The 144179-nt window shown below is 42.6% G+C and overlaps 2 protein-coding genes and 1 pseudogene across 10 annotated transcripts; all 3 read right to left on the bottom strand.

The window, feature by feature from the left end:
- Positions 1–34987: 34987 nt before the first annotated feature.
- LOC115174952 (collagen alpha-1(XII) chain) lies at positions 34988–124914 on the bottom strand. 9 transcript variants are annotated; one of them, XM_029734016.1, is made up of 80 exons: positions 124639–124912; positions 123632–123745; positions 119063–119179; positions 118712–118855; positions 117977–118036; positions 115983–116246; positions 115630–115794; positions 114594–114767; positions 114141–114431; positions 113446–114048; positions 111425–111703; positions 111050–111325; positions 109813–110085; positions 101643–101912; positions 99880–100146; positions 99253–99445; positions 98995–99119; positions 93626–93775; positions 93335–93454; positions 92896–93060; positions 91392–91538; positions 90372–90514; positions 89081–89213; positions 86580–86716; positions 81603–81732; positions 80669–80808; positions 79603–79735; positions 79440–79460; positions 78694–78833; positions 73982–74111; positions 73649–73788; positions 73297–73426; positions 72728–72867; positions 72408–72531; positions 71971–72113; positions 71715–71844; positions 71202–71344; positions 70955–71084; positions 70650–70789; positions 69724–69853; positions 69176–69315; positions 68409–68538; positions 67925–68064; positions 67676–67805; positions 67298–67437; positions 66292–66421; positions 66031–66170; positions 65697–65826; positions 64376–64518; positions 62777–62906; positions 61663–61805; positions 60826–60955; positions 60071–60190; positions 59578–59730; positions 59284–59400; positions 57694–57846; positions 57525–57599; positions 56220–56359; positions 55915–56038; positions 55439–55582; positions 54857–55021; positions 54684–54722; positions 54390–54528; positions 52862–53004; positions 52150–52259; positions 46338–46496; positions 45970–46047; positions 44289–44375; positions 43794–43847; positions 43295–43390; positions 42706–42759; positions 41282–41335; positions 41110–41163; positions 40642–40713; positions 40485–40520; positions 40315–40381; positions 40010–40195; positions 39256–39324; positions 37637–37807; positions 34988–35888 (listed from the first exon to the last, which is right to left on the bottom strand). In XM_029734016.1, the coding sequence occupies exons 2-80, from the start codon at positions 123699–123701 to the stop codon at positions 35812–35814; spliced, it is 11172 nt and encodes a 3723-aa protein (XP_029589876.1). In that variant the 5' UTR covers positions 123702–123745; positions 124639–124912; the 3' UTR covers positions 34988–35811. The 9 variants fall into 9 exon arrangements, with proteins under 9 accessions (XP_029589876.1, XP_029589878.1, XP_029589880.1 ...); XM_029734018.1 differs by having other exon boundaries at positions 73297–73423; XM_029734020.1 differs by having other exon boundaries at positions 34988–37315; positions 124639–124911.
- Positions 124915–131541: 6627 nt separating this feature from the next.
- Positions 131542–138136, bottom strand: LOC115174951 (cytochrome c oxidase subunit 7A2, mitochondrial-like; annotated as a pseudogene).
- A 63-nt stretch (positions 138137–138199) lies between these two features.
- Positions 138200–142831, bottom strand: LOC115174950 (cell cycle control protein 50A). Its single transcript, XM_029734015.1, has 7 exons — positions 142343–142831; positions 141145–141264; positions 140675–140782; positions 140408–140495; positions 140180–140323; positions 139854–140060; positions 138200–139360 (listed from the first exon to the last, which is right to left on the bottom strand). The coding sequence occupies exons 1-7, from the start codon at positions 142574–142576 to the stop codon at positions 139167–139169; spliced, it is 1095 nt and encodes a 364-aa protein (XP_029589875.1). The 5' UTR covers positions 142577–142831; the 3' UTR covers positions 138200–139166.
- Between the last annotated feature and the right edge of the window lie 1348 nt (positions 142832–144179).

Genomic DNA, 144179 nt, shown 5'->3' with positions numbered 1-144179 from the left:
TCCTGACATTTAATCCTAGTAAAAATTCCCTGTTTTAGGTCAGTTAGGATCACCACTTTATTTTAAGAATGTGATATTTCAGAATAATAGTAGAGAGAATAATTTATTTCTGATTTTATTTCTTTCATCACATTCCAAGTGGGTCAGAAGTTTACATACACGCAATTAGTATTTGGTAGCATTGCCTTTAAATTGTTTAACTTGGGTCAAACGTTTCGGGTAGCCTTCCACAAGCTTCCCACTGTCACGATCGTCAAAAGGAGTGGACCAAAGCGCAGCGTGGTAAGTGCTCATCATGTATTTATTTTACCTCAGAACACTACAAACAAAAAGAATAAACAATGATAACGACCGTCACGTCTTGTAGGCTTAACAAGCAGTACAAAATTAAGATCCCACAACTACAGGTGAGGAAAGACTGCCAAAATATGATTCCTAATCGGAGACAATGATAGACAGCTGCCCCTGATTAGGAACCATACTCGGCTCAAAACAAAGAAATAGACACCATAGAATGCCCACCCCACACCCTGACCTAACCACATAGAGAAACAAACCGTCTCTCTCAGGTCAGGGCGTGACAGTACCCCCCCCAAAGGTGCGGACTCCCGGCCGCAAACCTGAACCAATACGGGAGGGTCCGGGTGGGCATCTATACTTGGTGGCGGCTCTGGTTCGGGGCGTAGCCCCCACACCGCCCGCTGAACCCCCCGCTTCTGTGTCGCCGGAGGAACCAGACCGTGGGTCATCGCCAGAGGCTTTGAACTGCCGACCGCCGCTGAACACTCGGGGCTGCGGACCGTCGCTGAAGACTCCGGGCTGCGGACCGTCGCTGAAGACTCCGGGCTGCGGACCGTCGCTGAAGGCTCCGGGTTGCGGACCGTCGCTGAAGGCTCCGGGTTGCGGACCGTCGCTGAAGGCTCCGGGCTGCGGACCGTCGCTGGAGGCTCCGGACTGGGGAGCGTCGCTGGAGGCTCCGGACTGGGGAGCTTCCCTGGAGGCTCTGGACTGGGGAGCGTCGCTGGAGGCTCCGGACTGGGGAGCGTCGCTGGAGGCTCCGGACTGGGGAGCATCGCTGGAGGCTCCGGACTGGGGAGCGTCGCTGGAGAGCGCTGGAGGCTCCGGACTGGAGCGCGTCTCTGTAGGTTCCGGACAGGGGACCGTTGCTGCAGGCTCCATGCCATGGATCGTCACTACAGGTTCCGCGCCATGGATCATCACTGGAGTCTTTGTGCCATGGATCATCACTGGAGGCTCCACGGCCCAGTATATCCTGTGCCAGCTCCGCGCACCCGGTCCCCAATGCGTCTCCCCAGCCCGGTACGACTTGTGCCTGCTCCACGCACCAGACCTCCAGTGCACCTCCACGGCCCAGTATATCCTGTGCCAGTTCCACGCACCCAGTCCCCAGTGCGTCTCCCCAGCCCGGTGCGACCTGTGCCTGCTCCACCCACCCAGTCCCCAGTGCGTCTCCCCAGCCCGGCACGACCTGTGCCTGCTCCACCCACCCAGTCCCCAGTGCGTCTCCCCAGCCCGGTACGCCCTGTGCCAGCTCCACGCACCAGGCCTCCAGTGTGCCTCCGCAGTCCGGAGCCTCCTGTGAGGGTTTCCAGTCTGAAGCCTCCAGTGATGATCCATGGCACGAAGCCTCCAGTGATGATCCATGGCCCGAAGCCTCCAGTGATGATCCATGGCCCGAAGCCTCCAGTGATGACCCATGGCACGAAGCCTCCAGTGATGGTCCATGGCACGAAGCCTCCCGTGATGATCCATGGTACGAAGCCTCCAGTGATGATCCATGGCACGAAGCCTCCAGCAACGGTCTGCAGTCCAGAGCCTCCAGCAACGGTCGCCAGTCCAGAGCCTCCAGTGACAGTCGGCGGTTCAGAGCCTCCAGCGACGGTTCCCTGTCCGGAGCCTCCAGCGACGGCTCCCAGTCCGGAGCCTCCAGCGGGGGTTCCCAGTCCGGAGCCTTCTGCGACGATCTACGGTCCGGAGTCTCCGGCGACGACCCACGGTCTGGCACCTCCGGCGACGATCCACGGTCCGGAGCTTCCGGCGACAATCCACGGTCCGGTTCCTCCGGCGATGATCCATGGACCAGAGCTTCCGGCGACGATCCCCGCAACAGAGTCACCACCGAAGATGGCGGCTCCGCGAGCAGAGCGGGGTCTACGTCCCGCACCGGAGTCGCCACCGAGGCTAGATGCCCACCCAGACCCTCCCCTATAGAGTCAGGTTTTGCGGCCGGAGTCCACACCTTTGGGGGGGGTACTGTCACGCCCTGACCTTAGAGCCTTTTTATTTCTCTATTTGGTTAGGTCAGGGTGTGATTTGGGTGGGCATTCTAGTTTTTCTATTTCTTTGTTGAGCAGATATGGTTCCCAATCAGAGGCATCTGTCTATCGTTGTCTCTGATTGGGGATCATACTTAGGCAGCCTTTTTCCCACCTTAGTTTGTGGGATCTTGTTTTTGCATAGTTGTTGTGTAGCCTGCAGAACTTTACGTTCGTTTTTGTATTTTGTTGTTTTGTCGGTGTCCATTTTAAATAAAAGTAAAATGTTCGCTTAACACCCTGCACCTTGGTCCAATGTTTACGACGAGCGTAACAGATGTAAACAAGTTTGTGCACAACATTTGAGAGAAATAAGCTTTTTGTGCAAATTGAACATTTCTGGGATCTTTTATTTCAGCTCATGGAAAATGGGACCAACACTTTACATGTTACGTTTACATTTTATCCAGTATTTATGTATTTGAGACAAGTTGTCAGCCAAGGAGTGGGGGTGATGGTAGGTGATTTTTTTCTTCAGGATATCTGTTTTGGGGAATATTTTACTTTAGTTACTTTGTTTCTGTTCAGCAAAGATTTACCAGAAGGCTACATGGTACAGTGCATCTCACATGGATCAATTTCTGGTTTACATTAGCACAATGTGCATAAATGTTTCCAATGGGCCTCGTATAGACATTTACAATTTAGCAGACACTCTTATCCAGAGCGACTTTCAGTAGTGATTGCATACATGTCAATACTTTTCTTCCCCCATACTGGTCCCCTGTGAGAATCGAACCCATAACCTTGGCATTGCGAGATGTCCACAATTCTATTTGGGGTTCCAGTACATTTCATAGATATTTTTTATATTTTTATACTCGCTTTTTTGTGTGTCATGACATGAATGACCTAAAATGGGTTCATCGGTACAGTGTTCTGAACTTTGGCACACCTCATTATTCCCCCTGGCACAAATGTTAGTTGTGTGTCATTCAAGTGGGTGCTACACATTGGTGGTGGATGAGGTGATTTTCCCTCTTGTAAAGCACTTCAAGCACCTAGGTGGAAAGAGCTATCTAAATCCCAAAAGATAATGTTCCTTGTTGTTTATCTATTCTAGTGCATCAATGAGCATTATGGGTTTTGGAAGGAACATTCATTTTAAAGTGGTTTTTCACTCTTTTCTAAAACAATATTACCAGTGAATCCCTTGAATCTGAAGGTATACTACCAAATAAAGACAATACAGAAGTTTCTTTTCACATAAAAAAATGCATGATTGAAATAAGGTATGACATTACCTAGGGAGGACTAGGGCATTGTAAAAGTCCATCAGGAATGGAAACCAAGTCATGCAAATATAATCTGATAAAATAGGCTAACTTATCCTTTAAAGGGGGCAATTGACTACTTAGTAATCAGTGGAAATGTACTTTATATCCATGGGAGTCTTGTCCTCAGATTTCATTGCCCTCCTCCTAGATTAGTCTGATACAAATACTAGTAGGCAGTGGTGGAAAAAGTACCCAAATGTCATACTTGAGTAAGAGTAAAGATACCTTAATATAAAATGACTCAGGTAAAAGTGAAAGTCACCCAGTCTTCCCTGTGGCTCAGTGGTAGAGCATGGTGTGTGCAACACCAGGGTTGTGGGTTTGATTCCCATGGGGGGCCAGTACAAAAAAAACAAAAAAATAATAATAAAAAATAAAAAATGTCTGAAATGTATGCATTCACTACTGTAAGTCGCTCTGGATAAGAGCGTCTGCTAAATGACTAAAATGTAAATGTAAAATACTACTTGAATATATCAAAAGTAAATGTAATCGCAAAAAAATACTTAAGCATCAAAAGTTAAAGTATAAATCATTTCAAATTCCTTTTAGTGAGTCCGCCCAATCAGAGGCAGTAGGGATGACCAGGGATGTTCTCTTGATAAGTGTGTAAATTATACAATTTTCCTGTCCTGCTAAGCATTCAAAATGTAGCGAGTACTTTTGGGTGTCAGGGAAAATGGAAGGAGTAAAAAGTACATTATTTTCTTTAGGAATGTACTGGAGTAAAAGTAAAAGTTGTCAAAAATATAAATAGTAAAGTAAAGTACAGATACCCCAAAAAATGACTTAAGTCGTACTTTAAAGTATTTTTCTGAAGTACTTTACACCACTGCTAGTAGGCCAGGCAGGCATACGTACTCCATAGACTCCTGGGCTACCGACGTTAAGGCTAATCTGAAGATGGTGCTGGCTAAGGCTTAAACTGACGAGTGTAGAGAGTATAGGGATATTGTTATCCAAGTCGGCACCAACGATGTTAAGATGAAACAGTCAGTGGTCACCAAGCGCAACATAGTTTCAGCATGTAAATCATCTAGAAAGATGTGTCAGCAGCGAGTAATTGTCTCTGGCCCCCTCCCAGTTAGGGGGAGTGATGAGCTCTACAGCAGTCTCACAACTCAATCGCTGGTTGAAAACTGTTTACTGTCCCTCCCAAAAGATAGAATTTGTAGATAATTGGCCCTCTTTCCCACAAACAGGACCAAGCCTGGCCTGCTGAGGAGTGACAGACGCCATCCTAGCTGGAGGGGTGTTCTCATCTTACAGTATCTACGAACATAGACAGGGCTCTAACTCCCCTAGCTCCACAATGAGATAGGGTGCAGGCCAGGCAGCAGGCTGTTAGCCAGCCTGCCAGCTTAGTGGAGTCTGCCACTAGCACAGTCAGTGTAGTCAGCTCAGCTATCCCCATTGAGACCGTGTCTGTGCCTCGATCTAGGTTGGCAAACTAAACATGGCGTTGTTCGTCTTAGCAATCTCACTGGAATAAAGACCTCCTCCATTCTTGTCATTTTTGAAAGAGATTGTGATATCTCACATCTCAAAATAGGGCTACTTAATATTAGATCCATCACTTCCAAGGCAGTTATAGTCAATGAACTTATCACTGATCATAGTCTTGATGTGATTGGCCTGACTGAAACATGGCTTAAGCCTGATGAGTTTAATGAGGCCTCACCTGCTGATTACACTAGTGACCATATCCCCTGCGCATCCCGCAAAGGCGGAGGTGTTGCTAACATTCATGATAGCAAATTTCAATTTACAAAAAAAAACAAATGTGTTTTCGTCTTTTGAGCTTCTAGTCATGAAATCTATGCAGCCTACTCAATCACTTTTTATAGCTACTGTTTACAGGCCTCCTGGGCCATATTTAGCATTCCTCACTTAGTTCCCTGAATTCCTATCGGACCTTGTTGTCATGGCAGATAATATTCACATTTCTGGTGACTTTAATATTCACATGGAAATGACCACAGACCCACTCCAAAAGGCTTTCTGAGCCATCATCGACGCAGTGGGTTTTGTCCAACATAACTTCGGAACCTACTCACTGCCACAGTCATACTCTGGACCTAGTTTTGTCCCATGGAATAAATGTTGTGGATCTTAATGTTTTTTTTCTCATAATCATGGACTATCGGACCTCCATTTTAATACGTTTGCAATCGCAACAAATAATCTGCTCAGACCCCAACCAAGGCTCATCAAAAGCCGTGCTATAAATTCTCAGACAACACAAAGATTCCTAGATGCCCTTCCAGACTCCCTCCACCTACCCAAGGACGTCAGAGTACAAAAATCAGTTAACCACCCAATTGAGGAACTCAATTTAACCTTGCGTAATACCCTAGATGCAGTCGCACCCCTAAAATCAAAAAACATTTGTCATAAGAAACTAGCTCCCTGGTATACAGAAAATACCCGAGTTCTGAAGCACGCTTCCAGAAAATTGGAACGAAAATGGCGCTACACCAAACTGGAAGTCTTCCGACTAGCTTGGAAAGACAGTACCGTGCAGTATCGAAGAGCCCTCACTGCTGCTCGATCATCCTATTTTTCCAACTTAATTGAGGAAAATAAGAACAATCCAACATTTATTTTTGATACTGTGGCAAAGTTAACTAAAAAGCAGCATTCCCCAAGAGAGGATGGCTTTCACTTCAGCAGTGATACATTCATGGACTTCTTTGACGAAAAGATCATGATCATTAGAAAGCAAATTACGGACTCCTCTTTAAATCTGCGTATTCCTCCAAAGCTCAGTTGTCCTGAGTCTGCACAACACTGCCAGGACCTAGGATCAAGGGAGACACTGAAGTTTTTTAATACTGTATCTCTTGACACATTGATGAAAATAGTCATGGCCTCCAAACCTGCAAGCTGCATACTGGACCCAATTCCAACTAAACTAATGAAAGAGTTGCTTCCTGTGCTTGGCCCTCCTATGTTGAACATAATAAACGGTTCTCTATCCACCAGATGTGTACCAAACTCACTAAAAGTGGCAGTAATAAAGCCTCTCTTGAAAAAGCCAAACCTTGACCCAGGAAATACGAAAAACTATCGGCCTATATCGAATCTCCCATTCCTCTCAAAACTTGTAGAAAAAGCTGTTGCGCATCAACTCACTGCCTTCCTAAAGACAAACAATGTATACGAAATGCTTCAGTCTGGTTTTAGACCCCATCATGGCACTGAGACTGCACTTGTGAAGGTGGTAAATTACCTTTTAATGGCGTCAGACCGAGGCTCTGCATCTGTCCTCGTGCTCCTAGACCTTAGTGCTGCTTTTGATACCATCGATCACCACATTCTTTTGGAGAGATTGGAAACCCAAATTGGTCTACACGGACGAGCTCTGGCCTGGTTTAGATCTTATCTGTCAGAAAGATATCAGTTTGTCTCTGTAGATGGTTTGTCCTCTGACAAATCAACTGTAAATTTTGGTGTTCCTCAAGGTTCTGTTTTAGGACCACTGTTGTTTTCACTATATATTTTACCTCTTGGTGATGTCATTTGAAAACATAATGTTAACTTTCACTGCTATGCGGACAACACACAGCTGTACATTTCGATGAAACATGGTGAAGCCCCAAAATTGCCTACCCTGGAAGCCTGTGTTACAGACATAAGGAAGTGGATGGCGGCAAATGTTCTACTTTTAAACTCGGACAAAACAGAGATGCTAGTTCTAGGTCCCAAGAAACAAAGATATCTTCTGTTGAATCTTACAATTAATCTTGATGGTTGTACAGTCGTCTCAAATAAAACTGTGAAGGACCTCAACGTTACTTTGAACACTGATATCTCTTTTGACGAACATGTCAAGACTGTTTCAAGGACAGCAAAAATCACCAAAAATGATGCAGAAAAATGTATCCATGCTTTTGTCACTTCTAGGTTAGACTACTGCAATGCTCTACTTTCCGGCTACCCGGATAAAGCACTAAATACATTTCAGTTAGTGCTAAACACGGCTGCTAGAATCATGACTAGAACCCAAAAATATGATCATATTACTCCAGTGCTAGCCTCTCTACACTGGCTTCCTGTTAAGGCTAGGGCTGATTTCAAAGTTTTACTGCTAACCTACGAAGCCTTACATGTGCTTGCTCCTACCTATGTTTCCGATTTGGTCCTGCCTTACATACCTACACGTAAACTATGGCCACAAGATGCAGACCTCCTTACTGTCCCTAGAATTTCTAAGCAAACAGCTGAAGGCAGGGCTTTCTCCTATAGAGCTCCATTTTTATGGAATGGTCTGCCAATCCATGTGAGAGACGCAGACTCGGTCTCGACCTTTAAGTCTTTATTGAAGACTCATCTCTTCAGTAGGTGCTATGATTGAGTGTAGTCTGGCCCAGGAGTGTGAAGGTGAACGGAAAGGCACTGGAGCAACAAACCGCCCTTGCTGTCTCTGCCTGGCTAGTTCTCCTCTCTCCACTGGGATTCTCTGCCTCTAACCCTATTACGGGGGCTAAGTCACAAGCTTCCTGGTGCTCTTCCATGCTGTCCCTAGGAGGGGTGCACAACTTGAGTGGGTTGAGTCACTGACGTCCCCCCTTGGGTTCGTGTCGTGGGGGAGATCTTCATTGGCTATACTCGGCCTTGTCTCAGGATAGTAAGTTGGTGGTTGAAGATATCCCTCTAGTGGTGTGGGGGCTGTGCTTTGGCAAAGTGGGTGGGCTTATATCCTGCCTGTTTGGCCAGTGTCTCCTGAACCTTCCTGTCTCAACCTCCAGTATTTATGCTGCAATAGTTTATGTGCCGGGGGGCTAGGGTCAGTCTTTTATATCTGTATTATTTCTCCTGTCTTATCCGGTGTCCTGTGTGAATTTAAGTATGCTCTCTCTAATTCTCGCTCTCTTTTTTCTCTCTCTCTCTCTCTCTTGGAGGAGGACCTGAGCCCTAGGACCATGCTTCAGGACTACCTGGCCTGATGACTCCTTGCTGTCCCCAGTCCACCTGGTTGTGCTGCTGCTCTAGTTTCAACTGTTCTGCCTGTGGCTATGGAAGCCTGACCTATTCACCGGACGTACTACCTTGTCCCAGACCTGCTGTTTTCAACTCTCTAGAGACAGCAGGAGCGGGAGAGATGCTCTGAATGATCGGCTTTGAAAAGCCAACTGACATTTACTCCTGAGGTGCTGACCTGTTGCACCCTCTACAACCACTGTGATTATTATTATTTGACCTTGCTGGTCATCTATGAACATTTAAACATCTTGGCCATGTTCTGTTATAATCTCCACCCGGCAGATCCAGAAGAGGACTGGCCACCCCTCATAGTCTCTCTAGGTTTCTTCCTAGGTTCCGGCCTTTCTATGGAGTTTGTCCTAGCCACCGTGCTTCTACACCTGCATTGCTTGTTGTTTGGGGTTTTAGGCTGGGATTCTGTACAGTACTTTGTGACATCAGCTGATGTAAAAAGGGCTTTATAAATAAATGTGATTGATTGATTGATTCTGTTCTCTCACTGTGCTCTAACTGACTGAATTTTATTGTCATATTTTGTTCTATTGCTATTGTACCACTCATAATATAAATTCAACCAAATATGAAAAATAAAACCAGAACTCAACACTGGCTAGCCACATGCATGGCTGTTCTAAATCTTGCCTTAGCAATTCCAATTCCAAGCGATTCCAAATCCCAAAAGGATTAGTCTATACTCCAGTCTCTGTTGGTTACCCTTAATAAAGGAACATTTACTACTTCATATTCATCATCTCCAACACCACTCCAACATCAACATATGTGAAAATAGCGCATTTTTATGTTAAGTAGTTAAAAATATAAAGGAAGATAAGTGTTTCCAACTTCATTAAATGTCTCTTTAAGGGTAAGCATATGTCTATCAAACATATGGCTTTTCCTGAACCCTCTTTCAGAGTGACACTGATTATTCTATATTCTATAATTCTTCCATCCACACCACAGTCTTTCATAATATGGGGATTGTTTCCACTTTCCAGCGTTACCAGACGTTCCATTCAGCATAACTATATATTTCAGTCCAATATGTGTCACCTGGCCTCCAGCTGCCCTTTGCTAATAGGCCTGTATTGATAAATATGATTAATTAAAGCTATAACGCTAATACAGTGCTAATGAGAAATGTGTCTTATGGCAACAGCACTGCGGTTCTCACACAAAGTCTGACGTCATGACTCTATGACCCAGATCAATCAGGAAGAAACAGCCTGGGTCTCATTTGGGAGGAAAAGTTATTATTTCTTAGTCACATCAGGAAGTAGCTGGAAGTGGAACTTCTTCACTCAGTGGTTAAAGATGTCAAATTTTGCCTCAAATTAGCCAATGTCATCCTGTCACCATGGTAACTAATGATGTTATTAACACAGAACTTGGGCTTGCAGCATGTCTTGTCTCTGTCTTGGCTTGAATGGATCTCTGAAATCTCCAGATGAATAGGAGTGTTTCTGCTCTTGTTCTGCTCATACTGGAAAAGGGAGAAATACACACGGGCTGTTTCAGACACATAAAAATAAAATATGTTGAAAACAGAGTTGCCCAGAGATCATTGAACTGCAGGGAGCAGAGGGGTTGGAGAGCTCCAACACTTGGATGTTGGCTGAAGGGGTCCACTAGGAAATTGATTCCCATAATAAAAAAATCCCTGTTCACTCACAGCTGGGCCATGCATGATGTTACTGTATTTGCATCAGGAAGCTGCCACAGAGTCAATGTGAACTTGTTAAGGTGTTCGGAGTGTAATGATCCACAGGAGACCATTGCATAATGGACATTACATGAGCCCTGCAGTGGATGAGGAATTGCTCAGAACCCCCTCAAGTCTCTCATCATGTTGTGGAGAGCCTTGGAATCAATGACATTTCACTAGTAAAACACATAGCAGGTCTTTCATAGCCATTAGAGGTTGCGCAAGAAGATGATAATTGAATGTGGCACTGTATCCCTGCTAGGGGCTGCATTATGTCATGCCTTTGACCAAACACATTATGTATGAATGGCCATTTTATGTCAAAACATCAACATTGTGAGGGCAGGAGCACTACACACCTGATTCAAATCATTAAAGCCTTGTGATGTGTTGATAATTTGAATCAGCTGTCTAGAGCTAGAGCAAAAACTAAAATGTGCACCCCTTTGGGTTCCCAGCACCAGGTGTGAGAACCAGTCCTTTATGGGGCGATGCTTAGCCTACAACTTGGGAGTGGGGACATGTGTGTGGGAGCGAATGTGTTATTGTTTTTTTTATTATTTTTTTATTTCACCTTTATTTAACCAGGTAGGCTAGTTGAGAACAAGTTCTCATTTACAACTGCGACCTAACCTTGATGGCCTCTTCCACAATTTTATGCGGTGAAAATTATTATTTGGGTGAAAAATGATTCTTTACAAATGATTAATCTACATTCAGTGTCATTAATTGTAATGCGGTTATGCCTGTCTAAAAGCAGATTAAAATGTATGAAATACCTTGGGTCATACTGAAGAACACTCATGCCAAACATGATTTCCTTGTTTCTATTAGCATTTTAGGGGCATGAATCTGCTTCCATAGGCCCATAGGTTCAATGTACATGAAATGAGTCAACAAAAGTGTCTCAAACTGTTTTCCTAATAAAGAGAGGACTACATGTGTTTGCCTAGATGTGGCGATTAGTGAAATGGAGAGCAGACCCTCCTAGTTGGGGCAATCTGCCAATGCCCCATCCCACTGAGGGCACTAAGGGCTCAGTCTCAGGACACCATGGAGGGGGAATGGCTCACACGCAGGGGCAGGAATGAGTTAACAGAGACATAATACTATTACTGGACAACAAAACATGCCTGTCCCTAAAGAAACACCTTTGGTTTCTCACAGGGGTGTTGTTTTGAATATTTTACAGACACTCTTATTGAGAGCAAATTACAGTAGCAAGAATACTGTATACATTTCTGTACTTTTTTTGTATTGGTCCACCATAGGAATTCAACCCACAACTTTGACATTGCAAGCAACATGCTTTACCAAATGAGCCACACAGAAATGAGTCACCGATGTCGGCTTCTTGTACCAAACCAGCCCAGTCTGTGACATATACAGTGCATTCGGAAAGTATTCAGACCCCTTGACTTTTTCCACATTTTGTTACGTGACAGATGGTTAAATCGTTTTTTTCCCCTCATCAATCTACCCCATACCCCATAATGACAAAGCAAAAACAGGTTTTTAGACATTTTAGCAGATTTATTACAAGTAAAAACTGAAATATGACATTTACATAAGTATTCAGACCCTTTACTCAGTACTTTGTTGAAACACCTTAGGCTGCAATTACAGCGTAGAATCTTCTTAGGTATGACGCTACAAGCTTGGCACCCCGGTATTTGGGGAGTTTCTCCCATTCTTCTCTGCAGATCCTCTCAAGCTCTGTCAGGTTGGACGGGAAGTGTCACTGCACATTTTCATGTCTCTCCAGAGCTGTTCAATCAGGTTTAAGTCCTGGCTCTGGCTGGGCCACTCAAGGACATTCAGAGACTTGTCCCGAAGCCACCCCTGCGTTGTCTTGGCTGTGTGCTTAGGGTCGTTGTCAAATCAAATCAAATCAAATGTATTTATATAGCCCTTCTTACATCAGCTGATATCTCAAAGTGCTGTACAGAAACCCAGCCTAAAACCCCAAACAGCAAGCAATGCAGGTGTAGAAGCACAGTGGCTAGAAAAAACTCCCTAGAAAGGCCAAAACCTAGGAAGAAACCTAGAGAGGAACCGGGCTATGAGGGGTGGCCAGTCCTCTTCTGGCTGTGCCGGGTGGAGATTATAACAGCACATGGCCTAGATGTTCAAATGTGCATAAATGACCAGCATTGTCAAATAATAATAATCATAGTAGTTGTCGAGGGTGCAACAAGTCAGTAACACAAGAGTAAGTGTCAGTTGGCTTTTTCATAGCCGATCTTTGAGAGTATCTCTACCGCTCCTGCTGTCTCTAGAGAGTTGAAAACAGCAGGTCTGGGACAGGTAGCACGTCCAGTGAATAGGTCAGGGTTCCAGCAGGTCTGGGACAACAGGTCTGGGACAGGTAGCACGTCCGGTGAACAGGTCAGGGTTCCATAGCTGCAGGCAGAACAGTTGGAACTGGAGCAGCAGCACGGCCAGGTGAACTGGGGACAGCAAGGAATCATCAAGCCAGGTAGTCCTGAGGCATGGTCCTAGGGCTCAGGTCCTCCGAGAGAGAGAAAGAAAGAAAGAGAAAGAGAGAATTAGAGAGAGCATATTTAAATTCACACAGGACACCGGAAAAGACAAGAGAAATACTCCAGATGTGACAGACTGACCCTAGCCCCCCGACACATAAACTACTGCAGCATAAATACTGGAGGCTGAGACAGGAGGGGTCAGGAGACACTGTGGCCCCATCCGATGAAACCCCCGGACAGGGCCAAACAGGTAGGATATAACCCCATCCACTTTGCCAAAGCACAGCCTCCACACCACTGGAGGGATATCTCCAACCACCAACATACCATCCCGGGACAAGGCCGAGTATAGCCCACAAAGATCTCCGCCACGGCACAGCCCAAGGGGGGCGCCAACCCAGACAGGAAGCCCACGTCAGTGACTCAACCCACGCACCCCTCCCAGGGACGGCATGGAAGAACACCAGTAAGCCAGTGACTCAGCCCCCGTAATAGGGGTAGAGGCAGAGAATCCCAGTGGAAAGAGACAATCTTGTTTCTCATGGTCTGAGTCTTTATGTGCCTTTTGGCAAACTCCAAGCGGGCTGTCCTGTGTCTTTTACTAAGGAGTGGCTTCTGTCTGGCCACTCTACCATAAAGGCCTGATTGGTGGAGTGCTGCAGAGATGGTTGTCCATCTGGAAGGTTCTCCCATCTCCACAGAGGTACTCTGGAGCTCTGTCAGACTGACCATTGAGTTCTTGGTGACCTCCCTGACCAAGGCCCTTCTCCCCCGATTGCTTAGTTTGGCAGGGTGGCCAGCTCTAGGAAGAGTCTTGGTGGTTCCAAACCTCTTCCATTTAAGAATGATGAAGGCTACTGTGTTCTTGGGGACCTTCAATGCTGCAGAATTTTTTTGGTACCTTTCCTCAGATCTGTGCCTCGACGCAATCCTGTCTCGGAGCTCTACGGACAATTCATTTGGCCTCATGGCTTGGTTTTTGCTCTGACATGCACTGTCAACTGTGGGACCTTGTATAGACAGGTGTGTGCCTTTCCAAATCATGTCCAATCAATTGAATTTACCACAGGTGAAGTCCAATACAGCTGTAGAAACATCTCAAGGATGATCAATGGAAACAGGATGCACCTGAGCTCAATTTTGAGTCTCATAGCAAAGGGTCTGAATACTTATGTAAATAAGGTATTTCTGTTTTTTAATATGAATAAATTTGCACCAAAAAAAACTGTTTTTGCATTGTCATTATGGGGTATTGTTTGGCAAACTGATGAGGAAAAACTAAAATGTAATCGAATTTAGAATAAGGCTGTAACGTAACAAAATGTGAAAAAAAGTCAAGGGGCTTGAATACTTTCCGAATGCACTGTATATGGCCATCGTTGCATAGATAATTTGTTGATTTACCACAGGAGGTTGGTGGCGCATTAATTGGGCAGGATGGGCTCGTGGGAATAACTGGAGCGGAATAAGTGGAATGGTATCAAATACAGCAAACACATGGTTTCCATGTGTTTGATGCCATTCCATTTGTTCCGTTCCATTTGAGCTGTACTCCCCTCAGCAGCCTCCACTGTCATTTACTCTGATGTGGTAACCCTGATGAGTCCTTATTTAGAATTATTTCTGTCATACAGGAACAAATCAAGAGATTCGTCCCAAATGGCACCTTTATGTAGTGGACTACTTTTGACCAGGGCCCATATAGCTCTGGTGTACTGTGGGGAATAGGGTTCTATTCGGAAAACCGACCTTATGTCTGTTTGTCCTCTTTTAAGAAACATGCTAATATACAGTTCACTCAGTATACCAAACATTAGGAACACCTTTCTAACATTGAGTTGCTCTCAGAACAGCCTCAATTCTGGCCCTGTTGACTCCAATGCTTCCCACATTTGTGTCAATTTGGCTTGATGTCCTTTGGGTGGTGGACCATTCTTGATAAACACAGGAAACTGTTGAGCGTGAAAAACCTTCTACCATAACCTGTTCAAAGGCACTTAAATATTTTGTCTTGCCCATTCACCCTCTGAATGGCACACTTACACAATACATGTCTCAATTGTCTCAAGGCTTAGACATCCTTCTTAAACCTGTCTCCTCCCCTTCATCTACACTGATTGAAGTGGATTTAACAAGTGACATCAGTAAGGGATCATAGCTTTCACTTGGATTCACCTGGTCAGTCTTTGTCATGGAAAGAGCAGGAGTTCTAAATGTTTTGTATACTCTGCGTATATAATATGAATCTATTTAAGTGGCAATCTGCAGTTAGCACAATAACAATACGCTCACCCCGCCACTGATTTGGTAAACAGCTGAAGGATGGGGCTAGAGAAATGTCACCGCTGTTAAATGCATGGACAGAGCTATGGATACAAGGACTGACCATCTATGATATCAAAATTATAGTTTTAACCATGTTTTGAAACTACAGTGGGGGAAAAAAGTATTTAGTCAGCCACCAATTGTGCAAGTTCTCCCACTTAAAAAGATGAGAGAGGCCTGTAATTTTCATCATAGGTACACTTCAACGATGACAGACGAAATGAGAAAAAAAATCCAGAAAATCACATTGTAGGATTTCTAATGAATTTATTTGCAAATTATGGTGGAAAATAAGTATTTGGTCAATAACAAAAGTCTATCTCAATACTTTGTTAAATACCCTTTGTTGGCAATGACACAGGTCAAACGTTTTCTGTAAGTCTTCACAAGGTTTTCACACACTGTTGCTGGTATTTTGGCCCATTCCGCCATGCAGATCTCTTCTAGAGCAGTGATGTTTTGGGGCTGTCGCTGGGCAACACTGACTTTCAACTCCCTCCAAAGATTTTCTATGGGGTTGAGATCTGGAGACTGGCTAGGCCACTCCAGGACCTTGAAATGCTTCTTACAAAGCCACTCCTTTGTTGCCCGGGCGGTGTGTTTGGGATCATTGTCATGCTGAAAGACCCAGCCATGTTTCATCTTCAATGCCCTTGCTGATGGAAGGAGGTTTTCACTCAAAATCTCACGATACATGGCCCCATTCATTCTTTCCTTTACACGGATCAGTTGTCCTGGTCCCTTTGCAGAAAAACAGCCACAAAGCATGATGTTTCCACCCCCATGCTTCACAGTAGGTATGGTGTTCTTTGGATGCAACTCAGCATTCTTTGTCCTCCAAACACGACGAGTTGAGTTTTTACCAAAAAGTTATATTTTGGTTTCATCTGACCATATGACATTCTCAATCCTCTTCTGGATCATCCAAATGCTCTCTAGCAAACTTCAGACGGGCCTGGACATGTACTGGCTTAAGCAGGGGGACACGTCTGGCACTGCAGGATTTGAGTCCCTGGCGGCGTAGTGTGTTACTGATGGTAGGCTTTGTTACTTTGGTCCCAGCTCTCTGCAGGTCATTCACTAGGTCCCCCCGTGTGGTTCTGGGATTTTTGCTCACCGTTCTTGTGATAATTTTGACCCCACGGGGTGAGATCTTGCGTGGAGCCCCAGATCGAGGGAGATTATCAGTGGTCTTGTATGTCTTCCATTTCCTAATAATTGCTCCCACAGTTGATTTCTTCAAACCAAGCTGCTTACCTATTGCAGATTCAGTCTTCCCAGCCTGGTGCAGGTCTACAATTTTGTTTCTGGTGTCCTTTGACAGCTCTTTGGTCTTGGCCATAGTGGAGTTTGGAGTGTGACTGTTTGAGGTTGGGGACAGGTGTCTTTTATACTGATAACAAGTTCAAACAGGTGCCATTAATACAGGTAACGAGTGGAGAGCAGAGGAGCCTCTTAAAGAAGAAGTTACAGGTCTGTGAGAGCCAGAAATCTTGCTTGTTTGTAGGTGACAAAATACTTATTTTCCACCATAATTTGCAAATAAATTCATTAAAAACCCTACAATGTGATTTTCTGGATTTTTTTTATTTTCTCATTTTGTCTGTCATAGTTGAAGTGTACCTATGATGAAAATTACAGGCCTCTCTCATCTTTTTAAGTGGGAGAACTTGCACAATTGGTGGCTGACTAAATACTTTTTTCCCCCACTGTATACCGTGTTTGTTTACTTTTACATTGTTTACACAAGTTATGAGTTAAAATAAGTTTATATTTCAGGTTCTGATAAGGTATAACAGTTGAACTAAACTCATGAGACGTCTATAAGTTAAATGATTTAAGAATCAGTGGGTATACTGTATATAATTAATTTACAAGTCTGAAAATGGATGTAGCAACTGAAGTTTGCCACTTTTAAAGTCCTCCTCCAGTCTCCTTTTTACCTCATTTAACAGCTTATTTACTTTAAAAAAGGCACATCTCAACATGGGGTCCAGGTCAGACATGACATGTAGGGGGGCTTTCCTCTTTTGTTCTCAAGCAAGGGGGTAGGCTGATGACATCACATTTGACCATCAGACCAACTCCTTGACAGTGGCGGTTCTAGACCATTTCAACTGGGGGGGCCAAGCTGGGGCCAGTTGTACTGTTAGAGGGACCAATTACATTAGACGTTATTGTTGTCAAATCGTTTTGCATGTGGTCCGATACTGTTGTGTTCCGCCTAAAGCCGTCCCTCTATAAAATGTGTGGGTTAAATTAGTGTTCTGCGTTGTCACTGTCTAATAAAATTGTTGTCACAGGGGCACTGGCCCCCCTTGCCCTCCCCCCCAGAACCGCTAGTGCTCCTTGAATGCCCTTCTCCTTAACTTTTTCAGTTGTGTCTAAAAAGCACAATTTTGCTAAAAAAAAATATTTTTTTACCCTTTAGTGTGTGTACTGTACTGTATTTATATTTGGGATATCGCTTTTCAAAAGGAAAAGTTTGAAAATCCCTGGACGATGTCTTTAAGGTTTTCAGTAGTGAGGAGTTGTTGACAAGAATATGATGCCATGTCTGGTTATGAGGTCTGTCAATGTCTCTGTACTTGTACTGTACTTTGAAAGTACTTGTCACATACTTGCTCAATTGGCTTTTCTTCGGAATAGCTGCAAACTCACAATGGCTCATTTCAATCTCGCTTGTTCAAGTTTATTATTAGTCAGTCATTAACATCAGTACAAGCAAACATTTTCCTTCAGTTGGGTCTTAATTAATAACAATGATATTGTAATTAAAGTTGCCTGTTGGACTGATAGAGGTTGCTCTCACTGATAACCAAACAGATACTCAATGCGTGCGTCTGAAATGGCACCCTATTCCCTATGTAGAGCGCTACTTTTGACCCGGACCAAAAGGTACAGTAGGGCTCGGTTCGAAAGTAGTGCTCTACATAGGGAATAGGGTGCCATTTCGGACGTAGACGCTGTTGTGACCTGGAGATAATTATAAAGTAAGTTTAGATTGGACCGACGTTGCTGTTAAAACAAATTGCTCCGATCAATCGACATGTTCCATTTCTCTGAGGATAAATCTCAAGACTTTTAAGAGGGGCAGGCACAGTGAACTGTGTTGCACTGATCCCTATAACGAGAAGAGATTCAAGTATCCCCTGGTGTCACGTCCTGACCAGTAATAGGGGTTATTGGTTATTGTAGTTTGGTCAGGACGTGGCAGGGGGTATTTGTTTTATGTGGTTCGGGGTGTTTGATTTATGTATTCCGGGGTTTTGGTCTATGTTATATGTTAGTGTATTTCTATGTTCCGTCTAGTCATTCTATTTCTATGTTTAGGTAATTGGGATTGGGGCCTTCAATTGGAGGCAGCTGTTTATCGTTGCCTCTGATTGAAGGTCCTATAACTAGGAGTGTGTTTGTTATGGGAATTGTGGGAGGTTGTGATTGCATAGCTGTGTTTAGCCTGTAATCCTGTTCGTTCGGTTTCTTGTTTTGTTTTCTTAAGTGTTCTAAATAAATATATAATGAGCACTCAACCCGCTGCGCTTTGGTCCACTTACCACGACGACCGTTACACCTGGTTGTGATAGAGTACTGCAGTAAAGTAAGAAACATCTGTATTATTGGAAATGAGGACATTCAAACCTATATCAATCGTTATATTTCCTTTGAAGACCAGTATCGATAGCCACGGGAATAATTTTTTTGCCGTGCTACAGACGACTATATCGGTCCGCTAATACAGGACTAATACAGGCCCAGTACAATATTTTCATATTTTTTTCATTCAGATTTTCAGGGGGTGTTGCAGCTGCCTCAGCACCCCTACTTCTCGCGGCTATGCCAGTATCGATGACCAGTAATCATGATTGACTTCACCATCGTTCGGTCATTGGTTACATCATTCACGGTGTGTAATCAAATAAAAAAAATATATTGGTCATATACACATGGTTAGCAGATATTAATGTGAGTGTAGCAAAATGCTTGTGCTTCTAGTTCCGACAATGCAGTAATATCTAAAAAGTAATCTAACAAATTCACAACAACCACCTTTTACACACAAATGTAAATGGATGAATAAGAATATGTACATATAAATATATGGATGAGCAGTGGCCATGTGGCATAGGCAAGATGCAGTAGATGGTATAGAATACAGTATATACATATGAGGTGTATCAGTGTTTGTACAGTGCATTCAGAAAGTATTCACACCCCTTGATTTTTTCCACATTTTGTTGTGTTAAAGCCTGAATTTAAAAATGATTAAATGTAGATTTTTTTGGTCACTGGCCTACACACAATACCCCATAATTCAAAGGGGAATTATGTTTTGACACATTTTTAGAAATTAATTAAAAATGAAAAGCTGAAATGTCTTGAGTGAATAAGCCAAAATAAGTTCAGGAGTAAAAAATGTGCTTAACAAGTCACATAATAAGTTGTATGGACTCACTCTGTGTGCAATAATATTGTTTAACATGATTTTTGAATGACTACCTCATCTGTACCCCACACAAACAATTATCTGTAAGGTTCCTCAGTCAAGCAATGAATTTCAAACACAGATTCAACCACGAAGACCAGGGAAGTTTTCCAATGCCTTGCAAAGAAGGGCACCTAATGGTAGATGGGTAAAAATAAGAAAAGCAGACATTGAATATCCCTTTGAGCATGGTGAAGTTAATAATTCCAATTTGGATGGTGTATCAATACACCTAGTCTCTACAAAGATACAGGCGTAATTCCTAACTCAGTTGCCGGAGAGGAAGGAAAACGCTCAGGGATTTCACCATGAGGCCAATGGTAGCTTTAAAGAATTTACAGTTTAATGCCAAACATATTTAAATACATGTAAAAAAATATATATATAAAATAAAAATCTTGATCTGTCTTATAGCTCTTAGATATATGAGACACTTCAGAACAAACTTCCTTTTGATATTTTTTAGTGTACATTTTTTGGGGGACTAGTTTTTTATATACAGTTGAAGTCGGAAGTTTACTTACACTTAGGTTGGAGTCATTAAAACTCGTTTTTTCAAACCACACTACTAATTTCTTGTTCACAAACTATAGTTTTGGCAAGCCAGGTAGAACATCTACTTTGTGCATGACACAAGTCATTTTTCCAACAATTGTTTACAGACAGATTATTTCACTTATAATTCACTATATCACAATTCCAGTGGGTTAGAAGTTTACATACACTAAGTTGACTGTGCTTTAAAACAGCTTGGAAAATTCCAGAAAATGATGTCATGGCTTTAGAAGCTTCTGATAGGCTAATTGACATAATTTGAGTCAACTGGAGGTGTACCTGTGGATGTATTTCAAGGCCTACCTTCACTCAGTGCCTCTTTGCTTGACATCATGGGAAAATCAGCCAGTCCTCAGAAAAACAATTGTAGACCTCCACAAGTCTGGTTCATCCTTGGGAGTAATTTCCAAATGCCTGAAGGTACCACGTTCATCTGTACAAACAATGGTATGCAAGTATAAACACCATGGAACCACGCAACCGCCATATCGCTCAGGAAGGAGACGCGTTCTGTCTCCTAGAGATGAACATACTTTGGTGTGAAAAGTGCAAATCAATCCCAGAACAATAACAAAGGACCTTGTGAAGATGCTGGAGGAAACAGGTACAAAAGTATCTTTATCCCCAGTAAAACGAGTCCTACATCGACATAACCTGAAAGGCCGCTCAGCAAGGAAGAAGCCACTGCTCCAAAACCGCCATAAAAAAGCCAGACAACGGTTTGCAACTGCCCATGAGGACAAAGATTGTACTTTTTGGAGAAATGTCCACTGGTCTGATGAAGCAAAAATAGAACTGTTTGGCCATAATGACCATCGTTATGTTTGGAGGAAAAAGGGGGAGGCTTGCAAGCCGGAGAACACCATCCCAACAGTGAAGCATGGGGGTGGCAGCATCATGTTGTGGGGGTGCTTTGCTGCAGGAGGGACTGGTGCACTTCACAAAATAGATGGCATAAGGAGGAAAATTATGTTGATATATTGAAGCAACATCTCAAGACATCAGTCAGGAAATTAAAGCTTGGTCACAAATGGGTCTTCGAAATGGACAATGACCCAAAGCATGCTTCCAAAAAATGGCTTAAGGACAACGAAGTCAAGGTATTGGAGTGGCCATCACAAAGCCCTGACCTCAATCCTATAGAAAATTTGTGGGCAGAACTGAAAAAGCGTGTGCGAGCAAGGAGGCCTATAAACCTGACTCAGTTACACCAGCTCTGTCAGGAGGAATGGGCCAAAATTCACCCAACTTATTGTGGGATCTTGTGGAAGGCTACCGATACGTTTGACCCAAGGTAAACAATTTAAAGGCAATGCTACCAAATACTAAGTGAGTGTATGTAAACTTCTGACCCACTGGGAATGTGATGAAAGAAATACAATCTGAAATAAATCATTCTCTCTACTTTATTCTGAAATTTCACGTTCTTAAAATAAAGTGGTGATCCTAACTGACCTAAGACAGGGAATTTTACTTGGATTAAATGTCAGCAATTGTGAAAAACTGAGTTTAAATGTATTTGGCTAAGGTGTATGTAAACTTCTGACTTCAACTGTATATATACAGGGAGTACCAGTACCAGATCAATGTGCAGGTATACAAGGTATTTGAGGTAGATATGTACATGAAGGCATGGTAAAGTGACTAGGCAGCAGGATAGCTAACAATAAGAGTAAAATGATGAACAGAGTAGCAGCAGCAAATTATGAGTGTAAAGTGTGTGTTTGTGTTGTGTCAGTATGAGTGTGTGTGCGAATGTAGTGAATGTGTGTGGGTTTTGTGTGGGAGTGTCAATGTAGTGTGTGTTATTAAGTCTGTATATGGTGTGTATATATAGTCTAATGAGTGTGTGTAGGGTCAGTGCAGATTGAATGGTACGTTTACTATTTAGCAGTCTGGCTATTTAACAGTCTTATGACTTGGGGGTAGAAGCTGTCTCAGAGCCTGTTGGTCGAGAGCCGACGCTTCGGCACCGTTTGCCAGATGGTAGCAGAGAGAACAGCCTATGGCTTTGGTGGTTGGGGCCTTCCTCTGACACTGCCTGATATAACGGTCCTGGATGGCAGGGAGCTCGGCTCCAGTGATGTACTGGGCTGTCCGCATCACCCTCTGTAGTGCTTTGCTGTCAAAGGCAGTTCATTTGCCATACCAAGCGGTGATGCAGCCAGACAAGATGCTCTCGATGGTGCAGCTGTAGAACTTTTTGAGGATCGACGGGCGGCATGTAGCCTAGTGGTTAAGAGTGTTGGGTCAATAACCGAAAGGTTGCTGGTTTGAATGCCTGAGCCGACTAGCTGATAAATATGTTGTTGTGCCCTTGAGAAAGGCACTTAACCCTAATTGCTCATGTAAGTCGATCTGGATGAGAGCGTCTGTTAAATGACAAAAAATGTAAATGTCAAGTCTTTTCCACCTCCTGAGGGGGAAAAGCCGCTGCCGAGCCCTCTTCGTGACTATGCGGGTGTGTGGACCAAGTCCTTAGTAATGTAGACACCAAGGAACTTGAAGCTGCATATTTGTGACATGTCTGTAGACTTCACACATTGCATTCCATTTGAACATGCAAAGACTGGGCAGTCTAGTTATCTACGGTATCCATTTTAGGACAACATCAACTGCGGCTGTCCTAAATGTAATGCCTTCATTTCATAGGATGTGCACTTGAATAACTAAACACATGAGCATGGTCCAAACCTTTGATGACATGGGCTGGATGATGCTCAATTACCTTTTATTGCAATTGGTTGAAGCTTTTTAGAGAGAAAATGTTAGCATGGCACTTATTCCAGCTTAAACACAGCTGAGGTGCATTCTTGACACGCAATGAACATTACAATTTTGTTACACACTAGAGAGAATGATGTCCCATTTGTTTATTTCACAGAAATGAACAGAGCTGAAGGAAAGCTTGCATTAAAAAATATATGTTGTTTTTACATTGTAGATAAGTGAAAGGTAGGCCTATACTTAGATCACTTGCTCTCACCTATGTTTGAACATGTGACACGAGAATATGATGCAGCAGAACATGTATATTTGCTCCCGTAGGACCTAGTCAAAGACAGGGTTTCATTTCCATGTGTGATGAATTCTTTACTGTGACAGTGACATAATTAACAGGCTGTAAATGGTTCTTGTTAAACTCACACTGGGCTTATGAAGCGACTGGGACTTGAAATACGTCCCAAATGGCACCCTATTCCCTAAATAGTGCACTACTTCTGACCAGAGCGCTATAGGCCCTGGTCAAAAGTAGTGAACTTTAAAGGGAATAGGGTGACATTTGGGAAGTAGCCTTGATCTTCACACAGAGCCACAGAGGAGCGGAGATGGAGACATGCTTTGCTTGCACTGAGACATTTTGATATGTCCTCTGCACATCTTGAGGTTAAGAGGCAGACAGTGAAACAGCAGCAAACTTAACTTAGCCCCATAATTAACATAGACGGGACTCCACTTTTTTATACTTTTAACCAGGGTCCATAGGGCTCTGGTCAAAAGTAGTTCAGTATAAGGAATAGGGTGCCATTTGGGACACAACCATACTAATAGGCATTCCTAACCAGCAACAGGGATTACTACTGCTGTGTATATGTTGAAGCTGTTCTCAATAACCAAACAGACAATAAATAATAATCACATTTCTTACTGCTTGCTAGCTGTTTGTTATTTTTCTCCTGCCCCTCTCTGACAGGTCCAGATTGCAGACTCCTTCTTAACATAAATGCTGTTCTATGTACATTCAATTATCAGATGAGGACCATTACATTGTTAGTTTTCATAAGAAATATATGAACAATGTACAGTGTAGTTAAATAAAGAAGCACGTCTCTATATGTGATAGAAAGGAGGTAAGTCTCTCTTTAATCCAATGTCTGTGGATGTCATAGCAAGTTTTTTTATCTTTTCAAAAAAGCAATGAATATCAGGATTTGAATATAGATGATTTGAAATCTGTTCTGACTTCTGAGTCTTTCCAGTTGAATTCATCCTATCAGAGACATCCTCACTGCATCCATCACACAGCTTAACTTTGTGTTAATCACTGTTCTCATGGCTAAAATGAACAACTTTTCTCAGTAGCAAGAGTCCTTGTCTAAAAACCCATGATATAAGTATACTGCCAATGGAATCTTTGCTAATGATCTCAGTGACCATTGTCTCATTGCCTGCATACGAGATGCTAAGCTACTTAAATCCTGCCCACGCATTATTATAAAGAGACATTTTGTAAATTTTAATAAGCAACAGTTCATGCCTGATCTGGGGATGTGTGATTGGGAGATTGTGTCATCTATCTCTGACTCTGATCATTCCCTAAATTGTTTTACGTCTCTGTTTAACACTGTTGCAGATAAACATGCGCCGTATAAAAAAACAAAGAGTAAAGGATAGATCAAACCCTTGGTTCACACATGAATTGTCTGAAAAATGACAGGAAAGAAATTCAGCTTGGGCTAGATTGACTGATATTATGTCGGACTGGCAGTCCTTCAGACATTTCAGAAATAGAAAAGCAAAGTCAACATACTTCTTGAACCGTGTATCTGAGAATGATGGGAATCGAGCGATTTTCTAGAAAGTGATCAAATATCTGAAACAAAACTCTGATGGCGTCAAGTCTAGTTTACTGGATATTACAGAATGTGTACCACAAGGGTCCGTCTTGGGACCTGTTCTCTTTACTATTTATATAATTCATATTGGTCTATCTGTTAAAATGTTCATCTGTATGCAGACAACACTTTTATCTACTTAAATTGTTCGATTTTTTATTTAACTAGGCAAGTCAGTTAAGAACAAATTCTTATTTACAATGAAGGCCTAGCCTGGCCAAACCCAGACGACGCTGGGCCAATTGTGCGCCGCCCTATGAGACTCCCAATCCCGGCCAGATGTGATGTAGCCTGAATTCAAACCAGGTACTGCAGTGACACCTCTTGCACTGAGATGCAATGTCTTGGACCACTGCGCCACTCGGGAGCCCCTCTATGCCATTTCCCCAACTGTTGACCAGGCTATGTTAGAGCTGCAATCTAACCTTGTTGCCTTACGGAAAGCCCTTGATGGTTTAAAATGTGTACTTAATGTGGGCAAGACTAAATATATGTTGTTCTCTAATTCTCACAAATGTTTTTTAGATGGACTACATATTTATTCATTGAAAGGTTCTCCCATCGATTGGGTTCCCGCCTATAAATATCTGGGCATTTGGGTTGACAAAGATTTAATGTTTAAAAAAAACATACGGATAAGCTAGTTAAAAACTATGGTTGTGGGCTTCTTATTTAGAAATAGATCTTGCCTCTCAACTTTCCTGCCAGTTCATGACTATGGTGACTATGGTGACACCATCCAGTATCAAAAGGTTGTCTGGTTGTCATTAAAGTCCTGCAGATCACTGCATTATTCCCTTTTTGTTCACAAAGCTCTACTACACAAGCTGCCGCCTTACCTAACTTTGCCGTTAAAATGTAAAAACATGACATGCCAAACCCGTTCACAAGGTTAGTTAACGCTTGAGGTTCCTCGGGTCTCCACCGAACTAGGTAAATCCGCTTTTAGTTTTAAAATACCTTATTGCCGGAACCAACTACAAAATACATTACATATTAGATTTTTTATTTTGTCTTATGAAATTGCATATGTAGGGCTCCCTTGTGAAAGAGACCCTGGTCTCAATGGTGGCCTATCCTGCGCATGCCTTTCCTACGTACTTCTCAAACTTACCTTATGGAGGTGCGTCATAGGCTTTGCAGAGGTGGTTCCCTTGGGCACGCTGAATACATTGAATTAAATCACTGAAAACCCTCACACTTGCTGGCCAACAGATCTTCTTGTGGAATTTTCATTCATTAGGGTTTTCAGAACAGTTATCTAAAGCCATCCCTTTACATTTAGTGTACCATTATGTCACGTCCTGACCAGTAAAGGGGTTATTTGGTATTATAGTTTGGTCAGGACGTGGCAGGGGGTATTTGTTTTATATGGTTTTGAGTGTGTGTTTATGTAGAGGGGCGTTTATTTATGTATTCCGGGGTTTTTGGTTAAGTTCTATATTGTATATTTCTATGTCGGTAGTAGGGTGTTTATTTCTATGTTTTGGTATTGGGATTGGGGCCTTCAATTGGAGGCAGCTGGTTATTGTTGCCTCTGATTGAAGGTCCTATAATTAGGAGTGTATTTGCTATGGGTATTGTGGGAGGTTGTTCTTTGCACTGCTTTATTTAGCCTGCAAGACTGTTAGTTTGGTTCTTGTTTTGTTATTTAAGTGTTCACTAAGAAAGTTAAGATGAGCACTCGACCCGCTACGCCTTGGTCCACTTACTACGACGACCGTGACACATTAGTTAGAATTTTCTCAACACTCACAAGAATATATGGAGAGAATGGTTCAGAATATTAGGGATCAATGAAAGCCATGTAAATACACATATATTCGTCTTGTTTTTAGCACCAATTGGTATATTTAAAAATACTCTAGTCTTGCATATTATTTAGGGCTAGGAAAGTATATATGAATAATACAAATATATACATATATATTGGTGAATCAAAAATACAGTGGTTTGATTCATCCTGAAAGATGCCATATTCAATTGTTCAAGCCATGAAATATTGGAAGGTGAGAAAAGTGTACAAACAGTAGTGCTATAAATCTACCCTAATAATCCTCACTAATCATGGATCTGTGATGACAATAGTCCAGTCATTGTGAACCATGTGCCTGGCTCCAGGTTTAAACTGCTACATATGCTCTGTGTTCCATATTGATTCAAATAGGCTACATGTCCCTTGTAATATGTTAGCATAATATGATCCACTATTGATAGCGGACTACTACATAAACGTGACAGAGGAAAGAACAGTAAACTAACGATGCAAAGGAAGGATACAAAATGTACGGAATCTAACGCTAAAGTCAGTGACAGTTATAAATGTATTTGGTTATAACTGATGGTGGCTAACGATAGTGGCTAATATTTAACACAATACACATTTTTGGGCATATAATTAAAATATTCTAGAAATCATAAATCAACTCGGTAGGTTTGGCGCTATAGTGTCATTTGCACATTGCTACAGAAGCCTATAACTTGGGTCTCCAAATTTCTTCCCAAATTATAAGGCTAGAATTTCATCAACTTCACTGTGAAAAAGGTGATACAGTATATTGATATGCTTCAGTTTGCTGGCATATGACTGGTTTCACATTTATCTCCAGCAATCATAGAGTAAATCGATCTAAATTAATTATAATTTATATTTACAATCTATAACGTTTCAGGTAAGACCCAAGTGCAGACTGTGTTGAAGTAACAATGTTTATTACAAAAGTAGGGGCAGGCAAACAACAGGTTACGGCAGGCAGGGGTCGAAAATCCAGAGTGGTGGGGCAAAGGTACAGGATGGCAGGCAGGCTCAGGGTCAGGTCAGGCAGAGGTCGGTAATCCAGAGTAGGAGCAACTGTACAGGACGGCAGGCAGGCTCAGGGGCAGGCAGAGTGGTCAGGCAGGCGGGCTCAGAGTCCAGACAGGCAAGGGTAAAAACCAGGAGGGCGAGAAAAGAGAGACTGGGGAAAAGCAGGAGCTAAGAAAACCGCAGGTTGACTTGACAAACAAGACAAACTGGTAACAGACAAACAGGGAACACAGGTATAAATACACAGGGGATAATGGGGAAGATGGGCGACTCCTGGAGGGGGGTGGAAACAATCACAAGGACAGGTGAAACAAATCAGGGCGTGACACAATCCCCTTGTCCAAACGGCTTACTCATTTACTTAGCTCTTATCAATAGCTTTTATCAATTTACAAATGACAACCCATATTCATTGTGTCATCGCGTGTAAGGGTGGTGGAATTATGAGGGAATAAAGTGAAGGTCAGAATACGGTAGATCTGTAGACACACCTCCGCCACACCTTCATTTATTTGATCTCCACCCCAAACGAATAGCTGGTGAATAGCACGCTATTCTTATGCTTAAGTTCAATGTCAGAATACATATAGAGAGAAAAGAGCATAAAAAAGGAATTACGTTCTATTTACGCTTAACTCAAGTAGGAATTCACCCCAACCTGTATACTAAAATATTTTTAGCCTGGTTGCTCATGGTAACAGAGTAGCTCAGCATGTCTCCTACATAATACATCTGACTGTTTATTGCTTCGCTCCTAAAGAACATTGACATGCACTGAGTGTACAAAACATTAGGAACACCTTCCTAATATTGAGTTGGGTCAAGTTTTCTGGATGTCCTTGGGTGGTGGTTCATTCTTGATAAACACGGGAAACTGTTGAGCGTGAAAAATCTAGCAGCGCTGCAGTTCTTGATACACTCAAACCGGTGCGCCTGGCACCTACTACCATACCCCGTTCAAAGGCACTTAAATATTTTGTCTTGCCCATTTTAACTCTGAACTGCACACGTATATAATTCATGTCTCAATTGTCTAAAGGCTTAAAAATCCTTCTTAAACCTCTCCTCCCTTCATCTACACTGACACACAAGCACAATATTTAAGTGCCTTTGAACGGGGTATGGTAGTAGGTGCCAGGTGCACCGGTTTGAGAAGCATCCCTGTGGAATGCTTTCTACACCTTGTAGAGTGTGGGTCCCGACTAAATGAGGCTGTTCTGAGGGAATATGTTCCTAATGTTTTGTACACTCGGTATACATTGCCCTATAAAGTTCTGGCTATAATACTTCCATATGAAAAATGGGATTGTTATTTACTTTTTCTCTCTTTCAAAGCAAAACTCACACACAATCCCTTCTTTGAGGAACATGATAAATGTAACCATGTAGTAATGGAACAATGATCTCATCGACCTAGTGAGACACTAGAGATTATCTTTGGGTGTAACTCAAGACAAGGGGCTGTATAAATATCATGCCTAACTAGAACATCTTAATTGAAGCCCTCTCTCTTCTTGAATGATTTGCGGTCTGTTGTTGTAATGTTGACTGAATGCTAAATGACTGAGCCTTACAAAGCATCTACTGTAAAACTGAGAGAAAATTTGACTGTTTAGCCATGTAATTCTGTACTTTATTTGTCAACAAGAAGCAGTCTGGTTTTAGACCCCATCATAGCACTGAGACTGCACTTGTGAAGGTGGTAAATGACCTTTTAATGACGTCAGACCGAGGCTCTGCATCTGTCCTCGTGCTCCTAGATCTTAGTGCCGCTTTTGATACCATCGATCACCACATTCTTTTGGAGAGATTGGAAACCCAAATTGGTCTACATGGACAAGTTCTGGCCTGGTTTAGATCTTATCTGTCGGAAAGATATCAGTTTGTCTCTGTGAATGGTTCGTCCTCTGACAAATCAATTGTAAATTTCGGTGTTCCTCAAGGTTCCGTTCTAGGACCACTATTGTTTTCGCTATATATTTTACCTCTTGGGGATGTCATTCGAAAACATAATGTTAAATTTCACTGCTATGCGGACGACACACAGCTGTACATTTCAATGAAACATGGTGAAGCCCCAAAATTGCCCTCGCTAGAAGCCTGTGTTTCAGACATAAGGAAGTGGATGGCTGCAAATTTTCTACTTTTAAACTCGGACAAAACAGAGATGCTTGTCCTAGGTCCCAAGAAACAAAGAGATCTTCTGTTGAATCTGACAATTAATCTGGATGGTTGTACAGTCGTCTCAAATAAAACTGTGAAGGACCTCGGCGTTACTCTGGACCCTGATCTCTCTTTTGAAGAACATATCAAGACTGCTTCAAGGACAGCTTTTTTCCATCTACGTAACATTGCAAAAATCAGAAACTTTCTGTCCAAAAATGACGCAGAAAAATTAATCCATGCTTTTGTTACTTCTAGGCTCGACTACTGCAATGCTCTACTTTCCGGCTACCCGGATAAAGCACTAAACAAACTTCAGTTAGTGCTAAATACGGCTGCTAGAATCCTGACTAGAACCAAAAAATTTGATCATATTACTCCAGTGCTAGCTTCCCTACACTGGCTTCCTGTTAAGGCAAGGGCTGATTTCAAGGTTTTACTGCTAACCTACAAAGCATTACATGGGCTTGCTCCTTCCTATCTTTCCGATTTGGTCCTGCCGTACATACCTACACGTACGCTACGGTCACAAGACGCAGGCCTCCTAATTGTCCCTAGAATTTCTAAGCAAACGGCTGGAGGTAGGGCTTTCTCCTATAGAGCTCCATTTTTATGGAATGGTCTGCCTACCCATGTGAGAGACGCAGACTCAGTCTCAACCTTTAAGTCTTTACTGAAGACTTATCTCTTCAGTAGGTCCTATGATTAAGTATAGTCTGGCCCAGGAGTGTGAAGGTGAACGGAAAGGCTGGAGCAACGAACCGCCCTTGCTGTCTCTGCCTTGTCGGTTCCCCTCTTCCCACTGGGATTCTCTGCCTCTAACCCTTTTACAGGGGCTGAGTCACTGACTTACTGGTGTTCTTCCATGCCGTCCATGGGAGGGGTGCGTCACTTGAGTAGGTTGAGCCACTGACGTGGTCTTCCTGTCTGGGTTGGCGCCCCCCCCCTTGGGTTGTGCCGTGGCAGACATCTTTGTGGGCTATACTCGGCCTTGTCTTCGGACGGTAAGTTGGTGGTTGTAGATATCCCTCTAGTGGTGTGGGGGCTGTGCTTTGGCAAAGTGGGTGGGGTTATATCCTGCCTGTTTGGCCCTGTCCGGGGGTATCATCGGATGGGGCCACAGTGTCTTCTGATCCCTCCTGTCTCAGCCTCCAGTATTTATGCTGCAGTAGTTTATGTGTCGGGGGGCTAGGGTCAGTCTGTTACATCTGGAGTATTCTCTTGTCTTATCCAGTGTCCTGTGTGAATGTAAATATGCTCTCTCTAATTCTCTCTTTCTTTCTCTCTTTCTCTCGGAGGACCTGAGCCCTAGGACTACCTGGCATGATGACTCCTTGCTGTCCCCAGTCCACCTGGCCATGCTGCTGCTCCAGTTTCAACTGTTCTGCCTGCGGCTACGGAACCCTGACCTGTTCACCGGACGTGCTTGTTGCACCCTCGACAATTACTATGATTATTATTATTTGACCATGCTGGTCATTTACGAACATTTTAACATCTTGACCATGTTCTGTTATAATATCCACCCGGCACAGCCAGAAGAGGACTGGCCACCCCTCATAGCCTGGTTCCTCTCTAGGTTTCTTCCTAGGTTTTTGGCCTTTCTCAGGAGTTTTTCCTAGGGAGTTTTTCCCAGCCACCGTGCTTCTTTCACATGCATTGCTTGCTGTTTGGGGTTTTAGGCTGGGTTTCTGTACAGCACTTTGAGATTTCAGCTGATGTACGAAGGGCTATATAAATAAATTTGATTTGATTTGATTTAGAGGCTTTTTATTGTAGAGGAGAAATGTACAGTCAGGGGAGATTGTTAAGAGTCCTTTTCATTCATCCCACTGAGAACATGTGCCACAAAATGTAATATTTAAAATCAATTTTGGAGTCTTACTGTACATTTTTGGCACGCCAACAGTGCATGTGGAGACCGTGAATACATGGAGCATTTAAACTACGATGACAGCATGCAAGCTTATATATAATCACAATGAGCCTGAGAGGGATTATTAAAGTAAACACAAAAAGGTTAAGCATAGTTTCTCTCAGATTCTCTTTTCCAAGTATACATTATCTAGCATGTGTACCCTGGATACGCTAAAACATCCCCTTGTCCATAAACAGTATTTAAAGCTTAATTGAGACTAAACTTTGATCTAGACTTGTTCATGGTGTATAAGAAATACAACGACACAGCATATCATCATTTACCATCTTGTCTTACTCAGCCATTTTACCATGTCATTTAGTATGCTCCCATACTATGATGGTCTAACAAGCAGTTTGATGGCACTGCACAGTGTATTACTGTGTAAACGTATGATTTACTGTATGGGTAATTGCACAATTGACATACATTTTCACTTGACTTTCTCTGGAAAACAACTGTATCTGTATCTGCACATCTTAAACCCTCATATTTGCTCTTTCTCCTCTCTCTCTCTCTCTCTCTTTATGTGATGATGTCATCTGTGTATGGATTCTGTCAGCGATTCCAATTGAACTGAGGTGACACCATGTAATGTGGAGAGAGAGCCAATGCTCCAGAACCAAGTTGAGTTATTCTGTTACTTTGAACTCCGGGTGCTCATCCGCTCTCTGATTTTGCATGAGGACTCTTCTATTGGAATGGGAGCAAACAGAGAAGGAAACCTGGTCATAACAGGTATATGATCATCTCTGTGCTATCAGGAAATGGAGTTGCTGCTCAAGGAACACCTCGTGTTGCGCAGACGAGCCCCTCTGCCAGACTCACATCTCCTCGCTGCTGCTGCCTCTTTCCATGAGGTCATTCTTGGCCAGGGAGATTCTGCGAGTTTATAGTTCTGCTAAGTGCCTCCAAAAGCCAGACAGAAGATGGGTTTTTATTCCACTTCACAGTAACATATAAACAATGGTCTGCACCATTTTGAAAGCTGCTCTCCTTTGACTCTTTATGGTTTGTCCCAAATTGTTAGCTTCTTTGCTAAAAATGTTCAGTTCAAATCGTATGGTTACAATATTGTTTTTCACACATGAACAGGTGAAGGAAGATAACGCAATGCTTTCGTTCATTCCTCTGTCCACACACTCGGGCCATGTGATATGAAAGTATTCATCACTTTGAAACTGATTCATCTGGTCGAGCCCTGTGTATGCAACGCTAAAGTGCCCAAGTGCCATTAATCAGAGAAGTCCACGCTGACAAATGAGGCTTCACATTAAAGTGTTTGATTATATTCTGCAGATGTGAGAGGTATGTGCGCCAACTCAAATGTGAACCCCAGTTGCAGACCCCACAGTCCACCAGACACTGGACTGCATCCCAAAAGGCACCATATTCCCTATATAGTGCACTACTTTCCACCAGAGCCATATGGGCCCTGTTTAAAAGTAATGCACCAGAAAGGAAATAGGGTGCCATTTGGGACGCACACAGTGCACCAGGAATGGTTTGCAAATGTGCAAAAGGCTGCTCTTTCATCTGGCCTGGCGTCTGCGAGACAACGTGCTGCACTCAGCCAGAGCACCTGTGCCAATAGTATCGTCTCTGACCCCAAGACGTGAGTCACCCCTGGCTTTGAGAGGTGGACTACTTTTTATAGGCAGTAATCTTATGCATCTATAACATAACATGCATCAAAAACACGACAATGATGACACCTTCTTTTCCAATCATGTAGAACTTACAGTGTAATGACAGAACGACCATCATTCACAACTACTTCAAGGATCAAGGATACTGATACTGTTTAAACAATTGGGATTTGACGTCCAGTCGTCCCTTTGATTAACTTTTTGTTGGGCGGGTTCAAGAAGAGGTCACATGATATTGGTTTTATACTCAGAGAAAATGGCGACTTGAGACTATTTCTGCTGGAAATCTGTTTTTAATTTTACCACCATCAAAGAGCAGCATCTTAATCTCCATGCCTCTCTAGGGAAAATCATGGATTCACTTCAAAGGCTCATTATTGATAAGAGTGGTACGCTGAGGAGCAAGGACATTCCTCCTCCCTCCCTGCTCATCCCTTTTCAATTAAATACCAGAACTGTGCTGATGAAAAACGCCAGAGCTGCATATAGACGTAGTGAACTTCCTTAAATCTTTTCATTATACCCTTAGGAACGTGTTTTTTAGTAAAAATAAATAAATGGCTCCATCTGTTTGAATTCAATCTAATTTAATGTAATTTAATTGGGTAAAAGACATACAACAAAATGTACAATGTGGATCCAGAGGATAGCGCTTAAAATAATGAATGAAAACACTTGGTCCTCAATGGGAAAAACAATAAGACATAGGTCTAATGGATTTGTACACCTCTGTGTATTCTCCAAAATCTGAACTCTTCATTGTCAGCTTTCATCCATGTCATCTAACCATCAGATATACAGTTGAAGTCGGAAGTTTACATACACCTTAGCCAAATCCATTTAAACTCTGCTTTTCACAATTCCTGACATTTAATCCTAGTAAAATGTCCCTGTCGTAGGTCAGTTAGGATCACCACTTTATTTTAAGAATGTGAAATGTCAGAATAATAGTAGAGAATGATTTATTTCAGCGTTTATTTCTTTCATCACATTCCAAGTGGGTCAGAAGTTTACATACGCTCAATTACTATTTGGTAGCATTGACTTTAAATTGTTTAACTTGGGTCAAACGTTTCGGGTAGCCTTCCACAAGATCCCACAATAAGTTGGGTGAATTTTGGCCCATTCCTCCTGACAAAGCTGGTGTAACTGAGTCAGGTTTGTAGGCCTTCTTGCTCACACATGCCTTTTCAGTTCTGCCCACACATTTTCTATGGGATTGAGGTCAGGGCTTTGTGATGGCCACTCCAATACCTTGACTTTGTTGTCCTTAAGCCATATGCCACAACTTTGGAAGTATGCTTGGGGTCATTGACCATTTCGAAGACCCATTTGTGACCAAGCTTTAACTTCCTGACTGATGTCTTGAGATGTTGCTTCAATACATCAACATAATTTTCCTCCTCATGATGCCATCTATTTTGTGAAGTGCACCAGTCCCTCCTGCAGCAAAGCACCCCCACAACATGATGCTGCCATCCCCGTGCATCAGACCAAAAAGTACGATCTTTGTCCGCATGTGCAGTTGCAAACCGCAGTCTGGCTTTTTTATGGCGGTTTTCTAGCAGTGGCTTCTTTCTTGATTTGATTGTTGTGAATGTATTAAATCATACCCCTGAAAAACAAGCAATTTCCAAATCCTATATTAAGCTGCAGTGAAATAATGAATGACACGAGAGCACATTTTCAGTAGTTTTATTGAAAAATGCCTCTTCTGTTTCAGAAATAAATAAGAAAATAAGGCTGTGGAACTCACAATTTGAAGTTAAAACATGAAGCAGCAATACCATATTCATAGTCTTGCACACAAATTCCAACTGCATTCGATATTGATAAAACAACAATGATAACAACTATATTCTGATTAAAAAAACATACTAAATATACACCACAAACATGCAACCTTTGGTAAAATCAGCTGTGAGTTGATATAAGAAAACGGATAAATATTTAGTCTAAAGATACAAAATGGAAGCCATGTTAAGCTGCAGTACTGAAGATGAAAACTTTAGGTAGATGGTGAACAGATGGCCATCTTTCAAGTGAAAAAGAGAGCAAAAGTATAAAATAGGAATAAAACATAATTTGATAATCAGACATTTTGAATGAACCGTGATTGAAAAGAGAAGTGTTTTTCATTGGATGCCCAACACTGTGTGAACAAACATTTGCATTGTCCAACACTGCAATTCGATAAACACTTAATGCAGATATGTTACAAGCAAAAGACACACTAGGAAAAAAACAGCAAGCTCACAGATTGTCATGGAACATTTTTAAGGATTTTGTTTTTGTTTCCCCCTCCCCCCAACAAAAGATGAATTCACATATGATTTAAGGTACTTCCAAATATAGATGAGGTATCAAACCTCTTTTTAGTGAAATGTGCATAGCCCTTAATGGCACCATATGTGAACAAAACAAAAACAAACACAAGAAGAACAAAAAATAACCTATTTTATGACGCTATCCTTTTGGATTCCTTTCTTGATAGTGACCTCTTTCAACGCTCGTTTTGTGAATCATCTTCTTCTTCAGGTGTTGGGACTACGTAGGTTTCAGGCTCAGGTGAATATGGCTCTGGTTGGAAATAGTGTTTTATGCCGATTGAACATGAGTGTAATTTGCAGAGTATGTCTCAACATGCACAAAATGAACTGTTGTGTTACAGTATGTTTTATTTTCAGGCTTGGACATGCAGTATACTGGTGAAATGACACAATTGAGTGGACATGGCCATATACAGATAGGTTGTGATTTTCAAGGGCACTGATAGAAAGGGTTTGTAAACAATTCAGTGCATTTTCTAAATCGGTCTGATGTTAGCATTTCAATGTTAGTCCAGTTTGAGTGGTGGTGGGTGGGTTCAATCATTTAACAGAATCATCATTGCCATTTTCTGCAGCTCATTCATTTACAAAATATCAACACAAAATATCAAAAATTAAGTCATTCTAGCACCAGCCTATTCATACATTTTGTGATGTTATTCCTCATAACATAACAGAGGTAACCAGCTGGTAGTGGTAGAATATCCATTAATACTACAGCAAAATAAAGAAATGAGAACCAGAAAAATGTATGAATGACGATTCTTAGAATGCTCCTACTGTGTACGTAGAGAGAAACACTACCTCCAGGGGAACGTGGTACAGTATGAGCCTGAGCAGTCGGTGTGTGTGTGTGTGTGTGTAGGCTACAGAAACACTACCTCCAGGGGAACGTGGTACAATATGAGCCTGAGCAGTCGGTGTGTGTGTGTGTGTGTGTGTGTAGGCTACAGAAACACTACCTCCAGGGGAACGTGGTACAATATGAGCCTGAGCAGTCGGTGTGTGTGTGTGTGTGTGTGTAGGCTACAGAAACACTACCTCCAGGGGAACGTGGTACAGTATGAGCCTGAGCAGTCGGTGTGTGTGTGTAGGCTACAGAAACATCACTTGTGGGGACGTGGTAGAAAAAGAGGCATTCATGTTGGCATTAAGCAAGCAGCAGGTTACAAGGCAGAAGTGTAACTACAGGTGTTAAACCTACATTTTGTGGATGTGATTCAAACATCATTTACAAGGGACCATTAGTTTATTTACAGATAACACCTCAAGAGTAACAATATTAATATTGTTGAAGTTGTTGATTCTCTCTGCTACCAAATACAACCTGGTTAGTGTTTTTGTTTGTTTTTGTTTGTTTGTTTGTTTGTTTGTTTGTTTGTATATGGTCCTCCACCCGATAGGTTTTTCTGTTCGTTCTTTGGCTTCAAGATGCAAACACACCACTACGTTGTTGCCATCACCGATGCTTGTTTGTTCTAGTTGCTCTACAATGTTGTTAGTACCAGTCCACGTTGTTGTTCTTGTCTTTCTCAACATAGTTTGTTAATGTTATCCTTTGGTGGTTATCCTCAAACAGCTCTAGAGCGCGTGAGCAAGTATCTCAGTAAGAGGACTTTTTTCAGGAATTCAAAGTGAAAGCAGCACAGGCGATTTAGAAAGTTTACTATGGTGAACCTGAAATAAGGTCAAACAGGGTGTTAGTCTTCAGTTGGTATGGGAATATTTACTTTCTCTCCTAATGTTAACAAATCAATTATCAAAATGTATATATAGTCCTTTCTGGAATATATCCATTTGTCATCAGCCTGTACTGTACTTATATTATGTAGCAACTATGTAGTAACTATGAAGCAACTATGAAGCAACTATGAAGCAACTATGAAGCAACTATGTAGTAACTATGTAGTAACTACTCATGCTTGTAACTCATGTTTCATGCTGCAGCGTCATGCAGTCATTGAGGATGTCATGCAATCTACCTTTCCAGTTACATACCTCGGTATCCTTGTCCATTGTAAGGAATGCCGACACACTGGGAAGAGTCACAGTAGCCAGGAGTGCCAGGTTGGCCCCTAATACCTGCGAACCCTTGGCGCCCAGGAGGACCGCGGGGCCCGGTGGAGCCTGCGGAGCCTGGAGGGCCGGTCCGTGTCTCGCCTGCTGGGCCTGAGAGAGAAAAAATCACAACCAACCAATCAGAACACATCTGAGTGTCGTCGCCCTGTGACATCAGTGGGAACTATAAGAGTAGTACCTGGTTCTGCCACAACAGCTTGGAACATTCAATAAAAAAAAAGGACAAACTGAAGCTGAAGGAAAAACCTGGATTCCTTCGTTGAACCCTTTTCCCTCCTCTGTTTCGTCTAGACGTTTATAAAAGCCTAAGCTTGGAATTTTCACCTTTACTCCTTCAGCCTTTCATCCATGTTCCTTCAAGTCCTTTAAACATGTGCTGTGAATGAGGCCACAAGAAGACCTCAGCATGTCCATCTGATCAGCCCATGAACAATCACTCACCATCAGCTAGCTTCCCCAGTAACCTGGGAAATTCCTTTCCCCCGATTCAAGACCACTTTCCACAAGTCTTGACCTTGTAGTACTAAGTAAATTGCATGTTTTTTCTCCAGGCTCTCCTTGGTGAAGAACAGGCTTCTGGAAGCCCAGTGCTTTATAGTTAAACGTGCTGTATGGAAGTGGAAGACTGGATGACTGTATTAGCTACACCTGTATTGTTACTCTACAGCCCCTGGCTGGATGAGCTCATGTTATTGTTGGATGTCTGGGTAGGCAGTTTGTCTGGAATCTAATGATTCTGCAGTACAGGGTTAAACCAAAGGGAATCCTTGGTTTCAGTACACAAACTATGACCTCTGTCAGCTCAAGCCATTAGAACGGATGGAGAGTGTCTAAGCAGAGCTCATTCTGAAATCAACTCTGGTGACTATATCCAGACAGTTTGATGTCACTTATCTTTTTGGTACAGATAAGTCGCACACATAAACCTCTCTCACTCTTTTGGTTTTCACATTTGCAACTCTAACTGCTCTCCATTGCTTTCAATCTGAACTGGCAGTTTTCGAACCATGAGGTGTCATAGAGTTCGGATGGGTCCTATCTTCAGGTGCGGTAATTAATGTTTACCCCAGTGTGAACAGAGCATTTATTTCAACATCTGTGCATATGAGCACCTCACACACATAGGCAACATAAATCCCCTAGAATGCAGAGTGTTTAACTGGGAAAACACTGGACAGCAGCGTTGATAATTTATTAAGCACAGCTGGCCCAGCACAGCTTCAGGCAACACCTCTGAGCTGATCTGTAGCCTGTAGTTACTTCCTGCAAGGCAGATTTTAAATGGGAGGAATGGTTCAATTCACAATGACACACCCAACTTACAATGAGAGATGTGGTGAGAAATGACTCCCATTACTGTAGCTAAAGTAAAGTAACGATTGATTTCCCCAGATTCAAACAAAAGAATACGTTTACTGAATGAGCACCCTCATGGAAGGAGATGGGTGTTGCTATTAAGACTCACATACGATGCAATACAGGACAAAGGAGGAGTGGATTGTTGTGGACCTGGAGCGGAAATGTTGTGTGAAACCTACCAGGTGGTCCTCTTTGTCCTCTCTGTCCGACTCCTGGTGTTCCTTGATCACCTTTCTCTCCTGCCGGGCCTGAGAAACAAGCAACCAGAATCACTGACAGCAGACAAAGACAAGGACAACTCAAAGAGAAAAGCCTAATGAAACCATTATGACACAGGAAGTTAAATATTAATAAAGCTTGCAGGGGGAAAAATTGATGGACATTTCCCAAGCCACTGAAAACAGTCTGAGACAGGCCTACAGAAAGACACACAGAAATAAAGACAGAGCTACTGAGACGAATGGAATATGATGTGAAGATGAGCCTTTGGAAAAGTCCCTGAAGGCTTCATTCCATTGCTAAGACAGTAGTAAGACAAAATGTCTCGTCTATGGAAAAATGTCCAGTCTTTGTTCCAACCGTGATATGATTGATTATCTTCTGATTCCACACAGCAAGACACTAGTTAGGCCTACTGATATTGAACAGCTAGGTCAGCGGTGGAGGGCTGTGTGTCTGCTGGTTTTGTTATTTCCTTTCAATGTGTGTCCACTTAAGACCTAGACAACCAGGTGAGGAGTTCCTAACTACAAGGGAGGAGCGAAAACCCGCAGACTCACAGCCTTCCAGGAATTGAGTTTGACACTCCTGAGCTAAACCTATTGACAAAAAAATGTATTAGTCAACATATAGACCTATTGACAAACATCTTTATTAGTCAACATAGGGGAATTCTTGGGCTTCTGACAGCAATGGACATGCGGGACAACGTACCTCTCTCTCCTTGCGGGCCAGGTTGTCCAGGACTTCCTGGGAATCCGTTCCTGCCTGTCTGTCCGGGCTCTCCACGGGGACCCTGGTTACCGCTGGGCCCTGGGGATCCGGGGGGACCTGGGTTGTTGCTGCTACGGTAACCGCTGGGAATCTGGTTCAGCATCGAATTGACTCGACTCATTTGTCCTAAAAGTCGACATTGAAAAGGTAACAGACATTTAATGAAATGCAGACTCTGTTAGGACTTTGATTTCACTGTAGTGGCAAAACTCCTGAATGTAGTGCTAAAAAAAAGGCCCACTCACCGGTAACTATCTGCTCGCACACTTGTCTGGCAATGGATCGCATCATGTTCTGAGGAGCAAAGTCACCCTAGAAGCAAACAAGGAGGAAGGCTTGGTGATGAATATACATGACTTACTGAGATTAACTGAGGTTAAAAACTTGAAGATAGACCCTTGGGGATGTTACTCACTCTCTCTCCTCTGTCCCCTTTCATACCATTGGCTCCCTGAATTAACAGAAGAATACAAGGCCCTTACATTTCACTGTATGATGCAACAACTTTGCCTTTCCGTGGTTTGCATAACATGGAGAACTGGATTATTAAATTTGGTGAAATATATGCTTACCGAAACCCCTCTGTCACCAGACTTTCCTGGTTTTCCTGAAGCCCCAGGCATTCCAGGAGATCCGGGAGGTCCCTGAACAGTGACAAGCACAAAATCACCAATCTGATACATGTATTACACCATGCACTTTAAGGGAACACAATGGAAAGTAAAAAAATTTATGTACTGTGTGCATATGTTTTTTATTTTTTTTTACTGGCAGATAAAATCAATCAATCAGTTAATACAGTAACAAACAAAGGAACCAATCAGATACAGTGACACAAACAAAGGAACCAATCAGATACAGTGACACAAACAAAGAAACCAATCAGATACAGTGACACAAACAAAACAACCAATCAGATTACATTCAAGAGACTTGTGGTCTGTCTTTACTATAGTTTAGGAGATTATGAGCTTGACAGTGACATGATATGCAGTACATAGATTCCTTTCTCTCTCTGACTGCATTTTGTCTGAACATACCATTGGTCCTGTTGGGCCTCTGGATCCGGCCTGTCCCTCCTTTCCTTGGGGTCCCTGCATTTGCAACACACAGACAATAGAGTTAAACAAGTTATTGAGATGACAGGATCAAGCACATTAAACCCTAGGCCTAGACATTGTGTGATCATTAGACAATGGCCTATTGACTCACCCTAGGTCCAGCAGGTCCAATTGGGCCGATGGTCCCAGCTACCCCAGGTGGACCCTGGGGGAAAAAGACAGAAACAAAACCCACTTCAGAACTGGATATGTTTTCCCCCTCACAGCCCACATTAACACAGGTCACGTTCCTTTGACCAACCAACTCAAACCAGTTTGTTTCACCACCAGTTTTCCGTGTGTCAGACTGTAAATCTCCATTTTATTTCTCGTTTGCTCAAAAACCCTGCTCACTTTTTTATTGTCAATCCTCTCTCGCCTTTGATGCTTTGGCATAAGATTTACAGGGAACATAATATATTCCAGATCCATTTTATTGGCCATTATAAAACAGGGCTGCGTACTCTGCAAGTCATTAAATGCATGTTGCCACAGCATCTGTTCTAGCATGGTCACCTGCAAACACTACCCACAATCACTTTGGGGATGGGTTCACCAAGGCTTTTAACTTGGAATCAATAATTATCTTACACTGGGTAATTCATTCGCCAGTGTCTTGTGGCATAAACACAGCTGCATTCATTCCGAACCAAGATTTATTTTATTTTATACGGGGAGGGTGGGGGCTTGGTTCCTAAATCAGAATTCACTCAGCATAGAAATACTCTGAGTTTACTAGCAGACATCTTTCAGTCACAAAAGAGGCTTCTCTTCTTTTATTTAATCTATAAATCAAAGAAGTGGGCTATTTCTAAAAGTACAAAGATACCATTTTATGTATGAGAACTGGAGCTCCTATTTGTTTGTGGTGCTGTCGGTCTAATGAAGACCATCTCAGAAGATCTCTAAAATGCAGATGTCTGAGGACACATGGAAGTGCATTGTTGTTGTGTAAAAAGTCACAAGCTAAGCCTGGAAATCATTGAATGTTGTCAATGTTGATTAAATAGAAGAGCCAGCTTTGTTATGTAAGTCGCTCTGGATAAGAGCGTCTGCTAAATGACGTAAATGTAAAATGTAAATGTCGTTTACCATGATGTTCTGTGTAGCTATGCCATCTATCATAGACGGTTGGTACGTTACAAAAGATAGGCTCCAGGAAACCGGATTTTTCTTTCTTACATTTTTTATCACCTCATCAGCTTTCTATGCACCATAGTACAACAACTGACACAAAGAGGGAGGCACTGCAGTACAACAACTGACACAAGGACGAAGGCCTAATGTGGACTAGAAGCCTTTGTTTAACAGAAATGGTTTATCAGGCTGAATGGTTTTCCACTCACTTAACAGAGAATAAATCCAAATTGGGGAATCTCAACCTGTTGTTAGTTACTGTCTCTTTGTGAGTCCTCTTCATAGGAAATATTGTTTCTGGCCACATAGAGAGAGGCCAGAGTAGTAGCATATCTATGAATTATCCTTGGTTTCCTGTTCTAAAACACAGCCGGGGCCGTGAGCCAAAGCAGCACTCACTTTCTGTCCAGGTAGCCCAGAATCACCAGCTTCTCCTTTTGGTCCTTGTCGGCCCTGAAACAGTAGAGGGAGAAACCCATTCACACTCAGTGGATCATATAATACATAATACAACACACACTAACCTGGGTGACAGACCTAATACAAAAATCTGTCACTATGTCTTTGTGTAACCCAAGGTAAATACACTGTGATGAGAGTTGTGTGCGAGATGTGTGGAAGTATATTGGTGATGTCCAAACAGGCCATGGGTTAATGAGACATTTCTCTTGAGTCTGTGTACGTTTCAGAGAAGGAAATCCCAGTGGAGATTTATGCACAGGCTGGTTTAAAGGCCTCAGATATCACGTTTAGCCCCAGACATGGAGGAATGCAGGCTCTACAGGCCCTTGCCACAATTACTCCAGCTTGTAAATTCCTTACATAATAAATGGCCGAAATTATCCCTATTTGGTGTGTGTAGTCATCGTGGGATTTACGTTTAACCGTTGTAAACGAGCGTTGTGTGGCAGTGGCTGGGGAGAGGGGAGTGTGTGTAGGAGTGTGGAGTGTGTGAGTGTGGAGTGTTCAATGGGAGAGTGAGACTCACAGCTTCTCCAGGAATAGACAGCCCACTGCGTCCTTGAGGGCCGGGCAGACCCATAGGTCCTGGCAAGCCTGTATCTCCACGTGGTCCAATTGGACCCTATCAGAGAAACAAAGACAAGAGATAAGAATCAATTAAACCTGGAAAGAATGTTAATATTGAGATCTCCAGACTGAAAGTAGTAGTGCAGTCAAATGCTACTGTTGCAATATGTGGAAGAAGGCACCAGAAACCGTGGAATGCATGCACTGTCAAACAGAGCCTCCCTCAGTTTCGAGAAGACAAACACATTGCCAATAAGTGAATTCAGATGTGTTTCTTCCACATCAAAGCCATGAAACTGCAAACAGTTCTCAGTTTAAAGGACACTCCAATATTCCACATTCTCCAAACTGTGTCAACAACCTTGACCACTTTATGACTGACATCAGTTATGACTTTAAAATGTAACCCTGCAGCCCTAAAGAGGGACTCTGAGAGGTGAGGTTAGTGAGGTACTTACAGCCGGGCCACTCTCCCCTCTTTCACCCCTGGGACCTTTGCTACCAGGCGCACCCTGGGGAAGGAAGAGCATTAGTCAAGTTAACACTGTGAGGGAGAGGAGTGTCTAGAAGCCCAGAGCAACATCTGTCAGGATGCTGTCAGGATGGATGCTCTCTCCCTGGGGGCTCCGTAGTCATAACATGCAGACTACTGTAGTTTCCGTCTGGTTTGCCCTTTTAAAAACAAATAAAGGCCAAATTGTACAGTCAGTCCTGCATAATGAATATGTTTTAGAGTGAAACTGTACAGTCATAACATTTATAAGAACGTGTCAAAAAAGAGAATTTTCCATCGGCAGATCAAGGAGTTCACTAGAACCCCCTGGCCTGCAGCAGAGAGAGCGAAGGAGTGTTTGTCCGAAAAAGCACCCTATTGGCTACATAGTGCACTATTATTTTATCAGAGCCCAGGTAATAGGGTGCCGTTTGAGATGTAGCTGTAGAGGATGTCTTACCACTGCCCCCTGTGGTCCCTGGGGTCCTGTGCTCTCTGAGGTGCATGTGCAGGCTTTGGGGAGGGACGGGCACTTGGACTCCTCTCTCTGATAGGGAAAGGAAACAGAGAGGCACAGGAGTTGGCCTAAAACACTGACCCAGTTCTCTGTGCAGGTAATCCGCTCAGCCAGTCTCATGTACGCAGAATTACAGACTTCATGACTGTAAGTTTCTCTGGGTAAGAGCGTCTGCTAAATGACTGAATGGTCATGTAAATGTAAACAGAGGCAGGGTCAGGAGGTTACAGGATAATATGGCTTATTTGGAATGATTAGATGGGATTAGTACCAGTAGTACTGTACATGTCAAGACTATACAACAGATGAAGTACATGCTCTCTAGTTGACAGCAATATTTCACTAGAAAGGCTCAATCAGACAGCTGTGTTGCATGCAACGATCCTGTGGCAATGGACATCATGAGCTTCCAGCAAGCCAATTGCTGAAAAGACATGAAATACATATATTTTTTTACATTCTGGGTATCCAAGCAACAGTGATCGTGTGGCTCTTGAAAGAAAAGCTGCTTTTACTTGTTGAAACAGAGGCGAGTTCATGGATAACTCTGGTGGGACTAAAGTGAGAAAGTCGAGGTCGAACAGGGGCTTTGAGGCATAGGACCCAGGGTCAAAACACCAGAGCCTGTGGTACAGTACATTAAAAGCATCACGTGAAACAAGAGTTGTTGTTGACAATGTCTTCATAGCTCTGCACTGTTTGTTGTTTAATGTGCGTATTGTTGAAGGCCGTTCATAGTTGTGATGCCTTTACAGTCGATAGCCGTTGCTTCTCCGCCGAATGGCAAGGCTCTGGGGAAACCGGGCAGGGTAACTGCAAATCAGTGACATACACTACTTGACAAAAGGCGTTTGAAGCTGCAGCTGGGCTATTTAAACAATTATAGCACAGCCTAATTCATGTGCTTCACAAACATCCAATGGGAGTCTTCCAAGAGTTGGAATAATATAAGAAGAAAAAACAGGTGGCTTAAAGTTTTCCTATTCTATATAGACTGAATGACTTTCCTTATCCGCGGCCAGAAATGTACTTTGTACTGAGGCACGTTTTCATTCAATGATGTCTTTGACATATTAGATAGGACAACTGCATAGGGTTGGTAGAGTCAAGTTCTAATCATGCAATGCTTCGCTGCTATCACTTTTCCATAGGTTAAGTGAAATGTACTGAGCTCGCTGTCTGCACACTAATTGACCATTGGGAAAATCAGATTTCTTCTTCATGTGTTCAGGATTATGTAAGTGTGTCCTTAAGAGTTGCGGGTTTGGTATGCATTTGTTTACTGCAATGTTAAAAGATGAGACAAGCAACAAGCATTAGAAGCATGTGTCTAATATGCACGTGCACACACATATGCTCAACAGGAGAACTAAGGAGATGGGTCAGTGAAAATGTTAACAGACTGCTCAGAGCTTGTTTTGCGTCTGTTAAGTTGTACTGCCCGCCTCTCCCCTCCAGGGAGGTCCAGATGTAGGGTGAAGTTGTCCCTAAACACTGATCTGGGATGAATTTTGCATTTCCCCCACTAATGGGCTATGGTTAGGATTGGGGCAGAGGAAGCTGATCCTAGATCTGTACCTAGGGAAAACTTCAGCGGAGGTCCACTGAGGCTGCTCTTACTCACCATAGATGGAAGGTCACAGCATCTGTCTCTGCTCGTCCAGCCCAGGGTGCACACAATATCGAACATCTGGAGCTGGAACTGTGGAACAAGAAAAAAAATAAAACAGTGTTAGTTACATGTGTCTTTGATACTTCCTTGTCATCCAAAAATACCAACTAAGAGCATGCAGACAGAGAGCCCACAGAGAATCAGATAGGGATAACTGAGGCACACTCCACTTGGGGTAAACTATGATGGAGACAGTAAGCTTCAAGGCTTCCTCCTGTCATAACAGCACTCAGATACACATGGGTACTATAACTGACTTGCTTGTAGGCTGCTAGGGCAGCAGGTCCATATGCTTTGACGTTGTATGACAGTTCACTTACAGTTGCACTTTTCCCCTTGGAGCCAATGGACTTGGACATTTTGCCTAGGACTTGATAGCCGTCCGTGGACGTGTTTCCAGCTTCCTTAATCTCCTTGTCCGCCACCTCTTGGCAGTCGAGGTTCAGCTTGACTTTGGTGGGGGAAACAAGGATGTGGAGCTGTATAGAGAAAAGATTGAGAGTTGTTACATTCTTCATCCAGGACATACTTTCGTCTAGGACCATCTGCTTTCTATCTTGAAACTCTGCAAATCATTGGGTTATCTGGGGTTGACAACAGAGCGCAGAGAGACACAGGGTGTATGTGGATGTGTTATTTCCTCTCCTTGATGTGGTGATCACTGATAGCCTCCAAAAGAGGTAGACCAGAGAAAAATAAAGCCACACGATTTCAACACATTCTGATAGCTAACACTAAATTCTAAGGATGTACAGTGTCCTAAAAGTTTTCTCAGGATAAGATACATGGTTCTGGTTCAAAAAGTAATCTGTACTAATGTATTAACTGTTAATTACATATATTAGTCCTATAGCATGTAATATCATAGTAAAATTAATCTGGTGTGGTAAAACACAGTAGGAAATACCAGATCAGATGTTTTCAGCAAAAGATGCTTGCTCAATGATTTATAGAGCATCGTCATCCATTCATCTCTCTCATTTACTTGTGGTGATGGGGTTAAAGTGTATGTGGTGTACACCAAGGATGAGTCTTTCCACCACTATGTTTCACAGAGTCAATGTATGCATTATGTTGTTATTCCTTACTCAGATCAACCTCACATCTTCTGATGATGTAGTTTTGTGGTGTGCCATAAGAAGTGCTCCCTTTTACTCTCTCCCTCTACTGCCAAGAGGCTAGCTGCTGTTCTGTGGAGTTCATTCACATTCTTACTTAGCAGGCAACATGCTACTGTATCAAGCCATGGAGTCAGTCCCAGAGATTTGGCAACCACATGCGGTTTCATTGATTGTGGTCAACATCGTTGGAAATGTATAGCTATGTTTTGCAGACCACTAGCGGAGGAAGCTTGTATCTCAGGATTCTTCTGGGAGAGCGAGCAGACAGACAGTGGAGCACGCTCAGCAATTTATGGAAACTGTGAGTCTGTTTTGGACAGAGAGCGGGTAAATAAGGTAAATATATACCCTAAGAAAGCAACTTGGAGAAATGATCAACTCCACTCGAGGAAATTACATCATCAGACGGCGCTCTATACAGTCTCCAGTTCAGTTTAAGCCCAGTTAACACATAACGTTCTGAGAACCATATGTTTCTTAGCGCTTGGTGAGAGCGTGGTTATCCTATGGTTATTTTACATACAACCTTCCCACAACTTTCCGGGAATGGTGTAGGATAGTTGCTTGGCTTTGAAACATTCTCAGCACAGTTAAGGAACTTCACAAAAAAACTTTATTTAGTTAGTATTTCATTACTTTAACAGAGGGTTTCCTACATGTTCAAACATGGTTACATTTAATTTTAATGTTGGTAATGTTCTATGAACGTTCTCCAACTGGTTTGATATTGGGGATGTTCTCAAATAGTTTAAAGAATGTGTTATTCTGTGGCAATTTCTGTGGCAACTTCAGTACGTCGTCATAGCGTTTCCTACAGGTTTACTCATGGTTCTATTTAAAGTCAGGTTCTCAAATTCTTCTGAGAACATTAAGAAAATGTTCCAATGTTGTAAGAATGTTATTTAAAAACAATTAAATAAAATCCACAAGAAAACTTTAATAACGTTCAGAGAAAGTTCTAAGAACGCCCAGCTCTGAGTTAGACCCAGCTATTCAAACAGAGCAATAAAACAAATATCTTTGTGACCAATAAAAAATCTGACAGTTTAACCTGCAGAAAAGAGATGCCAAGAAGCTATAATGACCAAAAGGTTAACCCTTGGTCAAGGTTTCCCTGTCTTGGTAAAAACGTGGTGTGCAGCAAGCAGCATAGTTAAAAATGGCATTCCCTCTAAGCTCACTGACGTGACGGCCACGTTACAGATGTTGGGGTTTCCCTTGACCTCCGGTCAGTCACTGGGACAGATTACACAGCACCTCCCTATGCCAGACCTTCTACCGTTCAAGTATGATTATGTCCTCTCTCTCTCGGACCTCATGCTCACCATCGTCTAAAGCATATTAGCCTCTTCATACATACGTCTTGAGGGTTCTCTACCCATTTGGACTATATACTGTACAGATGTAAGAGCTTAATTTGAGCCAATTTACTAGGGCATGAAAATAATTAATTGACATTTTTGTAGGGATGATACAGGGAAAATCAAGTCTGAAATTTCTAAGTGGAAATTTCAAACTTCAGAAGCCTTTTTAAACCTAAAATACACTACATGTTTAAATGTTCTGCATTGCAGGAAAGTTCTCCTGCAACAGGGTGATCAAATTAAGATCCTACATCTGTATGGTTTTCCTTTTGTTCATTGACTCAAGCTTCCATGACATCCATATGCCTTTGTTTGAGTATTGTTTGGTATGATAGGCATAAGACTGTTATTGTATTATCCAAACACAAGACAATGGTTTTCGATAATTAATTAAACTTTTGATACGTTCATGTTGAATGATGAAAAGCATAGTCGAGCTGTCAGGGTATGTCAACACTAATTTATCATCTTTATGGACATGAATATTTGCATGATTCCTAACAACTATCAATCATGGTCTAAGTAACTGCTTTAGAGTTTGAATCCTGTGGATCTGCTAAACCTACTGTAAACTTACCTAATCTCGGTTGAAAGAGAGGGTTACTGGTGAGAAAAAGGGCATCTAGAGCAGGTTTATACAGTAGTAGAAGGGAGTTGTTTTTTTTGCCTGTTGATAGAATGGTATTGTATTTCAACCAAATATACCCACAGGAGTCTCCGAATTCCTTCAGAATCCTCATAGGATTTGTCCTGTTGAGTAGAGCACGTCTGTTAAACCCATTTTAGGGAGTTTTGGATCATCGCCGGTAACAATTTTTTATTTTTTTTCCTTTATTTAACAAGGCAAGTCAGTTAAGAACAAATTCTTATTTTCAATGACGGCCTAGGAACAGTGGGTTAACTGCCTTGTTCAGGGGCAGAACGACTAAGACCATTCAAACTCTGAGTTAGCTCTTTCCTGACTGATTAGATCGAGGTAAATCAGCCTTGCGGTGAAGCAGTGCAACCTGGCTGTTTAAAAGCCCATAGCCTTCCTCAGCATACAACACTTTCATAATCCTGCCAGAGATGGCTAAAAAAACTAATCAGGACATCAATCAAATAAGGGAGTGAGAGTCTGGGTTCAAGCTAGCCTGTCTAAATCATGTTTGTTTATGCTGCATATGCTGGCAGCAGGGATGGAGAAGTGGATTCTACAAGTCAACAGCTCTGTAACTATTGGTCATCTGCCTCTTAAAAAGACATGTGCATTTTGCCACTCTGCAAAAGAAAGACTCGATCTCTCCACTGACAGAAGAGAAAATTACAAGTGAAAAGCGCTTACACTAATCAATCCCAGCTCATTACTGTCTGTTTGTATGTCTGTCTGTCTGACTGTATGTCTGTCTGGGAGAGTCACTGTGAGAAGTGTGGTTGAGGTCCTGTCCCCAGTGAGAGCAGTAAACCGCCTAGTCTCCTGTCATGTGCCATCTATTAAAGGAGACATGACAGGCTTTGCCATTGGTTAAACTTATCAGCAGAGCTAATTCTAGGTCTTCCTTTCATGTGGCGGTTCTCATGAGAACCAGTTTCATCATATCGCTTGATGGTTTTTGCGACTGCACAAAGTTCTTGAAATTTTCCGGATTGACTGACCTCTGCTTATTTGAGCTGTTCTTGCCATAATATGGACTTGGTCTTTTACCAAATAGGGCTATCTTCTGTATACCAACCCTACCTTAAGAAGGAAAGAAATTCCACAAATGTACTTTTAACAAGGCAATTGAGATGCATTCCATGTGACTACCTCATGAGGCTGGTTGGGACAGTGCCAAGAGGGTGCAGGGCTGTCATCAGGGCAGGGGGTGACTACTTTGAGGAATCTCAGATGTGGAGTATATTTTGATTTGTTTAGCTCTTTTTTGGTTACTGCAAGGTTCCATAAGTGTTGTTTGTGGTTTTGATGTCTTCGCTATTATTCTACAATGTAGAGGGTGGTAGAAGTGGTGAGGAACCCTGGAATGAGTAGGTGTCCAAACTTTTGACTGGTACTGTATTTCTTAAATCCATTCTTTTACTTTTAGATGTGTGTGTTTTGCTGTGAATTGTTAGATACTACTGCACTGTTGGAGCTAGAAACACAAGCGTTTCGCTACACCCGCAATAACATCTGCTAAATATGTGTATGTGACCAATAAAATTGGATTTGATTTGAATTTGAAGCTGTGGCCAGTATCAGCTCTATCTGGCATATGCTCTCACCCTAGGACAGATACAGCATATAGGCCTGCACAACCCTGCTGGAACACTGGGACAGACACAGCATATAGGCCTGCACAACCCTGCTGGAACACTGGGACAGACACAGCATATAGGCCTGCACAACCCTGCTGGAACACTGGGACAGACACAGCATATAGGCCTGCACAACCCTGCTGGAACACTGGGACAGACACAGCATATAGGCCTGCACAACCCTGCTGGAACACTGGGTAAACCCCAGAACAGAGTCACCCCCCCAACAGCAGCAGCAAGAATTCCCCTGTGTTTAGCTACCAGAGGCAACAGAGGCAATACTAGGCCTGTCTCCAACATCCAGGCAGAGAAACTGCAGCAGTGCCAAAAAGGAAAGAGAAAGAGAGAGAAAGAGTGAGTGTGAGAAAGAGAAAGAGGCAGACAGAGAAAACTTCCCCCTAGCCTCGCATTCCACTGCCTCTCTGATGTAATTGTTTAATAGCAATAGCAGTGACCCAATATTTTCCAGACTCGCACGCCAGCAGTGACTTAATGGTCTCCCCAAAAAGACTTATAGATTGTAGTGAAAATGTGTAATAGGGTTGTCCACACCACCATCCCCTGCAGTACGTCATTTCCACAGCCCCCATGAGCACCCTGCTCTGACCTTATGGTGAAGGACGCATTCCCGCTGTTAGACACATTCCTGTAAGTACCAGAGGGGAGTGCTTCTTTATAGCTCTTTATACACAGTCTACTACTCTATGCCTATAGTCTTTAGTGGTCTCTCTTCCTTTAGGCTACAACTCAGGGACTGAACTTAATGCTAATCCAAGTGATCAAATATGGCAACACCCCTGATTTCTCTGCCCCACTAGTTCCTCTTGGAAACCAACAACCAAGGAATTAGAATTTCATTTAGCTCCAACCTATGTGGAGTTGGACCTGGACCAAACACGACCACTTCAGCTTAGCATGAACCAGCCATTTGATTAGCTTTAATGTCCTAAGAAACTGCTACAAGATCAATTGCCACTTTTATCTCTTGATTACTTTGAGAGGTATTGATTACCATCAATAACAACAATCCATGCACCATGTGACATTGGGGTTTTTACAATTTACAGTCAAAGACCATCTGTTTGATTAAGCAAACATCGTTTTGCAGCACACATGTCTGTAGCTGTATCGGAGGTACACCTCCTGTAACATATAACATATTTGGAATGCCAGGTATCCCTTCTCAGTGTCTGTATATCCTCGGGACATGCCAAGCTTACCGCAAGAACAAAGGGGCCAGCTGTGATTGGTGTACCACACCTCCAGTCTTAGTTGCCAGGCCCAGAATGTTATATAATCCAGCCATTTACTTCACTACACCCAGTATATTCCTCCAATCCCAACAGTCACGCAGACAAGCAGTCGGTGTTTACCTTGTGGAAGCTTCCATGGAAGATTCTCTTCACTTGATCATTGTCGAAAGTGACCCTCTGGATCTCCCCCCTCGTATCCTTGTTATAATACGATATAGTTTGGCTAGAAGCTGAAAAGACAAAAACACAATTAGAGAGAGAAAGAAAGAGGTTACAGATAGGTCTCCAACGTCACATTAGGACTTGGTGTCATGCAAAGCTCCTAAACTAGAAACAGGACTCCACCATCATCAATGGATAGTTTATCATGAAGCACAAACAGATATGCGTTGTGATAGCTACAACATAAAACAGCATGGTTGGGGCTTTATAAAGGCCAGCTGAAGCTAGCTAGTACAGGATGCTGGATGAGGCTGCGTGTGGTTACTGAGGGAGACCAATGCAGCCCTGTGCTCTGGAGCCCATTACAATCCATTCACTGATCCCATGAGAGGATATCAGACAGAACCACAGAAAGATATCTACAGCTGCTGGATATCTTCTCCTCACAGAACACTACTTCATCCTTCCTCTATGCAGCATCCCAAATGGCACCCTATTCCCTATGTAGTGCACTTCTTCAACCAGGGCCCACTATGTAGGGAATACGGTGCCATTTGGGATACAACCCCAGGAACTTCTTGTAACCCTTCCTGTAACCCTCCACCCTCAACCCCTTCAAATCCACAACCACAACCACTCAGCACAAGTCAAAGAGGCTAGAATGCCTTACGATCGATGGTGACCCCGACTTCAGGCTTGTCGTCCTTGGTGGACACCTGCCAGATGTCGAAGGCCTCAGTGGGTGTGTCCGGGAGGAGACGGAACATCATGATGATGGTATAGGAGTGAGGTAGTCCGTCAGGGTGGATCTCTCTGTTCAAACCCCCACGCAACACCCACAATTAGACTGACCATTCAAAAACTACAAAATCAACTCACCATCAATATACAGTATATATGTGATGGGATGTATAGACATTATGGACAGTATATGGATATCTGAAGAATACGTGGATAGAATAGCATATGTACAGAAATAGTTCAATAGGATTTCACTAGAATACAGTACAGTATATACATATGAAATGGGTAAAACAGTATTACCATATGTTTATGTAGCACTGGGATATGGATGAATTTGTTCCTTTGAGTAAAAAACAGAGGTAAAACTATGTGGAATGTTAAGCTGACCGGGGATATTTGATAGGCCTACTGTGCAGCTGATAAAGCGCTTAGAGATGTATGATGTAGGAGATAGACAGTGGAGTTGGATGTCTCTGAGCTACGTGGGCTGAGTGAAATCAACAGTATGCCAGAACTTCAGATTGAACAATATGCCAGAACTTCAGATCACTGCTTAACACTTAACAGGATGTCGTAAATCTATTGACCTAGTTTAGAGGGGAATGGTGTCTAACAGTCTGTCTGAACATAGTTGGGCAAGACGTGTCATGTTAGTGGCCTGGGCTATATCCAAGTGCCAAACAGACGTTTATACAGTTTTTACATGATGGAAAGGACCCACAAAAAAGTAACGTTCGAAAACATATAATTTCTTAACGGTTGTCTCCCTGCATTGTCCTCCATCTCCTCAGTCTTCCTCCACTTAAGCGTAGACAAGCTTTCAGTCTGAGAATATCATTGGAATCTGAACAAACAGTATTAGGGTTACGAAAGTACAGCAACTTTCCCCAAATTCCTTGGTTTTACAGTTTTTACAATGGAAAAAAAGTATTGATGAAAAAAAGTATTGATATTTTTTATTCTGCAGATCAAATGCTACTCTAGGTGCTGCTTTCCTTCAAAGGTCAATCAAGCCATGACAAGGTCACCCACAGCATATGGAATGATTAGGGAACATATTAACAAATCGTGCTCAGCTAAGTAGGGTTTTGAGCTAATGTTTTCCAGCATGTTTGCCTGAGGGCATTTTAAAGACATGTAATTCACCAGAGATCCACAGCAAGTGCTGGCAGGTTTTGTGCTGCAACTCAATTATCCGTTAAATCCATTAGCTCAGAAAAGCAGCGCAGACATACAACCACAAGATGTAGAATTGACCAATCCAAGCCAGAGACGATGGTAGAGTTGCAAAATTCTGTCAACTTTCACAAAATGCCTAGGTTATCCAGAAATTCTGGTTGGTTGGATTATTATTCCCTCCTGGTTCCGGGAATTTTCAAACCTGGAATACCTGGGAATTTTTGTGGTAAAATACCAGAATTTTCTAATCCAAGACAATGGTATCTCAGACTCACGTGGTGGGCTGGGTCAGGAAGGAGTTCTTATGGAGTCTATAGGCTGTGTAGCTGTTGAAGGAACCAGTTTCCATAGACACTCCCTTGATATAGCCATAGGTCTTCTCTGTCAGGTTGAATGCCTCCAGCATCCTGAAGCCTAGAACACAAGGTAAATTTGTCTTACTAAGTTCTAGGAGGTTCCAGGAAGTTCTAAGAAATTCCTCATATACAAAAATGAGGAAATAATGCATGCTGTTTCTGCAGTTGGTTCTAATTTGGGATGCACATAATTAATCATCTGAGCATATTTACCAGGTGATGTGAATCCATTTAGGTAGATCAGGGGACAAGCTGTGAAGATAATATCAAAGATAAGCAACAGTTTAATTTGTTTCTAGAATTTATTTTCATGGGAGATAAAGTATTTAGCAGTTAGCGATTAATTTAAGTGTTATCCAAAATACAAAAGACCCAAAAAAGCTCACATGATGTTGCGGTTTCGCAAATGAAGGTCACAAGATTGTCTTGGATAGTTGCAAAGGCGTCGAAGTCGTCCACAACGAAGATGTGTCTGTCGCTTGGCTTGCTCCCAATGTTCTGCAGCTCAGCATAATCCACATCGGCAACACCAACCACAAACACACTGTAACCTGGAGGAGGAACACGTTCACACTTAAGCAATAAGGCCCGAGGAGGTGTGGTATATATATGGCCAATATACCACGGCTAAGGGCTGGTCTTCCGCACGACGCAACGCAGAGTGCCTGGACACAAGGTGCCTTATTGCTATTATAAACTGGTTACCAACGTAATTAGAGCAGTAAAAATGTATGTTTTGTCATACCGGTGGTATACGACCTCATATACCATGGCTGTCGGCCAATCAGCATTCAGGGCTTGAACCACCCAGTTTATAAACTCACATAACCAACTATGTGTATTGGTGATTCTAATAAGTTACAGATTGTCGATAATTCAATGACAAGATAAACAACACAAACAACACACTCGTTGTGATTGACGGTTTGACTGGAAGATTCCTGTTCAGCAAACTCAGTAACTCTTACCAGCATGCTGCAGGGCGGCAGCGTTTTTCTTCACCTCATCCTGAGAACGACCGTCTGTGACAGCTACCACAACCTTGGGGACATTCCTCCTCATTCCATTTTCGGACGTAAATACCTTCTCCTTGACATGCTTCAGAGCAACACCTGATCAAGAACAAAGAAAGGTCAATGAAAATGACAACTTAATTAGTGTGATATCGGATAACTTTGAATAGACAACAATGTCTATTTAGTGGATGGATCTATAAAGAATAAGCATGTTTGGCTTGCATCCATTGAAATGTTAGCCTGAATGCCAGTCTGTTTGTGCCATAATGCCAACTTCTTAATGTCACTCATTATCACGCCAGTGATAGTAATGGATTTGTTAAGAGCAGACACAGATCTGGGACCAGGCTCATGGAACGTGTTGGTGTCATTGTAACGTTTACAACCTGAGACTAGTTGGTGGGTGCTGGGTTTGGGAAGAGGCTCACCGGTCTTAGTGTTTCCTCCTCTGTACTGAATGAGTTGTAGAGCAGCGAGACCGCTGCCCTTGTCCGAGTAAGAGTTCAGTCTGAACTCTGTCTTTGCTTGATCGCTGTACTGAACGAACGACACCTGTTTCCAAAGTAAACAGACATGAGCATTACAAGGAGTTGTAGTATGATGTCATAGCGTACCTGGTATTCTATGTAGTATGTTATGCTAAAACTAACAGCTATCACCAAGTTGACTAACAATTATAGTCTTAAAAGCATATTGTAACACGATTTATACCTCTATTTACAGCACTACACACCTGCATTCCTGTCGATCCAATGACGTCGAAGGCTCCAATCATGCTGAAGACGAACTGCACCACTTTCCGGAAGCTCTCTTCCCCGATACTCCACGAGCCGTCGATAAGGAACACCACATCTGCCTTGGCACCTTTGCACACTGAGGCAGAAGAAAAACAACTCAATGAACTGCACTACATAGATTCCATGGCAGGCCACAGACTCTGAGCTGCCTGGAACACCAGGCGTCAGCCAGGCATCAGAAAGAGAGTGGGCAACCTAGAAAATAAAAACGTCTGCAGGAATCTCAAAAACAAAACCATCGAGGAAAACAATGACATAATGAAGCTGTACATAGCAATTATTGGTTTAACTGATCAAACTTTCCTGAAAAAAATGATCAAAACAAGAAACATTTGCTCACCATGAGGGCTGGAAATGAACTGCTCTTTAATGGCTTTCTCGCTTAGTACAAAAAAAGTAGTTGGCAAAACAAAAGATAATGTCTGCCTGATGTGGTAGAGCACATTTTTTTTTATCTCTCGCAATCCCGTGCTCCAAGTCTGAGTCCATAAACAAGTTTTACACAATATCTTATCAAACAAACAGCTTCTTTGAACACCTAGGTTATTCATTAGTCAATGGTTGTGTTCCATTGAAAAACCCTGGGGGTCTGTGTGGACCATGTGGCGGCCATTAGTTTAACACTGGCACTAACACTAACTCTGATCTAGAGGAAATAAGTCTGCAGGTCTCTGCTTCTGCCAAATAATGAGATGTTGAGTGTTTTGCATATTCTCTAAACCTGCCTTTTTATTACTTTCACCTAATGGCACTAAAAACACAAATAAAACCATTCTGATAGCACTAAAAACACACAAAAATAAAACCATTCTGATGGCACTAAAAACACACACAAATAAAACCATTCTGATGGCACTAAAAACACACACAAATAAAACCATTCTGATGGCACTAAAAACACACACAAATAAAACCATTCGGATGGCACTACAAACACACACAAATAAAACCATTCTGATGGCACTAAAAACACACACAAATAAAACCATTCGGATGTCTTTTAAGCTGACAGCTGGTTTGAAGCTCAAATATTCCATAGCATTGGTGGATGCAGTGCTGTGTGGTTATGTGTGGTTCTGTATGGTTCTGTGTGTTTCTGTGTGTTTCTGTATGATTCTGTGTGGTTCTGTATGGTTCTGTGTGGTTCAGTGTGGTTCTGTATGGTTCCGTTGGGTTATGATTGGTTCTGTGTGGTTCTGTGGCTTTATGGATGTGGTGGATATGCTGCCATTTCTGCTTACCTGCCCATGCAGGGGGGATGGTAGGAGGTGGTGGAGGAGTGGGGGGTTGTGTTGGCGCTTCAGTAGGCTTCACCACTTTGACAAAGAGACAACAATAAGTCAAAATAGACAAGAATGGACAATTCACAAAACAACACAAAGTAACATTTTGAAGACTTTCAATACTCACGGGTTCTCTCCTTGGTGCTGACTCCGGGGCCCTCCAAGTTGGGGGTCTGAACGAACACGGTGGCGCTGTAGAGAGCGTCCGGGGAGAGACCCTCGAAGCAGTACTGGCTCTGAGCTGCAGTGATGGTGATCTCCTGCTGACCTTTACTGGAGGCTAGACAGAGACAGCACAAAGACAAATATGAGACATGTTGACCTATGTTGAGAAGAGAAACATGTTGACATGTGTTGAGTGCTGAGGCTGCTGCTTGAAACGTTGCTCCTCATAAAAATCACAGGTCTTCTCTGAGTACGCAAACCAGAGTTAATGCCATTCAGCTGGGGTTATTTGACAGTTCTGCGGTTAAACAATAATGTCAAAATACATGTAATATCTGTGTTATCACTTTACACATGTAATTCAATATGAATTGTTTTGGGGAAAATGCAGAAATATTTTGAGAATGTTTTTTTGGGGGGGTCAAATGAACCATGAGACCAAGACAATGGCCTTATAAAGTGGAGTTATCCCCTCATTCACGTCTCCTAGGCTGACCCCTTTCTGTTTAAGGCTCCCATATCCCCTCATTCACCTCTCCTAGGCTGACCCCTTTCTGTTTAAGGCTCCCATATCCCCTCATTCACCTCTCCTAGGCTGACCCCTTTCTGTTTAAGGCTCCCATATCCCCTCATTCACCTCTCCTAGGCTGACCCCTTTCTGTTTAAGGCTCCCATATCCCCTCATTCACCTCTCCTAGGCTGACCCCTTTCTGTTTAAGGCTCCCATATCCCCTCATTCACCTCTCCTAGGCTGACCCCTTTCTGTTTAAGGCTCCCATAGTCATTTCTTAGTCATTTTTGGTCAGAGACGTTTGCCATGATCCTCGCTCCTCCACCACTGTTTGCATTCCACTTCAGACAAACCATTGCCTCTGTCTATGTCTGAAGCATCTTTAAAAGGTTGCTAGCTTCTCAAAAGTTGGGGACTGTTTACCTTCGGGGAGTGCTTTCTGCAGCAGCTGTCTTCTCACACAAGCAAAGCCTGCTTTAGTTTGGAAATGTGTCATGGGTAATGACTATCATGTCAATATTTAAATCCTTGGGATACTGCTTCCTGTTTTTAACAGTTTATACCCCGGTTCTATGTGTGAATATGAAACAGATTGATTCAAAGGCAGACAGTAATTAAAAGGATGTCATCTTTTCAGTCAGCGATACAATAAAAATTTGGTGGACGTATGCATTCAGAAAACGCCACATCATGCATTCTCCTTCGAGGGATAAACACAGGGGAGGGCTAAGGATAAACAGTCGTGTGAATGTCTAGACTCAATCTCAACACGCAGCACAGAGCCATTTCAATGTTCTGAACACAGAAGAGGGTGTGGCTCTGATCCGTGGAGAATCTATAGCATCTCTGACTAGTGACTGACAAATACATCATGTGTTGATGTCCCTTCAACATTCTCCTTTGTGGCTTCAGATTTTTTACATAAAAGGAAGCATATACTCAATTGGAATGCAGCCCTTTTTCAGGGTAGAAGGTGAAATCTGCGATTAATGTTTGGCTGAAACAGGAATTCAGGATTATGGCTTTAAGATTGAGACTTACGGTCCAGAGGGTTGAGCTTGATCCTGTAGGAAGTGGCAGCCCTGTGAGGACTCCACTTGATGCAGAACTTGTCGAAGCCAACGTTGTAGGTCTCGATGTTGGTGACGTTCAGGTAGACTGTGGAGCAGAACACAAGAAGAAGATATCAGACTGACGTCAAGACTGAGGCTACAGTGGACCCTGGTCAAAAGTAGTGCACTATGTAGGGAATAGGGTGCTATTTGGGACTAAGCATGTCTTCAGGTTAGCATTGATGTTCAAGCAAGGGGATATTTCTGTTATTCAAACACATACGTGTTGTTCCCTGTCCTTCGAGGGCCCCACTCATGCCAGCCCCATACTGGGCAAACACTTTGACATCGTAGGTGGTGCCAGGGAGCAGGTTCTGGAGGGTGTATGAGGTCACGTCACCCACAAATACATCCAAGCTCTTACTCTGATCTTCTTCTGCAGGCAAAACACAACACAAACTACTTTACAACAGCAACACTACAACACAAACTCATACGGAGAGGAGAGGAGCGGTCTGCTATAAACCTGAAATCATCTCAATTGAAATGTCAAGGTGTGGCCCTTAGATTTCATGAAAATTATTCTGCATCATTACTTATTCATTGTTGTTAATAAACTTTGGCTTTGTACTAGAAAGTGTGGCTGGTTGATATGGACAATGAAATATAAAACCCTGCATGACAAAGCATGATACTGAGAAGTCTTGTAACTCAGGGTGTTATGGGTCCCTTCTCATGATTGCACAGACGTGGCCCAGAGTCTGACGTTATCTCACCCGCAGGCGTGTAGACCAGCTTGTATCCGAGCACTGGAGACGGAGAGGGGTCCCAGGCCACACGGAAGCGGGTGTACCACTCGTCTGAGACGCGCAGGCTCAAGGGCTCCAGCAGGCCGACTATAACAGAGGCACAGCACCAGCAGAGAGAGCAGACATGTCAACATTCAATCAGACGGCAATTACTGCCAACAACAAGTGAGGCTATGATCCCATTTCCAGAATAGCTAGCCCCAGTGCAGTAAGTCACCACATTACCACAGCATATCCTGGGCTACAAGTCTACAGCAGCCCCTGGTGTTTTTCCTCCTCCTCAGTTTATGAAGACTATTATGAGTAATACATGTGTTTAGGCTGGATAGATTTTTTCAGTCTTGCTGAGGGAGCTGAACTGGGTAGTGGGTAGGTTTGTTTGCGTGGGTGGTGACAACCCATTGGAGCGAGGCCCATCCACAGTGGTGCTTCTTTTAAAGCCAAGACATGACGTTTCTATTGTTTGTGTAACTCGGGGCAATTGTTCACCAGTCGCTGAGCTTTCCCAGTTGCCTCTACTGTGAATTCCCAATCTTCCGAACTCTTCAAAATATATATTTTTTGGAATCGTTTGAATATAGTATGGCTCTTGTAAGTATTTTCCAGTTCTCACTCCCAGCTCAGCTCATCAGGCTTGGAAATTCTGTCCAGCTAGCTAGACCGACCAGGTGTACAGTATACTAGACTGAACACTTCCTGAACACTTTTCCTAACTGCGTTACCTGTGCGTCCGGGCCCGATCAGAGATGGCCCTGCTCCATCAGCATAGATGGCTTCAACAGTTATGCTGTAGGGGGTGTCAGGAAGCAGGTTCTGCAGGATGGCATTGTTTCTGTTGCCAGGAACAACCGTCTGTGAGGAAAAATACCACAGAGAACTTAGTCAGTTCATTAAAAAAGGAACATAATTATGGAATTACTTTTGGAAGCTATGCACTAATTCTAGGCTTGCTCCTACATCAATGCAGCAGAGAGCAAAAAGAAGGCTGTTAATGAAAGTTCCCCATCCTCTTGGAACACTGGAGGGTTAGCGCTCCTGACCTTTCTCGTTTAGAAGCATTTGTTATGTCACTCAATGGTTGGCTTACTAGGGAATAATTATGCAGCGCTGCTGTGCTGCCCTAAAGTGCTCCAGCTCTGTGTTTAAAGTCATTAATAACCCAACGTAATGTAACGTAATGTTTCCAGTGATAATGTTGATCTAACTGAGCCTTTAATTCATCTTACTAATCAGCAGTTATTTGCTGGAGTTAACCAAACAGACGCTGAAGTAAGACTATGTAGGCCTACAGCGCTTCGGCAGTAGTAACACGTTGAACAGTAAGTTCATGGGAGTGTGGAGGAGTGTATTTGATTTGCAACTCAGCCACATATAAAAAGAGACATGCTTAGGTCATGAACTCACTCGTTCCTCGAGTAAACCTTAAAGTTCCCTGCTACGTGAAAGTCTGTCGAGAAAGACTCTGTATGTGCACCAAATGGCACCCTATTCCCTATATAGTGCACTACTTTAGACCAGAGCCCTATGGGTGCCATTTGGGATCCAACCTATGAACTCACAAACTCAGTGATGGGGTCTCCTGTGGTGGGGGCGTAGGCGATCTTGTATTGCTGCACTGGGCCCTCCGCGTGGTCCCAAACGATGGTCAGAGTGTTGGTGGTGGCATCAAACACCCGCAGGTTCCTAGGTCCAACACGGGGCACTGCAACAGCAACAGCAAAAATACTGGGTTACACTCAAACACATGTACCTAGCAACGCTGCACACCACATGATCCTCAAAATGTTAAACAGCTGCACCATTGAGAGCATCTTGTCTGGCTGCATCACCACTTGGTATGACAACTGCTTGGCATCTGACCGCAAGGTGCTACAGAGGGTAGTGTGTAGGCCGAGCTCCCTGCCACCCAGGACCTCTATACCAGGCGGTGTCAGAGGAATGCCCTAAAAATTGTCAGACTCCAGCCAAAAGCCATAGACTTTTCTCTCTCAACCGCACGGCAAGCGGTACTGATGCACCAAGTCTGGAACCAACAGGACCCAGGACAGCTTCTACCCCCAAGCCATAAGACTGCTAAATATTTAGTTAAATAGCTAACCAAATAGCTACCCAGACTATCTGCCCTGACCCTTTTCTGACTCAGCACATACACTGTTGCTACTGTTTATAATCTATCCTCTTGCCTAATCATATAATATATCATATAATATATGTACATATCTACCACAATTACCTCGTACCCCTGTATATCGACTAGGTACTGGTACCCTGTGTATATAGCCAAGTTATCGTTACTCATTGTGTATTTACTATTACTTTTGTTATTATGTGTTTCTATTATTTCTCTATTTTTTTTCTCTCTCCATTGTTGGGAAGAGTCCATATGTAAGCATTTCACTGTTAGTCCACACCTGTTGTTTACAAAGCATGTGACATATAAAATTTGATTTGATTTGACCTAGTAACCACCACTATATATAGCTACGTGTGCGTGTGCGTGTGTGTGTGTGTGTGTGTGTGTGTGTGTGTGTGCGTATTTGAATGTAGACTAAAGTATAAGCAAGTATGTGTGGAAGCATTAGTAACACTCATGAGTCGAGAGTATCGATGTAAACAAGAGTCGCATGAGTCGGTAGTATCAATGTAAACAACAAAGTTGGATTCAAGTCTCACATGTTTTGCCGTCTCCCTTCACTGGCGAGCCCTCCCCATCGGCGTACAGAGCCAGGACACTGATGGAGTACGGCGTGTCGGGAATGAGCGAATCCAGGAACGCGTTGTTGATGTTTCCCGGGACCAGGACCTTTGGAGAGGTCATAAGACATAGATCACAATGATGGCTTCCCAGAAAGGAAGATTGTTTTGCATCCCAAATGGAAACCTATTCCCTAGTTAGAGCACTACGTTAGTATAGGGCGTCATTTGGGATGCATCCTGGAAGAAGGATTCTTATTCAAATGACCTTTTTCATGCATTACATACTGCTCTGGCACTGCTAACGTACATAATGAGCTCACTGTTAATCCATGCTAGAGTCTTCTTGGAGGGAGCCTAGTGCCAAAGGTTAACATGAAGTACTAACAAAGCCCTGAAGAGGTTTAAAACGCTAAACAAATACATGAATTTAGCTAAGAAGTGATTGATAAACAAATGAGTGTTATGAAGCATCCATCGTCTGGTAAATGCAAAGACGTAACCAACACCACGAGACCGGTGCTCTGTCATTGGACAGGCCTCAATGTGTACTGTATCTATCTCACCCCTGTTTCTAACAACAGTGGAGCCCAGTCTTCTCATATCACCAGGGTCACCACTGTCACTAAGCAGCACATTATCTATTAGCTTGTCTGGGGGACGGCCATTACATCATGCTAAATACCTTCATCTAAAGCTTATCTGAGGATTTAACTGAAAATCTCCTAGTTGAAAGAGTGATGGACAAGACATGCAGGTAGCTGAGGTATATAATAAAGTATATTTCCTGTGAAAAGCACTCATAAGGCTGTCCTCACAAAATGGAGCCTGATTGAGAATAGACAGGAGGTTAGCTGAGCTGGCGAATGCTTTGGTAAAAAAAATCTGTCTCTTAGCATGAGGAATTTTTAAGGCCTACTGCTGCATCAAAGAACATTCCAATAAAAACAGCCTCATTATCGTCCAACCAAGGCCAAAACATCAAACGTTACAATTTTCATCTATGTCTATCGCAGATGTGCATGTGCACATTTTCCAAACTGCTAGTGGTACAGTAAAAGCTGTTTGTAGGCCAATTAGCTCTATCTTTCTCCTGTAATCCAAGATATGTGTATCGCATCGGTGCATAAAATCAATGCTGATAGACAGAGAATTAAAAGCCAAAAAGTCTGGATTTCCCCATTAGCCTAACGAACACCAACCTCATTACTAAAGGAATGCCATCTGTGGAGATTCTAAACAAACTCCCTAACAAACTCTTCGAGTGAGGGTTTTCGATATCTTCATCAAACGTAGAGCCCAGCAACCCTACTCTACACTTTTATCGCTTAAGTGGACTTTACCTTTCCCTCTGAGTGGTCTGAGCAGGGAGAGTGAGCGGTTGAGTGAACGTGCCTCCCCTCTTAATATAATGACAGGCTCTGGTTAACAGTGGAGAGAGATCATTTGTAAGTCCCAAATGGCACCCTATTCCCTATATAGTGCACTGCTTTTCACCAGAGTCCTATGGGCCCTGGTCAAAAGTAGGGCACTACATAGGGAATAGGGTGCTATTTGGGATGCATCTAGAGAACTTACTGTCTCGGCGGGTCTGTCTCCAGACAGAGGTGCGTAGACGATGCGGTACTGCTGCACCTGGCCAGAGGCGGGCTCCCAGCGCACGTTCAGGCTGTTGGTAGTGGGGTTGTAGATCTGGATGTTCTTAGGAGGGGTTCGTGGAACTGGGGGTCAAAGAGGGTCAGAGAAAGTCAAGAGAGGGGAGGGAAATTATATATACAACCTCAAAAACATAAAACAACAACTCTGATTTTACTCTACAAACAACAACTCTGATTTTACTTTACAATGCCTTACTTAGAAGAGTACTAACTAAGTGAAGATACCACAAGAAAATGTGAGAATTAATAGACTGCTATGTTTCAAACAGGATGTAGCTCAGTAAAAAAAGGGGCGAGGGGGGACTCAAATGCTGAGGGAAGTAGTCTCTAGTAACCAAGTGATTTTATAGTGTCTATGTGAAGAGAACGTATGGAGAAGTTGCACCGTTTGGGCTTATGCAAAAGCCTCTTAACTTCACTTTTAAACTAAAACAGATGTGCATATTCCTCTGGCATTCAGCACGTTAGCCCATTAAAGATTAGATGCAGTACGTAGCCACCTTATTCATAAGTAAAAACATACCAAATAGAACCTGTTTATCCAACAGCGAGGTTCATTCTATATGAAACACATGCATATGGTGTGTTTAGGAAGACTAGTCTGTCAAACATACAGTATCTTCCCATTTGGAATCATTATGCACCATGTGTTCTGTAATACTGGATATGCTCCGCTGGAATCACAGCTTTCCAATTCACTTCACTGGGATGGATTTCTGCTGACTGCACATGGCAAACCATTTGAGCAGAAACAACATCGATGCACACAGCAGGGTATAAAAAAAACAGACACAGGCAGGGCAACCTACTATTATTATTATTGTCAGTATTATTAGTATTATTATTAGTGTTATTGTTATTATTATTGTTATTATTATTGTTATTATTAGTGTTATTATTATTATTGTTATTATTGTTATTGTGAGATAAACTACACCTTTGTTCCATCTAAGCGTTGTGGGGGAGGGGGGTTGTGCAAATGCTATCTGGTTCAGAGATTTCAATACAACATTTTCTATTTCCACTCAGTTTTGTTAAATGTTGACCTCATCAATAATGTTTCCCTATGAGAGTATCTATTATTCTGAGACCTATCTACCGGTATCTTGAGTTCAAACTTTGGAAAAACCAAACAGGCTCCAAATTTGAAATGCCACTGAATCAAACCAACTGAAAAGAGCACGTCTTTATCCCGATGAAAACAAAATGGATGATTGGAATTTCGTCACTTGATAACTTACGCGTCTTTCCAGTCTCTGACTGGCGCAGGCCCTCTCCCTCGGGGTAGACGGGGACCACGGTGACAGTGTACAGCGTGTCTGAGAGAAGGTTCCTCAGGATGGTGTTGGTGGTGCCACCAGACACTTGCTCCTGTTCACAGAGAGGTGTTTGAGTTGCATTATCAGTGTTTATAACATAGATTGGTTGAATCCTATAGCATCCATATTAGGAAGTCATCAGATTCTTAGGTATATAAATTCCTAATATGGATGCCGTAGTCGACTCAAATCTGATTGGTCAAGAAATACCCCGTGCAGCATCAGAAGTTAAGGCATGGATAGTTGGTGGTCTTACCATGTCCTCGGCTCCGCCAGAGGCAGGGACGTAGAAGAGGCGGTACTGACGCACGTTGCCCTCCGCTGGCTCCCAGCGCACCTTGAGGGAGCTAGTAGAGGGGTCAGTGACCTGCAGGTTCTTCACCCCACCCAACGCCTCTGACAAGACACAAAATAACAAGTTTAGCATCAAATCACTTATTCTATTTTGTAACCCTTTTTTTCTTCTTCACTGTACTCATTGTCCCTGTATTGTCTGTTTTTTTCAGTCATGACTTACTTGTCTTTCCATTTTCAGAATTTCTCTTCCCTTCAATATCGCCGTACATAGGCACCAATGTCACCTTGTACTCTGTGTCTGGCACAAGGTTCCTCAGAACGGTGTTGGTTGACATCCCAGAAACCGTAGTCTGTGAAAAAGAGTCATCAGATTAGCAAAAATGTTAAAACCACCCTAATAAAGATGTACCGTAATTTCCGGACTATTAAGCGCACCTGAATATAAGCCGCACCCACTGAATTTAATTGTAAAACATTTTTTTAACATAAATAAGCCGCACATGTCTATAAGCCGCAGGTGCCTACCGGTACATTGAAACAAATGAACTTTACACAGGCTTTAACGAAACACGGCTTGTAACAAAAATAAATAGGCTTTAACGAAACACGGCTTGTAACAAAAATAAATAGGCTTTAACGAAACACGGCTTGTAACAAAAAATTAGCAGTAAGCTTTAGTTGTCTTTTTTCCTCACGCTGCTGTTTCCAACGTCTTATCATCGACTCATTAAGACCAAGCTCCCGTGCAGCAGCTCTATTTCATTTTCCAACAGCCAGATCAATCGCCTTCAACTTGAAAGCTGCATCATATGCATTTCTCCGTGTCTTTGTCATGATGAGGGTGACAAAATGACTACCGTAATCAGAATGATGGGAAGTTTGAGAGCGCTCGATTTAATCTAAACAGTAAACAAAAAAGTTGTTTGACCTTAACCCGTTTGGCAATTTCATTGGTCTAATGAAAGCTTCATGCCGCCAAAAAACTGAGCACGTCACAGAATGTGTTTTTTTGGAGAAAAAAATAGAAAGCGGGAAAAATCCATATATTAGCCGCGTCATTGTTTAAGCCACGAGGTTCAAAGCTGGGAAAAAAGTTGCGGCTTATAGTCCGGAATTTACGGTATCTTAATCAAGTATTCAACCTACATGTTTATAGTGCTCAAAGTGATCAGTTTAGTGAGTCTTCAAATATCGCTTCTATACCGTATAAAGTGTTGTTTTTGTACCTTAAGTTCAGGTCCTCCTGCTAGCGGGGCGTAGATGACAGTGTACTGGCGCACGTCCCCCTCAGCTGGCTCCCAGCGTACCCTCAGGGAGTTGGTTGTGGGGTCAGTCACCTGCAGGTTCTTCACTCCACCCAGAGGCTCTGAGGAAGAAGAAGACACACATCATTCCAAGTAAATGTCAACGCTAATGTTCTTAAGCCGTTACTGAGTAAAATTTAGTCTGATATGGAATCATACAACTGTAATATGGGATATGGAAGCTTGTAGCTGTCAAAAAGCTGTAATTTCAAAAATGAAACATTTTGACAGGTATATGCTTCCATAGTGTTAGAGAATAGGGTTCATGAGCTAAAGTAAGTACTGAAATGCTTCACTCACTTGTCTTTCCCATCTCAGACTGCAGTATGCCCTCCACGTCTGGGTAGACTGGGACAACAGACACGTTGTATTGGGTGTCAGACTCCAGGTTACGCAGGATAAGGTTGGTGGTGCCCCCTGAGACTTGTTCCTGTTCAGGGCAAAGTGAAGATCAATGTTAGCACTGTATGACAATTACACAACTTGATTATAATGTAAACATGACTGGGTTGATAGTAAAAGGGATGGAGAGATGAATAGGAGACGTACCATTTGCTCCCTCCCATCTGGCTGGGCCACGTAGAAGACCTTGTAGTTGCGCACGTTACCGACAGCTGGGTCCCAGCGAACAGACAGACTGTTGATGGTGGGGTCGATGACCTTCATGTTCTTCACTCCACCCAAAGGATCTGAGGCAGAGGATACAATGTTATAGCATCACACTTACTGTACTGTACGAGCTGGCAATTCCTGAACAAGTAGCAGACACATTTTGTTTTTAAGAAGAAAAAATATATGTTTTTATCGTCACATACACCGGATAGGTGCAATGAAATGTGTTGTTTTACAGGGTCAGCCATAGTAGTAAGGCCCCCCATGCGCTAATTTGGGATAAGTGCCTTGCTCAAGGGCACATTGACCGATTTTTCACCTTGTCGGCTCAGGTATTCTAACAAGCAACCATTTGGTTACTCTAACCACTAGGCTACCTGCCACCCGTATCATTTAATTTCACCCTGTCATTTCAACCCACTTGTCTTTCCATTCTGAGACCTAGAGAGACCCTCCATCTCATGGTAGACAGGCACCACTGTCACTGTGTATTCCGTATCTGGATTGAGTTCCTTCAGAACAGTGGTGGTCGTTGTTCCAGACACCTGGTCCTGTTCAAGAAAGAAGAAGATAGAATATCAGTCAGAATCAGAAAGCCATCGGACTAGCTTCAGGGGAATACACCAGCAGAAAGCCATGTTGACTAGCTTCAGGGGAATACACCAGCAGTAAGCCATGTTGACTAGCTTCAGGGGAATACACCAGCAGAAAGCCATGTTGACTAGCTTCAGGGTAATACACCAGCAGAAAGCCATGTTGACTAGCTTCAGGGTAATACACCAGCAGAAAGCCATGTTGACTAGCTTCAGGGGAATACACCAGCAGAAAGTCATCGGACTAGCTTCAGGGGAATACACCAGCAGAAAGCCATGTTGACTAGCTTCAGGGTAATACACCAGCAGAAAGCCATGTTGACTAGCTTCAGGGGAAAACACCAGCAGTAAGCCATGTTGACTAGCTTCAGGGGAATACACCAGCAGAAAGCCATGTTGACTAGCTTCAGGGGAATACACCAGCAGTAAGCCATGTTGACTAGCTTCAGGGGAACACACCAGTTGAGGCTTGTTCACTTTAAATCAAAGGATGGCCTCATTGTAATGGATTTCACCCTCCACAAGCCTCCACTGGAGTAGACCATTCTCAGAGAATTAGGAGGGGTGTTATGTTGGTGAGACTACCAGGACGTACCACGTCCTGCTCTCCGCCTGCAGTTGGGATGTAGACAATGATGTACTCGCGCACGTTCCCCTCAGCTGCATCCCAGCGCACTTTCAGGGTGCTGGTGGTGGGTTCAATGACCTGCAGGTTCTTCACGAAGCCCAGGGGCTCTGAGCACCAAGAGAAAACAGAGTAGCTTAGCCATCACTTTGATTTGAAAACCATGATATAGATTGTATGTCTGCAGATGAGCTAATTTATTCATCTCTTTCACTATGCAATTTTCCAACTGTCCCGTTATCTGGTTTTAATGTCCATTCTAGAATGCCCTTCCATTCTAGAATGCCCTTCTGATTGGCTAGAAGGGCATTTTAGATTGGACATTAAAACCAGATATCGAGACAGTTGGGAAAGATATCGAGACAGTTGGGAAAGATATCAGGACAGGTAGGAAAAGATATCGGGATACCTTGCAATCATGATGCAATATCCACCTACATATGCAGACTGTGCTTGCTACAAAGTTACAGAAAGATATTGTATTCAACATTGCTGTGGTATAAGTCGTCGTTACTCACTTGTTGTTCCATCCTTGGCCTGGGTCTGCCCATCCCCCTCGGGGTACACTGGCAGAACAGTGACTGTGTACTGTGTATTAGGTGAGAGGCTCTTCAGAACTGTGGTGGTTGTGCTCTCTGAGACTTGCTCCTACAAAGTAGAGCGAGATGGTGTCTCACCAAAAGAAGCTCCAACAGACATACATGAACACTATGGCTGCCTCCCAAAAGACACCCTATTCCTCACATAGAGCACTACTTCTGACCTAAGCTGGTTAAAAGTAGTGCACTATATAAGGAATAGGGTGCCATTTTGGATGCAGATGGTATGTCATACACCAGATCCACAAGATAAGGCCCATGTACCACAGTTGTTCTATGGTCTGTAAAACTACATGAACTACAACTTCTACTGGTCCAGTTCATCTCCCTTCTGTGGAGTTTATTTTGATGGGAGGTTTGATTGAGAGTGAGAGCTATGGCATACACCACACGGAACAGGCCAATTCTACACAGATAAACCAAACAGTGCCTTAGAGGATTTTGTTCCACATAAGCAGCCAAACCAAAAAGTCAATTGCATTATAATTGTGATCACAGAGCTGTTTCACAGTCTGTTAGCTCCCACCCGGCCTGAACTCCATCACCACTAGGCTACAACATCACGGCGGCATGACCACTTTGCTGCTGCCTCTCATCATGCTTAGCACAGCAGGCTAACCGCCAACGCTAAGTCCTTAACGTTAACTCGTCAACGCTAACTTCTCATGTCGGGCTGACGATATCTCCACTCCACAAAGTATGGCGGCGAAATGAAACAGGATTCTTTCTTCCCACAGGATTGGAAGCCATTGTGTTAGGCTGGCACAAATGTGACATCACGTGTCACTGTTGAGTAATAGGCCTATGGAGAGGCAGTGTGGTTAACAGTACAGTAGAATACTCACAATGATCTCAAGGCCTCCTGCGACGGGAGTGTAGATGACTTTATAGCCCTGCACGTTGCCGTCGGCTGCGTCCCAGCTGGCGGTGAGGGTGGTGTGGGTAGGGTTGGTGACCTGCAGATTGGTCACTCCACCCAAAGGCACTGGGAAAGAAAATTCAATAACTTTAAGTGTGGTACTATGATTATGTGATTATTGGGGAACTCAAGTAAGCCATTATTTTATGCTTCTCAGTTTATATTTCCAATGTTCCCAAATCACTTTTCGAGATTGCATACGCTACCACTTCATTTTACATTGCTACTCACGCGTCTTTCCATTCTCAGCCTGACGTTTCCCCTCTCTGGCAGGGTAGATAGGTAGCACTGATATTGTGTAAGGTGTGTCAGGCTTGAGGTTCCTCAGAACGATGGTGGTGGTGCTTCCAGGTACTTGCTCCTGTTTACAAACAGGTGGAAAATGATTTGAATTAGATGACTGATTACAGATTAAATGCTTTATCGAAGTGTATTACCTTAAGGCTATTTCTGAGGTCATAAGGTGAAAGAGACCCACCATTTCCTCTGGTGTTCCTCCAGCCACAGGGACGAAGAAGATCTTGTACTGACGCACGGCTCCATCTGCTGGGTCCCAGTCCACCTTCAGAGAGGTCATGGTGGGTTCAGTCACCTTCAGGTTCTTCACTCCCCCCAAAGGTCCTGGTGAGGAAAACAACAAAATATAGAAAACCTGTTCTATGTCCAATGTAACTCTATTATCTTATTGCTAATCATCTTACACTGAAAACTCACAGTTTACAGAAGGTTGTTGCTACCCAAACATGTTTTTTAAATGGTCGGACAAAGAAAATGTGTTTGTGGCAGCAATGAGCTTCCACACTTCCATACCGTACAGACTAAGTTATCTTAAAAGGAAAATACAAAACGTGAATACAAACACACATTATACAACAGGTACTGATGACAATTTATGAAATGTAGGGAATTTATGCTTGGTCTGGGATCTGAGGTGTACTGCAAACATGGAAGTGCGTATTGGAATGATTGCTTAGATGTCAGCCAGTCTTACTTGTCTTTCCGTTCTCAGACTGCCTCCTGCCCTCTGTCTCTGCGAAGACAGGCACCAGTGAGACAGTGTAGAGGGTGTCTGGCAGGAGGCCTCTCAAGACAGTGCTTGTGGCAGTAGCAGCCACAGTTTCCTAAAGATTACACAAACACAACCAAAATATTAACCTCAGCCCACTCCAAACACACCCACAATTCATTTTATGGCACGCAATGTGGAAACAACACTTTCTACACTGTCAGCTACAGCAGAATCCTACCATTGCCTCAGCAGCTCCCCCGGCAGCAGTTACATAGAAGACTTTGTACTCTTTGACTTTCCCTTCGACTGGCTCCCAGCGCACGTTCAGGGTGGTCATGGTAGGGTTGATCACCTGCAGGTTCTTCACTCCACCCAGAGGCCCTGAGGTAGAAGACACATCAACATCCTTCCAAGTAAATGGCGTCAATATCCTCAAGCCGTTACTGAGTCGAATTGATTCAATATGAATGCATATAGCTTTTTTCCAAATTGAATTTTGACAGCTATATTAAAGCTGTACCAAACAAGACTTAAATATGGGGTTGTCACTTTTCACTGAATGAACTTGGTATCGCATGGAATTACAGTCCACTAATGAAGAGCTATCCTCACTATTGATGATTCTCTGAAATGATCAATTTCTCCGTCCCTCATCCCAGTGTCAGACTTCCTTACTTGTCTTTCCGTTCTCAGACATTTTCTTGCCGTCTCCCACATCGTAGACAGGCAACACTGAAACGGTGTAGATGGTGTCGGGCGTGAGGCCCTTCAGGACTGTGTTGGTCCCAGCCACAATCTCCTTACATTACACATACACAATACAATTATTAACGCCTGCCCACTCCCAACTTAACAATAACTAATATGATATAAATCACAAAATATGACAAGCAACTATATTCAGTCAAACATGAGTGTATAAGGATTATGAGTGCATAGGTACTCATACCCTTGAAAGTAACCACACTTTCTACAGTGTCAATTACCAGTCCTACCATGCTCTCAGCTCCACCGGCAGCAGGTACATAGATGACTTTGTACTCTTTGACTTTCCCCTCGGCCGCCTCCCATTTCACGTTCAACGTGACCATGGTGGGGTTGGTCACCTGCACGTTCTTCACTCCACCCAGAGTCTCTGGACACACCAACCAGGGATTTAATAATAGAACTTTATACTGATTGATAGTACTTATTAAAGTACTATCTCAAAGTACTTAATAAATTACTATATTATCTCATGTTAACTTCTCTTATGGAGTTTGTATGAAGTTCAAATCCAGCAATAGAGTTATCCTCTCCATTGATGTAACTAATGTCTTCTAAGAAGGCCATTACTCAGTCCCTGAAACTTTATACTGATTGAACTTGGCACTGCAAGGAGTCTGTATGAAGTTTAAATACAGACTCAATGGAGAGGTATCCTCTGCATTGATGGTTACTTATGGATTTACTTCAAAAATCAGCTTCTAAGAAGGCCATTACCCAGTCCCTGAAAAGATCACTTAATAAGTGATCTTTAGAAGATCTTTAAAGATCTTTAGACTTAGATTGCAGACAGTCTTACTTGTCTTTCCATTTTCAGACTGTTTCTGTCCATCTCCCACTTCGTAGACCGGCACCAGTGAGACAGTGTAGAGGGTGTCTGGAAGGAGGCCTTTCAGAACAGTGGTGGTGGTAGTGGCAGCTACAGTCTCCTTTACATTACACAAAGACATCACACCTATAAACGTCTGCCTACTACCAACTCTTGTTTGACTGAAGATAGTTGTTTGTCATATTCTGTGATTCATAAAACAAACAACTTCAAACAATACATGAATATGCTATTTCTCATTTAATTTTGAGATGTGAACTGTTGGAATATTTTTTTACACAGTCAGCCAACAGTAAGCTGAGAGACTTCCTGCCAGTCCTACCATGCTCTCAGCTCCACCGGCAGCAGGTACATAGATGACTTTGTACTCTTTCACTTTTCCGTCGGCCGCCTGCCATTTCACGTTCAGGGTGGTCATGGTTGGGTTGGTCACCTGCAGGTTCTTCACTCCACCCAGAGGCTCTGGATTAAACCATAAAGTGCTTTAATATGGTGTTTTAAACATTTTACTTTATATTGAGTGAACTGAAATCAAAATACTTTACAAAAGAGTTATCTGCTTTATTAGTTGTACTATAAAATGATACATCTATTAGGAGAATGTTGTAGGTGGCTTCTGGCCTATTACAGGTCTGGTGGTTCCAGGTCCACTTACTGGTCTTTCCTTGGCCTGAGATGTCTTTGGCCTCTCCGCTGGGGTAGATAGCTGCCACGGTGACAGAGTAGGGAGTGTCAGGCGTCAGCTTCTGGAGGATTACACTGTTCTTCTTTCCTCCCACCTGGGTCTGTTTGGAGGACAACAACAAAGTCAGAGGCTATTCTTTGTCTCTGGGAGGAGAAGTGAAGCGAGAACATCTCACATCGATGTTAAAACAGTAATTTATTAGGACAGGGGGACAGATGGATGACAAGCTAAACTCTTTTAATGGTTAGGGCTGTCCTCTTGCCGCAGACGTGGATGTCGATTAAGGCAGCCCTCCGCACCTCTCTGGTTGAGAGGGCTTGGTTTAAATGCGGAAGACACATTTCAGTTGAATTCATTGAGTTGTACAACTGACTAGGTATCCCCCTTTCCCTTTCCTCGGCTCAGAGACAAAAAGCCCTGAAGTTCATTAGCTCACCACTGGGCACAAACTGGTGAAATCAACATTTTTCAATGTAATTTATCACTGTATTGTATTGTGGAATCTACATGGAAAATACATTGCATTTGAAAAAAGTAATCAAACTGTTGTTTTCAGGGTGAAATTTCGACCACAGGATTATGCCATCATGGTAACCAATTTTCAACATTGACAAACCTTGTATAAAATCTGTTGAATTTGTCACTTTGAAACAACGTCAGATCTTCAACGTATAATAAAAAAACTATAGGCTGAGCAGCACCTCCTAGAATGAATCTATCTACAGCTACCCTTTGGTCTCCCATCCAGGGTTTTAACCAAGTCCAGCCCTGCTTAGCTATGATATTTGTCACAGACCGTTTCCAATGTGCTATCTTGAGAATGACCATTGAGAAATCTCAACTTAATAGATTCACTGTTGCTATCAAAGTCATTTCCAATGGGTAGATCTAACAGAGCAAATGAAAATGTAACCATACTTTATCAATCCTGTATCATCAATGATGCTATTTAGGCCTACAGTATATAGCATTTGGACAGTCATCAACAGCTATTGTGTAAATTCAACCATGGATTCAACTAAAAATAGACATCTTTGGTAAATTTCGTTTTAAAAAAACATGTTGGATTCATGTCTCCATCTAAGAAAAAATTATCTAAATTAAAGAATTACTAAATTAAGTCAAACTATATTTAAAGTGCATTTAAAGTTTGATTTGATTGAGTCCTACTAATTGAGTTTTTCTTCAAAATTGTTGCTCAAAGCTGCGCGCATAGTGGATGTTTAAGCACCACAATAGAGACAGACCGAGCTAGTGAGAGCGTTTGTGCGTGTTGTATGTTGCGCTTTTCTGTGTGGTTGAAAAAATGGAGATATCATCAATGGCATCTAAACAATTAACTCCATTAAAAATACAACGCATTAACAACATGTTAACTTTGATGGTCCTAATAAAATAAAATAAATCTAACATTGTATTCCCATTGGAATTTGGTTATGCTTTTAGATGGTTGAAAGCATAGTGATAAAACATTGAGTATTCAACAAACTATTGACTGTCTTTTTGAGTAGGTGAAAATAGGTTGTAATCTCATTGATTAACATATCAACCAAATATTACCCAATTGGGGTCGTTGAGGCCAAGCAGAGTTCTTCTACACTGTCACAGGGAAGCCATCCAAACATGACCAATGTAAACTCCAAAGCACTTACATCAATTTTGACTTTTATGAGGCTAGGGAACTCTCTAACTCTCTCATTAGCCAATGCCTTTCCCCTCATTTCAGTCTAGCAGAAACAAAAGCGGGGTTCCCCAAGGATGAATTATTTACCCATTTGGGTGAACAGAGTTGCTGATTCAAACACCTTATAAGAAAGAACAATTGCCTTTCTTTCACTACTGTGTTCATAAACTAGTAGTGTATAAAGGGAAGATTCATTGGTCTTGAGGGACACTAGACATCATGGAAGAACAATTTTGTAATACTACAAGCCAATATTTTAAATGTATCCTGTCATTTAATGGGAACTACAGATGTAGGATCTTAATTTGAGCACTTTTTGATGCTAAGAATTTTCCTGGAAATTTTCCTGGAAATGCAGATGAGCTTTGTGATTTCCATAAATTCACAGAAAACTCGCACTAACACACGGTTATATTAACAGTATTGCACTTTTCATTTAACCACATTTCTAGCTAATAGCCTAACCACCGTTCAAGCAACATTATGGACTAAACGGTAAAATCCTGTCGCTGCAAGAGTATTCTGCTGTGACAATACTGGTCAAATTAAGATCCTACAACTGTACAGTAAGCAACATCTATCAATGGCATGAAACGTTATAGCCACGGAATGGACAACATACAATACATTTTCCATTGTATTCGCTTGTCTGACATTCATTTAGCAGATCACCTAGACTACACATCCACTTTTTGTATTTCGACATACTAAACCATTATATTAGAGACAGGCAGTGGTGGAAAAAGTACCCAATTGTCATACTTGAGTAAAAGTAAAGATACCTTCAGAGAAATGACTCAGATAAAAGTGAAAGTAACACAGTAAAATCCTACTTGAGTACAAGTCTAAAAGTATTTGGTATTTAAATATAATTAAATATTAAAAGGAAATGTAATCGCAAAAATATACTTAAGTATCAAAGTAAAAGTAAAACTATAAATTGAAGATTCCTTATATTAAGCAAACCAGGCGGCAGCATTTTCTTGTTTTTTATTATTTACAGATAGCCAGAGGCACACTCCAACACTCAGACATAATTTACAAACAAAGCATTTGTGTTTAGTGAGTCCGTCAGTTCAGAGGTAGGGATGACCAGGGATACTCACTTGATAAATGTTTGAATTAGAAACTTTTCCTGTCCTGCTAAGCATAAAAAATGTAACGAGTACTTTTGGGTGTCAGGGAAAATTTATGGAGTAAAAAGTACATTATTTTCTTTAGGAATGCAGTGAAGTAAAAGTACAAGTTTGCAAAAAATATAAATTGTAAAGTAAAGTACAGACACCGCAAAAAATTACTTAATTACTTAGTAGTACTTTAAATTATTTGTACTTAAGTACTTTACACCACTGGAGACAGGCACTTGAGGGTCCCAAGTGTGAATGTCATGCCTGGCTTATATGGCTTAGGTTAAATCAACAAGTCTGCAGACCACAACATCACAACAGCAGTATGTCTCCATTCTGTTTTAAGTGGACAGCGATACTATAATATAATTCCAATGATGTGCTATGATGGGATTAGATAGACATGTAACAGCTCTGTCCTATGGTGTCATGTTGAAATCACAGTTTAGAGAACTGATACAATGTTTGGGGTACCCTGTCATAACTTCTCAGACACTTAAAACATTTTAAACTAACCAAATTCTTTTCAAATAAGCGCATCGTCAACCGAGAAAAAAAAGGTATTTCCTAACAATTTCCGTAGCAGGTCACAATTAAGTTATCAGTTAGGAATGTGGGTTTGGCTGCTAGATACAGACCTCCTTAAAGTACACAAACAGACTGGATAGGAAGACCATGTCATAATTTGTCACGGTTGTCGTAAGAACGGGACCAAGGCGCAGCGTGTGTAGAGTTCCACATCTTTATTCCAAAGTGAAACTTCAAGCAAAAACAAATAACTCAACTAAACATGACGACATGGTGCACAGGCACAAACACAAAACAATATCCCACAAACACAGGTGGGGAAAAATAGCTACTTAAATATGATCCTCAATTAGAGACAACGATTACCAGCTGCCTCTAATTGGGAATCATACAAAACACCAACATAGAAAATATAAACTAGAACACAACATAGAAATATTAAACTAGACTACCCCCTAGTCACACCCTGACCTACTACACCATAGAGAAACAAGGGCTCTCTATGGTCAGGGCGTGACATAATTCTAACGTCAAACTAACAATGTGGACGAAGACAAAATACCAGGGAGGACACCAATTGTGGATCCCAAGAGGAAAGGGATTTCATATTACAATAAACCAATTTAGAAATCCTTAAGTACTTTTATGAGAACGGAATTAGCCATTTGGTTCAATGCAGACATTTTTATCTCAATATCAAATGCTTTCTGGGTAACAATTAAGTACCTTACTGTGATTGTTTTCAATTAAAATGGTAAAAAATAAACAAAAATATCTTCTTAGCAAAAAGCAATTTCTCAAGCTAGAATTTTGCTAGGATTGTCTGGGAGTGGTCTGAGTGGGGAGGGGAAAACTGAAAACTAGCTGTTATTGGCAGAGACTATTAATTAATTTACCACCTGGTGATTTCACCAGGCAGGCCAAAACTCCATCCCACCACAACAGGCTGGCATATCATGCAGACTTTTTAAACTGCTCTTACACTAAAAGGCCATTATATAAAAACTCAGGAAAATCACGTTTTTTACTGCACTGGGAAGTACTTATGGTTTCATCATTGGGGTTAAACTAGCTCCGGCACGTTGGAGAAAACCTCACACAGATCCTGACGCATCACACTGATAACAACTAACGTCACCACTCAGTTACAGACTAGAGAGCAAGAACAGCTTCCTCTATATTATAGGTAAGTGAACTGAGAGATGTCATACCCAGAGGGCCTAGGATTTAGAAGTTAGTTCTGGGTAGACACTACTTATCAGTTACTCCCAATACACTCATAGTCATTGCAAAACAGTCTGGGAATTGTTAACAGAAACTACTGGAGTGTGTGTTGTACTTACCGAGAGAGCTTTGCCTCCTGCCACAGGTTGGAAGGAGATCTTGTAGTTCTGGACGGGGCCTGGGGCATGGTCCCACTTCACTGTCAGAGTGACCGTGGTCGCGTTGAACACCTGCAAGTTCTGCGGAGGTCCAGTGGGAGCTAGGAACACATTCAAATCAATACACTGACCCAAGACAGTGGTGGTTTATATAAAATGGCTGCAGGGAACATTAGGCAGCCTTTACCAATCCACAATCACATGGTGGTCAGGAAGCTGGATGAAACAATGATGATGAGAATAGGGGGTGAGATGACGAGAACACATGATTTGGTGATGAAGTACACATAAACGACATGATGGAGAGTGAAGCAGCCAGTAAGGTTACTATACTATATGACACATGCATTTCCAATGATGGGGACATTGATGAGGAATGATTGTGACATGATGAGGATTGACATTAACGACACGAGGAATGACAATGTTATGACATGAAAAACGACATCCATTTAATGACATGAGAAACGATATTATGGCAAATGGTTGACAATTAGGTGTCTGTTGTGGAACGTCCGGACGCCGCCGGGTCAGTAGTCACACTTTTGTATTTGCAGCTCTTTCAAGGCCCAGCAATGCACATGCAGATGTATTTTATAAAAGTGTGTTTTCCATCAACAACACTTTAATTATCATTCGCATTACCATTATAATCATAATCATGAACATTACAATGATAATGTCCTTCTCCGTTTCAAATAACATACCAGCTGTAGTCATCTTTAACACTGGAAAAAGAGAACGTCATGAGAACAGGGAAAGAACAAGGTTATTTCAATACATTGTGGACTACATCTGTGGTCTAAATGTAAAACATGAATGTAACTGATAGGAGAATGAGAGAGGAGAAGAACAAAAGGGTGAACCTACATGTGCGCTGGCTGCCAATCAGGTCCTCGCTCTCTGACTCGTCTGGGTAGATGGCCGTGACGGTGACATCATATAGGGTGTCCGGGTCCAAGTTCTCCAGATTATGGGATGTTTCATCACTGTTCAGGATAGCCTGGAGAGATGGATGGAGAGAGAGGGGGGGAACAGGTAGAGGGGGACAGCGAGAGAGAGAGTGGTGGGCAGAACGAGATGGAGAAAGAGGGAGACGAAGAGAGAGTGAGACAGAAAGAGAGAAGGAGACAGAAAGAGAGAGGGAGACAGAAAGAGAGAGGGAGAGATAGAGAGAGGGAGACAAAGAGAGGGGGAGAGATTGAGAGACAGAGAGAGAGATAGAGAGACAGAGAGAGAGGGAGAGACAGAGATATAGAGAGACAAATAAACAGAGACAGAGGGAGAGATAGAGAGAGAGGGCGAGAGGGGGAGAGAGACAGAGAGAGGGAGAGACAGAGAGAGAGGGAGAGAGACAGAGACAGAGAGAGGGAGAGTGGGGGAGAGAGAGGACGAGAGAGGGAGAGACAGAGAGAGAGGGAGAGAGGGGGAGAGATAGATAGATAGAGAGAGAGGGAGAGAGAGGGAGAGAGAGGGAGACAGAGAGAGAGCGAGAGGGGGAGAGAGAGGGCGAGAGAGGGAGAGATAGAGGGAGAGACAGAGAGAGAGGGGGAGAGATAGAGAGAGAGGGGGAGAGATGGAGAGAGGGGGAGAGAGGGCGAGAGAGGGAGAGATAGAGAGGGGGAGAGAGAGGGCGAGAGAGGGAGAAATAGAGACGGAGAGAGGGGGAGAGAGAGGGAAATAGAGACAGGGAGAGAGGGGGAGAGAGAGGTCGAGAGAGGGACAGATAGCGACAGGGAGAGAGACCGAGAGAGGGAGAGATAGAGACAGGGAGAGAGGGAGAGAGGGCGAGAGGGGGAGAGAGAGTGCGAGAGGTGGAGAGATAGAGACAGGGAGAGAGGGGAAGAGAGAGAGGGCATAAACATTCCCAGTCCACTCCATAGCAGTAAATAGACCAGAATCAGCAATCACCATTGGCTAGAGTAGATCAACGTACATATTGGAAGTTGTTCTCTCCCTTCTTGGTCCAGCCGATTCGGTAGAGGGCCACGTCAGGGGCCCCGTGTTCCCATGTGGCCCTGAACGAGGTCTGGGTCACCTCGGACAACTTCAGGTTCTGCGGGGCAGGAACAACATCTGTACACATGGATGGAGATGTGAGAGAGGGAGATTATTCTGATTATTATGAGGAAGTCCTGAGAGATGAGGCAAGGCCATTCCGTTCGTCAGAGGGGCTGCGAACCATGTGAGGAACAATTTAGCTGTGAGTCCATTTTATAAATAAATGGCCAACAAACGGGTTTTGAGTGTGTGTGTGTGTGTGTGTGTGTGTGTGTGTGTGTGTGTGTGTGTGTGTGTGTATGTGTGTGTGTGTGTGTGTGTGTGTGTGTGTGTGTGTGCGTGTCTGTGTGTGTGTGTGTGTGTGTGTGTGTGTGTGTGTATGTGTGTGTGTGTGTGTGTGTGTGTGTGTGTGTGTGTGTGTGTGTGTGTGTGTGTGTGTGTGTGTGTGTGTGTGTGTGCGTGTCTGTGTGTATAGAAAACAACATTTCTTCAAATCATCTGGGATTAATGACGAACGAGGCCCCATGCAGTGAGCGATAGCAGACTCGCACAAAAACACACAAAGTCTGTAGGCCCATATATAATTAACTAGACTCTCTCTCACACACACACACACACACACACACACACACACACACACACACACACACACACACACACACACACACACACACCCACACATACATATATACATACAGTCTCTGGGAACAATGACTTGATGTTTGGGCTTCATCTAGAACGACGAGTGACTGAGGAACAGGCAAAATCCAAGGAAGGCCTGCAGACTCAACCGTCCCCATCAAGATACACTCATATATCCAGTCTAAAGTTCATCAGCCAAATGAGAAATCACACAAACGGTTGTTTACCTGTAATGGCTTGGCCAAGCATTGGGTTTCCAACACCTGCGTCGTAAACTGGGGTGACAGCAACATCGTACTCAGATTGAGAGATGAGGTTGGCAAGAGGCAGGGATGTTATATCTCCATTGACTTCAACCTGGCAGAAAAGAGATATAAGGATAACGATTTTAGGAACAACAAAGTAACAATATTATTTTTGCTGAAGAACTAGCATGAACTAGCACTACCAACATGAACATAAACTATGATTTGTGAATATAGAATTTACAGCAAAATCTTGACAACTGTAGTATTTTGAACATTGATGTCAACCAATAAAACGTTGGGAGTTGTTGTCTCAAAGTGAACTCCCCCTCTATGTTTCCTTTTTATTTCTAAATGAGAAAAGCCATATGAATAATATACCGTGTCCTTAAAAAAAGTATTGAGGCTATATTGGTAATTCCAGAAGATATTTGATGGTAGGAAAAACTCTTGATGTCAAAAAGCTTCCAGCAGAAATGCTGAGAAATGTCTTACCTCAGTTTCCACTTCGAACTCCAAGAAAAAAAATCAAGAAAGGGTATCCATAACAGCGATAGTTCTCCAATAGCAACGCAGAGGAACAGACCATAGAACATAAGTCCACAGAGAGAGGCTCCTTTGGAGACAGCAGTCTGCAGATGCTCCATGAGAGGATCTGGGTAGGGATCAGTGGAGGCTGCTGAGGGGAGGACGGCTCATAATAATGTCTGGAACGGAGTGAATGGAGTGGTATCAAACACATAGAAACCAATTCTTTGATGTATTTGATACCATTCCACTAATTCCGCTCCAGCCAATAACATGATCCCATCCTCCCCAATTAAGGTGCCACCATACTCCTGTGGTGAAGATCTATCCAGTACTCCTGTGGTAGAGATGTATCCAGTACTCCTGTGGTAGAGATGTATCCAGTACTCCTGTGGTAGAGATGTATCCAGTACTCCTGTGGTAGAGATGTATCCAGTACTCCTGTGGTAGAGATGTATCCAGAACTCCTGTGGTAGAGATGTATCCAGTACTCCTGTGGTGAAGATGTATCCAGTACTCCTGTGGTAGAGATGTATCCAGTACTCCTGTGGTAGAGATGTATCTAGTACTCCTGTGGTAGAGATGTATCCAGTACTCCTGTGGTAGAGATGTATCCAGTACTCCTGTGGTACAGTAGAGATGTATCCAGTACTCCTGGGGTAGAGATGTATCCAGTACTCCTGTGGTACAGTAGAGATGTATCCAGTACTCCTGTGGTAGAGATGTATCCAGTACTCCTGTGGTAGAGATGTATCCAGTACTCCTGTGGTAGAGATGTATCCAGTACTCCTGTGGTATAGATGTATCCAGTACTCCTGTGGTACAGATGTATCCAGTACTCCTGTGGTAGAGATGTATCCAGTACTCCTGTGGTAGAGATGTATCCAGTACTCCTGTGGTATAGATGTATCCAGTACTCCTGTGGTAGAGATGTAGCCAGTACTCCTGCGGTAGAGATGTATCCAGTACTCCTGTGGTAGAGATGTATCCAGTACTCCTGTGGTACAGTAGAGATGTATCCAATACTCCTGTGGTAGAGATGTATCCAGTACTCCTGTGGTAGAGATGTATCCAGTACTCCTGGGGTAGCGATGTATCCAGTACTCCTGTGGTAGAGATGTATTCAGTACTCCTGTGGTAGAGATGTATCCAATACTCCTGTGGTAGAGATGTATCCAGTACTCCTGTGGTAGAGATGTATCCAGTAGTCCTGTGGTAGAGATGTATCCAGTACTCCTGTGGTAGAGATGTATCCAGTACTCCTGTGGTACAGTAGAGATGTATCCAATACTCCTGTGGTAGAGATGTATCTAGTTCTCCTGTGGTACAGTAGAGATGTATCCAGTACTCCTGGGGTAGAGATGTATCCAGTGCTCCTGTGGTACAGTAGAGATGTATCCAGTACTCCTGTGGTAGAGATGTATCCAATACTCCTGTGGTAGAGATGTATCCAGTACTCCTGTGGTAGAGATGTATCCAGTAGTCCTGTGGTAGAGATGTATCCAGTACTCCTGTGGTAGAGATGTATCCAGTACTCCTGTGGTACAGTAGAGATGTATCCAATACTCCTGTGGTAGAGATGTATCTAGTTCTCCTGTGGTACAGTAGAGATGTATCCAGTACTCCTGGGGTAGAGATGTATCCAGTGCTCCTGTGGTACAGTAGAGATGTATCCAGTACTCCTGTGGTAGAGATGTATCCAGTACTCCTGTGGTAGAGATGTATCCAGTGCTCCTGTGGTACAGTAGAGATGTATCCAGTACTCCTGTGGTACAGTAGAGATGTATCCAGCACTCCTGTGGTAGAGATGTATCCAGTACTCCTGTGGTAGAGATGTATCCAGTACTCCTGTGGTAGAGATGTATCCAGTACTCCTGTGGTAGAGACGTATCCAGTACTCCTGTGGTATAGTAGAGATGTATCCAGTACTCCTGGGGTAGAGATGTATCCAGTACTCCTGTCGTAGAGATGTATCCAGTACTCCTGTGGTAGAGATGTATCCAGTACTCCTGTGGTAGAGATGTATCCAGTACTCCTGTGGTAGAGATGTATCCAGTACTCCTGTGGTACAGTAGAGATGTAGCAAGTACTCCTGTGGTAGAGATGTATCCAGTACTCCTGTGGTAGAGATGTATCCAGTACTCCTGTGGTAGAGATGTATCCAGTACTCCTGTGGTAGAGATGTATCCAGTACTCCTGTGGTAGAGATGTGGCCAGTACTCCTGTGGTAGAGATGTATCCAGTACTCGTGTGGTACAGTAGAGATGTATCCAGTACTCCTGTGGTAGAGATGTATCCAGTACTCCTGTGGTACAGATGTATCCAGTACTCCTGTGGTAGAGATGTAGCCAGTACTCCTGTGGTAGAGATGTATCCAGTACTCCTGTGGTACAGATGTATCCAGTACTCCTGTGGTAGAGATGTATCCAGTACTCCTGTGGTAGAGATGTATCCAGTACTCCTGTGGTAGAGATGTATCCAGTACTCCTGTGGTAGAGATGTACCCAGTACTCCTGTGGTACAGATGTATCCAGTACTCCTGTGGTAGAGATGTATCCAGTACTCCTGTGGTAGAGATGTATCCAGTACTCCTGTGGTAGAGATGTACCCAGTAGAGACCCTTAGCTCTTCCATCAGTCATTTCTAAATGTTCTTGTTGGGGTGTCCAAGGAGACACTTTTGTTCAACTTCACGTGAACTTTCATCATAGCTTGAAAGTCTCTTAAATCCAAGTGAGAAATAATGACGAGGGACGCCCAGTGTTTTACTGCATCTCTGAGTCTGTGGCTGGGTGCTGGGGTGCTGAGGTACTGGGGTGCAGGGGTGATGGGGTGCTGAGGTACTGGGGTGCTGGGGTGATGGGGTGCTGAGGTACTGGGGTGCTGAGGTACTGTGGTGCTGAGGTACTGGGATGCTGGGGTGCTGAGGTACTGGGGTGCAGGGGTGATGGGGTGCAGCGGTGTGGGGGTGCTGAGGTACTGGGGTGCAGGGGTGATGGGGTGCTGAGGTACTGGGGTGCTGGGGTACTGTGGTGCTGAGGTACTGGGGTACTGGGGTGCTGGGGTGCTGGGGTACTGGGATGCTGGGGTGCTGAAGTACTGGGATGCTGGGGTGCTGAGGTACTGTGGTGCTGAGGTACTGGGGTGCTGGGGTGCTGAGGTACTGTGGTGCTGAGGTACTGGGATGCTGGGGTGCTGAGGTACTGAGGTACTGGGATACTGGGGTGCTGGGGTGCTGAGGTACTGGGATACTGGGGTGCTGAGGTACTGAGGTACTGGGATACTGGGGTGCTGGGGTGCTGAGGTACTGGGATACTGGGGTGCTGAGGTACTGGGATACTGGGATACTGGGGTGCTGAGGTACTGGGGTACTGGGGTGCTGAGGTACTGGGATACTGGGGTGCTGAGGTACTGGGGTGCAGGGGTGCCAGTATGCCTCTTTCAGCATGTCGTCCTGGCCAAGCCTGCCCATGGAGTCAAGATCGCAGTCTACTGAATGTGCAGCTAATATAACACCCTGTGACATCAATGACTTGTGACTTTCCCTTAATAAACTCTGTCCCCTATTTAGGGGACTTTGAACGGTTCTGGACCGTTTCCAACCAACATTTTTGTGTACAGGGCACTTAGTGAACGGCGCAACATCAATTGTTGTGCACTTTGTGACAGCACTGGTTGTCCCGCTTCGCATGCCATTCTCCGCTCTCATCTGAAATGCAGTATGTGAGCATAGGCAGCAACACGTCACATTTCCTGGCCTATCCAGACAAAGGATCGAACTCTCCTGGTGATGAAGCTTGCAGCTTCACTTACAATATGGCATATGAAACATATGAAAGTGAGTATCTCACTTTGATGTTCTCAGATGGATTTAGTGCTCTCAACATGAAAAAATAATGAATAATTTCAGAGAATTTAAACAAGACCACTTTTCTTGGTCACAGCACCCGTGCTTAAAGCTGAAGTTGTAATGAGTCAGCAGGGATTTGAATGGTCTCTGCGCATCGCCCAGAGGATGCTGAGCAGAAAATGCTGGGCAGAAAATGCTCAGTCACCATAAAATGGTGGCAATTTTGTACACTCACTAAGTATGATCATATTTATTTATTATTTAAGAAAGGTTAAATATTAGATACGTCGTTTATAATTTGATTGTTACTATATTTAGAAAGCATTTAAATCATTTCAAACCCTAATACCCACTTTTGTTGAAAAGGAAATATATATTTTTATCATATTTGTACTGTGTACTTGAGCTTGTGTCTATTTTGGCGGAAATCTACATTATAGCCCATATGGCTCTGGTCAAAAGTAGTGCACTCTGGAGGGAACAGGGTAGCATTTGGGACGCATACAGAAGTAACATAGAGTTCTTCACTAACACTTTCCCAATGACGTCAGTGTGTAAATGTTTGGTGTTAGATAGTGTCACCTCTTTGAGCTCTCCATCCTCTGGCTTGTAGGTGATGATGTACTTGAGGACTTTCCCCGGGGAGGCATCCCATCTGAGCTTCATGGTGCTATGGGTGACAGCAGTGATCTGCAGCTTACCCGATATTGGCAAGGATACTGGGGAAGAAGAATGACAGAGAAATGGACAGAGAGGGAGAAAAGAGAGAGTGTGAGAGGGGGGCAGGGGAATGAAAGTGAATGAGTCTTAGAACCACCTGTATTGTGAGGGAAAACAGTTTTAGAGACGGAGAAAAAGAGAGAGAATGAGAGAGAGTGACAGTGAGTGACAGAGAGAGAGAGAGAGAGAGAGAGAGAGAGAGACAGACAGACAGACAGACAGACAGACAGACAGACAGACAGACAGACAGACAGACAGACAGACAGACAGACAGACAGACAGAAAGAGAGGGGGAGTGTAGAGACATCCTCAACCACAGTTACCACCTAACTACTAGTGTAGAGACATCTCCAACCACAGTTACCACCTAACTACTAGTTTAGAGACATCTCCAACCACAGTTACCACCTAACTACTAGTTTAGAGACATCTCCAACCACAGTTACCACCTAACTACTAGTTTAGAGACATCCTCAACCACAGTTACCACCTAACTACTAGTGTAGAGACATCCTCAATCACAGTTACCACCTAACTACTAGTGTAGAGACATCCTCAACCACAGTTACCACCTAACCACTAGTGTAGATACATCCTCAACCACAGTTACCACCTAACCACTAGTGTAGAGACATCCTCAACCACAGTTACCACCTAACCACTAGTGTAGAGACATCCTCAACCACAGTTACCACCTAACTACTAGTGTAGAGACATCTCGAACCACAGTTACCACCTAACTACTAGTGTAGAGACATCCTCAAGCACAGTTACCACCTAACCACTAGTGTAGAGACATCCCCAACCACAGTTACCACCTAACTACTAGTTTAGAGACATCCTCAACCACAGTTACCACCTAACCACTAGTGTAGAGACATCCCCAACCACAGTTACCACCTAACTACTAGTTTAGAGACATCCTCAACCACAGTTACCACCTAACTACTAGTGTAGAGACATCCTCAAGCACAGTTACCACCTAACTACTAGTGTAGAGACATCCTCAACCACAGTTACCACCTAACCACTAGTGTAGAGACATCCTCAACCACAGTTACCACCTAACTACTAGTGTAGAGACATCCTCAACCACAGTTACCACCTAACTGCTAGTGTAGAGACATCCTCAACCACAGTTACCACCTAACTACTAGTGTAGAGACATCCTCAACCAGTTACCACCTAACCACTAGTGTAGAGACATCCCCAACCACAGTTACCACCTAACCACTAGTGTAGAGACATCCTCAACCACAGTTACCACCTAACTACTAGTGTAGAGACATCCTCAACCACAGTTACCACCTAACTACTAGTGTAGAGACATCCTCAACCACAGTTACCACCTAACTACTAGTGTAGAGACATCCTCAACCACAGTTAACACCTAACTACTAGTGTAGAGACATCCTCAACCACAGTTAACACCTAACTACTAGTGTAGAGACATCCTCAACCACAGTTAACACCTAACTACTAGTCTACGGACCTCCACAACACAACCCAGCCACCCACATCACATCCAGCTTCTGTGTTTATGACAGAAGCATGATGATCCTACTCACAGTGCTAGTTTAAAATGACAAATAAAGGAAACCACAAGTGAGCTAACACTACTGTTGTGGTGTCTAAGTGGCGGCCTACAAAACAATAACAATGCTTTATGACAGTGAGAAATATCTTATAACGTCCACCATAAAAATCTAAGCCCTGTGTACTTAAGCATCATGTGGAATTATGTCAGTTTTCTTAATACACTCTTAATGAAGCCAAGAAGGAGAGAATGATGGTTATTCTCCCCATAAGAAACCTATACTTCTGCATTTTCTAATGGGAAACCCTATGGGAACTTGTTGTTGTTTAACATTTTACTGCCACCAATCAGACCCAATATATCCCTGGTTGTGTAAATGACCTTGTTTAATAGGCCTACAAGAGCAATATAAACAAGTTCCATCCATGTCTAACCCATTTAACACAGCTTAATGAGCATGGAGGGCAGGGGATGTTGTTTATTTCAGCATTGTGTACTCTAATGAAACAAATGCGCTCCCACAAGAGTGGAAGTCATAAGAGCTGCTATCCCCACATTAAAGTTTCCTTTTAACCATCTCTGTCCAGCGTCTTTGTGAAACTCATCTCAATACACTTCCTGTCTATCACTGTAGCTCTTCTTACATAATTCGACATCCAAATAAGGATATTGGATTGGCTGAACCTGGACACCTTTATAGGAGGTGACTTCAAGGTTTGGGATGCGTAATTGGGATGAGGTTGTGTGAGGAAACCGACGAAGAGGAAGACAAACAGAAAGGACAAGAGGCGAGGAGGCGAGGGAGCAGAACAGCTGCAACACTTACAGGTGGTTTCAGTTCCCTTCAGCGGCTCTGCACTGGTCTCCTCTCCAGTCACGGAGAAAACGTTGACCATGTACTCGGTCAGAGGTGTCAGCTTGGTCAGGACCACAGTGGTGACCGTCCCATCGACAATCATCTAAAGAGAGAGAAAAGGGCATGGTCGTTATGCAGGAAACCCCAAGCTCAAAATCCAAGTATATTCAACAGGAGGTAGACCAGAAGATAGACGGCGACCTCAAGTCACCCCTCCCTGCGAAGGAGTTTCAAATTCGTCATGGGATAATATTGTAATTACAGCAGGTCAAAATAAAATATTCCTAATACGGCACACGTTTAGGAAACCCAAAACAAAGCTGACATTTTCTCGCACATGTACTCTCGCTTCTATGTTTCAGAGGGATATCCAAAAGAAATGACCACATATCAGCAAATCGAAAGTGAAATCTGATTTATTTGTGTGAATAAGTGTTTAGGGTTTCAATGCAAGCAATAAAAATGAAGGAGAATGGTTGGAAGGCCAGGATTCTCTTTTCCAGCAGGAGGAGTTATGCAACAAGTCTAAACTAACTGGGTCTGGTCTAAGGTTTTTTTTAAATTATTTTAACCTTTATTTAACTAGGCAAGCCAGTTAAGAACAAATTCTTATTTACAATGACGGCCTACCCAGGCCAAAACCGGACAACACTGGGCCAAGGCTGGGGCCTGGTGGAAACTCTTTGTCTTGCTTTCAGACAGGGCTCACTAGAACCACCCAAACCCTGACCAGGGACAATGAAAACACAATGCACGGAATAGACCCAGTCCTGTATTTATGAGGACATAAGTGACAGAAGGTTACAGTAAGTGTAACTGAATGCAGGTCTGCCTCAGCCACTGTGGTACACTTCTCAATGCTGAGAAGAGTGCCAGATGACTTGAGCTTAATCTGACTGAATCAGATCCACAAGAAATGGATTGAAGATGGGAACTAGGTGGATTTAAGCAAAAATGTTACACTGAATACACTTGATAACTGTGAAATCTCCAGCGAGGCTGCATATAGAGCAGTTCCTACACCAGAAACTCCTGGATAAACAGACTAAAATTGGACCGCTGCCAAAGTAACCAGATCACCTCATGGCAAGACGAACCATGGAGGTCTGAGAGAGGAATTCAGACCAAAAGGAATCATTCAGCCAATTCTCTGTCAAATCCAAACCAGGTGTGATGATGAATAGCTGATGCTCTTAAAATGCTATGACCTTGGAGAGGTGAGTTGATTGAGTTGAGGGGAGGTATAGTACTATAGGCTTACCTGTTCAGTGATTCCTCCCGCCACGGGCATGTAGTCGATGCGATACTTTTCCACGGGACCTTCGGGCCCTGTCCAGGTGGCACGGAACGAGTGGTGGGTCACCTCGGAGGTCACTAGGTTAGTAGGCGGCTCCAGGCCTCCTCCTGGTCGAAGAGCAGAGGGAATGTGAGCCGACACGTCAAATATTTCACACACTCAATTCTCCAACCACAAATCTGTCCCTTTCACCTCAGCCTCACCGACACAGGGCTGTTAGGGCTGTTTATATAGCGAGTTGACATTTATTGTCATGAATCTTGCCTTGGAGGCAGAACCGAGCAATTTCTGGTAGCTGGGCCAGCTGCAAAATCAAAATTGTCTATATCGTAAAAATTCATGAAAACATACATTTGCTTTTTGGTCTTAATTTAAGGTTAGGGTTAGGCATTAGGGTTGGCAGTGTGGCTAAGTTTAGGGTTAAGGTTAGGTTCAAAATCAGATTTTATGACAAGATATATTACAATAAATGTGAACCTGCATTTCTATATTTCACCATTTTGAAAAAATACTTTTTATTTTTTTTAAGTTTCCATCTCCATGGAGTAAATCACTATTTTGTCTCCTCATAAATTTGATTGAAGGACAAGAGTGTGTCCAAAACTAGTGACAGTTTCGAGGAAATATCCACAAGTGTTGGCATTTGTTCTGTCTTTTCATTGGCTCATCTCATAAATCATGCTGGTCTTATTGCTATTCTCCACCTGCTATGCTAATCCATTTATTCAACTGATGGGAGATATCAGTACAGCTTTTTTTTACAGCTTTTCCTTGCCATCTGATGCTGTCTTAGATTAGAAATACCCCTAAACCCCTAAATGCTGTACCAAGTACAATACCCAGCGTACAAAGAACTAGCTTACTGTGATTTGAGAGAGAGAGAGAGAGAGAGAGAGAGAGAGAGAGAGAGAGAGAGAGAGAGAGAGAGAGAGAGAGAGAGAGAGAGAGAGAGAGAGAGAGAATGAGAGAGGATGTTGGGCTTACCTGGACCCTTCACACTGTTACAGAGGTTGATGGTGAGCTCATCCACTATGTCCAGCAGAAAGGAGAAATCATTCACGTTGTACATGTGAATATCATCTGGGTCTGAGGCAATGGACCTCAACTCATTCTCATCAGCGTTCTTCACACCTAGAAACCACATCACACCACAATATTTACTTCTGTTGGGATCATGACAAAATAGACTCAACTGTCTTCTGTTTATGATACAATCACAACACAAAAATCTGTTTATTGTAAAATGTCCGTTTTCATTGTCCCCCACAATGAAATTGACGAGAGGACTGTGGATCTGTCCATTAGTACGTGCATACATTTTCACGTTCATCACACGCGATATCTCAGACACCACTAGCCCGATTTTGACAAAACATGGGTAAATGATGCGTCTTGCCATAGTGATCTGGCATTTACAAAATTACACGGATTGGCCAGATGGTGGCGCTATAACAAGTGATTGAAAATGCTAACTCTGAAAGGTAACGCCCCTCACCCCATTTGACCTAAAGTCATGAAATTCCGTACATAGGTCCCTCTCCCCTAAGGTCCGCCATGATGGAATTGCCAGCATTTAACATTTTGTGAAAAACACTTAAAACGCTCCTCCTCTAGCACCGTATGACCGATCTGCACGAAACTGTCAACGCAATCATTTTCAGACCACTACCTAAAACAACATGGCTGCTATTGACCAATAAACATTCACGTGGTTGGGGTCTGGCACATTAATGCATATAAATCAGTCAAGGAAATTCGTATTGTAACAAAATTTGGTACATATGTTGCAAACGCTGTCAAGACTCAACCTATGCAAGAACATTCATATCGACCACACAGTAGCGCTATAATACGCACATGTTTATATCTCTTTATCTGTTTGAATGAGGAAATTTGGCACACATACTCAGGGATATGCTAACCCACGCGATATCTCAGACACCACTGACTCAATTTTTTTATTTTTTTATTTTCTTTAACCTTTATTTAACTAAGCAAGTCAGTTAAGGACAAATTCTTATTTTCACTGACGGCCTAGGAACAGTGGGTTAATTGCCTTGTTCAGGGACAGAACGACAGATTTTTACCTTGTCAGCTCAGGGATTCAATCTAGCAACCTTTCGGTTACTAGTCCAACGCTCTAACCAGTAGGCTACCTGCTTCGGTGAATGGGTGAATGATGAATGATGCATCTTACCATAGAGATCCTGAATTTACAAAATTACACTGATTGGCCCAAGGGAGACAACTGTAATCAACTGTACGTACATTACTCACACACAATATCTCAGACACCACTGGCCCGATTTTAATTACACATGGGTGAAATATGCTTCTTGCAAAATTACAATGATTGGCCGAAAGGGGGTGCTGCATCATTCTTGGCGGATGACATGTTTACTGTTGCCTTGTTTGACATGGTCACAAACTTTGATGGTTAACTGAAACATGCAATGTTGTTCGGTTATACACTAGGAGGGTCACTCACCGATGGCGTAGAGCTCGATGTTTTTGTCCCTCAGCACCTGGGAGCTGGTGATAATCTCATCCTGCGACTTGCCGTCAGTGATGAGCACACCGATCTTGCGTGAGTCTTTACGCAGTCCCACGTTGGGCTTGAAGTTGTTCTGGAGGATGTACTTCAAGGCCATACCTACAGAGATATTAGAGAGAATGTTTCATGTTACGTTAAGTTGACTTCAGTTAAAGATACACTCCAGGATCTTAAGCACAACAAATCCACAAAACATAGTACGAATTGGATTCGTAACATATCATACGAATCGCAAAAACAAAAAGGACGTAACATATCATACGCAATGGATGACGTAGTACTACTGGCTGAAATTAGACAAAAGTTTGAGAGTGCATCTTTAAGTTAAAAAGATGACAGTTTGCAGTTGGCCCTTTATTTCATGATATGTCACCTGTCATGGTGTTTCCCCCTTTGTAGGGCAGGTCAGCCACAGCTTTGAGCAGCCCGTCACGGGTTGGGTGGGCATTCAGATGCCACTCAGTCTTGGGGTCTCCACTGTACTGAACCATACCTGGAGAGAACAAACAGAACCACAGTATGACGCCAGCGTGATTGATCAGAATCCAACATGCATTTCCATTTCCAGTACCAAGTACAGACCAAACTTAAAGAGAATGCGCTGGGTGATGAACCTATGCCATCATACATATCACCAACGGGATTTGATCAAAAGATAGATTACCGATCATGACTCTCTCAGGGCTGATGTCAAATACACCAACAATGCGAGCGATGAAGGCTCGGATGGTTTTGAAGTTGAGACGGCCAATACTCCATGAGCCATCGACCAGCAGGATGATGTCAGCCTTGGCCTGGCTCTTACACTTGGCCTCTGTAAGGAGTGGAGGAGAGGGCTGTGAGAGGGAGGCCTGATACCATGGACATTCCTCGGATGTGTACAGTTCATGTAGTGTGATAAATGAGAGGATGTGTGTCAGAAAGGGCGAGAAGCGTGCCAAAGAACAACAGAATAATATAAACACTTTCAGACAGACATGCACAAACAAAATATGCACACCAAACACAGAGATGAACAACAAGCAGAAAGACATCACCAAAATCCCAATAACACACTAACATTGAAGGTTTTTATTTACAATAAACATGTTCTGCTACAACTCGTTTTGCAGCAGTATTTTTCTCTTCTCTAAGAGGGGATGAACTCTGGTTTTCCCCTTGGGTCTTGTTATTTGTTGTCTTCTTCTGGTATTTTTCTTCTTCTGTGTCAATCCTGTTGTAAATCCTCAAGGCCTTTTTATGGCCTGCAGCCTTCTTGATGTACTGTATGTGGGGCAGTCATTGGGTTTGTCCCCTGCCCTGAACAACTAGACCGACCCTGCTGACAGATGATATACGACAGACTCCTCTCTCCCAGAGTTACTGCAAATTCCTGCTGTGCTCGCTATTTGCTACACCAGACACCTGTGGGGGTGAAAGGGGTTGCTGCTTGCTCGTCCTGCAGCCGAGCAAAAAGACCCAGATGCACCGAGTCGATTGGACACCGAGCTATGCAATCTGCCACGGTGTCTGCGAAATTGAAAAAAGGTTAGAAGAGAAAACAATTATTTACCCACTTTTCTTTATTGAAACATGGAGAAACAGATGCTTAACGACGTGTGGGGGATCGCCCCTTGTAAAATGCATATCTGATTATATAATGGACCAGTTTGTTTGAGTTATAACACTGGTAAACAAGCGCTTTTCCTAAAGCTTAATGTACACTACTGGTCAAAAGTTTCAGAACACCTACTCATTCAAGGGTTTTTCTTTATTTCTACTATTTTCTACATGTAGAATAATAGTGAAGACATCAAAACTATGAAATAACACATATGTAATCATGTAGTAACCAAAAAAGTGTTAAACAAATCTAAATATATGTTATATTTGAGATACGTCAAATAGAAACCCTTTGCCTTGATGACAGCTTTGCACACTCTTGGCATTCTCTCAACCAGCTTCATGAGGTAGTCACCTGGAATGCATTTCAATTAACAGGACTGCCTTGTTAAAAGTTAATTTGAGGAATTTATTTTCTTCTTAATGTGTTTGAGACAATCAGTTGTGTTGTGACAAGGTAGGGGGGTATATAGAAGATAGCCCTATTTGGTAAAATACCAAGTCCATATTATGTCAAGAACAGCTCAAATAAGCAAAGAGAAACAACAGTCCATCATTACTTGAAGACATGAAGGTCAGTCAATACGGAACATTTCAAGAACTTTGAACGTTTCTTCAAGTTAAGTCGCAAAAACCATCAAGCGCAATGATGAAACTAGCTCACATGAGGACCGCCAGAGTTACCTCTGCTGCAGAGGAAAAGTTAATTAGAGTTACCAGCGTCAGAAATTGCAGCCCAAATAAATGCTTCACAGAGTAACAGACACACCAATAAGAAGAAGAGACTTGCTTGGGCCAAGAAACACAAGCAATGGGCCTGGTTGGACCTGTCCGGGGTAAAGTCAGATGGGCCACAGTGTCTCCTGACCCCTCCTGTCTCAGCCTCCAGTAATTATGCTGCAATAGTTTATGTGTAGGGGGGCTAGGGTCAGTCTGTGATATACGGAGTATTTCTCCTGTCTTATCCGGTGTCCTGTGCGAATTTATGTATGTATGCTCCCTTTAATTCTCTCTCTGTCTCTCTCTTTCTCTTCTCTCGGAGGACCTGAGCCCTAGGACCATGCCTCAGGATTACCTGGCCTGATGACTCCTTGCTGTCCCCAGTCCACCTGGTCGTGTTGCTGCTCCAGTTTCAACTGTTTGACCTGCGGCTATGTTCTCCGGACGTGCTACCTTGTCCCGGACCTGCTGTTTTCGACTCTCTCTCTCTACCGCACCTGCTGTCTCTAACTCTGAATGCTCGGCTATGAAAAGCCAACTGACATTTACTCCTGAGGTGCTGACCTGCTGCACCCTCTACAACCACTGTGATTATTATTATTTGACCCTGCTGGTCATCTTTGAACATTTGAACATCTTGGCCATGTTCTGTTATAATCCACAAGAGGACTGGCCACCCCTCAGAGCCTGGTTCCTCTCTAGGTTTCTTCCTAGGTTCCTGCCTTTATAGGGAGTTTTTCCTAGCCACCGTGCTTCTACATTTGCATTGCTTGCTGTTTGGGGTTTTAGGCTGCGTTTCTGTATAGCACTTTGTGACATCGGTTGATGTAAAAAGGGCTTTATAAATACATTTGATTGAATGGACATAGACCGGTGGAAGTTTGTCCTTTGGTCTGGAGGCCAAATTAGAGATTTTTGGTTCCAACCGCCGCCTCTTTGTGAGACGCGGTGTGGGTGAACGGATGATCTCTGCATGTGTATTTCCCACCGTAAAGCATGGAGGAGGAGGTGTTATGGTGTGGGGGTTCCTTACTGGTGACACCGTCTGTGATTTATTTAGAATTCAAGGCACACTTAACCAGCATGGCTACCACAGCATTCTGCAGCGATACGCCATCCCATCTGGTTTGGGCTAAGTGGGACTATGACCCAACACACCTCCAGGCTGTGTAAGGGCTATTTTACTAAGAAGGAGAGAGATGGAGTGATGAATCAGATGACCTGGCTTCCACAATCCCCCGACCTCAACTTAATTGAGATGGTTTGGGATGAGTCGGACTGCAGAGTGAAGGAAAAGCAGCCAACAAGTGCTCAGCATATGTCTGAACTCCTTCAAGACTGTTGGAAAATTATTCCAGGTGAAGCTGGTTGAGAGAATGCCTAGAGTGTGCAAAGCTGTCATCAAGGCAAAGGGTGGCTATTTGAAGAATCTCAAATATAAAATCCACGTTTAGAATTTTTCTGGTTACTACATGATGTGCTATTTCTGTGCTATTTCTTAATGTTGATGTCTTCACTATTATTTTACAATGTAGAAAATAATAAAAATAAAGAAAAACCCTTGAATGAGAAGGTGTTCTAAAACTTTTGACCGGTAGTGTAAGTCTCAGAGACATTCATCAACAAAACCACATGTCATCAACTGAGACCGTGTACACTGTCTGAGAGGCATCTGATAAAAAACACATGACACTGACTTTGTTGTTTAGAATGCATCACAGGATACAGTGTCACATTAAGCAAATACATAAATAGATGAATCTATCTATAGATGAATCTATCTACGTTGACTGGCTAGTATGTGTTCATTTAAAGGAGTGATTCATTCTGTAGTCTGTTTATAGTGTCATCCAGTTGTGTAAAGAACTTAAGTAAAAATACTTTAAAGTACTATTTAAGTAGTTTTTTGGGGGTATATGTACTTCACTATTTATATGTTCTACAACTTTTACTTTTACTTCACTACATTCCTAAAGAAAATCATGTACTTTTTACTCCATACATTTTCCCTGACACCCAAAAGTACACGTTACATTTTCAATGCTTAGCAGGACAGAAAAATGTTCCAATTCACACACTTATCAAGAGAACATCCCTGGACATCCCTACTGCCTCTGATCTGGCAGACTCACTAAACACAAACGCTTCGTTTGAGCGTTGGAGTGTGCCCCCATCTATCAGCAAATATAAAAAAATTAAAACAATTGTTCGGCCTGGTTTGCTTAATATAAGGAATACACTTATTAGCAATTACATTTACTTTTGATAATAAAGTATATTTAAAACCAAATGCTTTTACTCAAGTAGTATTCTACTGGGTGACTTTCACTTTTACTTGAGTAATTTTCTATTAATGTATCTTTACTTTTACTCAAGTATGACAATTGGATACTTTTTCCACCACTGGTGTCATCCTAGTTCTAATTGGCTCTACCACATGCAGTCACTATGGATACATATATACAGTACCCCGAGGGCTATACCACCCTCTGAGCCAGGGAGAAGAAAAAACAAATTCCACCCTATAACCACACTAGCTTGGTCATTATTAAACTCTAGGGCCAAACTACTGCAGTAGTTTTAGTGTCAGCGGTGAACGCCCATGTGTGTGTGTGTGTGTGTGTGTGTGTGTGTGTGTGTGTGTGTGTGTGTGTGTGTGTGTGTGTGTGTGTGTGTGTGTGTGTGTGTGTGTGTGTGTGTCCAAGGTCAGGTCTGGGTGCATGGTGGACTGGAACATCTCTAGCTCTGCTCAGATTGGTGCGGTGGGCAGTGTGTTACTGTGTGTCAGTGTGTCTGCTCCCACGTTACTGAGACTAATTTCTGCCCAGGGTCACCAGCTTTCTCTCTGGGGTCTTATATGAGAAACAGAACATTTTCCTAGCCGCATGCAGTTCTGTTCCACGGCAGCCCGGTTGGCACTGCGTAATCTCCTGGTTGTAAAACATCTCTAATTGCAAGCAGAGAAACTTTTTTCCATTATGCTAACTTTTTATGCGATGTAAAAATGGGAAATATTAACTTTTGCATGTCAAGAAGTATTAGGGATGAAACAATATGGCTGCTGGGCCAAATGGGCACGGTGATGAGAAATATCAGCAACGTAATATGTTTGGCATGCTGAACGTTTGTGGGTGGGGGGGTGTAACCTGACTAATCCTTCACTGGCACTGGAGCAAGAAAAAGGAGGTCAAAACACCCGTAGTTAATCATGAAAATATCAATGTCCCACTTATCAATACACCCCATCACAGTCTTAACATGATATGAGGCAGAAAAGCCCATTAAAGCCAAACAGCTATAAATGATTAGGACTCATTATAATCAATGGCTGTATAATGTGGTGTGTTATTCTAATGGTTGTGATGTTGATTAGTTTAGACAAACACATAATTCACTAGTGGGATAATTAGTACCATGTCTCTCACAGTGGGAAGACCACTCCTCTGCTCTAATGGGGGTGGGCGAAGAGATGGGCTGTGGCTGGGATGCTGTGTGTCTGTGGTTTGGTCCGTGTGTCTATCGGAGTGGCTGTTCTGTGGCTGTTCTATGGCTGCATCCCATATGGCCCCCTATTCCCTAATCCCTATATCGTCCTCTGCTCTGGTCAAAAGTAGTGCACTATGTGGGGAGTAGGGTGTCATTTGAGACGCAACCTAAGTCTGTACATATGTGTATTATAGTCGGTTATGTTAAGGTATTAGAAGGTTTTACCGTTCCAAGATTCCAATGGCACGTCGGGGGCGTCGGAGAGGGTAGTCTTCTCCTCTCCAGCCAGTGCTGCAGAGTGGCCTCCATCAAACATTCCAAACACAGTCACAGAGTACTTTGTTCCGGCCCTGATGAGATGGAGAGATGAGATTTAAAGTTACTTTTATCCTCACAATGTCCTATGTAACCGTCTAAGAATGTCAGATCAATGTCACAACACCGACAACTTTCTGTCTGAAGATAGAACTTCCTGTGTCTCACCTGAGCTCCTCAAGCACCACAGTGTTGTCATAGGGCCCAACCAGCAGCTCTCCCAGGTCGATATCATCGCCACTGGGGTGGAAGGTGACCTTGTAGCCACGAACATCTCCTGGAGCTGGGTCCCAGGAGACTCTGAAACTGTTCTTGCCGGGCTCTGAGGTTTGTAGGTTTCTGGGAGCTTTGTAAGGTGACACTACAAGAGGACAGACAAATAGAGAAACCATATCAGTTCAAATTCATGGGAGAAAAGTAATAACGTAATAACTTCAACTTTGGCAACGCTAGTCTTTTTTCATTGAGATCAGCCAACACACATTCCAGTCAGTTTCTCATTAGTCCATAATACAAGTCTTAAGTCCTAGCTTGTGTCCAAAATTGCACCTTATTTCCTTTATAGTACACTACTATTTACCAGGGCCCATAGGGGTCTGGTCAAAAGTAGTGCACTATATAGGGAATTCCAGTGTCTTAGAACCCAATGGTATGCCATGTGTTAGTGGTAATCTCTCTGTATTAACCAAGAGTCTGAGGTTGTGTTAGTGAAAAGACAGCTGCTCCACCTACAATACTCCCATAGTGTGTCCTACTGTCTCTCATATCATGGGGTTGAATTATGCACCAACGTACGTGTCGTTCCTACTCCTTGCCTTGCTTTTCCTTCTCCCCGCTTGTAAATGGGGTGCACCTTGATGCCATAGGTGGTCATGGGCGTCAGGCGCTTCAGCACGGTGGAGGTGGAAGTGCCGGGAACCCTAGCGACCATCTCTTTGCCCCCAGCGGTGGGCGTGTAGGTCACTCGGTAGTTGATGACTTTACCCGGCGCGGCCATCCACGTTACCTTCATGCTTCGCTCAGTCTCGTCGGACACAGTAAGCGCCTCAGCAGCAGCAGACACTAAGGACAGAGAGGAGGGCAATATTTCATAAACATCTACCCTTCGATATGTAGCGAAGATGCTGAGAACAACGATCTGAAAGAGAGTTAGGCTCTTATCCCCAAATCTGGTCATCTTAACTTTCCCTTTTCCCATTCTGAATAGAACTCCATGTACTATCATGTCAAAAGGTCTGTTTGTTCCACCATTTCTGCAAGCAAGACTAGTCAAACCAAAGTCAATCCTTCCAAACACTTAATGATCCCAGGAAAGAATGTCAGACCACTAGACTAGACTCTCACTGAGGACTGATATTGGCCTCCAACTTCTCAATGTGTTGCTTGACCTGAATGGACCTGTGACACTGTTACCGGAGATCCATTGGTTCCGCTGTGCGAACGTAACGAGGTAAGCACGGATTTGAAAGAGGCGAGGTCTCCTGAGAATGTCTCAAGAATGTTTTCTGTTCAAAATGTGCTTGACTTGGCCTGCCAGAGTCAATAAACGAAATGGCTTTCCATATCTACATGTCTATTCAAACCATCACACTGGTTCCTCAAGAGTTTGAGGAAATTTCCATCAATATGATTTCCCATGTGTGCATGAGTAGAATAGGAGAATGTGTGGTCGATTTGAGCCTGTCTTAAATTCTGCTCCCACGCACCCTAACAGGCAGCATACAGGACATATTACGCCATGCGCTGCACATATGCATATTTTTTTTTAAATCCCCTCCACAAAAGTGACGTTATCTGAGATTTTAGAACACATAATGCATCATAACTGTCACAACCCTAGGTTTTCCACTGTCGACCACAGCTTAAAAGGGAGTCTTAGAAATGGCCTTTTTCCATAATACCTGGCACCAAGATAAAAGGGTTTCAGAGAGTGACGATGATGAGCACTTGGATGGGATTTTTTCATTTTTTAGATGTTTTTTCCTTATCATCTTGGCACTGGTATGCCATAGTGCCATTGCATGAAAATTGATGTGATGGCCCAAAGAGAGTTTCAAACTGTTCTACAGATCTACAAAACCATTCAAGTACACCTCCAAACCTCAGCAACTAACACCACTTCAGTGATTTTGTTCATCCCTAGCAGTGATGAGACATTGTCTGCATCCCAAATAACACCCTATTCCCTACTCAATGCACTACTTTTGACCAGAAACATGTGGGTCTTAGTCAAAAGTAGTGCATTTAATGGGGAATAGGGTTCCATTTAGGACACACCCATTGTGTCCATCTCTGAAATCTAACACAGAGGTTTCCCTGCCAGACTAAGTCAGTGGCACAGATCAAGAAGAAAGGAAGCAGGAAGTTGAGCCAGCACTTTCCCAAGGATTCTGAGGGGTTGGGCGGGCAGAGTTGGAGAGGGAACTAATCGGTCTTCACCATAAACTGACGAGGCAGATGCTGGCTAACCGAGGAAGTAATCAGATTACGCTTGTCATTTAGAGTAATCCTGTGGATTACATTACGAACAGAGGATGATGTGTAATAAACAGTAGTACCATCAGTGGTCTCCTGTCCAGTCAGCGGGCTTCCGTCTCCTCTGCCATAGGAGGCCAGGACAGACACCTGGTAGAGGGTCTCAGGGGTAAGGCCCTCCAGCACGGTGTTGGTGATGTCTCCAGGGACCATCTTCTCCCCTGACTCGTCACTGTACATGGACTTCCAGCGGATCTTGTACATCTTCACGTTCCCAAGGGCAGCCGTCCAAGACGCAGCGAAGCTGGTGTCCGTCACGTCGCTGGTGACAAGGTCCTTGGGGGAGCCCAGTTCTGAAACAAACATGGAGGAAAACAGATTAGATTTCTGGGTAAGGATTTGGGAGAGGATACAGGATACAGGATACAGTGATTGGTTGCTGATAATCAATCAACGCGCCAACACACTATCTGGATCGACACTGCTCAGTAAAGGAAAAGAACGCGCTCAACACTAAATCCTCTTGTGTAAACAAGTAAAAAGGGTGCTTAGAACCAAAAATCGTATGCAATTCGGCAAACAACATATGCACATATCAGTGCTTCTGACAGATCCCCACACCCCTGCTGAAGCTCAGAAGACGTTTGTCTGACAGCGTCTGGACTGATTGGATTATTCAAAATGGAAACTATTGAAACTGCGTCCGGAGGACAGCATAGTTTGTATAATTTTTTTGGGGCATTGTTTGTATATCGTTGTATTCGAAATTTGTGTCACGTTTCTTGTCTATCAGTGTATCAGTGTTTTGTTACTTGTCATGTTTTGTGTTTTTTGCAGACCCCAAGATGAATAGCTGCTGCTTCGGCAAAAGCTAATGGGGATCCAAATAAACAAATAGTTGAACAGTTAGTCATAGTTAAAAAGACTGGAGAGCAGCACAGATACACACAACTACCCAGATAGAGACCACACAGTAATCTACCCAGACAGAGAGATCACACAGTAATCTACCCAGAGAGACAGACCACACAGTAATCTACCCAGACAGAGAGATCACACAGTAATCTACCCAGAGAGACCACACAGTAATCTACCCAGAGAGACCACACAGTCATCTACCCAGAGAGACCACACAGTAATCTACCCAGAGAGACCACACAGTAATCTACCCAGAGAGACCACACAGTCATCTACCCAGAGAGACCACACAGTCATCTACCCAGAGAGACCACACAGTAATCTACCCAGAGAGACCACACAGTAATCTACCCAGAGAGACCACACAGTAATCTACCCAGAGAGACCACACAGTAATCTACCCAGACAGACAGACCACACAGTAATCTACCCAGACAGACAGACCACACAGTAATCTACCCAGACAGAGAGATCACACAGTAATCTACCCAGAGAGACCACACAGTAATCTACCCAGAGAGACCACACAGTAATCTACCCAGAGAGACAGACCACACAGTAATCTGTGGTGCAACTCATTCATTAGGTTCACAGATGGAGTCAGGTACCTGCAGGTAGGGTTGCAAAATTCCGGGAACTTTCAATAAATTCCCTGATTTTCCCGAAATCCCAGTTGGAGGATTCCTGGAATGAGGAGGGAAGAAGCAGGAAATCCAGAGCAGGATTTCTGGAGAACCAGGGAATTTATTGAAAGTTCCCGGAATTTTGCTACCCTACCTGCGTTAATGGATCCCTTTAGAACCCTGATGTCCTTCATTTCAGAGGGATAAACTAGGACTACAAACCTGCCTCTCACCCTGACATATGAGCCCGGCTGACGTATAGGAGACTCCCAATAAACTAAAGCTCCACCACAGTACACATCTGCTTCACATACTGGAGGGAGGGAGGGAGGGAGGGCACTGACAGGAGCTATGGGTCTATGGGAGAGAACGGTCATGTTGTGTGATCTCACCACTTTTCCTAACGCCATTGTTGGGTTTGGAGCTTGCAAGAAAGGCATTCCTTGTGCACGTGACATTAAAAATGTAAAACTTGATAATGCAGACAAAGGAAGCCTGTTTGCCATAACATATAGATTTGTTCAACAAAACAAGACCAAATGTAATTTTCCCTGCATATGTTACGGCAATAAGACACATGGATCTTGTGCTGCACAGAGCCAGCATACTATAGGGATTATAGAGATGACAGATTCAGTAGAGGGTTTGTGAACAACGGTGACGATCTCCATTGTATCTGTTACATGGATGCAAAGAAGTTTTACTGTGAATGTTTATTTTTATTCGTCGTATGTTTGCGACACAAAATGAACACGACTAATGGACACACCCTCAACCTTGTTGGTCATAAATTGAACAGAGGTAAAACAATGCATGAAGAGGGGGTTGTAAACAAAATGAGTGGTTAAGTTCTGTGCAGTAAAAGAAAAAGAAAAATAAACATTCACAGTAAAACTTCTTTGCATCCATGTAACAGATACAATGGAGATCGTCACCGTTGTTCACAAACCCTCTACTGAATCTGTCATCTCGATAATCCCTATAGTATGCTGGCTCTGTGCAGCACAAGATCCATGTGTCTTATTGCCGTAACATATGCAGGGAAAATTACATTTGGTCTTGTTTTGTTAAACAAATCTATATGTTATGGCAAACAGGCTTCCCTTGTCTGCAATATCAAGTTAAGCTCTGTCTGTCTGTTTATGATAATAACAGAAAATATGATCCAACTAAACAAGAAAACTGAGAGAGTAGCCTTTAGACATTACAACACTTCACTTTGTGCCAATGGACATATTGATATTGTAATGGTTAGTCCACTGCACAGTCAACTGATTATAGTGGACCACAGCCAGTATAACTACTGATTATAGTGGACCACAGTCAGTATAACTACTGATTATAGTGGACCACAGCCAGTATCACTACTGATTATAGTGGACCACAGCCAGTATCACTACTGATTATAGTGGACCACAGCCAGTATCACTACTGATTATAGTGGACCACAGCCAGTATAACTACTGATTATAGTGGACCACAGCCAGTATAACTACTGATTATAGTGGACCACAGCCAGTATCACTACTGATTATAGTGGACCACAGCCAGTATCACTACTGATTATAGTGGACCACAGCCAGTATAACTACTGATTATAGTGGACCACAGCCAGTATTACTACTGATTATAGTGGACCACAGCCAGTATAACTACTGATTATAGTGGACCACAGCCAGGATTACTACTGATTATAGTGGACCACAGCCAGTATAACTACTGATTATAGTGGACCACAGCCAGTATAACTACTGATTATAGTGGACCACAGCCAGTATAACTACTGATTATAGTGGACCACAGCCAGTATTACTACTGATTATAGTGGACCACAGCCAGTATAACTGCTGATTATAGTGGACCACAGCCAGTATAACTACTGATTATAGTGGACCACAGCCAGTATAACTACTGATTATAGTGGACCACAGCCAGTATAACTACTGATTATAGTGGACCACAGCCAGTATAACTACTGATTATAGTGGACCACAGCCAGTATAACTGCTGATTATAGTGGACCACAGCCAGTATAACTACTGATTATAGTGGACGACAGCCAGTATCAATGCTGATTATAGTGGACCACAGCCAGTATAACTACTGATTATAGTGGACCACAGCCAGTATAACTACTGATTATAGTGGACCACAGCCAGTATTACTACTGATTATAGTGGACCACAGCCAGTATAACTACTGATTATAGTGGACCACAGCCAGTATTACTACTGATTATAGTGGACCACAGTCAGTATAACTGCTGATTATAGTGGACCACAGCCAGTATTACTACTGATTATAGTGGACCACAGCCGGTATCACTGCTGATTATAGTGGACCACAGCCAGTATTACTACTGATTATAGTGGACCACAGCCAGTATAACTACTGATTATAGTGGACCACAGCCAGTATAACTACTGATTATAGTGGACCACAGCCAGTATAACTACTGATTATAGTGGACCACAGTCAGTATAACTACTGATTATAGTGGACCATAGCCAGTATTACTACTGATTATAGAGGGCCACAGCCAGTATTACTACTGATTATAGTGGACCACAGCCAGTATAACTACTGATTATAGTGGACCATAGCCAGTACCACTGCTGATTATAGTGGACCACAGTCAGTACTCTCCCAAGACAGAAGATTACATGTCATGCAATCATCAAACCCTCTGTTTGGTTTCTAGTAGTTTGGGTCTGAGACAGACTCTAGAGTAATTCTAGGAGCACAACTACTGTTGGCTATTTCCTGGTAAGACGTGATCAATCTGATCATGTCACCACAAGTACGTGAGGCAGATTCTGACTCACATCCATATGCCTTCTGTTGTTCAGTCTTACCACCGAAACCAAACAAGCTAACCGATAAATGCAAACGTCTGGTTCCCCATCAAATCAACATGTGAACATGTATCCTCTTTCATATTGAAACATAAACATACACTTCAGGGGGAAAGAAATACTTTTTGTTTTCTAACTCAAAATCATAAGGAGAGCGAGATTAACTTTAAGCATGTGTTAAATTTTATAGATCAACAAGTAAGCTGTGTCTGAGTTCAGGAAAAGTCTTTCCAACTGTCCCGCCAGAAATAATCTATCAAACATATTATTCCTCTGAAGCAACCCATTCCAGTCCTGGATAAATTCTAATTTTCTTCATTTTACTGCACATGTGCTGCCTCGGTCCACATGGGCAGGCTCTTCGTCTCCACCACAGAGACTCAGCAACCTCTATTAGCTGGGACCCCTCCACGGCCATTTTTTATCTGTGGACAAGCTAATTTTTTCAACTTCTGGGAGAGTCTGGAGTTTTTTTCTAAATCCCAGGCCACAGACAGCTCTCGCATGGAATCTAGCGCTCGGCAGCCCGACCTGAAACACACTCAACCCCATTTTTCCATCGCCCATCATGAGGAAAAACTGTACAAAACCACAGTAAATTCAACACCCCCTCCTCTAGGGGTCGATACATGCTGTCTCCCTTTCTCTCCCAAGCACTCTCCATTTCTCTCTCACACTCTCTCTTCCTTTCTTTTAAACACTACACTTAACCTTTTCATTTCTCTACAAAGAATATACACTACATTGGCTTGGAATATTTTCTGAATAAACCACTATGTGATTTTATGGCTGCTTGCATAAACCACTCAAATTAATCAATTGTTGAAACATAACAAAATATACACACTATTGTTCTGTCTATATGATCTTCCCCTCCCTGTTGCCTCACAACATCAGGCGGGATTGATTTTGTTCATGCATTTTACATTTCAAATAGCCTTGAAATTTCAAGCACATTGCAATGTTCTACGCTCAAGACAAAACTCTAGCCTAGGGATAAAATCTACCGTGCGTTCGCATCCAGCACTAATACTATTAAGCCAAAAGAGCCTAAAGTTCTGTACCGCAGTCAGAATAAACTGTAGCTTTATTTTTTAAGTTAGGATCATGTTCTTTAGACCCTGGTCCATTGGAAGGGAGAGTGTAGGTGCTGAAAAGCCGTGCAGTCTGCCCACTGCATGTTTGTCTTAATGACATCATAATGACATCCCTAAGGGTCAGACAACAGCAGCTTGAAACCTTTATTAACTTTGACAAATGCCAGATACAAATGTGGGATCTTAATTTGAGCCAGTTTGCTAAAGCAGGAAAATAATCCTGCAGCAACAGGACATTTTAATTATTATGTGGATTATACAGTAATTCATGGACATTTTTGTAGGAGTTGATCCATTTTTCGTAAGGGAAAATCAAGTCTGAAGTTTCACAAATGGAAATTACAAACTTCAGAAGCATTTTTAAACCTCAAATACACTACAAGTTTTACATTTCCTGCACTGCAGGAAAGTTCTCCTGCAACAGAGTGATCAAATTCAGATCCCACATCCGTAGGAGAGGGGCCAAGGGAGGAACCATTCAGCCCAACGAGAGGGGGGATTCTCAGGGGCTATATCCTGAGGGAGGACAGTTACACAACTACTACTAACTTCAGAGCCTGAGTCACAGTAACCGTAAACCACCTCTTGACTTGGCCTGTAACCTTTATGATCGTCGTTGATTCAATTCCCATGATGCCTCTCTTTGGTTATTTTTGATTCCTAGCACAGTCTTGGCTCCCCATCATCACCCCTCCCTGATGGAAGTGGATGGTGAGTGCTCAGTATGGAGGTGGCCAGAATACACCAGCTTTGAAGGTTTTTCACAGGTAACATTTTCCATATGCCTCCTCTGTCTTTCACATTCATCATCTCATCACTTTTCATTTGTTTTGTCACAATTATTCTGTCCTCCTCCTGCCACATCAACAGACTTAATTATAGGGAAACGCACAGTATGCTCACTCAATTGATTTCCTTGGTGTGAGAATAGAAGGAACGTGAAGTCCAGGTCATCTAGACTGTCATCGTTTCTGCAACAGGGGCTTGAGGTGAGCTGTGCTGGAGTGAGTTCCTCACCATACAGGAGGCTCCACAGAAACGGCCAGCAGCATAGGCAGGCCTAGGGCATGTCACACCATACTGAATATAGTGCACTACTTTTGACCAGTGCCCCATTGGCCCATGGTCAAAAGTAGCACACTATATAGGGAATAAGGTACCATTTGGGATGCAGGCCGTGGGTCCAGGACCCCTTAAGAGCCTGACAAATAAGTTAAACATACATTTTACATTTACATTATTTAGCAGATGCTCTTATCCAGAGCGACTTACATTAGTGAGTGCATACATTTTCGTTCATACTGGTCCCCCGTAGGACTTAAACCCACAACCCTGGTATTGTAAGTGCCATGCTCTACCAACTGAGCCCCACAGGACCGTAGTCTCTCCTTAGTTGTTGAAACCCTAGCCTCCCAGCGGAGCCCAGCACAAAGTGTTCAGTGTGTGTTGGCTAGGTGGAGTGAAAGCTGAGAGAGTCCTGGACGCTATGTCAGCAAACTCAGAGATTCTGCTACTCTATGTCCATCAGGGGAGAAGTCAGCCGGCCGGCAGGGGCTCGGGCCTCCCCAATCAGCCTAGCCTCTGTGACAGGCTGAGATGCGTTCTGGGACCAGGAGCCATTCCCAATCGCAGCGCCAAGTCAAGGACCAGTCAAATATGCACCATTGTCCAAAGCCTGGGGAAGGAATGCTGGCTAAAGTCAAGCTCCTGTCATTTTCTTTATGAATGTAAAAGGGATGGATTCAGTGGAAAAAGGGCGAAAGGCTGAGATTTTCACAGTACAAGACTCCTCTTTTGTTCCTGCCTGTACTTTATGCGTGACTGTTTCAAAAACAGTCTAATAGAGCCTAGTGGCTCTGCTTCATGTCAACTCTGATGCCACTTCAAAGTCCATTCCATTGAAAGTGGGCCACAGTAAAGAACTAGGTCTGCACAACTCCTTGCACTCAGACGTGCAACAGAAGGACACAATTATTGTGGACAAGAATATTAAATTACAGGCAAGCCCTCACAAACAAGGTACAGGGCGAGAGGAGAGAGAAGAATGACTTCATACCACCCGCCCCCACCCCCCCCCCCTTCCAATCCTGTGTGATCAAAGCCCCACGGAAGCAGCTTTGACTAGCTGACTAGCACTGGCCCTAACACAGTTCAGCTTGGTGACCTCTCACCCTATAGCTGGTGATTTCATCAGGTGATGCAGTAGCTGTGTTATTGTGGCAGCACTCCGGAGCAAACAGCTTGACCCCCAGACAAAGCACAATCACACAACATGATTACCAGCCTCCAGAGGGATGGCGCTGAGCTGAATGCTACTAAAAAGGCTATAGGGGTACCAGATAGCTGACTCATCGCTCTCTCTCCTCTCTCTCTCTGTCTCTCTCTCTCATTGCTGTGTAAAGAGGCAGCTCTCTCTCGGTCTCTGGTTGTTTATTATTGCTGTCTTTCTAAAGAGACATCTTTTTGAAGAATCTCTCTGAGAACTGACAGAAGAGCAACTCATAACTTTGGAAATGAATGCCATGTTTTACTCAAAGCGCCATTCAATGATTCAGGTATAGACCCAGGTTTTGTCATAGCACAGTTAAAAGCTACTGTCATGTTGACTCTTAGGACTGGTTCCCCAGACCCAGATTAAGCCTATCCTTCTGGCGCATCATGGTCAATGGAGAAAATCCATAACAAATGGTTTTAGTCAGAAACCAGCCAATATAGTCCAAGAACAATGTACCTATTTTGGGAAGTCTCTGTTCTGCTTACCTTGCAGTGTGGTTCCTTTCCCCTTCAGAGGGTCTCCTAGGCCAGAGGAGTAGCGTGCGCTGACGGCCAGGTCGTACTCAGTGCCAGGCTGCAGGTTCTTCAGGAGGACGTTAGTGTTCTCTCCCTTCACTGACACCTCCTTCCTCTCGCCACCCGCCGACGGATGGAAATTGATACGGTACTGGAGGACGCGGCCCGGTGCCGCCGCCCACGACAGCTTCATGGTGGACATAGTCTCGTCGAAGACCCGCAGGTCCCGTGGAGATCCCTGCCCTAAAAGAGAAGAGGTGGGAAAAGCCACGCTGTCAATGAGGAGTCAATCAAGGTTGAAGTTGTTGGGCACAGCGTAGGTTCTGACATATGACCAATTAACTCAGGTGTCTGTTATTACACTAGACAGATTGGAAAGACCACAAGTCTTCAAGTAATATAAAGGTTTTTGGAAAAGGTACACGGTGAATAGCACAACAAGGGCATCATTGAAAAGAAGATTGAGGACAAAACATAAACCCATCTCGGAGTCAGCTGGGTGCTGGATGGGAAAGAGCCACAGGCTGGGATACGTTCTCTCCTTTAAACAAACAGCTGCTTCATTTAAAGGAGCTGGAACTGCTTTGAGTGCTAATAATCACTGAGAAGAATGTGGTTGCTGTGGTGAATAGGAGTAATTTTTGGATTATTTTTCCGTCAGCCTCCCTTGCTCCTTTGGCTCCGGCGCTGTAAACTCCTGCATTTCTGATCAACATTTCACCACAAACACACACACTCACACAGACCTCTGGTATGTATCAAAAAATACCCCCCTTAGAGACTAACCCTTTGTGATGTCTTCCATTGACTCCCCGCCAAAATATAATGACACAATAAGATTTGGTAGAATATTAGCTCAGTAGAACATAAAGTAGAAAGAATTATCACTGGTTTGAAGCAATAGGCATGCATGTTCACACCCCTTGATGCTAAGTGTAACCTAGTTTGATTCGTAGCGTCACTCCTCAGCTTGAAATGTCTTAAATAGCTAGCGTAATTGTCTAAGAAGTTGTCAAGCGGACAGTCATGTTTGTTAGCAATCACGCTAATGCTAGTTAGCAACTTTCTTCAAACTAAACCCAGATACATAAAAATGGTATCCACAAATTCATCTGACTCTGAGGAAGTAGATAAAGGGCCTCATTGCCAAAAACTATCCCTTTAAGTAAACCCAGTGTGACTGTTACATAAGCAGATGCTTAGTCACCTTCTTTGGTGGTGCCATCGATCTGCATCTCTTCGCCAGTGCCTAACTGGTACTCTGCAGCCACCGTCACACGGTACGTCGTTAAGGGGTTGAGCTCCGGCAGCACGATGGTGGTCTCTTGGCCGACGGTGACCGTCTCTAGTCTCGCGCTGTCGCCCCTTACTGGTACATAGGTCAGACGGTACCGTACCACCGCTCCTGGTGCCGGCGCCCACGACACCTGGAAACTGTCTGTTGTTTCCTCAGACACCCTCAGGTTACTCACTGTTCCTTGTTCTATGACAAAGATATTGGGGTAAGAGGTCATACAAATATTAAAACAGAAGTTATAGCATTGGCTTCAAATTATTTCTCTGTTGGTCTGATGGTACTGACCATCTAGTGTGGTCTCGAATCCATTCAGAGGGAAGCTGTCTCCTTGGGCATACTGGGCGAACACGTTGACCTCGTAGAGGGTGACAGGCGTGAGGTGAGGCAGTAGAGCGGTGAGCGTGTCCCCGGGAACGGACATGGACACAAAGTCCCCGTTGGTGTCAGCAGCCGGTCTGAACTGGATCAGGTAGGACAGGACATTGAAGGCATCGGTCTCCCAGGTAGCTCTGAAGCTCCTGGTGGCCACCTCAGAGAACGTTAACGACCTCGGTGGCAGTAAGCCTTGAGGAGATAGAAGAAGACTAAACATTAGGTGACACCACTCAGGATGCATCCCAAATGGGACCTTAATTCCTGTGTCCCTATTGGCACCCCATAGGGCTCTGGTCAAAAGTATTGACCTGTATAGGGAATAATAGAGTGCCATTTGAGACGGAACCTGAAAAACACAATAACATGATCTAAATTGCATTAGTGAAAATCCCTGTATTGTTTTCTATGTTTATGGTACTCCATGTTGTCATAATAGATTAGTACATAAAGATTATATCACAGGTAATCAAACCTTGTGTGAGTTGCACAATATACTGGCAGAGCTGAATGCTTTTTGGCAATGTAATGCAGAGTGACTAATATTTGGCATCACATTTCCACATGGGAGTACTCTTACTAACCCTGAGAGAGCAAGAGGTTGTGTGTAACACATTGCTAAACAGAAGATGACAAATTTGGAAAAGGGTATTGTGACACAACAGAAGTAATTGCAAGCATATGCTGTATACTCATAGTATTGTGTCTTCTATTTCTCAGGTCAAGGACCATCAAGGCCAAGGTAGAGTGGAGTTATTTTCAAGAGTTATTCCCTCCAAAATGTCCAAAAAGGAGCAGTTGATCAAAATTTGATTGACTAAAAAGTTGTAATAAATTTGAACAAATGCCATAATTCATCAAATGAGCCAAGTATATTGTATTTCAAAACATGGTTATTTGTTCAAAATTAAGAAATCAAAAACCTGAAAACTGACCAATGTTTTGGATGTAAGTTATACACTGGAAAACTTCTCATTGCCTACTGCCATATGGAGCTGTGTGATACTGTGCCAAGTGCAAGCTTTACATTGATCCGTTTATATACAGTGTATCCCACTCTGGTGTAAATAGCTTGGCATATGAATCATAAGGAACAAGATACATTGCCTACTGTAATTCAAAGAATGCTAGCACTTACTTTAGTATTGCAAAAGTACTTTCTCTAAGCACTTCCATAAACATCTTAGACTTCGGTAAGATTGGGTGCTGGGCCATTATCTACTGTGAGAATCTATGGCATTCACAAATGTCCCCAATATTTATTGTTTGCAAGATATTCTCTTTGGCTAAGGAATTTAACTTACTTACTGTGTAAACCATTAGCTTGTAGGGCTGGGAATTGCCAGGGACGTCACGATACAATATTATCACAATTTTTGTAATTACTTTTTAATTGTATTTATTGAACCTTTATTTAACTAGGCAAGTCAGTTAAGAACAAATTCTTATTTACAATGATGGCCTATGATACTTTGGTGCCGATACAATATGTATTGCGATTTTCACTATTCTCATGATTCTATATGTATTGCGATCCAATACTGTGATTTTTTTTGCGATTCAATGTTCCAAACATATTGCTCACCATATGTCTGCTGCAGAGTGACAAGAGAGAGCATGAAAAAACAAGTTCTGATCAGTCATGGAAATAAGTGCTAAAAACAAATTAGCTCCCTATTTAAAAAGAAGATGGAGAACAAGCTATGAAGGAAAAATACTGGAGATTTGGTGCAGGTACAGCCAACTAGCGCAAAAATAATATTGCGATATTGTCAAAACAATACAATACAATATATTGTCAAAAATAGTATCCCGATATGTAACTATATAATTTTTTTATCCCATCACTATTAGCTTGACTTGAGTACACTTGGCCTGGGTTTACTGACTAACAACAGTGGCTCCATCAAGCTGATATAGAGGGTACTACTCACTTCTCTTCTTGATGTTGAGGAGCTCCTGCTCAATCCTCAGGCAGATGGACTGGGTGAGCTCCTTGGAGATCCTCTGGAAAGCATCAAAGTCTTCCACGGTGTACACATGGGTCTCCACGGGCTCGTTAGCAATGGCTTCCAGCTCAGATCTCACAGCATCCTTCACGCCCACGGCAAAGATCTCCACGTCCGCTTTCTTTAGCTTGGTGGCAGGGTCCTTGAAAGAGTCGGATGACTTCCCGTCTGTGATGAGGATGGTGACGCGGGGCACGTTCGGCCGTGATCCTCGGTTGGCCAAGAAGACCTTCTCCCTGACGTAGGTCATGGCCCGGCCGGTGTTGGTGGAGCCGCCACGGTAGGGAAAAGTCCGGACGGCCTTGACCACAGCGCTCAGATCGCGGTGGGTGTTCAGGTAGAACTCAGTGTGAGCGTCCCTGCTGTACTGAACCAAGCTGATCTGAACCTTGTCTGGTCCGATGTCAAAGGAGTTCACCAGCACCTCCAGGAAAGATCTGACTTTAGCGAAGTTGGACAGTCCGATACTGTATGAGCCGTCGACCAGAATGACAACGTCGGCTTGCACGTCCACTCCAAGAGAACATTCTAGAAGAGGACACAAAAACATTTGTCATGCCATTGACTAACATATTCTTTACTAAAAGACCAAAGGATGTATTGTTGTAGGGTATACTCACCAAGGGACACCTTGACTGGCTCAGTCTTCTCCATGGCCATGATGGGCTCACTGGGTGTGAGGCCCTTGAGGGCGAACAGGCTGATCTGGTACTCTGTGTCTGGAGACAGGCCCGTAACCGTTGCTGAGGTCTGGCTGGGGCTTACGTACAGCTCCTGGCGCTTGCTGCCGGCCATCATGGGGATCAGCTGGATCTTGTAACCCGACACATCTCCAAAGGAAGCGTCCCATGTCACCCTCATAGACTTGGAGGCCACCTCCACAACTTGGAGGTTTGATGCTGGTTCAATAACTGTAAATAAACAACCCCCCAAAAATGAATCAAGACGGAAGTTTGTTAGTAAATAACCATCCTCTCCCCACCTGGAAATGTTTGATCATCCATCTCTAAGCATTTCTAAGTTATCCATGCCAAAACCACTTCCAACATTCAAGTCTTAAAACTGCATTTTACCTTCCTCTCCGCTGACGAGTGAGTTGAGTTGATCGTCCACCCCCGAGCACACATTGGTAATGAGCTCTTTCTGCACATCCTTGATAAGGTCAAAGTTGAAGACGTTATAGACGTGGGTCCTGTAGGGGGTCGAAGCCATTTGTTTCAGCTCCTCATCATCTGCTCCTTTGATCCCTAAATTGGACAAAGAACCAAAAAAGTGGTGTAAAATGTATATGGCCTCATAAAAACTGAGGAAAATGTTCCATATCACCATTGTAATTCTGATCTCCTGCCCGTTTCAGAAGGTTTACTCATTCATAGATAAGAGTCAACACCTATAAAGCCCCAATAAAGTCACGTCTTTGAAGTCAATGACGGCACATGAAAATGATTCAGAATGTAGGAATTATTGTTTCATAGTTTCTCAGGTCCGAGTGCTAGAAATGCTGAGTAAAACAAGTGATCTATAAATATATGAAATGAAGCAGGTCTCTCCTTCTTTTCCATATTTAAGAAGAACCAGCTGGATTCACTATGGAACATATAACCATGTCATGACTTTAGCTGGAAAGAATGACAACGTGGGCAAAATGTGCAAAGCCCATCTGATACCATTCTAGCTGGTAGGTTTCTTCGTTTTCTTCCTTTCCTTTGTGATATGAATACTTCAACTTACTCTCATGACTATAGAATACACATAGACAGGATTATTAGTATTTATAAACTGGGTGGTTGGAGCCCTGAATGCTGATTGGCTGACAGCAGTGGTATATCAGACCGTATATACCATCGGTATGACAAAACATTTATTTTTACTGCTCTAATTACATTGGTAACCAGTTTATAATAGCAATAAGGCACCTCAGGGGTTTGTAGTATATGGCCAATATACCACGGCTAAGGGCTGTATCCAGGCACTCCGTGTTGCGTCGTGCGTAAGAACAGCCCTTAGCCTTGGTATATTGGTCATATACCACACCTCCTCTGGCCTTATTTCTTCAATGTAACACATCAACAGGGTTAGATGATTGAAAGGTAGCCTGTAGTCACATACCCAACGTGAAGATCTCCACCCCCATGTTCTTGAGTTTCTTGGCGATCGCCTCCACAGGGTCTTGAGACTTCCCATCTGTGATAATCATGGCCACCTTGGGAAAGCCTTTCCTGGCACCATTTGCCTCAGTGAACGTGTTTTTCAGCAGATAGTCCATGGCCTCACCTGTAACACAGTAGCATGACACCCCTTTCAGTTATTACATTGTTAATTTGATTCACTCTACCAACTGCAAAGAGTTATTCATAAAAGAATACAGCTTTGTGAGTTAGTATTATGCTAGAGGTAATGATATGATTATGTATTGTATAAGAGAGTGTAACCAGGTATTGTACATGGGACGGGTTAGGTACCTGTCATGGTGTTGCCACCCATGTAAGGCAGTGTGTTGATGGCTCTGAGAAGTTCGCCCCGTTTCATGTGCTGGTTGAGGTTAAACTCTGTCCTGGTATCAGTATGGTACTGGACCACACCTACCCTGGTCTTGTCCTCCCCAATCTCAAAGGCTCCCGCCATGGCAGAGATGAAGCTACGGATGTATTTAAAGTGGTCTCTTCCAACATTCCATGAACCATCAACCAGGAACACCAGATCTGCGATGGCACTGTAAGAACACTCTGAGAGAGAAGGAGTGGTAGAGGAGAGGAGCGAGGGAAAGGAAAATGAAAAAAAAATGAAAAAAAATGGAAGAGGTAAACCATTTGACCTGAAGACATATTTTTTCCCATATCATTGACCAAAGAAAACAGAGTAAAGTGTGCTATTGGTCAAATATACACTGAGTATACAAAACATTAAGAACACCTGATCTTTCCACGACATGGACTGACCAGGTGAATCCAGGTGAAAGCTATGATCCCTTATTGATGTCACTTGTTAAATCCACTTCAATCAGTGTAAATGAAGGGGAGGAGACAGGTTAAATAAGGATTTTGAAGCCTTGAGACAATTGAGACATGGATTGTGTATGTGTGCCATTCAGAGGTTGAATGGGCAAGACAAAAAACATAAGTGCCTTTGAACTGGGAATGGTAGTAAGTGCCAGGTGCACCAGTTTGAATGTGTCAAGAACTGCAACACTGCTGGGTTTTTCACACTCAACGGTTTCCCGTGTGTATCAAGAATGGTCCACAACCCAAAGGACATTCAGCCAATTTGACCCAACTGTGGGAAGCATTGGAGTCAACATGGGCCAGCATCCCTGTGGAACGCTTTCGACACCTTGTAGTCCCTGCCCTGATGAATTGAGGCAGTTCTGTGGTCAAAGGGGTAACAACTCAATAGTAGGAAGGTGTTCCAGCGAACAGTAAAAGTAGCCTCCGGGGGGAAACTGCAGTCCAGTATTTCTTCCCCTTTGCAAAATGCATATCGTTATTGTACGACAAAAATGACCCTCTTAACACTTGTATACTACACAGGAACTATGGAATATCAATTCATATATGTCAGATATGACACTAAGGTGATAAAGAATGAATGCAATGAAAAATGTTTATGTTATTGCCATCTTTTTTTGACAGAATACCATTGTCAAAACCGTCACCGTATTCATCAGGCTATTCATCCGACTTTTGTCTGACAGGCTGGAGGGCATACAACACCTGCACTAGACCAGAGGATGGTGTTAGAGATAGTGGCATCAACAGATCAAGCGCAGTCGACAATAATCAGATTGATGTACTTAACTTCTGCAAACTAAGGTGGTACTTTGAGATAGAAGCCATCCTAGTGGATAGTCTATTCCCTGTGTAGTGTACTACTTTTGACCAGAGCCACAACGGGTGCTCCTTTGGGAATACTACATAAGGTACAGTGAGTGAATAGCTTTGGTTACCCTGGAGGATATTTTCCAGCTCTGTCTTTCTGGATAGGAAAAAAGTCACAGAGAGAGGTTTTCCCAAGCAGCAGTAAGCATGCATCATCTGTAGGGAGGCCACATTGCTCTTGTAAACAGCTGTATCTGTAATGGTTTCCACTTCTCTCAGCCTGGCTGTCTCAGGACCGGGCAGGCTACAGTACTCTTCAGCACCAGCACTAGAGGCCCTGCCCCCCTGAAACAGCTGTTAGCGCCACACCCCTGACCACCACACTGAGCATGTGCAAACTCCCTCACATGGCATGACTGACAGCCTGGCTCTATGACAGGCAGCTTACCAACTTAGTTACCAATATTTTTCTAGATTTATATAGTATTTAATGTGGAAACACCCTCCAATGGCTGTTGACCACACATCAATGGAAAGAGCCCAGGCACAGTAAGATAAATAAAAACGATTGTAGCCTATGAAAAAACTGGAAAATGTTAACTGTTTAGTGTCAGAAAAAGCCAAGCAGGCAATGGACTTACTGACGGAGTCTGTGAGCTGTGGTTTCCTGGGACCTCCTTGCGCTGTGCCACTTGATTGGACTGAAACACAAGATTAAATAAAGTCAAACTTGAGTCAAACAAACTACTGTATTTAACCATAAGCACAACTCCCTAATGGGAGTGAATGAATCATCTAGTAGCATGAAACATTTTTTAAGTAAACATATTGTCGAATTTATACAATAAGATAAACATTGTGTATGTATTTAATGTGGGTGTCTCTAATAACCTCAAATCCACTTGCGGTCACAAAGAGCAGGCAAGCAGCCGGCTCCCAAATTATAATGGACTGATGCAATTAGTTCCGGCAATTCTCTCAGTAATCCCTAAAGACCCTGGCTGGGCTGCTTAGGACTGTAGAATCAGACGTAAGGGCCGGTGCCAAAGAGGCTTCCCCATGAAGCAGTGCATATTACATTACAGCATACTCTAATCACTGTTAGACTTGGGAGGTGGGGTTGCCTGTTAGGACCTATGAATTGTCATTCCTCTCTCTATACAGTCTGAATCATTCATCATTAGACTAAATAAGAAGCTGGGTCTGTATCCCAAATGGCACCCTATTCCCTATGTAGTGTACTACTTTTGACCAAGGCCAATAGGGAATAGGGTGCCCTTTTGGACGCAACCTGGATATCGATAAGTGACTCACTTCATTCACCAGTAGTCTTCATAAGATAATACATGTACCAGATGTGATGGTAAGTGACTCACTTGTGAGCTGTCCTGAGGTGGGCAAACTTTCCTCTGAGCCAGCGTATGAGATGATTGTTACTACATAGTCCATGTCTGGAGTAAGGTCTGTAATGGATGTCTTAGTGGCTGTGGCAGGGAGGGTTAAATCTTTTGTTGGTATGTCTATGGAAATAACAAAGTACCAAGTTAGGAATAAAGGGTTATAGAGAATTAATATAGCGGTGGATCGCACAATGAATTGGTCAGAACAGTAATTTCAGGTATTTTGTTGTGTCAATAGCATTGATTGCTTGTTGTAAAGTACACAGGTAATGTTGCAGTGAAGGTAGAGATTGAGAGAGATTGCTTGCAGCAATACAGACCACACACCTGTGTCTGAGGCCACCTGTATCCTGAATCCCTCTATCCGTGTTAACGGCGCTTTCCATGTCATTTGTACTGTGTTCTCATTTAAAATCTTAAATCTCAAGTCTGAAGGTGGTTCAACTGCGAAAATAAAAATTAGCCAATGTTAATTCCAGCATTTGCTAAATAAGTGTATTTATGATAAAACACAAGTTGTAGGTAGCTCATATCCCAACGATTAACACTTCAAGGTTGAAGTTATCCTGTTCATTGTTGGGGCAAACAGCAAGAGGTGACAATAACGACAACAAACATAACATTTCAGACTCGAGCAGCCATTTTCAAGAAAAATGACATTCGTTTGAGCTGTCCGGCCGTGCTTGCCCAAACACAGTCGACAACTCAAGCACATATAGTGACGAGACGACAAACGGTGGCAAAAAAATATCCAAGGGCACAATAAAAAAATGACATTGACAAACTAACATCTTACATGCTGATAAGGTCAACCCAACTCATGCCTAAACTGAGTCGACCGACAAAAACATACACCTTCCATAAAACTTGGTTGTGTAAAGGCCTACATGCAGCCATACATAGCCTTCAGTACATTGTTTCTTTCTGATTGACCCATGTGTATGACTCCCATCCACTGCAAACCTCTTAAAAGAATACACAATGCACTTAATGACGCTCTGTACACATTTTCAAACCCCTCTGGCACTAAGTAGTGACAATCCACAATGGAAAAAAAGATTTACAAAGAAACAAATCAAACAGACAAGCCAAACAAACCATAAATGTGATTGGTCACACTGAATGGACTGTCTGAAGATCATGCACATGTACATGAAAAGTTGTTTGTAACAACTTATGGAACCGGACAAAAGTTTCCATGTACAAGACGGACCAGAGAACATATTTGAGAAATATTTTCTAATGATATTCGTCTGTTGGGGGATGGGGTAAGTTAATGCTCTTTTGTCATAATAGCCGAAGAGTGTTATGAAGAGTAAAGTCTTAAGTAGCCTATATTGTAATTACAGAATGTCTAAAGAGAACGTCTAGAATCACAAGTAAAGTAAATAAGACCACTGTATGTGTAGTGGCTAATGGTGATGAATGATGAAATCTGCTTGTTGGTGAACTTTAACAAGATAGTGTATCAGTGCATAGTGGTGCATATCAGGGTTAGAATAGGATTGTAGTCTATATAAGGGTATTTTAAATAGGGAAGCCTGTAGGGATCAAGAATATCATTCTAAAATATTATTGAAAAGCCATGACTCGGGACAAATTGAATGCAAATTTGCATAGCAAATGACCTGAGTGAAGCTTGTCCAGTACAGGATATCAAAAATGAGAACCACCAACCTGGCAGATCAACTCAAGGGCCATGGTCTGCTCCTTCTCTGTTTCCAAATGGGCCCATCATAACCATATAGTACTACCCACATTGTCCTCCTTAAGAAGCTCTTAATTAAAACACTTATGAACACAAACTCACACACAAATACTACAAGCAAGTGCACGCAAGTCTTGCAGGCTCTTGTTTTGTCTTATCTTGATTATTGTCCAGTCATGTGGTCAAGTGCTGCAAGGAAAGACCTAGTTAAGCTGCAGCTGGCCCAGAACAGAGTGGCACATCTTGCTCTTCATTTTAATCAGAGGGCTAATATTAGTACGATGCATGCCAGTCTCTCTTGGCTAAGAGTTTAGGAAAGACTGACTGCAAAGACTCACTTCTTCTTTTTATAAGAAATATTATTGTGTTGAAAATTCCAAATTGTTTGCATAGTCAACATACACACAGCACTGATACACTTACCCCACCAGACATGTCCAAAACAAATTCAAGAAAGCATACAGTATTATATAGAGCCATTATTGCATGGAACTCTCATCTCATATTGTTGAAATGAACAGCAAACCTGCTTTCAAAAAACAGATAAAGCAACACCTCATGGCACAATGCCTCTCCCCTATTTGACCTAGATAGTTTGTGTGCATGTATTGATATGTACAGTAGGCTACGTGTGTATTTATTTTATTAATGTAGTTCTGTCCTTGATGTTCTTGTCTATTAATGCTTTGTATTATGTCATGTTTCATGTTTTGTGTGGACCCCAGGAAGAGTAGCTGCTACTTTCTTCAACAGCTAATGGGGATCCTAATAAAACACCAAAAATACCAAATACCCACACACAACACACACACATCATCTCAATGATGAGCGAAAAGTTCATTTTCGCACTTTATTTGGATTGTCCAAATGGTCCATCAACAAACTATCTATTGATGAGCAACTGCTTGCCAAGTTTAAGATTAGGGTTGGGGTTAGAATATGGGTTAGGGTAAGGATTAAGATTAGGTTTAGGATAAGGGTTAAGGTAAGGATTAAGGTTAGGTTTAGGATAAGGGTAAGGATTAAGGTTAGGTTTAGGATAAAGGTTAAGGTAAGGATTAAGGTTAGGTTTAGGATAATGGTAAGGATTAAGGTTAGGTTTAGGATAAAGGTTAAGGTAAGGATTAAGGATTAAGGTTAGGGTTAGGTTTAGGATAAGGGTTAAGGTAAGATTAAGGTTAGGTTTAGGATAAGGGTTAAGGTAAGGATTAAGGTTAGGGTTAGGTTTAGGATAAGGGTTAGGGTAAGGATTAAGGTTAGGGTTAGGTTTAGAATAAGGGTTATGGTAAGGATTAAGGTTAGGTTTAGAATAAGGGTTAGGGTAATGATTAAGGTTAGGGTTAGGTTTAGGATAAGGGTTACGGTAAGGATTAAGGTTAGGTTTAGAATAAGGTTTAGGGTAAGGATTAAGGTTAGGCTTAGAATAAGGGTTAGGGTAAGGATTAAAGTTAGGCTTAGAATAAGGGTTAGGGTAAGGATTAAGGTTAGGGCTAGAGCTAGGGTTAGTAGATCGTTGAAATGTTACTGATAGTCTGTAAAGCATCTACAGATGGATGGACTATCCAAATAAAGTGTTACCCAATTCATCTCAATGACAAAATAAAAAGTATTTTAGTGTTGTTGCTGTTATGACTCTTTCTCTTCATTTCTGGTTTCTCCTAGTAGGTCAAGATTTTAAAAAATACCAAAAGAGAAGGCTTCTCTTAAAAAATATGATATTCTAAAATAATATTTTACATTTTATAGTCAGATTGACCTCTGTAATCTGTAATTTATATGAATGGTCTTTGGAGCTTCAGAATAATGTTCATTCTCAGTCTAACAGTTTCTGGAAAATAATGTTAGAGACACTTACATTTTGTCTTTCCGTTTCATCAGAGAGAAAAAAGATCACGAGAAGGACAATTGGCGTCAAGCCCCGTTTTTCTCCGAATGAAAGTGGAGACATACAATCGAGTTCTCGGTTAATTTGGGAAAAAATGTAGATTGTAGTTATAACTTATCTATACATCCCTTAAGGGCAAACCTTGTTTTTACCAAGTTCCTCTATCATGACCTAGTTCCTCTATCATGACCTAGTTCCTCTATCATGACCTAGTTCCTCTATCATGACCTAGTTCCTCTATGATTACCTAGTTCCTCTATCATGACCTAGTTCCTCTATCATGACCTAGTTCCTCTATCATGACCTAGTTCCTTTATCATTACCTAGTTCCTTGATCATTACCTAGTTCCTTTATCATTACCTAGTTCCTTGATCATTACCTAGTTCCTTGATCATTACCTAGTTCCTTGATCATTACCTAGTTCCTTTATCATTACCTAGTTCCTTTAACATTACCTAGTTCCTTTAGGCTAATTAATTTTTGTACAGCTGAAATTCTTCCCTTCCCCAGAGAACGACTGTATGCATACTAGATAAACTAAGACAGAAATGTATATTAAAAATATCAAGCAAGTGCCCCTCCTAGCGTAAGAAAGACTTCACTGCAACTATCCATGCTTAGAGAGTTAGCCTTTCACTAACTTCCAGACCACTATAATGGGGCCTGTTCCACTTTGAACTTTTAGATATAAAAAAATCTATTTGAAACGCACTTTTTGATTGAAAAATATAATGTTGCATTCCTCAGACTGTTTCAATATCCTACCCTAAGCTACTTGTTTGAGTTAATTCAACCTGTCCCAATGAATAGACAGACAAAATTGGGTAAAAAGACAATTGAAATAGCCAACCTATACAAACACAACAAAAATACAAGAATCCATAGGTCTAGAAATGAATATATAGGTCTACCGATGTATCCATAGGCCTACAGATGAATCCATGGGTCTACCGATGAATCCATAGGTCTCCCGATGAATCCAAAGATCTACCGATGAAATAGGCCTATAGTTCTACATGAGATACAAATAATGTAGACATTTTCTTTCAGGAAACATTTATTAATACAATAAAATAAAATGTATTGGTGAAAGTATTGCAATTTCACCATGAAGAGCTAAAGAACCGACACCATTAGCTACAGTCGGAGAAAGAGATATGGGGGAGGGGAGGTAAAGAGAGAGAGAGAGCGAGAGAGAGAGACCGGGAGGCTGCACATTTTCATTCAGTTGTGTTTAATTAACAGTAGAAAAAAATTGGAGGTGAGGAGGGGGAAAAAATGGCAGGTGAGGGATAACTTTACCTTGGGCCTCGACGGAGGATAGTAGCACTGCAAGGAAGGCAGCCGCTGCCAGAGACAGCCTTATCTTCATTTTGACTCTCTTTCTCTCTCTGGTTCAGCAGAACATGAATGAGGCTACAAAAAGAACGTGCAATTACGCACGCATCTCAGCAATGCTCCAACATTCCACATTGTACTTTTACCACAAGCATCAAACATTTAAATGCCATATAATCCCAAATAAACTATAGGTGTGTCATATAGCAAGTGCATTCAAAGACAATGGAAAGACAATTGAACATCTAAACGACATTGTCTTATCATATTGGTCCAATTTAAACAGGGATTAAAAACATCGTAAGAAAACTCACTATCAACGTTTAATGCACAGCTGCAAATCGAAAACAGTCTCTTATACACTTTTCTATAGGATAAACGCGCTTCCTGCTGTAGCCTATCTGATCAAAAAGGCGGTCCCCGTTCAGTCAAGACTTGCCTTGGTGGAGATGGGAGTAGGCTAGAGCATGAGTCAAAAGCTATAAACTATCCAACATGTACAAACTATATGAAAACCCAACCCGTGTCTCCAAGCACAAAAAAAACAATATCGTGTAATATCGAACACTGTACAGGCCACCAGTCCTAAGTGACACATGTTTCCTTTCTTCTCAAATTAAATTCTAATTTACTTCACACATTAGGAATTAACCTGCATGTTTAAACTGCGAAGAATATTCCAACGCCGACCTATATGCCCAATGCACATGAGTCCAAGACACACGGCATTTATGGCATGGTTGTTGGGCAATAATTATGGGCAATAATTAATTTCAAAGACACCTTAACATAAAGACACCTTGACGAAAATGATCAATAGGCAAATAATAAATAGAAAAATTCAGAGCACAATATTGGGATTTCCTACTTCCCTGGTGTGCAGATGAGCATAACTAATCTACCTTTACCTCCCAGATAGTCTAAACAGTAGTCCAATCCATAATTCCATATTCAATTAATTCAATACTGACCTGTGGAAATGAAGTTGTGCAGTCGCTCGTTTGATTTCAGAATACAAAAACAGTAAAGCCTCTTTGGATATGCCCCTTCTGGCAATGATGGATACAAGTTTTACGGGAGGATAATCAATATTCTAAGCAGACGAAAACTCAGTTCTCCTCTTGCGGAGGTCACAGATCAGAAGCCCTTTTCCAAGTGGGAAGACTCTCTACAATCTGCTACTTAATAGGGGGCTGTTCCCAACTCTCCCTTTACTATCGTAAGCTCTTACGACACTCAGCAAGCGTGGAACCCTGCCACAGATTGATAAATGCAGCCCCTCAAAGTGTGGGGATATACTTTTGGAAACTGAGCATAGTTTTCTGCATTCTTTTTCGATGATGCTTCTCTATGTGTTTTATCCACAAGTTCATAGCATCTGCGTTTGGAAACCAGGAGATGTGTTGTTATTGGCAGCCGTTTAGCCGGTTTTTTTACACAATGGAGCAATGGAAAAATATTCCACAGCCCATTTATTCAGTGACCACTTAAGAATCGGTAGGCCTAACAACGTCATTTTAATTGAATGGGATTTATGTCAGTAGATAAATATTTATAAATGTATTGTTATGTTATTGAAGTATTTAATAAGTCTTTGGATTCCACTCAGAAAATGTCAAGACATTCTTAACACTGTCCAATCATAATTATACAGGTGCGGCATGAATAAAGGGTGAAGCTTTCTGTCCTGATTCCTTCTTCAAAGTGAAATAAAAAGTTAATCCATCAACCTAAACCTATACTAAAATGGCAAGGCCGACATCAAACAGTCATTTTGGCCTTGCTATTGAAAATAGGCTATTGGAGAAGCCTAATCCATCCTCAGCTTATAAGAAATCCCGTTATGCCCTCAGACGAACCACCAAACAGGCAAAGCGTCAATACAGGACTCAGATTGAATCCTACTACACCGGCTCTGACTCCTCGTCGGATGTGGCAGGGCTTGCAAAATATTACGGACTACAAAGGGAAACCCAACCTCGAGCTGCCCAGTCACGTGAGCCTACCAGACAAGCGAAATGCCTTTTATGCTCGAATCGAGGCAAGCAAGACTGAAGCATGCATGAGAACACCAGCTGTTCCGGACGACTGTGTGATCGCGCTCTCCGTAGTCGATGTGAGCAAGACCTTTAATCAGGTCAACATTCACAAAGCCACGGGGCCAAATGGATTACCAGGACCTGTACCCAACTGGCAAGTGTCTTCACTGACATTTTCAACCTCTCCTGTTTCAAACAGACCACCATAGTCCCTGTGCCAAAGAAAGCAAAGGTAACTTGCCTTAATGATTACCGTCGGTAGCCATGATGTGCTTTGAAAGGCTGGTCATGGCTCACATCAACACCATCATGCTGGAAACCCGTGACCAGCTCAAATTCGCATACCGCCCCAACAGATCCACAGATGACGCAATCTCAATTGCACTCCTTTGTGAGAATGCTGTTCATTGACTACAGCTCAGCGTTCAACACCATAGTGCCCACAAAGCTCATCACTAAGCTAAGGATCCTGGGACTAAACACCTCCCTTTGCAACTGGATCCTGGACTTCCTGACGGGCCACCCCCAGGTGGTAAGGGTAGGCAACAACACATCTGCCATGCTGATCCTCAACACTGGGGCCCCTCAGGGGTGCTTGCTTAGTCCCCTCCTGTACTCCCAATTCACCCACGACTGCGTGGCCAAGCATGACTCCAACACCCTCATTAAGTTTGCTGACGATACAACAGACCTGACCACCGACAATGATGAGACAGCCTATAGGGAGGAAGTCAGAGACCTGGCAGTGTGGTGCCAGGACAACAACCTCTCCCTCAATGTGAGCAAGACAAAGGAGCTGATTGTGGACTATAGGAAAAGGAAGGCCAAACAGGCCCCAATTAACATCGGCTGAAATGGATTGGGTCGAGAGTTTCAAGTTCCTTGGTGTCCACATCACCAACTAACTATCATGGTGCAAACACACCAAGACAGTTGTGAAGAGAGCACGACAACACCTTTTTCCCCTCAGGAGACTGAAAAGATTTGGCATGGGTCCCCAGATCCTCAAAAAGTTATACAGCTGCACCATCGAGAGCATCCTGACCGGTTGCTTCACCGCCTGGTATGGCAACTGCTTGGCATATGACCGGAAGGCGCTACAGAGGGTAGTGTGAATGGCCCAGTACATCACTGGGGCCAAGCTTCCTGACATCCAGGACCTATATACTAGGCGGTGTCAGAGGAAGGCCCAAAAAATTGTCAAAGACTCTAGTCACCCAAGTCATAGACTGTTATTTTGTTACCTCACGGCAAGCAGTACCGGAGCGACAAGTCTAGGACCAATTGTCTCCTCAACAGCTTCTACCCCCAAGCCATAAGGCTGCTGAACAATTAATCAAATGACCACCTGGACTATTTACATTGACCCCCCCCCTCCCTCCCACACTTTACAAATGACCTCGACTAACCTGTACACCTGCACATTGACTCAGTACCGATATAGCCTCGTTATTGTTGTCATTTTCTTGTGTTACTTTTTTATTTTTATTTTGTTTAGTTTTTTCACTTTAGTTTATTTAGTAAATATTTTCTTCAATCTATTTCTTGAACTGCATTGTTGGTTATTAAGGGCTAAGGGCTTGTAAGTAAGCATTTCACAGTAAGGTCTACACCTGTTGAATTCCCGCACATGTGACAATACAATTTTATTTGATCTATCAATTACGTAGGCAATAGATTATAGCCTACGTAATTGATCATTTGAAAGCAGAACAACTTTTTCAACTGAACGTTTTATTGATAAAACGTGTTAATAAAATTAAAACAGAGATAAAAAAGCACGTCAACTTTTTCAGATGACAGAATTCAGTTTCCCGACCTGTTATGCGAGACCCAATCAATTCCCTTGAAGACATAGCCCTCTAGTGTCTCAAGAGGCAAAAAGCATCGCTGATTCCTTGAGCATTAGGTTCTACTTAATAAAGTATTCAGATAAAACTCGGTTAAAAAAACGTTACTAACATTTTCACAAATGTCTGATGGCACGTTTTATTATCTATACACATTGTAAGATGTGCGTATTGCATATCATCATAGCGTATAGCATAGCATATCAAATCACTAACAAAAAGTCAACAATATTGATTTAAATTGCATCTCATGACATTTTCCTATGATCTAGTACTTATTTCTGTGTAGAGTTCAAGGGACATTCCAAAATAGGAACGTCATATTCTAATTGTAGATATACTCGTAATTTCTTTACAAAGTATCATTTGATGACAACATTATGACCTCCCTTGGCTTAATGTGTCCTCCTTGGTTTCTAATAATAAGGTACTAATCTTACAGACTGGCTTTAAAGGAGCAAGACAGTGAAAAAGTGGGGAATTGTGGTCACATATAGAAGATAAATGACATTATATTACTATTTAAGTAAATACCAGTGTTTTCCCCATAAAATAAACCATTGGAATTGGAGCAAGATACGCTAGACAAGGTGGGATCTTTTTTGTTTTTGTTTTGTTTGGTTAATTATGCGAATAATGTCGGCGGAAACAGTTTTATCCGCCAATATTGATATAATAACCATGGAAGTAAACTTGGGAGTCACGCGATAACATGTGAGATCCACTACCACTCGTCGAGAACGCATGCAATTTATTAGGCTACAGATTAAATAAATTATGATGACGTTCACAGGGTGGTGAAAGTCTTATTCTGGTGACATGATAATCGATGCTTGCCTGCAGTTTGACAAATGAAAATGATCTTGCTCTTTTGTCCACAATAATAATCTCATCATGCAGTCTATATGTAACCGGTGTTAAATGGCTAGCTAGTTAGCGGGGTGCGCGCTAATAGCGTTTCAATCGGGGACGTCACTCGCTCTGAGCTCTTGAAGACGGTAATGGTGCTTCGTGCCAGCTGGCTGACGATGCTACACTTTTTCTGAAAGATGCTAACCAAATTCCCATATCGATCAATCCTTTTCCAAAGCGTCTGGTCTATATCTTAACATTAATACATGTGAACTCATGGCTGTCAAAGATTGTGTGACACCTTCATATTATGGTATTCCAGTAAAGGGAATACCCTGGGGCGGCAGGGTAGCCTAGTGGTTAGAGCTTTGGAAAGGTTGCAAGTTCAAATCCCCGAGCTGACAAGGTACAAATCTGTCGTTCTGCCCCTGAACAGGCAGTTAACCCACTGTTCCTAGGCCGTCATTGAAAATAAGAATTTGTTCTTAACTGACTTGCCTAGTTAAATAAAGATTTTAAAAAAAGAAGAACTTACATATTTAGGCATAACCATTAAGGATCAGAAGTCTAGTGGCTTACTAAATTTTAACCCTCTTATTAATTCAAAGAAGCTAAATCAATGGCTACAGAGTGACTTATCTTTAAAAGGAAGAGTCCTAATAAGGTATCTCTAGACTAACATATGGCGCTCTATCTTTGTCTTGACAGTAAAATAAGCAAGGAGATAGACCAGATGCTTCTCAACTTTCTGTGGAGAAACTGTACCCATTACATTAGGAAAACTGTTGTAATAAACACTTATGAGAATGGTGGGCTAAATTTTCTGGACTTTACTACCTTAAATAATACTTTTAAGATGTGGAATTTTTGGTGGCCTTAACTTCATGTTGGTTTGCAATTATAATATTGACAAAGTTCCAGTGAAACTTTCTGCTTTTCATCAGCAGGTTTTCTTGTCATGGTCCTTAATTTATAAGCATAATTTTTCTCCACACAGATATTAAATATGGAATAATCGCGATATATTGTATAAAAATACTTCTTTGTTTGTAGATTATTGGTTCCGAAATAATATCCTATTGGTGAGCCAGGGGAATTCTCATCACTTTACAAGGTCCCTTTAACAACTAAAGATTTTGCAATTTTTTTAGATGCCATTCCCTCAGGTGTTGCTTTATGATTCAGACCTGACCCTCAGAGCCTACCTTCCGTTGACCCTGTTGACTCATCAGTTGGAAAGATTTGTTTCTCTTTTGGTCCATTCAACAACAGAGCTATATGAACCTTGTTTCAACAGGATGTTGTTATGTCATGCCTTATTGGAATGGATTTATTGATAATATCTGTTGGAAAAAAGTTTGGATGTTGCCACACACATACCTACTTGTTAACAAAATTAAGGAAGTTTCCTTTAAAATTATTCATAAATATTATCCTGCCAACCACTATATGAAGAAGTTTAAGGAAAACATCAACTCAAATTGCTCCTTTTGTAATGACCACCCAGAAACAGTGTTGCATCTTTTTTGGCATCGTATTCATGTAAGAAAACTGTGGCAAGACATCAGTAGATTTATAATTGAACACATTTATGAAGATCTTACACTATTGTGGAGAGATGTACTGCTTGGATTCTTTACCTACGATAGAAATAAGCTGAAACATTTTTATGTAATTCATTTCATTATTCTTTTGGCCAAATTTTATATTCACAAATGTAAATTTACAAACAAAAAAAAACACATTTTCTTACCATACAAAAAGAAATTGAACTATATTTTAAGACAAATTAACTACTCTACGAACAAAAAATCTGTTAGAATAATAAGTGTCTGTATGTCCTTGTGTAATGTGATATTGTGCCACGCCCCTTATCCCCCCTAGCCCAATTGTCTTTTGTATATTATTTATATATACTTGTGTTCCCACATGTAGTTCCTGTATTGATTTGTTGTTGAGAAGACAAAAAGGTAATGGTGCTTCGTGGGAGGCAGTTGTGTGTTTATGCGGATTTTAGAATATTCGCATGTAAATCTGTCGCCATTTGGAAGGAAACCTACCTACTGGTAATATTTCCCATCATGAGAATGGCATTAGTAGCAAACCAGACATGAACAAGATTAGCTATGTTTCCATCAACTTGTTCAGGGAGTTTTTGTCAACATTTAGAAAGTTTGCATGGAAAATAGATTAAACAATTGCCTGCTAGGGTGCGTTTCCATTTAACTGTCGTGTCGATTTAAACAGCTGGATGTAATGACGTCACTGCCCATCCCTTCCTTCAGGCTATGCTTAAATCCTACACACCAACCCGAGCATTCAGTTCTGCCACCTCTAGTCTCTTGGCCCTCCCACCCCTACAGGAGGGCAGCTATGGCGCAGCCCAGTCCAAGCTCTTCTCTGTCCTGGCATGGAGAAGCTAGGCCAGCAGAGTCCCTGCCTCTCTTCCGAAGGCACCTGAAACCCTAACTCTTCAAAGAGTATTTTACATAATCCCATCCTCACCTCGACCCCCCCCCCCTTCTAGCTCTGACTTTGTTGTAAGTACTATATTGAGGAAAAGTGTAGCCTACTTACTATGCCTGTGATATGTGGATGTCTCACCTAGCTATCTGAAGATGAATGCACTAACTGTAAGTCGCTCTGGATAAGAGCTCTGCTAAATTACTCAATTGTAAAAACACTTTTTTTCCACAAAAACTTAAGTGTTGAATAAAAATAAAAGTGTTTCTATTACTCTTTTACGCAAATTCCGCATTTGTGACAGCCTGTGGTCTACCCTCCCACCTATCTGTTTCATGTCTCAGGTAGCCTGGGAAATCCAGCATGGATGGAATGCAATAACTGACTAATATTTGCCATATTCTAATAATTATCATGTGCCAATGTATCACCAAGGCCCGTGCCATGGTGATACTTGCACTCCTGTAGATCTGAAATAATTGGTGATGGTAAAACTAACTAAAAACCAAGGCCATTATTGAAAGTCAGGACAATCCTTGTCTTGCAAAGATACATTTTTATAGTTGATAAAAATATGTTTTTTCAAGCACTGGGCCTAGGCATTTAGAATAAAATGTGAAGTTGAGTTTTATAGTTACGTAATGACACGTACACTGCATACTTCAAAATGATTTGGTAATTATCATTTATTCAGTTTCCATCATTGGTCACAATAAAAAAAGTTCGACAAGGGTGATATTTTTTTTGTGTGTAACTGATAAACATTTTGTAAATCTATAGAAAATGTTTCCTATACAATTCTCCTGCCATTTCCACTAGATATTTTTTTCAAATAAACTTGGGCTCTACTTCACACAGACGGTGATCTACTTCACAAAGCCGCACACGGACAACATTCCTTATGGTGTCTACTGTACTTAAAATACAGTTACACACACAAAAATAAGGACTAATGACACTTTATGAGAGGCATATTTAATCATCCTCAGTTCCAATAAATGAATATTGATCCCATGAAACAGAAACCATTATGACAGGACAAATCAACCCTGAGAACATGGAGACAACGTGTTACAACTAACAGTGTGTGTTGTAGAACATGTGAGCCCAGGAGCTGCAGTCACTCCTTCTTCTTGGGGAAAGATGCACAAACCAGCTCATATATGACACATGCAGATCCTGCAATGAAATGTAAGACGTTATTACTAATTAAATAAAGTATTACAAAAAGGTACTGAGCAACTTAAAGTGGTAATGTACAACCAGAATTGTGTCTGGATTTTTTGTGGCTACTGGAGAAACCTATTCCATTCTCATCTATCAAATACATAGGCTATAGATTATAGCCTAACAGATCATTTTGAAAAACAACTTTTTCAAATGAACGTTATTGATGTGTTATTGAAATGAAAACAGAAAGTCAGAACTTTTTCAGACAAAATAATTCAGTTTCCCGACCATCGGTCGATCATAATGTGAGACCCAATCAATTCCCTTGAAGACATTGCCCTCTAGCGGCTCAAAAGGCAAAATGCACATGCGAAAGCCTTGCAGCAATGCTTTCTGGTGCATTGCTTCAGAAAAAGCTCAGGAAATGTTTTTTTATTAACATTTCATAAACGTCTGAAACAAAAAAAATGAAACTTTTTATCTGCTATACAACACTGTAAGATGTGCACGAATAGCGTATCAAATCACCAACAAAAAAGTAAACAGAGCAAATTGCATCTCATGACATTTTCCCATGATCTAGTCCCGATTTCTGTAGGCTGGAGCTCAAGGACATTCCAAAATAGGAAAGTCATTCTAATCGTAGATATACTCATTTCTTTACAAAGTATCATTTGATGACAATATTAACACTGCCCTTGGCCTAATGTGCCCTTGGTTTGGAACGATAAGGTACTAATCTTACAGACAAGTTTTAAAACGGAGCCACACCGCAAAACTGGGGAACACTTGGTCACATGTAGAAGATAAAATCAATATATTGAGGAAAAGTGTAGCCTACTTACTATGCGTGTGATATGTGGATGTAAACCATTGAAGTTGGACCTTAAATGGTACACTTGTGTTTATAATAAGATCTGTATGTACAGTGCAACGGGAAAGTATTCAGACCCTTTGACTTTTTCCACATTTTATTACCTTACAGCCTTATTCTAAAATGGATTAAATATTTTTTTCCTCAATCTAAACACAATACCCCATAATGAAAAAGCGAAAACAGGTTAAGAGATGTTTGCAAATGTATTAAAAGTAAAAAACTGATATACCTTATATACTAAGTAATCAGACCCTTTGCTATGACACTCGAAATTGAGCTCAGGTGCATTGATCACCCTTGAAATGTTTCCACAACTTGGAGTCCACCTGTGGTAAATTCAATGGACTGGACATGATTTGGAAAGGCACACGCCTGTCTATATAAGAGCTCCCACAGTTGACAGCATAAATAAGGTATATCCGTTTTTAATACATTTGCAAACATCGCTAAACCCGTTAGAGAAAAAAAACCAAGCCATGAGGTCGAAGGTATTGTCGGTAGAGCTCCGAGACAGGATTGCGTGGAGGCACAGATCTGGGGAAAGGTAGCAAAACATTTCTGCAGCATTGAAGGTCCCCAAGAACAAAGTGGCCTCCATCATTCTTAAATTGAAAAAGTTTGGAACCACCAACACTCTTCCTAGAGCTGGCCGCCCTGCCAAACTGAGCAATCGGGGGAGAAGGGCCTTGGCCAGGGAGGTGACCAAGAACCCGACGGTCACTCTGACAGAGCTCAAGAGTTTCTCTGTGGAGATGGGAGAACCTTCCAGAAGTACAACCATCTCTGCACCACTCCACCAATCAGGCCTTTATGGTAGTGGCCAGACAGAAGCCACTCCTCAGTAAAAAGGCACAACAGCCCTCTTGGAGTTTGGCAAAAGGCACCTAAAGGACTCAGACCATGAGAAACAAGATTCTCTGGTGTGATGAAGCCAATATTGAACTCTTTGGCCTGAATGCCAAGCGTCACATCTGGAGGAAACCTGGCACCATCCCTACGGTGAAGCGTGGGGTTTTTTCAGCGGCAGGGACTGGGAGACTAGTCAGGATCAAGGGAAAGATGAACAGAGCAAAGTAGAGAGAGATCCTTGATGAAAACCTGCTCCAGAGCGCTCAGAACCTCAGACTGGGGCGAAGGTTCCCCTTCCATCAGGACAACAACCCTTAGCACAAAGCCAAGAGAACACATGAGTGGCTTCAGGACAAGTCTCTGAAAGTCCTTGACTGGCCCAGACAGAGCCTGGACTTGAACCCGATCAAACATCTCCGGAGAGACCTGAAAATAGCTTTGCAGCGACGCTCCCCATCCAACCTATCAGAGCTTAAGAGGATCTGGAGAGAATGGGAGAAACTCCCCAAATACAGGTGTGCCAAGCTTGTAGCGTCATACCCAAGAAGACTCTAGGCTGTAATCGCAGCCAAAGCTGCTTCAAAGTACTGAGTAAAGGGTCTGAATACTTATGTATAATGTAATATTCCCAATAATTTTTTAAAAATGAATTAGCAAACATTTATAAAAAACTGCTTTTGCTTTGTCATTATGGGGTAGTGTGTAGATTGATGAGGGGAAAAAAAGAATGTAATCAATTTTAGAATAAGGCTGTAACGTAACAAACTGTGGGTCTGAATACTTTCCCAATGCACTGTAGCCTAGCGGTTAAGAGCGTTGGGCCAGAAATTGAAAGGTAGCTGGTTTGAATCCCTGTGCCCACTGGGTGAATCTGTTGATCTGCCCTTGAGCAAGGCAGTTACCCCTAATTGCTCCTGTATGTCGCGCTGGATAAGAGCTTCTGCTAAATGACCAAAATGTTAACGTCTTTCTTCCTCTGCTGTTGTGACGACATGATCATACCAGACAACCAGACGTAGGCTAGCACCAACATTCCTCTATGGTATACACCAGGGTTCCACAACTGGCGGCCCGTGGGCCGAATATGGCCGGCGCGTGGTTTTATTTTGACCCCACAAGTTTTCGGAGTAAAATATTTTCATTATTGGACAAAAAACACCAGGAAATCAGCTAATAATGTTCCGGCCCCCTGACCACCCGCTCAAGGAGAAGAAAAAAAAAAATAATAACTTGACCTTGGCTGAATCTAGTCTACACACTGGTTCTATCAACATTGTTCTACATCATTTCAATAGGTAAAACAATTAACATTGTTTATTCAGTTTAGTTTAAAGGATACACCATAACGAATGTCATCCACGCAGCAGGTGGCCATCTATCACCGCTGACAACAAAACACCTGCCGTAATTTTCTGTTCGTGTTCAGACGATTCGACATGTTGAATCACCACCGTTCGTCGCCACACAACAGGTGATCTACTTCACACAGCCACCGTTCGTCTCCACACAACAGGTGATCTACTTCACACAGCCACCGTTCGTCTCCACACAACAGGTGATCTACTTCACACAGCCACCGTTCGTCTCCACACAACAGGTGATCTACTTCACACAGCCACCGTTCGTCTCCACACAACAGGTGATCTACTTCACACAGCCACCGTTCGTCTCCACACAACAGGTGATCTACTTCACACAGCCACCGTTCGTCGCCACACAACAGGTGATCTACTTCACACAGCCACCGTTCGTCGCCACACAACAGGTGATCTACTTCACACAGCCACCGTTCGTCGCCACACAACAGGTGATCTACTTCACACAGCCACCGTTCGTCTCCACACAACAGGTGATCTACTTCACACAGCCACCGTTCGTCTCCACACAACAGGTGATCTACTTCACACAGCCACCGTTCGTCTCCACACAACAGGTGATCTACTTCACACAGCCACCGTTCGTCTCCACACAACAGGTGATCTACTTCACACAGCCACCGTTCGTCTCCACACAACAGGTGATCTACTTCACACAGCCACCGTTCGTCGCCACACAACAGGTGATCTACTTCACACAGCCACCGTTCGTTTCCACACAACAGGTGATCTACTTCACACAGCCACCGTTGAGGACATGAGGACATGGAGACGTGTTACAACTAACAGTGTGTGTTGTAGAACATGTGAGCCCAGGAGCTGCAGTCACTCCTTCTTCTTGGGGAAAGATGCACAAACCAGCTCATATATGACATATGCAGATCCTGCAATGAAATGTAAGACGTTATTACTAATTAAATAAAGTGTTATTACAAAAAGGTACTGAGCAATTTAATGTGGTAATGTACAACCATACTAAACCAAGATCTTATGTCTACATGGATTAGTTTGCCATGGAGGCCATCTGTACTCACCCAGAATAGTGAGTGCCATTGTTGACACCCCCTCTCAAATGAATTGGAATTTCATTGTCCTCCTGGTGAAGAAAAATATACCGTATTAAATTCATGTAATACACAGCAACATGAAGTACAAGCATCCTGCATCCTTTAAGCTCACCAAAGCAGTGGTGTTCTCTTTTGGCGCATTTCCAATGAGGATTCACTCCAGTGTTATAACCGAAAGGCTCAGACAATGTTTCCATCGACACAGGCCGGCACCCTATGTCTCACTGAGCCATGACTCCGGCGGACCTGCTCTGACTTGGAGCCAAGGCAAGGGCCTAGGTACTTTCATCCTGCATTTACATAGCAATGCCTAACTGTGAACTTTAACACCATCTCACAAAGCAGAGGTTGTTGATTCTGCTCATCACAAGTTTTTAGTGTTACACTCCTGATATAAACACAATATACTAGAGCTCACATTAACATAAAACACTGGCGGCACACTAGTGTGGGTAAGTCTCAAGGGAAAAGCACCATTTGAGTGGACATTGACTTACTTGAATTGATCTTTTCATCTCCTAGTAGAGCAAAGGGATTCAACAGTGCATCTCCAGAGAACTCTGTCTGGGTGGTTGAGTGGTCATTAATGCCCACAAACTGACCATTCTAACCACAGAATGCAACAAGTACATTCCAGCAATCCAGCCATTGCACTTTTAATTATTTACAGCAAGATCTGCACCAAGTTTTAGAAAGCATTTAAAAGCAACACAGTTTGCACAATAACTTATTGAAAAGCAGCCAATGATGAGGCAGTGGCATCACTCTCCCCTGATCAGTTGCCAGTGGTAATTAGAGTCAGACATGGGTTTCTCATCTCTCTCACAACGTTGATACCATCCCAAATGGCACCCTTTTTCCTATTTAATGCACTACCTTTGACGAGGGCCCATAGGTCTCTGGTCAAAAGTAGTGTACTATGTATGGAATAGGGTGCCATTTGGGACACATTATTTGACTATTTTCAGTTTACACCCAGCATGCAAAGCATTAACTCCAACCCGATGAGGTTTTGTCAATCACATATACTTATCCGTCAACTATATGTAACTCAGGCTTTATTGGAGGGGAACTACAAGTGGACAGGTGGACATGTCACCAGTCATCAAAACATAAAATCACTTTGTCAACAATAATTTCAAGCTACATTTTCCATGACATTAAACTAACATTCCAAAGAGTAGATTTGAACGTCATATTTTAAGGACATTGCCTATTAAAGCCGTCAGCCATATAAACCCTGTCAATTACCTGGAAATGCTTCTGCTTCTGTGTGACCTTGTTCTCCAACTGCCTGCGGGAGCTGCTGCTCAGCGTCCGCCGCGACACATGCTGGAGCGCCTGTCAAATGACGAAAAACAAGCATCAATTTCAAGCCCATCGGCACTGTAGTTTTACAGATATATTTTAAGATCAGCGCTGGCTTGGAATAGGCCGCTGTCTACCTATGTATTTAACCAAGTTAATTTGCCATAAACACAAGTAAATAAAAAGAAAACGCTTAACAGTTAGCAGATAACGTTAACAAGTTTGCTACCTGTAAGTTAAATGTCTAGCTAGTAGCTGTCATCCCATGACCGCTAAAGGCTAGTGACGCTACCCGTCTTCTAGGGAGCATAAAAGAGTCAAACCGATTCCGTTGAATACAGATATTAACAACTGCAATCAAAACATGACTAAATCGATATCTTACTTGAATGTGTCGGTACATCTTCTCCCCACGTCAGTCATCATACAAGGACACCCGCTAGTTTCTTCTTTGGAGTATTTATTGACTCCTCAGGAAAGTGGGCATACTGCCACATACTGGGCAGGAGTGTGAACTTGGAGAATAACCTAGCTACCATAACCAGCTACTGTATCTGGGCTATAAAAGTACTGTCAAAAGTGGCTCAAGATTCAAACATTATATTAAGTATACATTCACTTTTTCAATTTTGAAACATTTCCCCAACCATTTTCAAATAAAGTTCTGGTTAACAACATGAGTTGTCCAGATATTATTTTATTTGTCAAGCAACAGGCGTATAATCTCCAGGTAACTCATGTGCAAAACATATTTCACCAATTTGCAACAATCTTAGTAAGAAAATAAATAAGGATGTTATTCCATTGAATAAAATGAATGCTAGACTGGTCCAAGGTATATCTGTGTTCTTGCCTACTTATTTGCCATGCTAAACATGTTTTACATAATGAATTTGCAAGAATGCAGAAACAGACTGGCACCCAGGCTACATGGAGCTTTGGTCCCTGAAAACCTTGAAATTTACTATTTTCATTTGTGTTATGTTACTTAAACTTGACTCTGCATATTTTAGGCAGCTGAACAGAATTACTACTTATACACTGAGAAAATAAGTTCTAAAGTACATTGAAAACATTGCAAGCCTTCCATAACGCTTGACCTGAAAATCTGTGCACATCCTTGTGCAATCTATAGAGACCTATCTGTAGTGTAAACAGACCAGAAATATGTTCCTCAAACTACTGTACTGTATGTAACAAGAACATACTTGTATGAATAAACAGCCTTGACTCAAAGCAATTCAACATTTAGCCTAACGGACTGTTCCAATTCGCTTGACCATATTCAAACATTATTTTAAATAATTTATTCATATAGAAGTAAACTAATAAACATCTATGACTGACACACATATTTCTGCATTAAAACGGTACTATCTGCACATTGATGTAGCGTCATTACATTTCAACTCACTGTCAATACAACATCTTGACAGAAAAACCTACGTAACTGCATAGCTTTCTGATCATGAAAAATAAATATGAGTGAACTCTCCCGATGTATTTTCTCTTCCAATACTTGCACAGCACTTTTGACAAGCAGGCCATTCTTACACACAGTACACAAGAGACCACCAGTGCTTGTAATTAACCACTGGTTACACCCATGCCTCTGCTAGCCAGCATGCAACATACATAGAAGATGTCTTTAGTTAGGGATGTCAGCGGTGTTGTTGCGGCTGCCATATTTGTGGTGGATGATGAGGAGGACCACTCCCAGGAAGAAGCAGACGGAGCCCACAGTGATGTAAGCGATGCCCAGGAAAGGGTTCTTGCCCCCCATCCAGGAGATGGTGCTCAGGATCACACGCTTCCGGCCCTCAAAGCTACGAACAGGATAGTCTAGGATCAACTCATTAAGGAAGACTCAACAAATGCTCAACTTCAGACCCATTTAACATTTGACTTACAAAATAACTCTAGCAAGAAGGATCTTAAAAGGGAGTGGCTCCTGATCCGTGATTGGATCTTTTATTTATTTATTTCTGAGGCTCAGACAGAAAAGATAGAGTCATGGATCAGGAGCCACTGCCATCGTAAAAACGTATCATACAATAACAATGTGGACTGGTATTATATAATGTGTAGTCTATATTAATGGAAAAAACTAAGAAAGCCAGTATGCGTCATCACCCAGCTGGTGATACCTATTGTTATTAGCAAGTGAAGGAATGGCCCCCTACTGAACACGGCCCAACATTGACCTGGTCTGTCTGACCTATTATGACAATGACTGATTTGAACATTCCTATTACATCAAAAAACAAGCTATCATTCCACAAACCCAAACTTCCTGTACAGCTGTATCATTGAACAGCTGTCAGTGAAAGGATACTGTAGGTGACTTCCAGGGTGTAGTTGCCACGGGGAAGTGTCGGCGTCATGTTGTTCTTCTTTTGGATAATACGGTATAGCTTACGGAAAGTGGGGAGGGCAGCTGTGCGCATCCACACAATGAAGTCCTCATTGATGAAGCCATTATTCTCAGCGTCTGTGTCTAGTTCATAGACAGGCTTGCGCCAGTTGATCGGCTTGGTTGTACCTGGGAGAGGAAATTATAGTGAGATTCCTAGGTAAAAGACAGTGAGATTCCTAAGTAAAAAAAAAAATTAGACTCTTTATCATCTTCAATAGTAACAATTCTGCTGAGTGCTTGCTCACCTTGAAAAGCACTTGTGAGGTTGGGGTTGCCTCCTGGATTCCTGAACTTCACATGCTTATCTGTCCACCAAGCGATCCCCTTCTTCATCAGAGGAATTTGGATTCTTGTTCCATTAGGGTCAATGTAATACAGATCCAAAGTGTCTGAGGAAAGAGATCATGAATAAACAGAGCTGCTCTTATTGCAATTCTAGTAATGATGGTCTAAAAAGGACATAACGGTCTTACCATTAAACATGCTGTTGGCGATTGCACCACAGGGAGCAATTGGCATTTTTTCATTGCGAGCATAGGGCTCACACTCTTTACTGGGGTTCTGTGGACATTGCAAGCAGACATGTAACTTTAGATCATTGCACAGAACATCTTGCCAATTTCATGGATATGTCAGATAACTAAAGATGTAAAATTGTTGATGGTCAGTCAAAAGTCATTGCAGAGATTCAGGAATGCAGTGGGAAAACAGGTAGCCTGTTTTAAAGGCATAATATGTACCATTAGAGAGGTGGTGTCACCATTCAGTTGACTGTCATCCCTGGACTTGACATAGCGCCGGTGATTTTGGTAGAAGTTGGACAGGCCATAATACATGAATACGTTGCTCTGTTGAGACAAAATTCTATTCAATGTTCATGATGATCACATTTCAAATTCAGAAACATACACCACCAACAATTGAGAGAACGTGACACATCATCTGCTTCCCAAATGGCCCCTGGACAAAAGTAGTGCACTACGTAGGGCAGTGGTTCCCAACCAGGGGTACTAGGAGCCCTGGGGGTACTTAGCCTTTCAACAGGGGGTACTTGAGAAGACTGATGAGACCCTAGGCCCACTGGTAAAATGCACAAGGGGGTAATTCAAATGGTACTCCAGGGAGAGCTAAATTCAGTTGGTGGTATAGTAACCACTGACATAGTGTATAGGTTGCTATTTGGGATGCAGACATCATGCTTCATACTTACTTCAAAGGGCTGTTCCAGAGAGAAGGGCAGTGCACAGGTGCATGGTCTTGTGCTGTTCCAACTAAAGCTTTGGGAGCAGTTGAAGCATGGGCTGGACATGTCAGTCCCAGTATAATCAATCTGTAATGACATGTATACATCCAAACAGTATTTCCAAATGGCTGGCAATCTGCTGCCTAACATTATTTCAAATGTATTTATTTATTTTATTTAACAGGCAAGTCAGTTAAGAACAAATTCTTATTTACAATGACGGCCTACTAATCCACAAATGGTGCACCTGTGACCTGACATCAAATACAGTACATTAACAAGTAGATTCCGAGCCTACGGTTATGCTTGTTTACACTGAGGTCGGAACACAATCATGGTTAGATTAAGACACCGAGGCCAATCAGCTCCTTTGTTATTTAACGTGACATGCCAATTCATAATGGCTGATAAGGCTACTGTTAGCTAGCATGAAGACAAAAGGGGCAGTTTTCTGGGAAAAACTGGCAGTTTTTCAATCTTCTCGATGTATCAGTTTGGATATAGGTACAATTTGGAATACAGTGGCACATCCCATCCCTGCATTGAGGTACATTGTGTCTTAATCTAACCATGATTGTGTTCTGACTCAAGTGCAGCTAAGAGAGAACAAGCATAAAGCGGTAGGGTCAGAATCTGTTGGCTACAAATACATAAGCCATGGTCTAATTAAGCAATAAGGCACGAGGGGGTGTGGTATATGGCATATTACACGCAATGCGGAGTGCCTGGATACAGCCCATAGCTGTGGTATTGCAACCACAACCCGAGGTTCCTTATTGCTATTATAAACTGGTTCCAATTGTAATTAAAACTAGCAAAAATAAATGTTGTCATACTATACGGTCTCATATACCACGGTATACAGCCAATCAGCATTCAGTTTCTAATGGCCTTTGTAGGACTTGTTTGTGTTTAGGCTATATTTTTTGTTGAAACCGATCATCATGAGAAACAACACTGGTGGGAGTAAATATTCACGCAAATAGTAATTTTGAGGCACATGGAAGTGTGTATTAGCTTTTTTTTGCTTTTTTTGGTGGCGAAATCAGGCTTCCCCATACACCTGTCCCATCCCCCTCCCTAGTGATACTGGTGCCCCCTTCCTCTTGGACTTATTGAGTACAGTAAACAGCTAGCTAAGGATCCCGGATAGCACGGGCCTTACCTCGAACTCCTTGATGTTGTTGGACGTGACGTAGAGGCCGATACCAATGGGGATGAAGATAAGCCCGATAACGAAGAAAGCTGGAAGAACTGTGCCCGCTGTCAGGATGGGTTGCCAAGCAGGTAATCGTTGTTGTTTAAACGCTGTGTTATCGGGCTTTTTATTCTGGATGGTCCCACCACCAGGTACGGCGACGTGACCGTCTTCCTTCGCGTTGTAGCTCGACGCCATCATGGCTTCACTCAGAACGGTTCTGTTCTAAAATAAAACAACCAGTGGCACTGCAGTGGCAGCTATTATAGCGAGACTCCCTGAAGCTGAAGAAGCTAACAATTTATCTGAGACAAGTATGAGCATGCTCTGATAAATAAGGTATAATTGTGGTCGCTTTCTATAGGTTATTTCGCAAGATAACTCATTTTAATGAAATCGAGCTACCCCAGCGTTACGAACAGCCAAGTCAGGAAGTTTTTTTTTGTTTTCTTTTGACATACGTGATGACATCATCAAATATGATGAACGTTTCACCAGTGACAAAATCTCATTTTCATTCATAATATCATTTTAATTCTAATTATTTTCTAAAGTAATAAAATATGTTTTTGTTTTTCCCAATAAATTGATGTTGAACATTCTCGTGACCTGAGTTGACCAAAACCATGGTCTTGATTTGTCTACTTGGAGATCAAATGATGAATTCTTATATAATGATAAACATCCGTTTGAATATTCAGATTTATTGAGGCAAATAAATAACCAGCTAATATAGCATACATGGGTCATCCTTGGGCAACTGTGCCTGATTACCTTGATTGATATCATAAATGACCTTTTTAGGGCATATTATCTAGACTGTGTGTATGCTATAAAAGGCAAACAATGCTCTGTATGTTGTCCATATAGTTCACCATATAGCCATGGTCAACTGATGGTGTCTGGTAGCATGTTTTTATCTGCTTTATAGTAATGCATAGCCTATTAATCCAATCCTAGTCTCTTAATAATACAAACCATTTGGTGGGTGCTTATATTTGTCCTATTTCACAAATGTACAAGTGTGTATTAATATGCATGTGTGAATTGGAATTGTGTTTTTTGCATATCCCAACTCTCCCTGAGACAGCCTCGGAGAGTTGGGTCAAGGCCAGGGTCTGTTTTCACAGACATCGTGCGCCATCAGTCTGGCAAACCGAGACTGATTCTAGCAAGTGATGATCTCATCATATAGGTCAGTCTACCATAGACAATGTTAGGGTAGTGGTGTTTTTCTTCTTTTTTTATATCTAAAATTATTTACCAAAATTCATATCATGCTTCTAAGAATTGAAATAAAACACAGTGCACTCCTGATCTGAGGTTAACCATTTGATCATCTTGAAGTGGATTTTCTTTAGGTTATCCTCATACACACAAAATAGTGGGAATAAACATATTACTGTATACATTTGGTGTAACCAGTATTGTGTTTCTATCCCACATACAGTATATACACTGCGTGCACAATTATTAGGCAAGTGAGTATTCTGATCTTATCATTGTTTATATTCACATTTTTGAACTCCAAAACCATATAAACTTGAATGCTTATTGGATTTAATCATTTTCAGGTGATATGTATTTGTGTAATGAGGGAGGGTGTGGCGAAAGTGAATAACACCTTATATCAAGGTGTGCATAATTATTAGGCTGCCTCATTACCTCAGGTAAAATGGGCCAAAAAATAAATTTAACTGACACTGAAAAGCCAAAAATGTAAAATGCCCTTCAGACGGATGCGACACTCTTTAAATAGCTAAACTATTGAGGTGTGACCACCGGACATTCAAACGTTTTGTTG

The sequence above is a fragment of the Salmo trutta genome, chromosome 35, assembly GCF_901001165.1.
Source record: "Salmo trutta chromosome 35, fSalTru1.1, whole genome shotgun sequence".
Lineage (NCBI taxonomy): Eukaryota > Metazoa > Chordata > Actinopteri > Salmoniformes > Salmonidae > Salmo > Salmo trutta.
The sequence above is the reverse complement of the archived record's forward strand: the minus strand, read 5'-3'. Positions and strand labels throughout refer to the sequence as shown.

Bases quoted from the DNA above. Each gene is read 5' to 3' on its own strand.
- LOC115174950 (XM_029734015.1), bottom strand. From the start codon at position 142,576: ATGATGGCGTCGAGCTACAACGCGAAGGAAGACGGTCACGTCGCCGTA. The intron at 141,265-142,342 runs GTAAGGCCCGTG...ATGTCATTACAG, and splicing joins ACAACATCAAGGAGTTCGAG to ATTGATTATACTGGGACTGA. The intron at 140,324-140,407 runs GTAAGACCGTTA...CTCTTTCCTCAG, and splicing joins CGCCAACAGCATGTTTAATG to ACACTTTGGATCTGTATTAC.
- LOC115174952 (XM_029734016.1), bottom strand. From the start codon at position 123,701: ATGAAGATAAGGCTGTCTCTGGCAGCGGCTGCCTTCCTTGCAGTGCTA. The intron at 72,868-73,296 runs GTAAGACTGTCT...TGGTGTGTCCAG, and splicing joins GTCTGAAAATGGAAAGACAA to AGACTCTGGGTGGAGTGAAG. The intron at 66,171-66,291 runs GTAAGTCATGAC...GTGTCTTGTCAG, and splicing joins TTCTGAAAATGGAAAGACAA to AGGCGTTGGGTGGGGTGAAG.